The 143,163-nt window shown below is 39.0% G+C and overlaps 10 protein-coding genes across 10 annotated transcripts; 4 read left to right on the top strand and 6 right to left on the bottom strand.

Annotated features, from left to right (window-relative positions):
- Window positions 1-8,129: 8,129 nt before the first annotated feature.
- LOC102790574 (12-(S)-hydroxy-5,8,10,14-eicosatetraenoic acid receptor-like) lies at window positions 8,130-12,001 on the bottom strand. Its single transcript, XM_035908911.2, has 3 exons — window positions 11,865-12,001; window positions 10,846-11,251; window positions 8,130-8,597 (listed from the first exon to the last, which is right to left on the bottom strand). The coding sequence occupies exons 1-3, from the start codon at window positions 11,999-12,001 to the stop codon at window positions 8,130-8,132; spliced, it is 1,011 nt and encodes a 336-aa protein (XP_035764804.2).
- Window positions 12,002-19,722: 7,721 nt separating this feature from the next.
- On the bottom strand, window positions 19,723-22,787 carry gpr31 (G protein-coupled receptor 31). The gene is made up of 2 exons (XM_006793592.3): window positions 21,960-22,787; window positions 19,723-21,749 (listed from the first exon to the last, which is right to left on the bottom strand). Exons 1-2 carry the CDS (start codon window positions 22,494-22,496, stop codon window positions 21,336-21,338), a joined length of 951 nt encoding a protein of 316 aa, XP_006793655.2. The 5' UTR covers window positions 22,497-22,787; the 3' UTR covers window positions 19,723-21,335.
- A 13,534-nt stretch (window positions 22,788-36,321) lies between these two features.
- Window positions 36,322-39,392, bottom strand: ttll2 (tubulin tyrosine ligase-like family, member 2). The gene is made up of 3 exons (XM_087852698.1): window positions 39,171-39,392; window positions 36,869-38,235; window positions 36,322-36,643 (listed from the first exon to the last, which is right to left on the bottom strand). Exons 1-3 carry the CDS (start codon window positions 39,390-39,392, stop codon window positions 36,322-36,324), a joined length of 1,911 nt encoding a protein of 636 aa, XP_087708824.1.
- A 5,570-nt stretch (window positions 39,393-44,962) lies between these two features.
- Window positions 44,963-49,769, bottom strand: LOC102776390 (uncharacterized). The gene is made up of 18 exons (XM_006793552.2): window positions 49,721-49,769; window positions 49,606-49,644; window positions 49,458-49,523; window positions 48,834-48,884; window positions 48,576-48,626; window positions 48,413-48,463; window positions 48,202-48,243; window positions 48,054-48,101; window positions 47,796-47,846; window positions 47,458-47,520; window positions 47,287-47,346; window positions 47,159-47,215; window positions 46,746-46,792; window positions 46,603-46,672; window positions 46,413-46,527; window positions 45,659-45,831; window positions 45,185-45,266; window positions 44,963-45,095 (listed from the first exon to the last, which is right to left on the bottom strand). The coding sequence occupies exons 1-18, from the start codon at window positions 49,767-49,769 to the stop codon at window positions 44,963-44,965; spliced, it is 1,248 nt and encodes a 415-aa protein (XP_006793615.2).
- Window positions 49,770-52,156: 2,387 nt separating this feature from the next.
- On the top strand, window positions 52,157-103,086 carry igf2r (insulin-like growth factor 2 receptor). The gene is made up of 50 exons (XM_087852234.1): window positions 52,157-52,395; window positions 54,179-54,318; window positions 63,450-63,568; window positions 66,755-66,853; window positions 67,228-67,360; window positions 68,627-68,738; window positions 69,117-69,225; window positions 69,410-69,569; window positions 72,944-73,133; window positions 73,453-73,556; window positions 73,965-74,129; window positions 74,787-74,930; window positions 75,111-75,266; window positions 75,363-75,500; window positions 77,063-77,213; window positions 77,817-77,985; window positions 78,093-78,208; window positions 78,351-78,504; window positions 81,204-81,380; window positions 81,457-81,552; window positions 81,675-81,776; window positions 82,981-83,143; window positions 83,371-83,547; window positions 83,709-83,855; window positions 85,355-85,533; window positions 86,051-86,138; window positions 86,266-86,475; window positions 86,569-86,699; window positions 87,131-87,234; window positions 87,938-88,071; window positions 88,190-88,386; window positions 88,619-88,745; window positions 88,993-89,124; window positions 90,028-90,187; window positions 90,610-90,718; window positions 91,552-91,633; window positions 91,774-91,901; window positions 92,049-92,198; window positions 92,287-92,445; window positions 92,572-92,776; window positions 95,014-95,248; window positions 95,501-95,637; window positions 95,901-96,018; window positions 96,604-96,750; window positions 96,888-97,072; window positions 97,267-97,453; window positions 97,546-97,692; window positions 97,788-97,857; window positions 99,027-99,308; window positions 99,409-103,086. The coding sequence occupies exons 1-50, from the start codon at window positions 52,262-52,264 to the stop codon at window positions 99,565-99,567; spliced, it is 7,317 nt and encodes a 2,438-aa protein (XP_087708360.1). The 5' UTR covers window positions 52,157-52,261; the 3' UTR covers window positions 99,568-103,086.
- Window positions 103,087-104,124: 1,038 nt separating this feature from the next.
- LOC102776684 (solute carrier family 22 member 2) lies at window positions 104,125-111,108 on the top strand. Its single transcript, XM_006793553.1, has 11 exons — window positions 104,125-104,523; window positions 105,936-106,039; window positions 106,213-106,367; window positions 106,916-107,084; window positions 107,679-107,793; window positions 108,345-108,445; window positions 109,481-109,695; window positions 109,770-109,878; window positions 110,290-110,402; window positions 110,479-110,578; window positions 110,848-111,108. The coding sequence occupies exons 1-11, from the start codon at window positions 104,125-104,127 to the stop codon at window positions 110,942-110,944; spliced, it is 1,677 nt and encodes a 558-aa protein (XP_006793616.1). The 3' UTR covers window positions 110,945-111,108.
- Window positions 111,109-111,656: 548 nt separating this feature from the next.
- LOC148098453 (uncharacterized) lies at window positions 111,657-112,265 on the top strand. The gene has a single exon (XM_087852259.1). The coding sequence runs from the start codon at window positions 111,657-111,659 to the stop codon at window positions 112,263-112,265; it is 609 nt and encodes a 202-aa protein (XP_087708385.1).
- Window positions 112,266-112,499: 234 nt separating this feature from the next.
- LOC102776981 (plasminogen-like) lies at window positions 112,500-125,761 on the bottom strand. Its single transcript, XM_087852203.1, has 19 exons — window positions 125,637-125,761; window positions 124,659-124,794; window positions 124,452-124,558; window positions 124,052-124,166; window positions 123,392-123,531; window positions 123,108-123,228; window positions 122,911-123,029; window positions 122,082-122,244; window positions 119,885-120,009; window positions 119,645-119,804; window positions 119,077-119,258; window positions 118,837-118,985; window positions 118,658-118,751; window positions 116,991-117,105; window positions 116,634-116,708; window positions 116,418-116,558; window positions 115,562-115,668; window positions 114,650-114,795; window positions 112,500-112,924 (listed from the first exon to the last, which is right to left on the bottom strand). The coding sequence occupies exons 1-19, from the start codon at window positions 125,683-125,685 to the stop codon at window positions 112,763-112,765; spliced, it is 2,406 nt and encodes an 801-aa protein (XP_087708329.1). The 5' UTR covers window positions 125,686-125,761; the 3' UTR covers window positions 112,500-112,762.
- Window positions 125,762-128,995: 3,234 nt separating this feature from the next.
- On the top strand, window positions 128,996-130,018 carry LOC148098452 (zinc finger BED domain-containing protein 4-like). The gene is made up of 2 exons (XM_087852477.1): window positions 128,996-129,457; window positions 129,600-130,018. The coding sequence occupies exons 1-2, from the start codon at window positions 129,022-129,024 to the stop codon at window positions 130,016-130,018; spliced, it is 855 nt and encodes a 284-aa protein (XP_087708603.1). The 5' UTR covers window positions 128,996-129,021.
- Window positions 130,019-131,764: 1,746 nt separating this feature from the next.
- LOC102784631 (plasminogen-like) lies at window positions 131,765-141,617 on the bottom strand. The gene is made up of 13 exons (XM_087852204.1): window positions 141,499-141,617; window positions 140,927-141,062; window positions 140,711-140,817; window positions 140,311-140,425; window positions 139,650-139,789; window positions 139,368-139,488; window positions 139,171-139,289; window positions 138,342-138,504; window positions 136,144-136,268; window positions 135,904-136,063; window positions 135,336-135,517; window positions 135,096-135,244; window positions 131,765-135,010 (listed from the first exon to the last, which is right to left on the bottom strand). The coding sequence occupies exons 1-13, from the start codon at window positions 141,545-141,547 to the stop codon at window positions 134,909-134,911; spliced, it is 1,668 nt and encodes a 555-aa protein (XP_087708330.1). The 5' UTR covers window positions 141,548-141,617; the 3' UTR covers window positions 131,765-134,908.
- Between the last annotated feature and the right edge of the window lie 1,546 nt (window positions 141,618-143,163).

Genomic DNA, 143,163 nt, shown 5'->3' with positions numbered 1-143,163 from the left:
ATAAATACATTTCACATTTACATATTAATAAATATTTCACACTTTAATATTACACCAAACCCAATATTATAAAAACCCAGAAACCCAAGCACAAAAAGATTCACCACACTCTCTTTACCAATGGTCTCTCCCGGAACCTTTAAATGGTGTCTGGACTCCCTTGCCCAAACACCTTGAAGAGGACACAGGCAAGAAAGGTGAGTAATCATTATCTTACACTTATTTGCACCACTTTTATCCCTAGATTTCACACACACTTGCATTAGTTTTCCTTACTGGTAAACCTTAATCACAATTTCAATCATTCTTTTCTCCTGACAGACAACCACCACATTCCTTGATGAGGAGCAGCTGTGCAGAAATGAAATAAGGCTACCAACTGAACCAAATTCCCAATAAATAGTCAATAAATATTTAAACTTCTTGTGTGCAAATGTTTTACTGTGCAAATCCATGCTTAAAGTGCACTGCTAAATAAAGTGCTTGATAAGGTGCTTTTAATAAAGTGAAAGGTGTGCTCTAAAGTGCTATACAGATAATATAATATAAATCAATGTAGTAAGGGAGTCCTCTTCCTTACAGCCCCAGAGTAAAAAAGTTAACAACCAAGTATTACATATATTATCCTGTAAGGCCTCACATTTATTTTACTGTAGGAGACGCATATTTAGCCATTTGTTGCCAGCACGTGCTTTCTCTTCCCATCATAATCTTAACTCATAAATCCCTAATTTTTAATGATCATTTTGTGTGGTGTCCCAGATGATGATGTCAGGTTTTTTTTCTTTAATTATATGCCAAGGAGGAAAATGATATATTTTGTACCATGAGATACTCCTCTTCACACAGCATATTTGTGGTGCAGGTGTAGTAAAGCAGAAATGTTTCTCAAGCTTCCCAGATGGAAGAGTTTAGTGTTCCTGTTGTGTCTAATTTACAAATTTATGCATTGATTGTTTCCAAAAATGCATTCGTAAAGGAACCGTACGAGCTCCTTTTCATGCAAGTAGAGCAGGTCCACAAGGCCTGAAGGAATATGGTAGACTCCTGGTTTTTAGGAACAAATCAGTCCCAGTACACAAATCTGTCAGTCCACTGGGTTTCAAAAATCTGCTTTTTCAGAGAAAGAATTAAACATTTTCAACAACTCATTCTGAGCTTTTTAAACTGGATCAATACAAGTGGTGCACATAATGACAGGAGGGATTTTATTCCCCTTGAATTAGTCAAGCTTCCAATGCTGCACTTGTCACTTACCTTAATGACCCAAATCCCATAAAACGTTTCAGGCTGAGGGTGTGTCATTAAGTCGTTACAGGCTTTTAGGAAGCAGAAAGTCAATTTGCAGCGATGGCAAGAACAGTAATTCAATAACGTTCCGTGTTTGTTTTACATTTAGGCCTTTCTTTGCATTTGCTTTCATACTTCTGTTCTCTGCTGTTATGATTGCTATGATATCCTGGCTTAGGGGTTACTAGTCTCGGCTTCAAGGCTATGCAGCTGCTCTGCCTGCTGTTATAATACCCACACAGTGCAAAGGCTGGAGACCATAAAATGTGGAGAATCTGTCAAAGTGTGGGCCTCATCCACGAATAACTGACCGCATGTGAGGAAATGCTATTTCAACATAAAAATGACTTCACGTTGTGCTCATGAACATACTCTAGCATCTTTCTATAACAGTGTCAATATTTGGACGTTGCAAGGCAGCTACTTCTGCTTTTTGTATATGTTTGGTAAAGGCTTACCGTGTCAGAAAAAGCTGAACAGTAAACATTGCATGATTGTGTATTTCTTGTGGTAACTTTTTCTTCAGAAAAGGTAACATTCTTCACTTACAAAAACTCTGTCAGATGTGTAGTTACATCAGCAGTATGCACACATCACCATCATCATCATACAGGCAGATAATTTAAGTTTTCAGTGCTACAAAAAAATGTGTACAGTGCAACATGTTGTCTGGTAAGGGTTGACATTTTTGTAGTGGCAGTTAATCAATAACACCAGCACTCACTAGTTTATTCATATAATAAGAAAGAACACTTTGGGATGGAAAATGTAAAAATAGCCACAGTAATAAAATTCCACAAGTAACTGAAACAAGTGCTCAAAGTTCAGAGGTCAAATGCAGTTTTTTGAGCACCATCAGAACACTTGGTAGATTTCACAACATTTTGCACTGCGGGTGAACCTGCAGGTTTGAGGCATTAATGACAGAGACGATGCTCAGCATTCAGCATTATAGAGATTCCTGAGTGATAAATGACACCTGTGCATACAGTGGGGCAAAAAACTATTTAGTCAGCCACCGATTGTGCAAGTTCCCCCACTTAAAATGATGACAGAGGTCAGTAATTTGCACCAGAGGTACACTTCAACTGTGAGAGACCGAATGTGAAAAAAAAAAAAAAAAAAAATCCATGAATTCACATGGTAGGATTTGTAAAGAATTTATTCGTAAATCAGGGTGGAAAATAAGTATTTGGTCAATAACAAAAATACAACTCAATACTTTGTAACATAACCTTTGTTGGCAATAACAGAGGTCAAACGTTTACTATAGGTCTTTACCAGGTTTGCACACACAGTAGCTGGTATTTTGGCCCATTCCTCCATGCAGATCTTCTCAAGAGCAGTGATGTTTTGGGGCTGTCGCCGAGCAACACGGACTTTCAACTCCCACCACAGATTTTCTATGGGGTTGAGGTCTGGAGACTGGCTAGGCCACTCCAGGACTTTCAAATGCTTCTTACGGAGCCACTCCTTTGTTGCCCGGGCGGGGTGTTTTGGATCATTGTCATGTCTGTGAAGGTTCTCAGTCATCCAGGTCATCGTAGTCAAAGGAGCTTGCAAAGAAAAGCGTCTGGACTTCTTTAAGTTACTTGAAGACGTTTCACCTCTCATCCGAGAGGCTTCTTCAGTTCTAAGGTCAAATGGTGGAGAGTCCCAGATATAACCCTAGTGGGAGTGTCCCCCCACAGAGGGACAAAAGGACCCCCTGATGATCCTCTAATCGCCTGAGCCAAGGTGTGGAACTGGGTGTGGGTCCCAATCAGCCAGAGTTTCGGGTGAGTTCATTGTGAAACCTGGCCCCACCTTATCATGAGAATTCCTGAGGTCAGATGGAAGAGAATTCTCTTCAATTCAGTGTCCTTTGATGTAGTCTCTCTCTTCACTTGCATACCCACCACGGAGGCAGTGGAGACTATCAGAAAACGACTACAAGAAGACAACTCCTTGGAGGACAGGACCAACTTCACACCCGATCAGATTTGCACACTGTTAGACCTCTGCCTCACCACTACATATTTCAAATACAACGAAGGCTATTACAGACAAAAACATGGCTGTGCTATGGGCTCCCCCGTGTCACCTATTGTAGCCAACCTTTACATGGAGGAAGTGGAAAGGAAGGCTCTTGGCTCTTTCAAAGGAAGAGTACCCAGCCACTGGTACAGATATGTAGACGACACCTGGGTCAAAATCAAGACACAAGAAGTGGAATCCTTCACTGCGCACATCAACGCTGTGGATAAAAACATCGAGTTCACCAGGGAAGACAGAAAGGACGACTGTTTGCCTTTCCTGGACTGCGCTGTGCACATTGAAGAGAATGGCAACCTCAACATCGAAGTTTACCGGAAGCCCACACACACGGACCAGTACCTCCTGTTTGACTCCCATCACCCTCTGGAACACAAACTTGGAGTAATTAGGACCCTACACCACCGGGCAGAACATGTTCCCTCTAAGCCTGAAGGGAAAAAGAAGGAACACACACATGTAAAGGAAGCACTCAAAACGTGCGGCTATCCTAAATGGGCGTTTTTAAAGTGAGCAAAGAGGCACAGAAAAGAAGATCAGACACCAGCGAGGGAGGATAAGAAGGACAGACGCAACAACATTGTCATCCCCTATGTAGCCGGTGTATCAGAGAAACTCAGGAGGGTTTTCTCCAAGCATGACATCCCGGTGTACTTCAGACCCAGCAACACACTCAGACACAAACTGGTTCACCCGAAAGACAAAACGCCAAAACACAGACTTAACAATGTGGTGTATGCCGTACAGTGCAGCGAGGAATGCCCAGACCTCTACATTGGAGAGACCAAACAGCCACTTCACAAGCGCATGGCACAACACAGAAGAGCGACCTCCACAGGACAAGATTCAGCTGTCCATCTGCATCTTAAGGATAAAGGACACTCTTTCGAGGATGCCAATGTTCACATTTTGGACAGAGAGGACAGATGGTTTGAAAGAGGAGTGAAAGAAGCCATCTATGTCCACTGTGAGCGACCATCTTTGAACAGAGGCGGTGGTTTACGACACCAACTCTCTGCCATCTATAATCCAGTTTTGAGATCCCTTCCCAGACGCCTTAAGGCCCACTCACACCCTGGGCCATCTGACCTCAGGAATTCGCATGATAAGGTGGGGCCAGGTTTCACAATGAACTCACCCGAAACTCTGGCTGATTGGGACCCACACCCAGTTCCACACCTTGGCTCAGGCGATTAGAGGATCATCAGGGGGTCCTTTTGTCCCTCTGTGGGGGGACACTCCCACTAGGGTTATATCTGGGACTCTCCACCATTTGACCTTAGAACTGAAGAAGCCTCTCGGATGAGAGGTGAAACGTCTTCAAGTAACTTAAAGAAGTCCAGACGCTTTTCTTTGCAAGATCATTGTCATGTTGGAAGACCCAGCCTCGTTTCATCTTCAAAGTTCTCACTGATGGAAGGAGGTTTTGGCTCAAAATCTCACGATACTTGGCCCCATTCATTCTGTCCTTAACACGGATCAGTCGTCCTGTCCCCTTGGCAGAAAAACAGCCCCATAGCATGATGTTTCCACCCCCATGCTTCACAGTAGGTATGGTGTTCTTGGGATGCAACTCAGTATTCTTCTTCCTCCAAACACAACGAGTTGAGTTTATACCAAAAAGTTCTACTTTGGTTTCATCTGACCACATGACATTCTCCCAATCCTCTGCTGTATCATCCATGTGCTCTCTGGCAAACTTCAGACGGGCCTGGACATGCACTGGCTTCAGCAGCGGAACACGTCTGGCACTGCGGGATTTGATTCCCTGCCGTTGTAGTGTGTTACTGATGGTGACCTTTGTTACTTTGGTCCCAGCTCTCTGCAGGTCATTCACCAGGTCCCCCCGTGTGGTTCTGGGATCTTTGCTCACCGTTCTCATGATCATTTTGACCCCACGGGATGAGATCTTGCGTGGAGCCCCAGATCGAGGGAGATTATCAGTGGTCTTGTATGTCTTCCATTTTCTGATGATTGCTCCCACAGTTGATTTTTTCACACCAAGCTGCTTGCCTATTGTAGATTCACTCTTCCCAGTCTGGTGCAGGTCTACAATTCTTTTCCTGGTGTCCTTCGAAAGCTCTTTGGTCTTGGCCATGGCGGAGTTTGGAGTCTGACTGGTTGAGGCTGTGGACAGGTGTCTTTTATACAGATGATGAGGTCAAACAGGTGCCATTCATACAGGTAACGAGTGGGGGACAGAAAAGCTTCTTACAGAAGACGTTACAGGTCTGTGAGAGCCAGGGATTTTCCTTGTTTGAGGTGACCAAATACTTATTTTCCACCCTGATTTACGAATAAATTCTTTACAAATCCTACCATGTGAATTCATGGATTTTTTTTTTCACATTCTGTCTCTCACAGTTGAAGTGTACCTCTGGTGCAAATTACTGACCTCTGTCATCATTTTAAGTGGGAGAACTTGCACAATCGGTGGCTGACTAAATACTTTTTTGCCCCACTGTATTTAGAAGGTCAGCCTTAAGAAGGCCTACTCCTAGTAGGATGAATAAAAGAGAGATAAAATAGATATCACTAATGCTAAGTGCTTTGGCTTTATTACAGGAAGTACTAACATATCATGTCAGCTGGTTTGAAAATAACCCTAATAACTAAAAATGCTTTAATATTTATATTTAAGTAAATATTGACATGCAATATGCATATACATTTTACTATTTAAAACATGCAGTTGAAGTCAAAATTTCCACCTAGCACAAATAATTTTAAAAACTGTATGTTAACTTTTATGATCTCCTCCATACCTGCTTCATGCCCTGGAGGACGGGGCAGTGGCCCCCCACACCCTCTAGCAGATCATTACATGAAGGAACCTTTTAAAAACAAGCGCGTTCATGCTCACAGGTGTACACACGGGTGATCACACACACAAACTACACTCTTTTTGGCTCCTACCTCAAAGCACACTGTGCACTGTCGATCTTACGTGCTGCACAATAATGTTTAATATTTAGTATTTACTGTTATATTCCCATATATCATCGTGATGTTGTTTATTGTATTGCTCTCGTTTTCTTCTGCTTGTTTTCTTTTTTCTTTCTCAACAGGTGATCCAGGTGATCGATATATGTATTTTTTTTGTCTGCTTATTTAGTTGGTTTTTGTTTTTTTGCCCTTTATCCCCGTCCCTCTTCTCCACTGTTTTTCCCCCTCTTCGTTTCTCCCTTTTCTTTTCCTCATTCAAGTCTGTCCCGTATCTAGCAAGTGAAAATAAAAAATAAATAAAATAAACAATAAAAGGTGAATCAAATAAACCATTACGGCAAGGCTGGGATGGTCAATTTGGTAAAGTAAATCCGTTGGGCATCTTTCTTCGCCTTTAGACAATAATTCTGATGGCAAAAGAACCAAACGGGACAGGCAAAAAAAAAAAAAAACCCTTTTATGAATGGACTACTCAGACAGGATCTTTAATTTTATACACTTCCCTATTAATCCACTGAAATGCCCTATATGGTCACGCTGGTTAGTATTACTTTAACCAAGCTATTGTCTTCATAGGACTGTGTGTACATGTGAAGGCAGTTCCTCACAACAGATTACTGAGGACATACTCATATGCAGTGCAAGAAATCCTTAAAAGGAAGTCTCTATTTTCAATAGAAGGTTGTTTAAAAACTCTGAGCTGACCTTGTAGTATAAAAAAATAAAAAAGTAAAAGCACCTTCACTGACACATTGCAGGAACAAAAAGGTCATTACAATTTAAGTGTCTTAATCTTGGAATAAAAACCAACTATAAATGCCCATAACTGTAAGGTAAAAACAATCACTGGACATGTTCTCTGTGCCTCTTCTCTCATCTAATATAAAATCCTACACAGAGCTCATATAATAGGATCAATTACATAAAAGAAGGACTCACAGTTAAGACACATTCATTGTAGTCATAGCTTGGATTTTGTCCAAACAAAAGAATCGGTCTACTGATGTGGCAAAGTTAATGGGAGGTTGTGTGGAGTCATTTGTGACCCCATAAATATATGTATGTTTCCAAATATCATGTAATTTTCCACATCTAAGATTTAGAAATGGAATAATAACATAAATATTTGTATTGAAAACTTTTACATTTTGAATAACCTCTTTTAAAAGTATACAATAGCATCGTCCCTTGATAATCAATAATATGTCCATGGCGCTCTGCCCATTCAAGTTATATAGAAACATCACAAGTTTATTATCCTCAGCTGTAGCTCATAGCATTCCACCCTCTCTGTCCCCATGTCTGCAGGTCTGGCATGAGTATGAACAAATACACACAAACCTTTAACAGTGGCTACAAAAACAGCCCTCCTTAACTGGAAAGATAAAAACCATCCTTCAGTAATAGTATCAAACAAGTATCAGACTAGCCAACTGCACAGAAAGATAAGAGGCACCTGAAAACCTTAATAAACACTCATTTAGCAGTATCACTTGGCGTCCTGTGGAAAATAACCCAAGAAATAACTATACATGCACACAAGAAAAATATTTACATTTAATAAGCAACCTCCCGCCTACATTAGTGCCCCAATCTGTAAACTAATCATCTTTTAACAAGGAAGAAAATATAAAAATCTTTGAACTGCATGTCAGCTACTCACTAACTCTGTTTAGTAACTGTGGTGTTTACTGAGTGCTGTGTGTTTACTACCTAGTAAATGTCATCTGATGACTTCAAATTGTCAGCACTTCTTCCCCAGCTAAAAACACCTATGTGGGTGGATGAGTGGTTACACAATCAGTGCTGGATGGTGATAAAATGAAGAGCCCATGTTCTCGTCAAATATCACAGAGAGATTATTTCTCCATTACAGGCAAAAAAATCATTCTAGCGCGAGCAGTAGTACTAGTACATGTTGTTGTGTTTGGGGTGCCAGAGTCAGAATTTGTCAGTCTCTTCTGAATAAATGCAGGGCAAAAGGTAGATATGTAAACATCTTTAAACCCTGAGTTACAGAAACAGTAAATCAACGGGTCCAGCAGGCAGTCGCTGTAAGACAAAACCATGAGGGCGTCGTACACCTGGACAGCTATGTTTTCTGCATCCTGCCAGTTCTTCAGCCGCACAAACAGCAGTGTTGCTCTAGTTATAGTGCAGGGAAGGAAGCAGAAGGAGAAGACAACGACAACAGATGTGACCAAGCACACAGCCCTCCTCAGCTTAGTCTTCTCCCCAACCGTCTTCTTCCTCAGCCGGCTGACAATGCGGACCGTGCAGTAGACGAGGATGATGTAGGGGATGATGATTTGGGAGAAGAAAACAATCTTTAAAAAAACCCGAAAACAAACAAAAACCCCACTATTAGGTATGACTCGTTACAATAGCCCTATGTGTCACACAGTCAACTTGGATTTCTATACAGACATGGGAAAGTTTATCATGTACACTCCTAACTTAAACACTGTGTCTTCAATTATGAACTAATATTTCGACCCCTTTAAACCCCTCCTTAGCTTCTCCAGCTATCCTGCCTTTTACTTATGTTAGTTAAGTAAGTTATGATGTTAAGTTAGAAATTGAAACGATTCAAATTAATTCTTTCTTTCAAGAATAACTGGTGATTTTTGTTTTTCTAACATTAGTTAACAGTTGTCTGGTCTCTAAGATTTATCTTTATCTGCACACGTTCGACATCTCATCCCATCACTGGTCCAGACCCTGAAAATCCTGGGTTTATTTCAAAAGTTACATAAACAAAGGAATATTAATAATTAGAGATGGACCGATCCGATATTACCTATCGGTCCGATACTGACGTAAATTACTGGATCGGATATCAGAGAGAAATAATAAAATGTAATCCGATCCATTAAATATCAAAAAAACACCTCACAAAACTTGCGACACGGCATAACTCAGCTCACAACCGTAGCATGTCGGAGCAGCGTGCATCACCTGATAGAGCGGCTGTGTGTATTTGGAGCCTTGCTACCAAACCAGCATTTTATCTCCGAGGAAGTTATCCCACAGAGAAGTAAAGCAAGTGTGTAAGTTCATCTCTGAATGTTTGTAAAGCATTACCGCGTTAAGCTTAACAACCGATATATGGAGCGACTGCCTCTCTCTCTCTCTCTCCTGCTGCTACTTCAATCATGAAACTGCTTAATGATCAGCTGTTCGGCTTTTCTGTCGCAAGCCATCTCTCTTCTTTGTTTTTGGCCCACTTCGCGCCAGAAAGAGGAAACCAGCGGCTCAACAACAACAGCACGTTTAACCTTGATAAGCTGTTGTTAGAATTTTTTTAATATTACTTTCTACACCAGGATCCTTTTCTACGTAGCTGACGGCTGGTAACTGTCCAGGGGCGGATCTAGCAAAGTTTAGCCAGGGGGGCCGATAGGGCATGAACAGGGAAAAGGGGGCACACAGACATACTTTTCTTTCTTATTCTCATTTAAAATGTCGAGCTTTTAATAAATAATTATCCGAATCTTACACCCAAAGTTTTAATCTGATGTAAAATATATAGAAGTCCATTACTGTATATAGTAACTGTTAAGTCTAATATACCCTAGTAAGCTATAGTATTTTTTCCTTTGGGAAGATACCATCTGTGCAGTCTTGTCAGCAGTTTTGTTGAAGGAAGATGTTGAATCTATTTAATTATTCTTGAAAAATAATTTATTTCTGTGCATTTTTTCCATACTGCATTGAATGAAAGTTGATGACGTCGATTAAGCATCATGAGGTGGAGGGTGGGGGGTGGTTCCCTATTTTTTTTTGCTGGGAGTTTGCAACCCTATTAGTTAGGTTGCTTAATATTTCTGCTTAGTGCTCTTTAAAATACCAGAATAGGGAGGATTGAGTAGGTTTAAGCTTATTAGATTGATCAGTATTGCTGAACTATGAAATATTTTGTTGTATTTTTTACATACAGGTATAACAGAATAGCTTTAGTGTTGTTGTTTATTTAAACTTGAGTATGAACTTATACAAAATGCAGCAAGATATTAAAAAAACAGTTTTATTGATTAAAAAACACACTATATTGGATTCATATCGGTATCGGCAGATATCCAAATTTATGATATCGGTATCGGTATCGGACATAAAAAAGTGGTATCGTGCCATCTCTATTAATAATTAGGACAAAGAGAAAAAAGTGCTTAAAAATAAATGTAAATGATTCATTAAAACTTTGGTTTATACGCTGTCTCCAATTTTTACTTCAGAAAAACTCTAACTCGGTTCTGCCACACCTGGGTGAGTGTATCTATGTCTTGTGGAAAGGAACTACCAGTTAGGGAACTGAACTGGATATTGACTCTAATGCCAGCTTTATAGGAAGTTGAAGCAGTTGTGTTAATCTCTGCTGTTCTTCTTATATGTTCAGATATAAATATTAAAATCTTTCTGAATCCAAATCCACCCATTTTCTTTCTGGAGGCTGGAGGCCATCTGATCTGTCAGAGCGAGGCAGCGAACAACCTGTTTTTAGTCTGTTGTCCCCAGTATATGTTGTTAGGTAACATAAAACAACACTAAATCCAAACAAATACACTGAAACCGTACCTCTCTAAAGGTGTCCGTCACATCATGTAAGAATGTCTCCTTTTCCCGTCCGTGGCTGTTGCAGCACTCAAAGGTTGTGACCATAGTAGGAGTGGTGAGGGGAAGCAAGAGGATCCAGATGACGACAGAAATCTGAGGAGATTTCTTAAACACGTTGACAAAATTTCTCCTTCCAAGATGGACCACATTGAAGTAGCGATCGAGGGACATTGTGATGAGGAAGGCGATGCTGGCTCCTCGATTGAGAAACAGCATGAAGAGCATTATCTTACAAAGCACAGTGTCCTCACTGCGCCTCAAGTTGTGCTGGTAATGATGGATCTTGAAAGGAAGGCAGCCCACCAGCAAGAAATCAGCAACCACAATATTGAACAAGAAGATCGCTTTGTTCTTCCAGAACTTGTATCTAAAAAGGTCATAAAACAGTTAATTGTTTCACAGCCAGTGAGTTTTCTTTGTATCAAGAGCGAATGAAGAGGAACAGGAAAACAATAAACCTAAGCTTATGATGCTGTTTCTGCCATCTACACGACCTCTGAGTGCGACTGTCCAACATTTTACTCAGCTCTCTGAGGAGAGGATGACTCATGTCAGATAAACTCTTCAAAACTGATAGACCAGCATGGTAACATATGTAGATTTTACTTTGTAGCGACTTGCAAGTGCTGCTTTTTTGTTTTGTTTGCACTTCAGTGTAACACTTACAGCTTAGCTTTTTTGTTCTACACTTTCTATTTTAACTTTTCAAGAACAAAATTGGATTCATCTGTCGATTTCAAAGGTTTAATAGAGTTGTGGTAGGTCTTGTTATTTATATGGCGTCTGAATTGGTTGCATCAGAGTGGTCACAGTCTTTTAAAGATAAACTTAAAACCGCTTTCTTCACCACACCAGTAGCTCAGTTGGTTTACACTTCATTTAGCAAACTTTGCTCCCAGTAACGAGAATCCAGCACAGCTTTCCTCTTGGTTTTTACTAAAACAAGAATAAATCTAAACGAGTGAAAAGATTTCCCGTACCTGAAGATGAAGATGTAGAGAACGGACAGGTTGAGAGGCAGACCCAGTGTAAATTCTCCCACCATTACCCAGGAGAGGACTTGGTATGTAATGTCACTGGGTGTTTTGCAGTGGTCAACTGATCGATTTACAGACATGTTTTGTTGAATCATCATATAAATGGCAAAAAATGTCCACCTTGTATAGCAGATAAAGCTACGGTCAAATTAATATGTCGTATATTGAGAAAGCAAGCATTGCAGTTAAATCCTTTATCCTGGAGGTTGTTGTAGGTTCCTATGATCTTGAATCTTCACCGTCAGGGACAGATGGCTCCTTCTCACTCTCCTTCTAGTTCCTCAAATTGAACAGTCCCCTTAAGAGAGCCTTACAGTGATTGTGGACGTCTGTCAAGGCTGGTTTTTCCATGGCAAAAGATACGGAGGAAGCACACTCTCAATGCAGCGAAGGAGAAAGGAGAAAATGCCCTCTCTTAGCTTCTGTTTATGTGATGCTGCCACGCTGGTTACTTGCGAAGAAGTATTTACATTCAGGAGGTGCTGGAGGTGTGGTTTAGGGAGCTCTACTCAACTGACTGAGAAACTAAGCATGAGAGTTACATTTATGAATCTTTCAATCTGCAAACTCTAAATTATTACTGCAAAAAAGGAATCTGACTGTAATTTTGCTGTTACAGAGAGAGAGAGCTATTTGGAAACTGGTAGTTCAAGGTGGTTTTATCAGCAGACTGGCTAAACTCCTTGTGACATTCAGGGGACTGTCAATATGAGAAAATCATGCTTGCACATTTGCAGTGTTATGTTTGGAGACATTCATGGAAAAAACATGCAAACACATATAAGTTTTACGTTTTAGATTTAAAATAAAATCATAAACCGGTGTCTTATTGACAGATACATTTAAAACCTTATTTCAGTGCTTTGTCAAAGCCCCATTTGGCAGCAGCTACAGCCTTCTATGTTCAGGGATAGATATTTTCAATCTTTGCACATCTGGATTCAGGCTGTTTGTTCCACTCTTCCCGACACATCTTTTCAATCTCTCTGAAATTGCATGGAAAGCCAATCTGACTGAGCTGCTACTTTATAGTCGCTGGCAGAGTCTGTATTTCAGCTCCATGCCAGCTAATCTAAGTTGGATTAATACTTATCAGTTGTCTTGGTTAAACCTGCTTTGGTTATGTATATCAGGTGTTTTTTGTTATTTGGTTGAAGGATTACGGGCAGTGCCAACCTATACCTCTATTTTATCAATATGTCACCGGTGCCACAGAAATAATGAGTGAAGGATCAGCTTCATAGCTTGGAAAGTGTGCACGTGATAATTATCTTCAAATAAAATCACCCCTTACTTTGTGCAATCCAATGTTGGAATTCCAGATTTGTTTATGAGTTCAAACTTTTTTTTTCCATTTCAAAATGATTAAGACCATTGTGCTTCTGTGATACTGAAAAGTTTTGGAAGGTTCTGCAATCTGACCTGCTAATATTCTAAATGTTTTCTGTGCTGGTGCGCTGGCACACAGCGGGTTAAATGGTACACAGGAAAATGGAGAGAGTAATTTTTCCAGAGTTAACATTATTTTCCTCTAAAAGAGTCATTTTCACTCATTTTGGATTGTAATCATTTCGATTGGCTGCCAGAGTTGGAGCAAAAAAACAGAGGAAATATTGTGTTTTTGGATTAGCTTTGTCGTAGAGGAGGGATTTTTCCAGACTGTATTCTTCCTCAGTTCCAGCTGGGATATTCTCCAGACCTAAATGACACTCTACAGGAATGGTATCATCATGAATTCATGCATGTTTGGTTAAGTGTTGTTGAGCATACATATAGGAAAACTGTACAACATGAAAGATACAACAAAAAAGTGAAGGGTTGTGAATACTTTTCAAAGAAATAGTTGTATGATTCATGGGGTGAGGTTGAGCCAGAATACAAGTTTGTCTGACGATCTGATGAGTTTACACTGCATACATTTTGTTACAGTATATAAGAGGATTCTTTAAGGAAATATTACAGCTTTCTAATACAGACAGGAGTTCATGGATGGATTAGATTACTATTTGTCATTATCATCTTATTCAAGTACACCATTGTTTGAGCATACTGGCATTTAGAGAATTGCAAGCAGTGGAAAAGTCATGTCTATGCTTTAGGATGAGCATAAAGAGTCTTCTACAACTATGAAAACTCTGAAGAAATCATAGACAAACACTTTGGTCATTCTTACAAAATACTCCTGAATCAACCTGAAAATGCATAACAGCGTTTTTGGTAACTAAGTCAACCATGCAATCTTGTCAAAGTTAACATACTTTGCTCTGTTCATGTTAACCTTTAAAGTAACAATTCCTCCTCCTCTCTAAAGCTCTCCTCTGCTGTAAAATACAAAAAAAACCTAATCATTTCAAACTTCAATATAAATTTGAATCCTATTAAGCCATGCACTGGCATCTTTACTTCACTTTACTTAACTGTAAGCTGTGTCATTGTCTGACACAATGTTGCACAAATGAGCTATGCCACATGGTTTCTGCAACAGACACATGAACACAGTTGAGTACGTTTTGTGCTTTATGGCTTGTTGCACGTCTGACTGTAACAGTGAGAATTTTAACCCATTACAGCCATTGCAACGTGACTTTTCTACACCAATAATATGAGTGTATGTCATGGCCCAGCAGGCCTGCCTGAGGATGGTCAGCTGTGACAGTGTTTTTGTTGTTGTTACTCTCTCTCTCTCTTTCTCTCCATCCAGGGCGGGACTCATTATGGGTTCCCATCTTTGGCTCACGCACCTGCAGGACATCTACCTACAAATGAAGCTGTGCAACTCGTCACTGGATCGTTGTGCGACTCACGTTAGTGTTGCCCCGGCATTTTGCCAACGATCCAACCTGTGCTCTCTTTCCAAATAGACCTCCTGGACCCATCTGGACCCATCCTTGTTTTACCCCGGTAAAACAGGGAGCGGCCCCTGGGGTCGGCATTCACTCAGTTTTCACTCTGGGTTCTTGGCTAGCTTAGCGTTAGCATGCATCTTGGCAGATGCTTGTAAAGAAACGGAAGTTATCTTAGCAGCATAATGCAGCCGTTTCTGTCCTGGGTGCAGTTTTACACTTCCACACTAGACTGCGCCATTATTTTTCGCTTCTTAGACGTGAACCCAAATCAGGTGATTTACAGTGGGATGCAAAGGTTTGGGCAACCGCTTCCTGTAGGTTCCAATGAGAGTCTGGATTGTGGTTGAAGGTATTTTGGACCATTCTTCTTTACAAAATATCTCTAGTTCATTCAGGTTTGATGGCTTCCGAGCATGGACAGCTCTCTTTAACTCGCACCACAGGTGTTCAATAATATTCAGGTCTGGGGACTGAGATGGCCGTTCCAGAACGTTGTACTTGTTCCTCTGCCTGAATGCTTTAGTGGATTTTGAGCAGTGTTTCGGGTCGTTGTCTTGTTGAAAGATCCAGCCCCGGCGCAGCTTCAGCTTTGTCACTGATTCCTGGACATTGGTCTCCCAAATACTGAGTGGAATCCATGTGTCCCTCAACTTTGACAAGATTTCCAGTCCCTGCACTGGCCACACAGCCCCACAGCTGATGGAAACACCACCATATTTTACTGTAGGTAACAGGTGTTTTTCTTGGAATGCTGTGTTCTTTTTCCTCCATGCATAACGCCCCTTGTTGTGCCCAAATAACTCAATTTTACTTTCATCAGTCCACAGCACCTTATTCCTGAATGAAGCTGGCTTATCCAAATGTGCTTTAGCGGCTCTGTTTGTGCTGTGGGCGGAGAAAAGGCTTCCTCTGCATCACTCTCGCATACAGCATCTCCTTGTGTAAAGTGCGCTGAACGATGCACAGTGACTCCATCTGCTGCAAGATTATGTTGTAGGTCTTTGATGCTGGTCTGTGGGTCGACTCTGACTGTTCTCACCATTCATCGCTTCTGTCTATCTGAGATTTTTCTTGGTCTGCCACTTTGAGCCTTAACTTGAACTGAGCCTGTGGTCTTCCATTTTCTCAATATGTTCCTAACAGTGGAAACAAACAGCTTAAATCTCTGAGACAGCTTTCTGTGTCCTTCCCTAAACCATGATGGTGAACAATCTTTGTCTTCAGGTCATTTGAGAGTTGTTTTAAGACCCCATGTTGCTACTCTTCAGAGAAAATTAAAAGAGGAGGGAAACATACAATTGACCCCCTTAAATACTCTTTCTCATTATTGGATTCACCTGTGTATGTAGGTCAGGGGTCACTGAGCTTACCAAGTCAATTTGAGTTCCAATAATTAGTTCTGAAGGTTTTGGAATTAATAAAATGACAACAGTGCCCAAATTTATGCACCTGCCTGATTTTGTTTAAACTGTTATTGCACACTTTCTGTAAATCCAATCAACTTCACTTCTCAAATATCACTGTGTGTGTCTCCTATATGATATATTTACAGGAAAATAATGACTATTAACAAGGTTGGCCAACTTTTACATCCCACTGTGAGTTTGAGTGCAAGAACTGATAAGCGGGACTGAGATCAAGCAGACAATTGGAGCAGGAAGCAGGAATTGGACTACTGGGAACCGATTTTCTGCAAGTACCGGTTCTCGACTCCCATACCTATGGGATAAATATTGTTTTGTATGGGGAAATTAATTCATATTGTCTTACAGTGTAATTCATTTGCATCGTAGAAATTACCATGTAAATGACCAGGTTAATTTTGTTCTGGATTTCTTTGTCCCCAGTGGACAAGAGAGTTGCTTCCCTGCACCTTCAGAAAGGAGATGGGTTCTGACTGTTTCCCTGTTCTTTGCTATGTTATTTATAAGTTCTTACCAAGATAATATAAGAGCAGTTTCAAAATAAATTAGTTTTAGTGTTACAGCAAGTTGTGAGTATTTTGCAACAGCATTACTCAAGTTAAATAGACAATCAGTAATATTTTGTAATATTTTAATAAAAACATGCTTCTTCCGTACAGACATGACTCATATCAAAACCATCATCACTATACTCTCCAGAGCAGCTGCTAAAACAAAGGAGAATAAATAAGAGTTCATATCTTGTATCGATTTATTATTGTGAAATAAAACTAAACTACGGTAAAATTTGATTTGAATGAGCAAATCTCATCTCTCATCCGAGCTCCCTTCTCTCCTCAAACGTGAACAAGACAAAAGATTCTTAAACTCCACACTTGGGGCAGTAATTCATCCCCAAGCTGGAGTGGGCACTTGACCGGGTGAGGACCATGACCTCAGACTTGGAGGTGCTGATTCTCTTTCCTGCCATGTCACTCTCGGCTGCGAGATGCTCCAGTGTGAGCTGGAGGCCACTACCTGATGAAGTTATGAAAATGATTCATTTAACATGTTTGTGGTTCTCACAATAAAAAATATATGTTTTTCTTACTTGAATTTGAGGTTTTTTTGTGTTATTTTAGGCCAATTGTATAAATACACTATGTTAACATGAAAAAATAACTGTAAATTTAGACATGTGAGGTTGTACTGAAAGCAATGATACCACAAAAAAGGCAAAGAAAACAATTTTTTAAGGAGAAATATAAAGGTAAAATCAAAAGTTGTCAAAAACGGCCAACTATACCCTGGACCCCAAGAGAATGTGGAACAGGGAAAACAAACAGGTCCAAACAATCACAGGATAACAAGATAAATGAAGTAAAACTAAATGCAAAACACAGGGAACAAAAGGCGTAACAAAGTAAACATCTTACATCAAGACATAAACTAAATAACTTCGAACAGCATATGTACAAGAATCCAAAACAGCTGTAACAAACTGCAGTTAAAGGAGCACACGGAAATATTTGGCCAAGCCTGGACCCAGAGGCCTGCCGCTAACATAGCCACCGGTCGACTGTCTGCTTGTGAATTATCTCTGCTTTGCAATGATTCCTACATCTGAGTCTGTCTTTATTTTGAGCTAGTTTAAAAAAAAAGATTTAGTTTTATAAACAATAATCTCATACAGAGTACAGATAATGCAACAAACAGTATTACTTAACCAGGCAACATCTAAATTATAAATTAAACACAATGTTAATACCAGCAGCCTGACACTTTTCAGGTCCCTATCCTACTGCCAAAACAACTCTAACAGATCTGGGTATGGACATGCATGTGGGCTCCCAGAGGGTTTTCTCTGTTCTTTGGCACCAAGGCGTTGGCAGCAATTCTGTGGCTTGTGTGGGATGTTGAACGATGTCACTGTGGGTCGAGCTTCTTTCAGTAGATTTTGGGACTGGGAAGAAACCTTGTTGGGTTAGATTTTCATCATGTTCCATGAATCAATAACGAGCATTTTTTGTGGCTAAGCTGAGTGCACTGACCTACTGAGAGGCTACTTACATTTAGGAGTACCTGCCGTGGTGTGCAAACTACTGCTAACAGTTAAAATGAGACAACTAATGAAGTGACAGTTCTTTTCCCTCTCTGTCATTAGTTTGACAACATGTTGGCCGCAAAAAAAAAAAAGAAAAAGTGTTTTCATGTCACATGAAAGGAAAAAATTAACTATTTTTTTTTAAAACAAAATTTATATTTGAAAAAATCTTAATGTATGTAGTTATATACAGTAAACAGTAAATGGCATATCTCTCCCTTTTCTGTCGAAAGTCTCAATGTCATGTTTTTCCCTCAGATGCAGTTTCTTCTCTTTCTATCTTATTTCTTTACATGGTCTCACATTCTTTAGAAATCCCAGTGTCATCTCTGTCAGTAAAAGCTATGTAATGTGTTCCAATTTGATGTCTGCCAAAACTTGTCAGAACTGATCTTTTTACACGTGTCAACACGCCATAACCACATGTTTCTGTGTCACACTGACTGCTTGTATCCAAGCAACCCTTGATCTGTCTCTCTTCTTTTCTTGAGTCTAAATTCAAATGTATTTGTGCAAGGAGAGACAAAACGGCCAAGAAAAAGTTTTAATGGTAATAATTATGGATCATTTTGTCAGATTGAGTTTAAAGTTCACCATTAGATACATTATAGTCGTCTTTTGTGGTTACTAAAGGCTTCCAGAAGTTTTCCATCCGTGCCATCATTTTCAGTCACAAATATACACTGAAAAGCTTTTAGCTTTCCGTTAAGAGTGGAACCAGCAATTTTTTGACACTTTTTCCCTCATTAATTAATTAATAGAGCCACTTGTCACAACAGTGGCATTCACTCATAACCCCAGAAAGGAGCTGTATTTTGGCCTGAATGTGTTTTCACCCACATCTGAACATCATGGAAATGTTTTCTTTTTGTTAATTTAATTAGCTGTTGTATGCAAATATATTAAAATATATCCACATATACATGTACACCAAAATTTCTGATGTGCCATCAGTGGAAAATGAAGATTAACATGTTGGTGCAGAAGTAAAAATACACAAAATATTTACAAAATGCCTCATGTAAACAAAATTATAAAATGCCAACTTGTGTTAGTCTTTTTCACAACTTAATTTACTGCTACAATATATTTAGGGTAAGAAAACATTCAGAATTTCTAAGAAAACAATAAGTGTCACTTTTTGTGAAGTGATTTAAATCTGAATAATATAATGTAATTCTTATCCACAAAAAAGGCACGGTTGTATTCATATTTGTGCTGATGGGGAGAATTATGTTGTTGTTTTTTCCTGCATACCAAAAAACCCAAATATTGGCAGCCCCAAAGGAAAGCTAGCAGGGTGGTAATAATGTTTTTTAACCATCTGTTTCAAAAGGACAGAAAGGCCATTTTTTTAGTGTGGATTCCTAAATGTACTTTTTAAATGTAAAATGCAGATTGGATGATACGGTAACACAAGAATGAAGCATATTGACTTTGCAGCTGAATTCATTAGGGTCACAGATAAACAAATAATATTTTCAAAATGTCACATTTACACAACTTTCAGACAAGTAAACAAAGTAATCACTGCAGAGTGTTAATATTTTATTGCTTCTAACTCTGTCTCCTTATTATTTAAAGTCATACCATTTTTGACCTCAAGCTATACAATTCTCTCTTTACTTGGTATTTATTTCCTGTTTACACTGCGTGAGTTACTCGTTGTCAGGCAAAGCAGATGTCATATTTGTAGATGTAAATATTCAGCTTACATTTTTGCCTTAGCTTATGTATCTCCTCAGTTTGTTTTTTACCCATAACTCAAAAGAGTTATTTAACTCTGTTATTACACTTGTAGTTATTCATTATTTTCTTACAATGAAGAACTATGACAAATACTGCTATGCCAAATAAGTGCATAAGTGTTTGTACCTTGCAGTGACTCATTGTTAACCCACAGATGATTTAAATTGTAGATGAAAGCAGAGAGCATAGACTCACCAGATTCCAACTTATTGACTACTTAAATCAGGGAGGTGTCTATTTACTGACAGACAGTTACACCAGACATACGCTCACTCGGTGCGCTACATCTACTGATGGTGTCATTAAGGTGAGTAATTTCACCCATGTGACTTATATAGAAATGCTGGGATTTCTGGGATTAGCTCAGGGTGAAGATAAGTTCAGGTTGAGTGTATTACGTTGTAAGAGTCATTTGTGGGCGTGGCACTTTGTGAGCAGAGCTTTCAAGGTGGTATCATCAAAGTGTTCCCAACATACTATAATCCATTTATTAGAAATAATCTCAGGATGAATATATATACATATCTCTATACATACATCACAAACAGTTCAGTACCGACCAGCCACAATGTTAAAGCCACCTGCCTAAAATTGTGTAGATCCTTCTCATTCCACCATTTGATGATGTGAAGCCAATCAGAAGACACATGACTGAGAGCGAGACTTACTTCTGACTGTGGATAAACTGAATGTCTGCTACATGGCCCAGTTTAAGAAAAAATAAATATAAATATAAAAAATAATTATTATATTGAACTGTTAGGAGCTGGAAATTAGCATTTTAAATCCCCTGTCATGATAATTTCCCTGTATGTACTTTTAAAATGACGTATTAATCACCTGCAGACTGAGGATCCCCTAAATGTTATCTAACAGATGGTGTGAAAAACAAAAACTTGTTTCACTGTTGTGGCTTAGATAAAAGCTGTGTTGGTATAATTTGACAGAATGTATTTTTGAAAGGAATTCCTTCACTGTCCAAGCCAAACAGGAAGAACAGATGTGCATACTTTGGCTGGGAGGCATTCTCCTACAGAAATTTAAAATTTTGACCCCTGTGCTATATCCATAGGGCTGATAAACTAATATATTTTTTCATTTTTTTACTTCTGTATATTTGAAAATCTTAAGAAAGTAGGAATTGAAATATTTATATGCCTTGTCCTCATAACACATTTTAACCATTGAACCATTTTTTTTCAACCTGCGGCTACTATGGAGAGAAACCACACTCTGTATGGGAACTATCCCTTCTTTGTTTTCATAAACCTGAAATGACAGTAGTGTTTGTAGTTCTGTATGTCTTTCCTGTTTAGCTGACCTGTGGAGTTTCTTTTACTAAAAATGGGAAGTAATTGGATAGATAAAGTGCTTTGAACTTGGTGCTAGAGAAGCAGTAGACAAGTGGGTCGAGCAGACAGTCTATGTAGGAGAGGACCATGAGGCCATCAAAGGCCACTACAGCTTTGTGCTCGATGTAATCAGGCATATCTTTGACCCGAATGATAAGCAGAACCATCCTGACTATGGTGCAGGGGAGGAAACAGAATGAAAAGAGCACCATGACAGCAGTGACCAGAAATACTGCTCTCTTCAGCTTGGTCCTATCCCCGACTGTTTTTTTCCTGAGTCGGTTGACGATGCGCACAGTGCAGTAGAGCAGGATGACAAACGGGACCAGGATCTGAGTAAAGATTACAGTCTCTCTGATGCCATCCACCACATCCTTAGATAGGGGGATAAAAATAAAAGGGAATGTCAGCAGTCTAACCTCTGTTTAAAAATCCCTTTGCATGACTGCTGTGGAGGATTCCTAGATTTAAAACAAAATTAAACTCTTATTAAACTGTTATAAGTATGAAGACACAATGACCTTAGTTTATGCACGTGTTGTCTACAATAAGAGAGAATAAGGCATGAAACAAGTAAGCATTACCTTGATCACGGTAGCATTTTCTTTAATGAGGCTGTAAGAGCAGTCAAAGTTTTTGAGCATGGTGGGGATGGTGAGAGGCAGAAGCAGCACCCAGATGAGGACAGAGATCTGTGGAGACTTCTTAAGCGCTTTTAGGAGACTTTTTTGACCAGGGTGCACCACATGAAAATACCGATGGATGGAAGTCGCTGTTAGGAAGGCGATGCTAGCTCCACGGTTTAAAAACAACATGAAAAGCATGGCTTTGCAGACAGCGTCATTGTTACTATTTCTAACTCCTTGGATGAAGGTATAGGCCTTTATGGGCAAGCAGATCAGTAGGAGGATGTCAGCCAAAACCAGGTTGAAGAGGAAGATATTATTTGTGCTGGATTTCCAAAACCTGAGCTTGAAAATAAAGAGGTAGATGACAGATGCATTCAGAGGCAAAGCCAAGATAAAAATCACAATTATTGCGGCTGCATAGAGCTTGTACACTTGCATCTCGGCAGCTTCATCGTCTTCAAGAGGTTGTTCAGTTCCATTGGTGTTTTCCATTTTAGCAGTCAAAAAACAAATTGCCTGGGGGTCAGCAAATATTAATTCCAAGCTTGAAAACAGAAACTGATTCTACCCTGGAAGCATAGAGCAAAGCATTGTCTCTAAATTGAAGAGGAAATCACTTCAAAGATCGAGTTCCATCCTGCAATCAAAACAGAAAAATCCTGTCAAACAGGTTTCCTCTGTGTCTTTAGTTTTGGTCCTTATTAAAACTTTAGGTTTCTTCTTTCAGTCCTTGAGTCACTGCTACTTTATGTCCATTCAGGCGAAAGTCAGTACCAGTTCCAATCAAATCTGGAAGTAATGTAAGTGTGCAGGTACAGTAGGCATCTCTTTTGTACTGCTGCTCTGCCCCCAGTTTGTAGCTCCTCCTTATTGCATGAGGGGGTGAGTCACCAGCTGTTATTGCACTGTTAGACCAATGGGACTTACATAGACTAAAACTCACTTATAGTTTCTCACTTAATACGAACAATTCAAACATCTAACTACGAAGCAAAAGCACCTTTGTTTTTTAATCATGGCATGTAAACAAACTTTCTGTGTAGCCTCGTTAAGCCCTGACAAGGTCTGTGTAACAAAGTTAAAACAAGCACTGATAGCACCAGCTTGACTTTTGACAGCGTGACAGCTGTATGGGGAAACATTGCGGGAACATTTCAGGTTTTTGAGAAAGAATTAACCATCTTGCCTTTGTGGGAGTTCAGTAAATCTCTGAAGCGACTGTGTCACTTAGTTTATCTAGAATGACAGCTGTCAAGCATCTCAGCTCAGAGATTTTTGCGTTTGTGTCACTTTTAAAAGTGCAGGTCTCTTATGCAGATGCTAAAAATGCTGCTTGGGGATGTTTGGGGGAAAACACGGGGTGGGGGTGGGTGGGGGGTGTATTGGCCTTAGGCCTCACTTTGCTCTGCATGCCTTCACTGCTTCAGCAAGTCCAAGCATCTCTGAAGAGTCAGATTCTCCCCCCAGGGTCATTGTGAAAACAATACTATTCATTGGATGAAAGACAGTTTTAAATAGTCTTTTAACTTTCTTTTACTATCTTTAATTTTTCTTTTTGTTTAAAAACATATAAAAAATTAAGGCCTGATGTTCTTATGATAAAAGTATCTTGAAAGAGAGAAAACTGTCAATAGAAAACTTAGATGTAGATGGTTCTGCTTTTATAAAATATTAAGAGCAATACTGTAAAACCACGTGATCAATGCTTTTTAATCAATATTTGTAGCCTGTCAGACGTAACAATCTATCTGCTGTTTCCAGATTTTCAAGCCCACTTCTGAGTCCACTAGCATTCAGTTGTAACGTTGTACTTAAACTAATGTTGATTAGTTTGATTATGTAAATGGTAAATGGCCTGTATTTATATAGCGCCTTACTAGTCCCTAAGGACCCCAAAGCGCTTTACATATCCAGTCATCCACCCATTCACACACACATTCACACACTGGTGATGGCAAGCTGCATTGTAGCCACAGCCACCCTGGGGCGCACTGACAGAGGTGAGGCTGCCGGACACTGGCGCCACTGGGCCCTCTGACCACCACCAGTAGGCAACGGGTGAAGTGTCTTGCCCAAGGACACAAGGACCGAGACTGTCCTAAACCTTCCGATTACAAGGCGAACTCCCAACTCTTGAGCCACGATCGCCCCAATTGATTACATTCAATTCAATTGAATTGTATTTATACAGCATCAAATCACAACAACAGTCTCAAGGTGCTTTATATTGTAAGGTAGACCCTACAATAATACATATTGAGAAAACCCAAACAATCATATGGCCCCCTATGAGTAAGCACTTTGGCAACAGTGGGAAGGAAAAACTCCCTTTTAACAGGAAGAAACCTCCGGCAAAACCAGGCTCAGGGAAGGGCCATTTGCCGCGACCGGTTGGGGTGAGAGAAGGAAGAGAGGACAAAAGATGAGCTGTGGAAGAGAGTCAGAGATTAATAGCAAGTATGATTCAATGCAGAAAGGTCTATTAACACATAGATAGTGAGAAAGGTGACTAAAGAAGAAATACTCAGTGCATGATGGGAATCCCCCAGCAGCCTACACCTATTACAACATAACTAAGGTAGGATTCAGGGTGCCTCTCACACTGTACAAGTCACCGACCTTGGATTCAGCAAAACATCAAACTTCCTCCTCCATGTTTGACAGTTGATGCCGCACACTGTGGAACCATCCTTTCAATACTCGATGGCATTCAAAGATCCTGCGTGGTGAACCGAAGATTTCAAATTATGATTCATCGGTCCATAATACCTTCTTCTAGTCTTCAGTAGTCCAATGACAGTGTTTCATGGCCCAGGCAAGCCTCTTTGTCTTATTCTGACATCTTAGCAATGGCTTTCTTGCTGCAACTCGTCCTGTCAAACCTGCAGCTCAAAGTCTTCTCTTCACAGTTGAAACTGAGACTTGCTTACTACGACCACTATTAAGGCTGTGCTTGAAATGGTTGTCCTGTGAGCCGCCTATCACGTAAGCCGTTAACTCTCAGAAACATGTCCTCTGATTCAACTGTGGCTTTGGGTCTGCCAGACCTCTTCCTGTCAGAGTTTGCCCCAGTTTCTGAGTGCTTTTGATTGTGAAGGAAACTCTACTCAGTGACACCTTGACTTTCTTTGCAATTTCTGTGGAAGAAAGACCTAAATTTTTAAATGTTATGAGGGTCTTTCTCTCTTCCATTGTTAATTGCCTTTTTCTCACCGTTTTTGTAGCATCACACTACTTTCTGCAGTACAATACTGTTTTACTGGTGCTCATGAACATATGGTACCAAGGTGTGTTCCAACACTACTTTTATGCAGGCAGAGTAATCCAGGCAATTTGGAACACCTGTAGGAATTAGTAGCACCAGCTTTTAAGGCTTGGTCAACCACCATTGCTGCAGAACAGCTTTAAATTGTTAACCCATTTTGTGTTCCCTGAAAAAGGCCTTTTTCAGAACAGAAAAACCAGAGTTAACCCTGAATGCTGAAGTGGCAACCCCTAACTCTACTCCAGTAAATTTAAGTAAATGTTAATATTTGGAAAAATTTACTTCTAAAAGTACTTTTATTGCACCATTTTCATTTACTCATGAGCTGCTGTAACATGAATCAAATGGCTGAATTGCCCCCTCAGTATGCAGTCAAGTTCTATAGAGCAGCGGTACCGGGGTACTGGTTTCCAAGGTTTTTATCGTTAACTTGGTTTCCCTGGGTCTTTTCCCGTGTTGTAGTTGTGTATCTTATTTTAAAAGAAATATTTATGCATTACCATAGCGTCCAGAGAGCATTAAGGGGCAGAGAGGAGGATGTTACTCTCAATGTTGTTGGCGCATTTCAGGAGGATGCTGCTAATAAAGTTACACAATAACACAGCAAATTTGCGTTTATTATTATATTTACAAAATACCACAGTTTTTGTCTTGGTCGTATCATTTTATTTTGTTGTATTTATCCACGACACCTTAAAGGCCGGTCCGTGAAAATATTGTCTGACATTAAACCAGTCGTGGTGGAAAAACAGTTGGGAACCGTTGCTATAGAGTCTTACTAATGACGAATGATGAGTTTGAGACCCCTGATTTAAAGTGTCTTGCAAGAGGAGAGCGAGAAGTGGTTTTGAGCAGCCTTGAGGCCCTGCTGCAGGTACAGTGTAAAGATCCCACCACAAAGGAACCTACAAAGACAAAGAGCCTCCTCCTCTCTTCATTGTCTTCAGACTCTGATTCAGATGAGGCAGCCCTGTGTAACAGGGCCCTGAATTTGTACAGAGCAGAATCCAGTCGAGCAGAGACCCACCCACAGCTGACTGTCCTGGCCCGCAAGTATTTGATTAGTCCTGCCACTTCTGTCCCATGTGAGAGACTGTTGCAGACTTGCAGGTCACATAGTAACAAAAAAGAGAGCTGCCTTGTAGGGCTGGGTATCGTCACTGATTTCTAGAATCGATTCGATTCTGATTCACAAGGTCCCGAATCAATTTGATCCATGATTTGATTTGATGGACATTACCTGATGCTGCTGAAGCAAAGCAGAGCAAAGTTACAGAGGTTTTATAAGAGACACAGCTAATCATTTTGCAATTTTGCATAATTTTAAAAAGTTTAAATTTGTTCAGTAGTCTATTGAACAGCACAAATCAGGCTTTCTTTTTGGAAGTAAGTAAAAGGGGAAAAAAAGACAGCTGCCGACAGTGTTGTAAACAACGGTAGATTTGTGCGTAATAAGCAAGCAAATACTGCAGAAAACACAGATTTTTAAATGGGAAGCTGTTCTTGAAGTATACTGAGAGAGAGAGAGAGAGAGAGAGAGAGAGAGAGAGAGAGAGAGAGAGAGAGAGAGAGATGTGCCTGAAGTGAGATTTTATTGTGCTGGAAGCGAATCAGTAAAAGTAAGAGGGAATTCATGACGATGTTTATGTGAAGCGAAATGTGAAGCCTAGTTTGGATCTTCTTTTGCTAATGGTTCAGTCAATATTGTTTGGAGAGAGATAAAACCTGCCACTTCAGAATCTAGCGCAAAAGGGACGTAAACACAAAGCGCGGATGTCAGGAATCGCTGTGTGCAGGCAGGAGGTGAGGACTCAAAATGCAGGATTCGCAACACAGGAATCAACTCAAAAGGGCAGTTTATTGTAGACTTGGGAAAATGATACAACTAATGATATATATATATATATATATATATATATATATATATATATATATATATATATATATATATATGTATATGTATATATATGTATATATATGTATATGTATATATATATATGTATATATATATAACATTGTTATACACTTAAGTAGCTTTGCTGCAATTGCTGCAATTATTAGTTTTTGTTGGCATGTAAAATTCTTGGTTGAATGAATGAAACCACACCTGTACATTCTTTACGCCACAAACTACTGGTTTGACAGCTATTCTGCAGCATTGCTTAACAAACTGCTCCACATTGGTTAAAGAAGCCTGTTTCACAACACCAACTCTCCCGCTTGGCTTTTGAAACACCTTGTATGGCCTTTTGATGCATAACAGAGGGGAACCTTGTGAAACTGCAGTATATCTGAGGCATACCTCAATAATTAACACACTGAGAATTCCTTCAGTGTGTGGGTTGGAGAATTGGTACCACTGATGTTGCATGGTCGATTGCATTAAGGATCTCTGTACCTCAACAGCTCTTTCACATTAGATTTAGTTTTTCAGTGCAAGAGTTAAAAATATGACAATAATGTGGAAGCTGATAGTTCACTTCCTTTCGTTTGGGAAATTACCACTGATGACTAATCCTCATTTTACCTGTCAAAGACCATCTGTTTGTAATTGGTTTTCTGTGTTTATTTGAAATAACTGAGTATTGAGATTAAATTACATTCTGGCATTAGTCTGCAGTCTCATCTACTGATGATTACTTTGTGTGTTTTCAGCTGTTGGTACTTAGCTGGACAAGTTGCTGCCTGTCAGACTGGAGATAATTAACATAGCAGCTTTGAAATTTAGTGTAAGTAGGCGTGGTAACAGCAATTCTTATGTGACAGGCAAAGATTTAGTCCAAGCAAACAGCCTCTTGGTATAATAAAATTGTAGCTGTAAGTGATTTTAGTAGAGATTTGAAAGATTGCAGGTTGCAGGTGAACTTATCCCTGACACTCAAAATATTATGTCTGTCTGGAGGTGCTGTCGCTTCTAAAGCCTCAAAGCTTTGTCAGCCTTAAAGTATTACAAAGCAACAGCTGCTGGTAATTGACTGTTCATGTCATTTACTATCACAGGATCCTGGGAGAACACATAGTGAGCTTTAACTCTTGACTCATCAGGAAGTCGTCAGAGAGAGGTTTTTAAATCTGAAATATTATTTATCTTTCCTCAAACCACAACATTTTCTGAATATAATAAAAAAATTCAAGACTGTTAATAAGTTCATATCTCACATTGCTAAAAACATCATGGTCTGAATCAAAATGGCGCCACAGATGGCAGCCTCGGTACTGCGCTCTCTTGCACTTTCCTTGGTTTTGTTTATATTCTGTACATTTGGTCACTCAGACCACATCACTTTTTTTCCAGAGATCAACTGCTAAACATCAGACAGTCATCTCAAAATAGTTCTTATCCTTTTTTCATAAACCTGGAAAGTTTTTCGGAGATTGTAGTCAAGGCACAGCAGCTCTCTGTGGCGCTCGAAGGAGATGCAGACGGGGGACCTGTGCTGGTGCACTGGTGAAATCACGTTGGCATTCCGCACGGCACTCCCCTCCATTCATCTTGCGAATCTCTGCTCTCTTCCAAACAAAGTGGATGAATTACCGCTTTTAAACCGGGCTAACAAGGACTTTGCATGCTCTGCTGCCCTGTGCTTTACTGAAACCTGACTCAATGAATGTCTCAAATGTGCCAGGCTTCCAACTTCACCAGGCAGACCGCAAAACGGAGCTCTCAGGGAAAACAAGGGGTGGTGAAGTCTGCTTCTAGATTAACGAAGGTTGGTGTACTGCTGTCACAGTGTTACAGAAATACTACCTGAAAACTTTTTTCATCAACTGCAAACCGTTTTATTTACCGTAGGAGTTTTCTTCCTTCATGCTTGTTGGAGTTTACATCCCTCCTCAGGCCAACCCGAACAACGCACTGTGCGAGCTGGCTGACCAGATTACCACCCTGGAAAGAAAATCCCCCAATTCCTTTACAATTTTAACAGAGCAAATCTAAACCACGAACTTCCTAAATATAGACAGCATATAGACTGCCCCACCAGGGACAACATCACACTGGACCACTGTTACACTACATTAAAAGATGCCTATTCCTCTGTCCCCCAGGCAGCTTTGGGACATTCTGATCACTGCCTGGTCCATCTTATTCCAGTTTATAGGCAACTATAAACTAAAACGTGCCAAGTCTATAGTCAAAACTGTGAAGAAGTGGACTAACGCAGCAAAGCAGGAACTGCAGGACTGTTTTGATTGCACTGATTGGAGTGTTTTTGAAGCTGTATCTGAGAATCTGATCATATATCAGTTTTTGTGAAGATGTGTGTGTGCCAACCAAGACCTTTTGCACATACAACAACAATAAACCACAGTTCACTCCTAAACTCCAACATCTTCATAAGGCCAAGGAGGACACCTACAGAAGCGGTAACAGGGCCCTGTAAGAGCAAGCCAGGAGCACACTGACCAGGGAAATCAAAGCGGCTAAAAGGATCCACTCCCAGAAGCTGAAAGAGTTTGCCAACCTTTCAAACAGGTCGGTGGATGATGCAGTGAACATGGGACTGCATTACATCCTGCAACATCTTGACCGCCCAGGGAACTTGTGCCAGGGTCCTGTTTGTGGACTTTTGTGGACAGTGGGGGAAACTAGCCCACTGTTCATTGAATGAACAATGGGATATGAAGTCAGTTCCTTGATCATAAATATGCAAATTGTCATGACCATTGATCAACAACCACTGATCAAAGTGACTGAAGAAGTCACTTGGATGACTGACGAAACGTGTCTCCCACTGAAAACGCTACATCCAGATAAACAGAATCAACCTTTTGGGATTTCCTTACCTGGATGACTCAGCATGCATCAAGCCATTTCAACCCACTTTGGCAAGGACTGGCTAAAGCTTGTACGTCAGTATGAGCAAACAGCACGTAAGGTGGCTGATTACAGGAACCACCTGAGATTCAGCCTCAGATGCAGACATAAACAAGGTTACTCCTAAAAGTTTGCAAAGGAGCTCTTCAGTTAAGGGTCTCCGAGCAACCTAAAGCCTACATAAGGCACAGCACCAGCTGCTCAGATTTTACCATTGACTTGCTAAAATTTAAAGTGGAGTGGATCCGACAGAGACTTGCAATGCTTCTAGATGAGAATATTCTCAAAAAGGTGTTTGAATTCATTGAGAAGACTCGTCTAGCACAGCATGAGAAGTCTATAATTGTGACGTTTCTCTTTATAGATGTCATAATGAACCTGGAGGTTTGCTTTTCTCCATCTGCGCTCAGCTTTCCTACACTCTCTTTTTTCATTTTTCACCAGTGTGGAGTTTCTCCATGGAGACTTCTTCCTTCCAGAGATAACCTTCACCTTAATGGGAGCAATAGTGTCCATAACATTTAACATTTTAGCATTGAAGCTATTGACGAGCTCATTGATTGAACCCCTGGACAGGTCAGGTGTTAATGGGAAGATGTGGTTAAAGATCTCACTACTGTTTTCAGTTATACACCGTTTTGTGATCACTGCTGTTGATATATTTGTGTGGGCTGAAATTTTACTTTCAAAGAAAACACAGTAATGATCAGACAGGCCCACATCAGACACAGTAACCTTTGAAATGCTCAGGCCCTTGGAGATCAGTAGGTCAAGAGTGTGTCCTCTATTATGTGTGGCCTCTGTTACATGCTGAGTCAGCCCAAAGTTGCCCAGAGTGTTACTCAGGTCTTTAGTCCCTTTGTCCTGAGGGTTGTCCACATGGATGTTAAAATCCCCAACAATAATTACACAGTCGAAATCAACACAGATCACAGACAGTAGTTCACTGAGATCATTAAAAAGTCAGTGCAGTATTTGGGAGGCCTGTAAACATTAAGAAACACAACTTTGGATGGGGCCTTCAGCTGTGAAGCCACATATTCAAAAGACTGAAAACTTCCAGGAAATAGCTGCTTACATTGAAATGATTCATTAAAGCTTTGTCAAAGCTTGGAAGGCACCTAAAGAAAGCTCCAGCCGATCCAGGAGAGAAGGACAACCGCTGCCTAAGCGAAAACCTGTAGGGATCTCGTATGTGTCAGGAGTATCGGAACAGTTGAGACACATTTTTTTTCTAAATACCGTGTCTCTGTGGCTTTTAAACCCCAAAACACGCTGCGTCAAAAATTTGTCCACCCCAAGAATCGGGTCCCCCGACACAAACAGAGTAACATGGTGTACGCTGTTAAGTGCCAGGAGGATTGCCAGGATTTATACATCGGGGAAACCAAACAACTTCTGGTGAAGCCAATGGCACAACACAGAAAAGCTACCTCATCAGGCCAGGACTCTGTGGTCTATTTACACCTACAGGCCAATGAATGATGATGAGGATGTACATCCTGGACAGGGAGGAACACTGGTTTAAGCGTGGAGTCAAGAAGGCCATTTACGTGAAAAGGGAAAGACCATCTCTGAATCAAGGGGGGCCTAAGGGTACATCTTTCACCATCTTACAGTGCTGTGATTGCAGCCATTCCCCAGCTCTCTGTGAATGGTACTCATGGCCATTGATCATTGTCCCTTGATCAATGGCCATTGATTGATGGGCTTTTATCAGTGACTGTTGATCAATGTAGCAATCAATTCAGCTGAGGCTGAAGTCCTTGGATGACTGATGAAAATTTTCTCCCATTGAAAGCGCTACGTCCAGATGAACAGAATCAACCTTTTAGGATTTACTTAGTTGGATGACTGAGCATGCATGAAGACAACCACAGTTTTGGTTCTTGTGCAGTCATTTCCCTTGTTGGAGAGTTTTAAAAAAAATGACGGTCTTGATTTTTGTAAAGGAGTCGCTCTCATGACTCATCAAGTGACACCACTTACTGGCCAAATGGTAATATTGAGGAGGGGCTCAGCATAAAACCACTACCCTTTTTGTTAAAAAGAGCCAGCCAGTGTGATTCAGATTTAAGACAAGTGTTCCTCCTACTGAGAGGAGACATCAGGCACGATACTGAACACGTTGGACAGATCTACGTTTGGCTTGGATATGGTTTGTATCCACCCTAAACACCTGGAGGCACATGTTTAAATCTTGGCTCAATACATACTTCCCCAAAGAAATTAAAGGAACACTCTGAAAACACATGAGATCTAAATGAGAAAAATAAAATCATGTTGGGTATCCATACTGATGTGAAATGGGTAAGGTTTTAGAAACAAAAAGAAGAAAACAGTTTGATAAAAAATTGTTTGATAAAATTTTCATTTCATTTATTTATTGAAAATAAAAATTAGCAACCTGCAGAGGCCTGACCTCAAAAACCCACCAAAAATCTGAGTGAAGAAATGATGCAGCAGCCTTGTAGCAATTCAAACTGGTACTCACGGTGTGACGTAAAGCGGCAGTTAGACACAGCATGGTGTAAATCTGCACAAACATTTACAAATACGCTTGTACTTCTTGAAGTCCACATATGAGTCACACACAGTGGTCCTGTACATGTTTTAACAAGTTTACACTGTATGTTTGTCTTGTGACTGTGCATGTATTTCTGTGTGTGTGTGTGTGTGTGTGTGTGTGTGTGTGTGTGTGTGTGTGTGTGTGTGTGTGTGTGTGTGTGTGTGTGGGTGCGCAGGTCCACAGGCAGCAGGTGGAGGCCTCTTCAGCAGCAGTTTAAACAGAGAGACAGTTTGTAATCAAATGGCAGATGCTGAGTGAAAACTGCCCTAATTAGAAAACTCTGTTATGCCACACTGCTGACTAGTGGTCAGATTATGTACTGCCCCATCAACTACTGAATGCAGACTGGCATACAGCAGACTGTAAAGTAAAATACAGCCTGTGACTTTGTGTGATGTAAATGTATCACATTCGAAACAGTTTTTGAGTATCCAGAACTGTGAACTATTGTTGCTTATCTGAAATGAAATATTTTCTGACAAAATAGTGTCATAAACTATAGCAATACAAAGCTCAGTATACGGGCCAAAAGTTCAGTTTCTTTCTTTAATTTGTCACCTGTCAACTGTGTCTCATCCTCACTGCTCACTATGAATTTAACCAAAAAGCCTTCTAAAAGCATGCCTTGCTGACTGGAGAGCATCAGTTTGAAAAAATAATTTTTAAAAACCACTCAAATTTTGATAAATTAGCCTCCTTTGGATGGCAAAATTCCACATTAAGGCTTCAGCAGCATGATCAACATATCTGGTTGAGCCCATTACAGCACATTGTGAATGTCGACCAAGCAGGAAAGAGAAACTATACACAGACAACCACAAGTAATTAGCAGAGTAGTACGTAGCAGGCTGCTGGACCACAGATATTTATGTTACCACACAGTTTAAACTGGTCTGAATCTACTGTGCACGTGCACGAGTGCAACAGCACCATTTGTAACAATCTGCAGCATGTCAGAATTTACCCATAGAGCTGAAAGAATTTCATGGACAAGCAGCCACAAGCAATAATCACCTTCAGATTCACCTCTTCAGATTGTTGAACCTGATTAGAGCCACCTGATCAAAAGCTCATGCACATTCACTCATTTGCACAATCAGCACCGCAACAAACTCGCCATATAAGGCCGACCTTTCTGCTCCGTTTGTGAGGCGTTCATCTCACAAAAAAGGAGATTAAAAAGAATCTCACACTACAGGGAAACTTTAAATAGTTTCTGATCTCAGCAAGCAAAACCATGATGGGATTATCAGTGCTGTAACATCTCTCTGCTTACATATTGTGCTTTTGTGCCTGTTCTCACCTTCGCCAAGTGCTTTTTCAGAGAGAAATGACTGTAGTTCAAATATCTTTGTTGATGTCTGTGTCTTGTGTAAAATTCATGCATACTGAGGCATTTTGCATGTGTTCCCAACAACAAATGGAACAATTTAAGAATTCATAGTATTAATCGTATTTAAATGTCAGATAAGAAATGAAAGATTTACTGGAAAGACAATTTTACATCTCAGAAATATATTAAGCATTTATTATTTGAGTAAGTATGCCTAACATGCCATGGAAGACAGGAAATGGACTGAGATACGCAATAATAGATTCCAAGTGTGTATCATGTTGCTGAATATACTTGTTTTAATGTTTTTTTCCCCTCTTTACAACTTGTTTCTATTGTACAGAAATTCTAGAGTCCACCTTTGTGTCTGCAGTACAAATCTTGTCAGCATCAAATTATCCAGGTATATAAAGGACTGTTAAGTGGTTATTAAGCACCCCAGCAATAATTTATGTGAAAGGACAAAAGATGATGTCAAAGCACTGACTGACCTCATTATAAGTTCATGTGGTGCAAACCGATATGTTCCCTGTGCCAGTTCAGTCGCTGCACAAACTTGATTTTTACTTCCCAAAGTGCATTAGTTCCTCACATGGAGCATAAAAACATGATTAAAAAAAATCAACAAATTGCAGCAGCATAGTGTAAATAAGGCAGTTGATTAACATTTAAGCTAATGTTTCAAACTAATACATCAGATCCTCCTCTCCCGTGTCCATTATGTTTGCGTTCAAAAAGCGAACCTAATTGATTGCGAAAAAACTCGCCCGAAGGCTTCATAAATGGGGTTTAACTAACCCAGTGATTGACCTCACGATGGCTGCATCTGTCTTTTATATACAGTCTGTGTGTAGAGCTGATCGTGACACACACGTAACAGCTAGCATATGTAAGGTGGAGCTGTGGCAACCAGACACACTGTTAGTCACGTGGCGAGTCAAGGCAGATGTGGGTCATATCTGGGCCTTAACATTTATTGTTTTCTGCTTTATAGAGTAAACCAGAGAAATATCACCTACACATACAGTTTCCTTCTGATATTTGAAGCTTTGCATTGAGTTGTAACTCATTATTATGACAACAAGCAAACTCGACACAAAAAGTTCCCAGCCTGATGGTAGAATAGAGCAGGGCGATATGACCAAAATATTTATCACAATATACATTTGAAAGTTTGCGATAACGATATAACTGACGATATAATTGACACTAGACAAAATACTTTACAACTCCACAATTTTATTAGTGCAAAAAAACCCCATCAATGTATTTTCACTTAAACAAGCAGATGTTTTTTGCATTAAAGTTATATAAAAATATAACAGTGCAAGTGCAAATTCCTTGCTGAAAGTTTAACCAAAAGACATTTCCAGTGGAAATTGGCCGACATATAATCAGCATAACCATGTATAATATCCACAAAAATTAAAAAGAGCTTATACACACACAATACGCCGCCGTGCCCTTTTTGCCATGTGCGTATGAAAACAAAAGCACTGCGCATGCACGTTTTACTCATATTCTATTGCAATATTTCATTTTCTTATCGTTGCCCAACATTATACCGGTATTACCGTGAACGGTATGATATGGCCCAGCCCTATGGTAGAGTCAAACCCAGGTCCTTCTTGCTGTGAGGCAATAGTGCTAACCACTGTTCCACTCAGCTTTAATGCTATATACCTGTCCATCTGGCAACTTTGTAGAACTTTTAGAGCCTTAATGATCTCCGTAGAAGTCCACATTTTCACCAGTTTTGTGCAGAACCAGATCAGATGCGTGAGAGCAGCAGAGTTAATGGCAAATCCCCTCTTTCTAATAGATGTTTTCAAAGTTTCAAACATTGAGTTACAACTTAAAGAGCCACAGTACATTTCAGAGCCACACGACAAAAATGTGTACATTAACTACATTAATTAGAAAAGAAAAGTGTCTCACAGCCCATTAAAATGTGTGTTCACGTGTGAGTCTGTCAAAGTCCACTACTAACCAATAATGCTTTTTTATAATCATAAAAACAATCAATCACAGATACTGTTTGTCTAAAATTTTCTTTAACAACCACAGGTTTTCGTGTGGGTCGTGTGTTATAACATTAAAGCTAATCTTGTTCCCGTGATTACAGCATATAAAGAAACTCAATTTACCAGCAAATTTGATCATATTTAACATATAAATGAAATATGTTCTGATGCAAGCCACACAAAGGGCTGTAGGATCCTCACTAATGATGTGTTAGGTCAAATAAACAAACGAACCCTGAAAGAAAACAGCAGAAAAGCACCATGCAGTATAAGTGAGTATTCATTTACACCAGCTAGAGTATGCCACAGGTTAAGTTGATTTGAAGCATTGGCTGATCAGTGGAGGATCTTTTGGTCCCCACAACAGTGAATCAAAGTCAGTATCAGCATCCTTATCTGCCGTCACCTTCTCTTCTCTCCTGCTCTTCATCTTGTGTCCTTTGCCCGAAACCAACTGTCCAGTTAGGCTCTGAATCTCCTGTAGGACTGTCCTTATGTCCAGTTTGTGCTGCGAGGCTTTCAGAGTAGCCCTGTTAAATGGAAACGTCCTTATGAAGTCTCCAACCTTCACTGGTGGGATATTTTGCCCATTCCCTGTGGTTTTCTCCGCAGTGATCCGAACTGGCTTTGTGCTGTGAACGTTTGAAAAGAGTCAATTGTCATCCCTTTTTAAAGATTTTTAAAGGTTCTCAAACTGGCTTCAGTTTTATGAATTTCAAGGCATAAAAATGCAATTTTCACCAAAATTGTAAAATATTCCAAGTCAGAAGTAATTTAAGTAACAGTAATAGGTCAAACTTTCCACTTTTAAAACCAACGATTTGTTCTTCGTTTGACATTTTGCAAATTTACAGTACCTGTAAATGTTTGGGAGCTTCCAGGACGCAGCAGGCCGTGTGAATGCTTCCTCACTCTCCTGGGTGTCAGGTGTCAAAGAGGAAACGTCTGTCTCTCCTGAGCACTGCCTCTCAGCTTCTGTTTCAGAGTTGTCATGGTTTGTAACATCAGACCTGTAAAGAGACCCGTTGTTCATGAGGTACGATACAAGAGGCTGACGAGACTGTCTGTTCAACGCTGACTCATTTGTCCTTGAATCCTGGCCCAGTATCGGGTTTTGGGTCTGGTTGGTGTGGAGTTTGATAGCACTGGTGTTAATTATTCTGCATCTAGCTTCACGTATCTTCGATAATTCAAAAGGGGGAAGGCATCTTTGGTAGTTGGCTTCAAGATCACACTGTTTAAGTTTACCCCGTTTTGTCTTTTCAGGCTGATGAGACGTTTTTAGCAGAGGGAGAATTTGAGTGTGCGAGCCCTTGTTACCTCTCTTTTTCTTCTGATGGTTTAACGTTGAGAGCACAGGTGCAGACGGGTGGTTTGCCTTAAAACAAGGTTGCTTGTACCTATGTTTCCGATAAGCTCTGTCTCTTAAGCTGTCGGTCGATGTGTAGTTCATCATATCAATGACATCACTGACTAGCTTTTTCTTCACTGAAATATCAGCTTGGCAGTCCAGTGTGAGTGCAGGGCTGTAGTTGACCTCCAGCAGCCAGGGCTTAAACTTGGCATCTATGAGGATGTCAAATCCAAACAGCTCCACACAGTTAGGACAGGAGGGCACTGATGTAGCAATGGCGAGGAGGGTCAGAGTGACGATGTTGTTGATCCTCTGCCACAGAAGCAGCTCGTTGATCTGTTGACTGTGGAGAAAATGTCTGAATTTGCTCATGGTCCACTTACATCCCCGGCCCACTCTTCCTTTTTCGGTTTTGTAGAAGGGACCGAACTTGTTGATGCTGGTGTTAGTGAGGTGAGCATACAGGTTATGCAGAGATGACAGGTTGAACTTCTCAGTGGCAAAACGCACCAGGCCTTCTTGATGAATGTACACAGTCAGTGGATGAAAGCTCTTCACACACACGTAAATCCTCAAGTCAAACTTGTAGCCGGAGATCAGCAGAGAGCTGCTAATGTACCTCTGAATGACAACAGAGCAATCATAAACCAAGTCCTTAATATCCTCGAAGATGAAGATCCCTCGGCCTCTGGAGAGATCCACAGGCTTAACTATCCAGTAGACCGATGTTCCTCTGGCCAGACGCAGTCTGTTGTACTCAGCCAGGAAGCAGGTGTAGTCATTGGGGAGGATGAAAGTGGTGGGACTGAAGTCATAGAGAGCTGAACCAAATGTTGCTTTCATTCTCCTCAGGTTGCGTGCCAAGCAATCCTAAAGAAATCCGAAAGAAATGCAAATAATTCATTTGGTATAAATTCAGGTTTTTTTTTTTAAAAATTGCTTTGTTGAAAATGATGTAAAATCTTCCCAAATTAACTATAACTATCAACAGAATGTGAAGAGACAACCACTGACTTTATATCACAAACATTTATGTGGTGTGCTGAAGATATTTTAGAAGTTGAAGTCAAAGGGCAGTAGATTACCACTTTGCACCACAGGATCATGAGAAAGTGAATCAATACAACCCGTATTTAACAAGGAAAGTCATTAAGAATGTTGTTAATTGCATTTGCCACCAGAAAAGACGAAGCCTGTTCAGAAAATAAGGGCAGGGAAAATAAGAAATATCAAAGAGAACAGCACGTCTGAAACTCAAACACTGGTATAATGCTGACCCCTGGTGATAAAAGTTTAATCAGCAGAGGGTAACGACAAAAAGTACATTTCAAACGGACCTATTATGCTCTTCCTTGTTGTTCTCATGTACATACTATTACACTTGGTTGAAGTTTCAGATGAAGTGAGCGTATGTATAAGTAGTCAGAGTCTACTAATCATCTATTTACAATTTTTTTTCTTTAATATTTTGCATTCCTGCCCGGATGGCACAGTGGTAGAGTAATTACCACGGACCCTCACTGCAGGAAGGTTCTAGGTTTGAATTTCCTGGTCCAAAATCATGCGTGTTAGTTGAACTGGTTGCAGATAAGTGAATCCCAGAAGTTATGCTTTGTGCTTTTCCAACATTTCAAGCACTGACACAAGAATTTTTAAACAGCTCAAGAGCTGAGTTTTGTTGTACGAGAGTCGTTTACATTTCTCGACGTAGGAATGAGATTCAAATGAACAGTTTCTTTTTCTGGTAATACGTCTGTCATTCCAAAACATTAAGTTTAAAAAAAAAAATCTATGTAGACATGCACCTTGCGTGTGATGCCAACAGTTTTAGGATGGTGGTTGAGGCGTTGCCACGGCAGCAAGTTGTGATATTGTGAGGTCTGAAATAAAGAGCCTCTCCAGTAAAGGTTCCAGTCTTCCTCCTCACGCTCTCCTTCATTATACTCCTCCCACCCTCGCTCCAGAAGCACCTCCCTCACCAGCTCGGGGCCTCTGTCGTGCAGTCTGAACACCAAGGACGCAGCCATGCAGCATCACCCACTGTAGACACAACAGAATAACGTCAGACTTTTATTGTAACTTAATTTAATAACCTAAGTTACATTAGCATTTTAGCATTTATAAAATTAGAGGATATGGTGTGATATAAAAGGAAATTTAGCATGATAAAGTGGCATATAGGAGAAATAGTCATCACGTTATCAAATATTGGCAGACCATAAAATGTGCACTGATATCATCCGAAAAAACCAACATCCTGTATATGCATCGCAAAAACATAAGAGAACCTAAAAAAACTGTTTTCCTAAAAACACTAACAGTTGAAGCTTTCCAGAAAGTTTTATTTACATTTGATCAAAAAGTGTCATGTCCATATATATATATATGTATATATACATATATATATATGTATATATGTATATATACATATATATATATATATATATGTATATATACATATATATATATATATATATGTATATATACATATATATATATATGTATATATACATATATATATATATATATATATATATATATGTATATATACATATATATATATATATATATGTATATACATATATATATATATATATATATATACATATATATATATATACATATATATATATATGTATATATACATATATATATATATATATATGTATATATACATATATATATATATATATATATATATATATGTATATATACATATATATATATATATATGTATATATACATATATATATATGTATATGTATATATACATATATATATATGTATATATACATATATATATATGTATATATGTATATATACATATATATATATATATATATATATATATATGTATATATACATATATATATATATATATATATATATATATATATATATGTATATATACATATATATATATATATATATATATATGTATATATACATATATATATATATATGTATATATACATATATATATATGTATATGTATATATACATATATATATATGTATATATACATATATATATATATGTATATATATATATATATATATATATGTATATATACATATATATATATATGTATATATATATATATGTATATATATATATATATATATATATGTATATACATATATATATATATATATATATATATATATATGGGAAAATTTCCACATCCTTTTTGCATCTTCTAGGCAAAATTCAACTACAGTTCAAAGGTTTCAAACAACGTTGAGCTGCCACTTAACAGTTTATCTCTTGGCTGGACACTCAGCACCTTGTGTGTAATCCAAAGCATTTACACACTAAATCTGAGAAGCCCAAACAAAACCGACACTTTGTCCACCGTCTGCCAAGAAAGAGAGATCAGACTGAAGCTTCAGTATGCCAGCTTACCAATAGGCTCCTATTTAAAAGGGGGACAATGCTGCCTTCCAGACTTTGAAAACCTCTCAAAAACATTTGAACATATGATTGCTTCTTCTCACACAAAAAATAAAAACAGTGGCAAGAATATTTCCTCACAATGTTTGCAGCAAAGGACAAAATGCAAGAAAGTCTTCATCTGCACTGCTTAAAGAAAATTCACTAATGGATGAAAATGGAATATAAATGTCAAATTTACAAAAAATTAAAGAGACTGAGCTTACCTTTAAACTGAGTTGATTTTAAAAGCCGTTGTTTCCTGACAGATAAATGAAAGGTAGGATGCAAAAGTCTTTCTTCTCTGATCACGTCACCCACAGCTCAATACCGACAGGCTTCCTGTTCTCTTAGCTCCTCCTTCAGACCGAACTAGACTCTCAGCCTGCTATTGATCGTTGTGGATATATGAAAGACATTTAGAATACAGCACTGGATGTCTATGTTCATATTACACAGTCTCCTTTTCAGACTGGACAAACTTCCCCACAATACCTCCATCACTCGATGTCGAGTCATGACTGATCATCATATACAGCTTTTCAAATGTCAATATTGAGCCTGAATCTCTCTAAACTTTTTTGTTTGCCCCTTCTGCTTTTACAAATTTCATCTTTTAATTCTAGCATGTGGCATGATGCTACTGTAGTGTTTCTGTTGTTCATAAGAAGACGACCATGGTGGCAACAAAAGTTATTGCAACACACAGATACACGTGAATATTGTGTCGCTTCTCTGCCAATTTTTATTCCGCCAGTGTCCAGTACGTGGCGTAGTTTCTCCACAGAATACAACACTTGTGAATATCACAAATAGGGTAACTGTGCATACAAATAAATAAAAAAGACACACCCATCTTAGAATAGATTTTTTAAATTCAATTTTAATTTCAGCAGAATGCAGGTTAACCAGTAGATGTCATCTTATGTGGAAGAAGAAATTTCAGGGTTGCTTTTGTCTGTAGTTTGTGCCACATTTACTGTCAATTGTACATGTAATAAAATTCTAAAATGAAACATGCAGTTTATTTAGTTTCAAAATTTGCCACAGCGGTAGATGTGTCCTCTGATCTATCTCCACACCACTCTGCTTAGGCAACACAGTTGGATTTCCATTTGTACTGAAGCGAGACCTGCAAGACAGAGATGGGGTGGGGGTCTGGAGTCTGTTTCAAGTACTTAATTTTTTTTTTAAGTTTTAAGTTTAAAAAAAGAATGACTTCAACTTACAGCTGGTAGTGCATTATAGAGCTGGGATCTTATTTTAGGTTTTTAGTGTTTCCATGCTTCACCTTGAAGTTATTTTCTTTCCCTTTAAGGAAAAAGACAGTAATGGTTGAATAAACAGAACAAATGGCTCGGAAGTGCATTTTGTGTTTATTGCTGCGCGTCAGTATCCCGATATTTAGCCTGCTCCGGCCGTTTGTTTTAGAGGTGCTGCAATACCAACCATCCTGGGATTTACAAAGGAGTAAAGAAAATTCAAGGAATTCTACTAATTCTACTAATGTAAAGTAATCCAAGTCACTCAATGAACACCAAACTGCAGCTGAGCTGGTGGTATTCAGGGTACAAAAAAATATTCTGTCTGTACAGACTTCTATTGTATCACAGTAGAAGTGTTAGAAATTCTTTAAGTCATCATTGTGTTCTAGCAAATCTAAAAATAGTGCAAGTGCATTAACTGATCACCGGTCTGGAGCAGAGCTGGTGGCATTGTGGGTGTAATTTTAAACAAAAGAAAAACAAATAAAAGCATAATCTAAAAGAGACACATCCAAAAATCTTTCATGTCATATTAGAACTCTTAAAATAAGGGGAATTGCTGCACATTTCATACTGCATCCACTCTGAAATCTACATGCATGTAGTCTGCACCAAAATCCAACCTGGTGATTGTCTTTAGAAAGAAAAAAATAAAATTAAGGACACCAACTGAAAGTTAAACTTTAAACATAAATACACTTTAAATGTTACTGATTATAAATAAAAAACAACCGCTAGAGCAGTGGTGTCCAAACCCAGGCCTCGAGGGCTGGTGTTCTGCAGATTTTAGATGCGTTCTTGATCCATTACAGCTGATTTAAATGGCTAAATTTAAATCAGCAGGTTCGGCTATCGCACACTAGAACAAATTCTCTTAAATAAAAATGAAAAAGGGCTACTTTAAATGCATCATGTTTTTAATTTAAGTTCATAAGCATTTTCCTTTTCCATTTCACAATCAATTCTACCCCCAGATGAAAAATATTTCTGGGAAAATTTCCCTTATATAATATTTATAAATATACCCGTCTAGCGGTTAATTGCATAAGTGCATGGAGGCAGGACCTCACAGCAGACGCATACTCCATAATGTGTTGTACATTATCATATGTATTTTATATATAATGTGGTATTTTTCAATTATTGTATTTATCAACATCAAGAAGTCACAAGCAAAGAAAGACCACACAATAGTGCATGTTTAAACAAGGAGAGTTTACTGGTCAAAATTACTTAAACAAATAAACCACTTTTTTTTTTTAAATCACCAACAAATACACGTTCAAAGCAACACAACGGCAGCCCAATATCAGACAGAATTCCACTCTGTGAGCAATCTTAATGAAGCAGTTGGTTTTATTTTGTGGATTCAAGCTGCTCCTCATATTTTTGGCCACCAGATGTCACCAGAGAGGACTGTTGAAAAGCTTCAAGTAATGAACTGTTTTTCAATACAAGCTTCAGAAAGCTTCATTTGGCCATCACTAATTATTAATATTCAGCTAAAAATCCACACTTTGTAGTACGTATGTTTTTATGCTGTACCTGTTGACATGCAGAAGGCAGCCAGCAGATGCAGAAGGCAGCAAGGCATCTTTTGGCAAAGAAAAAAAAGCTGTCGTCTCTCTGATATATACATGTTACTATCTCCACAGGTGTCATCACTTCCACTGATTACAGCGTTGCAAATTACAATTAAACTATAAGATGACGCTACATTATTCCTGGTTGGCTGTGATAGAAGAGACATTTTACAGGCAGACGACATGACACTCAATCTTGAACTGAGATTATGGGAGAGACAGCAAAATGTAATTTATGCATTTGAGCTGAAGGGGAAATTCCTGAGATTTCTTTTTCTTTCTTTACCCCCACTGAACCAATCTATAAAATAATACGCTGGGTATAGAATTATTTTTGTTAAAATATCATGTATTTTTTTAATGAAAACATGTTATGTCATGTATTTGTTCTCTAATGCCCTTCCTATGTGGAAGTCATGGGAATCTAATGTGCTTGGAAAAGATGTGTAACTTTCTCTCCCCCAGTCACCTGTGAATCTGTCCAATAAAATCCAAATAAACAAGAACTACCTTTAAAGGACCCTCATAGCTTTCAAACTCTTCATATGCATTCTGGAGATATGACTGCTTAAATGAACGTTTGAATGATTACTGGAAAAGAAAGTATTTTAAAATAAGTGACTGCTGTGCAGCATAGTGATGTAGTGATTAACACTGTCGGCTCACAGCAAGAAGGTGTTGGGTTGAATACACTAGCTGAAGTATTTCATCTCTGTGTGGCGTCTCTCCACTTCCTCCCATGATGCAAAGATTTGCCTGGGTTAGGTTATGGTAACAATAACAGCAGTGTTAAGACAAACTACTCCTGTCAGGCAGGAGGTACTGCAGTATCCGGTCCCACACCAGCAGACTGAGGGACAGCTTTTCCATCAGGCTGCTGATCAGTGACACCTTACTCTTCCTAATGGAACTTCAACACTATGCACTCCATATTGTACATATGCCATTTCTTTTGCACAATTCAACTGCTGACCTTTGTAGATTTTACATGTATGTATGTGGCATACATATTAGTAATGTGCATATATCCTTAAAATTGTACATATATTTTACTCTTATAATTCTCACATTCCTGCGCTTATATTTGTCTTGTTTATGTTTCCGGCATTTTTGCATACCACTGTTACTTGTGGAGCTTGCACACAAGGATCTCACATGTGCTGTACCAGTGTAGAAGTAATGTGACATGACAATAAAAGTAATTTGAAGATAAGACCTGAAAGAAATTTCAGAGTTGCTTTTGTCTGTAGTTTGTGCCACATTTACTGTCAATTGAACATGCAACTGTTATAAAATGAAACATGCAATTATTTAGTTTCAAATTTTACCACAGCGGTAGAGTTTATTCAATCTTTCTATGTCCAGCTGGCTCAGATGTTTCCTCTGACCTATCTTCACACCACTCTGCTTAGGCAACACAGTTGGATTTCCATTTGTACTGAAGAAATCCCTGCAAGACCAGGGGGAGGGTAAACTTATCTGGAGTCTGTTTCAAGTACTTTAAAATTAGAAAATAAAATGAGGACATCGTCAACTTACCGCCCGTAGTGCATTATGGACGTGAGATCATATGGTAGGTTTTGAGTGTTTCCAGGCTTCACCTTGAAGTTATTTTCTTTACCTTTAAGGAAAAAGATGGCATAGTTGAACATGATGCATCTACTGTATCACAATAATAGCCAAAGTAATTTCTTCATACTGAAGTTAATGTTCCCTTCTTTTTCTTTTATGTGCATTACAAGAAACAGTTCTCGTTTCAAGAAGATGAAGGCTTTGACAAGGAGAGACTGAGCTGGCAGGAGAGGATCTTAATATTCATGTGCACAAACTTGTACTTTACATTCCATCAACACCACCGGGAGCATATTTTCCATTATACAAACCAAGAGGTCTCACTTTTACTGACCAAAGATTTAAATTGCAGCCAAAGGAACTGGGCTGTGTGAACAATCTGGATACAACTTGTTTTTAACTGCATTACAACTAATGCAAAAAGCAAATGAGCTTGTGTACCTGCCACAATATTCTGCCAGTTCACTGTGACATATTTATCCCGGTCTTCACGAGTGTGTTCATGATACAGTCCCAGAGCATGGAGCAGTTCATGGCAAAGGTTCCCCACGGTGCACTCTGAAGAAAAGAAGAGCTGCTGGGCTCCTCCTTGACAACCAACGAATGAGGCACAGCTAGGCACAAAATAAAATGTTAGAGTTCAACCACTCAGTTCTGACCTGAGATTCTCCCTTAATGTCTGAATATATGGATAATGGAGACTGAAGCCAAAATGTACCAAATTGAATGGAACAGGCCTTAATTTGTGTCACAAACTAGTAATAAGTAATAAGATTAAATAATTGTTGGGCAGGCTTTAATGAGTGGGGGAGATTTATCCCTCCCCCATGGTCTTGTATGACCATGCCTACTTTATGGGCTTTTCCTTTTGCTGCCAAGCATGTTGTTTCCCCATCTATTAATCTTTCATTAAAGCTTTTCTTCCCCATCCCTTTCTAGTATCCAGTGTTCAAGTCTCTAGTGACACCACCACAGTATAAAATTGGATTGAATGATTGAAGTCTTTAGAGATAGACCTGTAATAAAAAACAAAAACAAAACAGGTGCGGCAAAGGGCAGGCCTGCAAATGCTGGAAGTTTCTGATTTTCCTTACTGTTGCTTTGTTTCCTTGGAAACAATTTGTTATGGCAATTTCCTGTACTGCCTCATCTTTAACAAAATAATGAACCTACCCAGAGATGGTTGACTTCTTACCCATTGCCAGTCACAAACTTCAAATAGCTCGACTCGGTGTCTCGTTTCTTAAAACGAATACATGTGACATCCGATATCATCTTAAAGGCAGCTTTAATTTCTGCCTCTCGGGAAACTGTTGGAGTCAAAACCAAATCAGTTATCATTCAGTAATCAAATATCTGGTCCTATTTGAGGGACATCAACCTACCCAGTGCATCAGTGATGATGTAAGGGGTGGTGGCATCCGGCCACAGAGTCTGTACAGCATTTCTGTTCTCCTGCAAGTTTAAACATACAGCAATCAGCAGTGCCACACAAAATATAAATAAATATAAAACCCCTCCATCTTACCGGAATTAGAATGTCTCCCTCCTGGACTGGCATGTCTTGATCAAACTCTGACAAAGTGCAGGATTTAAAAATCAGAAAAAGTAGTCATTGGACATAAAAATTGAGTGGTTTAGTGTGGCCCACTAATCAAGAGGCTGATTTTTCCATCTGCAGTAAGGCTCAGTTTTGTGATTGGCTGTTCCATGGCCATATGTGCAAGGCAAGAGGCAGCGAGATAAGAAAGATCCCAGAACAGAGCCAGCTGATTGGACACTGATTAACTGAAATAGTCCTTGATGGCATCTGACTATCTCATCTGGGCTGGCTAAAGCATCTTAAATACTGTGTCTATAATAGGATGTGTAGAAGGGCTAACACTAGCTAATCTGCCAGGATTGTGGCCAGTCTAATCTCATGCTATGCTCAAGTTTTACCTTTCAAAGTTTCTGCACTCTCATTCTTTGAAGATTCAGGTTCTGGAGCTGCAGCACCTGCAGACAGCCACATATTTATAACACCTCAAACATAAAACCTGACAGTCTGAAGTCCTGTGAAAACAAACCTGAAGCACTACCAGTTGTATTTGAAGTAATGTGGGTGTCATTGAAAGATGTGGCGTAATCTGAAACAGAAACACATTCAACGTCCATCATGTTTCCACTTTTAAGCATGTACAAAATAGTAATACTAAAAACTAATTGTGAAGATGTAACCCACAAAAATAATGACCAACTTGCAGCAGGACTGGTGGCATTCAGGGCATCAGTTAAAAATCTTGGACCAACTAAAAACAGAAACTACAAGTATGCACAATGTTTTTAATCAAGAAAGATACAATTAATCTGCAGGAGCTGTCAGTCAATGTCTAATCATAGAACAGTAGACTAGTGCAAGTGAGTCAAGCCAACACAAAACTGTAGCAGAGTCTGTATTATTGTGGGTGTCATTCAAATTTAAGGGATAATCTGAAACAAACATCCAATATTGACCATCTTTCCAATTTTTAAGCATGTACACAGTATACTAACACTGTAATGGCCTTCCAATGACAAAACAATTATTTGCACCAACCTTCAGCAAGACTGGTGGTATTCAGAGCATAATTTAAAGGAGTTGCACCACCTGAAATATAAAGCACATCCAGGGTTTACATTGTGCAGTACAGATTCCATATAAATGACCGTAACAATACAAAAATATATAATAATAATAATAATAATCATCAAAGAATTTCACACTCCAACCATCCTGGGATTTACAAGGGAGTTAAGAATAAGAATTCATATTCTACTAATGGAAAATAATCGGAGTCACTCAGTGACCACCAACCTGGAGCAGAGCTGGTGGTATTGAAGGTGTCATTTAAATATACATCGTCTGAAACAAACATCCACGTTTCGCTTTTTGAACAGGCAGAGTTATATTAACACTGATGACTTTCCAATGACATAACCCACAGAAACACATTAGCACAAACCTTCAGCAAGCCTGCTGGCATTCAGGGCATCATTTACAGGAGCTGTGCCAACTGAAATGGAAGCAGTGTTTATAAAGCGCATATAACAAAATACTAAATCTGTTCTTTGGTTATACACAACCATAGAAATGGTACAATTCCCAAAACAATTTTCTTAATTAGAGAAAGTAACAAATGTATAAGGGTGCTAGTGAATTAACCAGATGCCAACCTGGAACAGAGCTCGTAGTGTTCAGAGTGTTTTCTAAAAAAATATGATAATCTGAAAGACAAAGATATCCAGTATTGACCATTTCCACTTTTAAGCATGTACAAAATATATTGGACACTAATGGCTTTCCAAAGACCTAACTCTAAAATTATTCAGAACCAACCTTCAGCAAGACTGCTGGCATTCAGAGCATCATTTAAAGGAGTTGCACCCACTGAAATGAAAATCCAGTACACATTTCATATAAATGATCGTAACGATACCAGAATCAAATATTCTGGGTTATTGGACACCCATTGTATGCAGTGGTCCACGCTAAATCATAATATCAGATGCACAACAAGCACCCTGGAGACAGTTAAGTGGACTGGATTCATGATCTAGTAAATGAAAAATATTCAGTGATTCAGTGAGCACCAACCTGGAGCAGAGCTGGTGGTATTCATGGTGGGATTTAGAGAAAAGGCATAATCTGAAATAAAAATACATCCAATATCATTCATGTTTCCACTTCTTATTTTATGGGTGTAAAGAACTTGCACCATCTGAAACAAATACCAGGGATCCATGAAGCAAAACATATTCTGTCTGTACAGACTTCTATTGTATCAAGTGTTAGAAATTCTTTAAGTCATCATTGTATTCTAGCAAATCCCAAAACAGTGCAAGTGCATAAACTGGTCACCAGTCTGGAGCAAAGCTGGTGGCATTGTGGGCGTAATTTAAAAAAAAAAAAAAAATCATAATCTAAACAGACACATCAAAAATCTATCATGTCACTTTAGAACTCAAAGTAAGGGGAACTTCTGCACATCTCATACTGCATCCACCCTGAAATCTACATGCATGTAATGTAGACCAATCTGATGCAGAGTATGTTTCATTGTGAGCACCTTTTAAAACAAAACAAAAACAAAACAAAAAATTTAAATTTAAATTTAAAAAAAGCACTAATTGAAAGTGAAACTTTCAATATCTTAACTACATTTGGAAATGTTATTGATTATGAATTAGAAACACAAAAAAACAAAACTCTAGAGCTTACCTCTTGGAGTCGCTGCAGTGGTGCTCTCATACCCACCCGTGGTAGTGGCAGTTAAAGAAACATTGCCTACAAAAATGTAGAATCCTCAGATTTGTTATATTGCAGCATATACAAATCAAAGATGCAAATGAATTTAATCAGCACCAACCTGCGAAAGGACCGGTGGGACTGATGGGAACACTGCCAACTACATACACACAAAAATATTATCACTATTAAGCTAGAAATCCATACTTTGTAGTACGTATGTTTTTAGGCTGTACCTGTTGACATGCAGAAAGCAGCCAGCAGCCACATAATGCAGCAGGGCATCTTTTGGCAAAGAGAAAAGCTGTAACAGGTGTTCTCTCTCTGATATAGACATGTTACTATCTCCACAGGTGTCATCACTTCCACTGATTACAACGTTCCAAACTAAAGTGAAACCACTAGATGGTGCTACATTATTTTTGGTTGGCAGTGTAGGAAGAGACATTTCACAAGGAGGCGATATAACACTCAAACAATCTTGAATTGAGATTATGGGAGAGACAGCAAAATGTCATTTATTATGCATTTGAGCTGGATATCATGTCTTTTTTAAATGTGCCATATCATGTATTTGTTCTTTAATGCCCTTGCTTTGTGGAGGTCATGGGACTCTAATGTGGTTGCAAAATACATGTGTTCACCTTTTTGTCCACCTGTGGCTCCTGGTCCAATAAAATCCAAATAAACAAGAACTACTTTTAAAGGACCCTCGTAGCTCTTCAACTCTTCTTGATATATATTCTGGAGATCTATGACTGCTTAAATGAATTTTTTTTAAATGAATACTGGAAGAGAAAGTATTTTTAAATAAATGACTGCTGTGCAGCAGTGGTGGTGTGGTTAGCACTGTTGGCTCACAGCAAGAAGGTCCTGGGTTTGAATACACTGGCTAAAGTATTTCATGTTTGTGTGGCGTCTCTCCACTTTCTCCCATAATGCAAAGATGTGCCTAGGTTGGGTTGCTGTAACAATAACAGCAGTAAATACCTCAGATTGCTTAGCTGGCTCTGAACCAAGGTTGTCAAACACAGGGACCTGAACCAGCTTGCAAACAAATGTAATTTGGATATCTTTGCAAAGGTGAATATTTTTGGATTTCATTATATCTTCATTGTTTATTTCATCCAAATCACAGGCCTGAATTATTGCTAATTTTATAGCCTTATTACTGACAGAGGCAGTGCCCACAGCCTGGTATACTAAACTAACAAATAACAGATTAAATGTAATAAACTGAAAGTTTATTACTTTGTAAACAAGTAAGTCTGACACCTTTCCCAGTTTCGTTGCTCGAGCATGACCACAAGATGGCGCAAAATGAAAACCTGGAGAAGCTTATTTAATTGTATTTAATGTATTTTCGTCCTGAACTGCAGTTTAGTCACAGCTATGTTCGCTATCAGACTGAAGGATGTCTCACAGTAGAATCCTCTAATAAATGTTATCAATGTTTCACGGGTGGAAGGTTAGAAGTCAATGAAGCGACTTCAGAACAGGATTGACCTGTAAGACAAACTTCAGGGCTAAATACTTCGAGTCAACCTCTTGGATATGTGTCATGAGAAATGTCGCATTCATGTAACGTCGGACATACAGTGACGTATTTGTAACTAGAAAAATTCAACTTGTTTATTCTGTCACTTGGAGAATCACAAGAGTGATAAAATCTTTTCTTGTTGTTAATTCATTTTTTAATCAATAGTGATGCATTGGGGTGCCTAACATAAGTAGGTTTGATAGGTACATAAGTTTGATAGGTACAATAGCTCAAGTCTTGATTGTGTGACATGGGTTTTTTGTTAGTGAGTAGCACTGTGTTGTAAATTTGTTCTGTTGTGTATTTTCTTGATTAACTGAAAAAGCCCAATTACAGTTTGTTTACATAGAACTAAAGCCCAACAGTCGTCTCAAGTCATCAAAGACAAATGCAAATATTAGCAATTAACTATGGTTTAGAGTTTGTGAAGTTTGAAGTGATGACTTGGAAAAGAATCTGGTTCAGCACAGCGCAAAACAGTTACAATAATAACAAATGGTTAAAAAAAGATGTGTGATTTTTAGTTTATAGTCGTTTATTGCATGTGGGATTAAAATATATATCAATAAAACAACATCAGTAAGACAAGTAATTTTTAGAATTTGTTGGACATCAATAAAAATATTTCAACATTTTAAAAAATAACAATTTTTAAAAATCCATATAATGTCTTACGCTTTAACACAAAAAATCATGAAAATGAAAGAAGAGTTAACATGACTGCTGTTACTTTTAATGCTACTTGTTGCTAGTTTCCACATTCATAAATGTAAATTTACAATTACTTTCTTGCTATATGTCCTCACGAATGATCATTTTCTCGTTATTTTGTTTGTCCTTTTCTGTTTGACACATTGCTTTTGTTTCTATTGTTTGTTGGTTTGTTTGATTTGTTTTGTTTGTTTGTTTTTATTTGTAACCTTTCCTAATGGTTCTCTTGTGTATTGGCTTGCATGTTCTTCTGTGGCCACCTGTTGTGAAGAAGTAGCCAAAAATGTTTTATTACCCCTGGCTTACATCACACTTGACACTTTTACACTTTAACTTTTTCACGCGTTTTCAGATGTCAGATATTTCTCACAGACCGCGAACGCCCCTTCAGTCACCATCATGAGAGTCATGTGATGTCCTGTCATGTGATGAAGTCACTTCCTACTGATTTGGTGAGGAGCAGAGACACTCTGCTGTATCATGTCGTCTTAGTTAGGCTCCACAGACGTTACCCGGTACAGTAACCATGATGTTTGGGTATAAATGTTCTCGCTTCGAGCCTCTGAAGCTGGCTTTGTGGTTCGCGGCCTTTCTAGGCTGTTTGTTGGTTCGGTCCGGAACGACGGAGAACAACAGCCCGTGGTACCAGGACCTCTGCAGGTAACAACACACACATACACACCTTCGGGGGGTACAAACACTGCAGCTGCTGACAGATTAACAGCGTTAAAGGTGCAGCCGTTGTATTCTCGTGTACACACATCGTCTAAATAAACTGAATAGAGAAATATGTCTACTAATACTTACTTCCAGTCATAGGTAGGTTTTTTTTTCTTATTTAGCAAACAGCCTAAATAAGTTTGAATCGGCTAGCAAACCAGTACAGCTGAATCAGACTACCCCTGAAACTTACATAACGTCGATGCTAGTTAGTTTTTCTTGTTCATCGAGGAAAAAAGTGAAGCTTAGCTATAAATGCCGAAACGTGCACAAAATTGTCGTGCTTAATTGGGGAATGTTAAACCTTAGCAACGTTGCGTTTTTCTCACAGAGCAGCGGCGTATTTATATAAATAAACGCACCGGAAGAGAATAACAACATAAATATGGGAGTTAAAATAAAGTCAGCGTTGTCCTTCTTTAGTGGAGCGCTGTCTCAGTAGCTGCTGTTCAAATATTGACTCAGCAATAAAGCGCAAATGATAACCCGGTGACTGAACGCTTAGGTTCAGCCTGGGTTAATATTACTTCCTCGATTTGGTAGCTTCTGAGGACGTTGGTTAGAAACACACATGGCTTACAGTTAACTTCTCCCTTAATTTCGTCTGTTCCTTTACAGTCTGGTTTAGGTCAATATCCGTATTGATAAATGTGGGATTACTCCTTACGTTCAGAGAACACGGTGTATTTTTGTATTTTTTAGGTTTTACAACACCTGTTTTATTAGAAAAACATATAATATCACACAATACCATATCACGTTGTACCTAACAGGGGGAAAATAATGATGCTAATGATTAATTCTTATTTTAATAAAAGTGAAAACGACAAGAACATTTCTGAACTGTTGGAATTTTTAGTATACAACCATTAAATATTGTCCTCACTTCTGTGTCATAAAAAGATTACTTCAATATTAGTTAAAAATGAGAAGTGAAACCTTGGGTCTGTGTGTGTAAGACTTGCACATGTGTTTTCCACACTCACTGAAATGTGGGGGTTTTTAAAAATTATTTTATGACCTCCTCCTTTCTTATCTGTTTTTAATCCCAGTTGGTTTAATCTCACTTAACTCAGATTAGTCCATTTTGTTTATTGTTATTGTTACATTTGTTTGTTAAAGAAAAGAATGCCTTAAATTGAAGTTTTAGGTATTTAGAGAAAGGCATCAATTATTTTCTGTCAAGGATTGAAGTGGTAAATTTAGAAGAAGATAATTTAAAACTCGAAGGCACATTTGTATTTCTTGTTTTGTCAAATCAGAAGTCCAAGCTTCAAATTTATTTAAAGGTTGCGTGATGGAAAAAGCCAAAAAATGTATATTTGCAAAGCACGAATCGTAATTTTTACATAAACGCTGTACTTCTGTGAACCACTAGATATTTTAAACTGTCATTTATATGTCAGTGTGTTTTTGCTATACAGATGAGTGTGATTTATTTTATAGGAGAAATAAGTAAAAGAACACGAGTGACAGTATAAATTTTTAAAGATTCATTTCCCATTTGTTCATTGTAGTAACTATTTTTGACTGTTGATAGAGGTAAAAATCCTTTCAACAATTTTCAAAAAATTTTACAGCCCAAAACAATGACTTATCTTTATAGTAGCAGTGGAAATGATAGTCATTTGTTGTCCCAGACTGTAATTTTGTGGGGTCGGGGCCAACAAGCTCATTTCCTGGGTGTCTATTTGCTTATTGTCTTCTATTCCTTGTCTTGCAGATATAAATGGGAGGCAATAGATCAAGATAATAAAGTGAGATATACACTTAAGCTCTGTGACTCTTCACCACCAACCAGCTGTGGAGCTGACACTGCCATGTGTTTACGAAACCTCACAACCAACAAAGAGCAGTCTGTTGGTGAGTTTTCTGTCTGCCTTGTTCTTTATGTGGGTTATAGTGCCCACCAACCTGCCCACTGTTTGTTAGCTGTTCCTCCTCTTGCTGTCCCATCATGCTGAAGAATAACCGTTCTGCACAAATCATGATTCTGGTGCAGTGGGTAAAATGCTCAGTTCAGTTTTTTTTTAAACCTGTCACTATCATCTTAAGCCTGAGATCCAGTATTAGTATCCATACAAAACACAATCATCATAGCAGCAATAACCAGTCTCTACAGGGCAAGTCGACCAAGTGTTGATTAGTAGTTAGCTTAAGTCAACCTGGCTTCGTGTTACTAACGTTCTACATACACAGCAGACTAACCACAGTGATCAACTTCTCTTTGATTTTCTTGTTGAATGGACAGGCAGTCATCTCACTCTCTTGGGTTATTTTCATGACTTTAGCTGATTAGCTGGCACTTGAAAGGTTTTTCATGCCAAACACTGCCAACTAAGCAAAACAACAAATTCACAATTCAGTTTGGGTGATGCACGATGTCATCCCCATTGAAAGTGGACGAGAGATGCCAATTTAAAGCCTGAAATGCATAATCCTGCATATGTTGCTCATCAAAAAAATGGATGACCTCTACCATACATTAAGATATGCTCCTAAAAGCATAGATTTGCTGGAGCGATGCGGTTAACTAATTTAAAGTAGAGAAGATGAGACCTACGTGCCTGTATCAGGACACCTGTCAGCCACAGCAGCCATGGCTTTAAAGCTTTAAGAAGATCCAGAAGTTATTCCCTATCTATATGGATAGACCGTAAAGATGCTTTTTAGTGCCGTTAGGTTGGGTATACAGCTTGATGGCTGTTGGCTTTTGAGGTTTTTGCCCAGAGGATTTTGAAAACTCTCAACAGCAAAAAAGGTGGAAGATGCTTCATGTAGTAGAAAGCTAACACAAACAGTCTACTTCTTGAGTCAGACTGTTCTCACTACAACCTACTGAGACAGACATCCGCCCACCACTGGTCTGGTTTTATTTGGGATCCTTTCAACAATAGTGTAAAGTGCCCTGGGATGACTTATCTTATTATTTGGCTCTATATAAACAGCACTGAATTGATGTCAGTAGGACAGCGTGTTGAATCACAAATCAGCCAGGCATGGCAGCATTCAGATGGCTTATTATAGTAGTATAGTGCTAGTAATATAGAAACTCAGTATGTTGTCTTCAGCGTGAATACAGTGCAATTTTCGTGGTAGTACTACAGCAAGACGCTACGTTAAGTAACTTTGGCTGTTCTGAGAGAGATGTTTAATGTGTGGCCAGTGATATTACGTGTGTGTGTGTGTGTGTGTGTGTATGTGTGTGTGCTTGGCTAAGAGTTAAAGGAAATGAGTTAATCTAATTCCTGCTAATTTGAGAGTTGAGTTTTAGGCGTTAGCTATAGGCTTGTATGGAAAAACAAATAGGTTACTGCTGACTGAAAATCCTCATTAGTTGGTGTCCTGCGCACATTCAAGCATCTTATTACTGTAAAAAGGATTTTATCTTACAATCATTATGGTCTGTTTGCAAGCATGTTGTTAGCTGTGTCTCATGACAGTCACACGGCAGAGTGCTTTACAGATCGTTAATGGCAGTGTGGGGAAAACGTGTACATCCTGTGGATGCTAAATATTATATTTTAAGCACAATTTGGTAATATGTGCACTCTTCATGTGGTTTGTGTCTGAATGAAGCATGAAACTGGACTTTGTCTTGAACCTTGAACTCCTGCTAAAAGGCAAATGTTTTGTAGAGAAAAGTGTGTCTTCTGTAGAACTGATCTTTGTTTTGTTTTTTTGGTCCAGAATCCTAATATAACACGTGTCTTTACAGGGTCAAAATTGTGAAAAGTCAGAGGGGAGGAAAGTGTTGTATTTATGTACTTTCCTAGTTAAATTTACCCTTTTTAATTTTCATATTTATTTCCTATCTTATTCATAGCCTTTTCTTTTTTCTTTAGGTCACGAGCAGTTGTGTAAGCATTTCACTGCATATCGTACTGTGTATGTGACAAATAGAATTTGAATTTGTACTTATTTAAAAAACTTTTCCTCATACGAATTATTTGCTAACTACAGCTTGCCTATATAGGTAGCCTGTTAATGTGTTTATGATTTTATTATTATTTATTGTCGGTGTAATGTTGATGCCAGCTGTTCCCAAATGTGAGACTGCAGTGGCTCATTTCAAAGTCTGAAAACTTGCTGTGGCCTACCTAAACATTTAGTCACTAAACAATCTTTACACAAACTTCACTGATTCCCTTCGATCCTCTAAAGATTTAATGGTTTCCATCACTTTACTTCTAGCCTCAGCACTGTGCCATTTCACTGCTAATGAAAGATGTAAGAAAAGTTCAGGAACAAAAAATAGTTGAAAGTGGAGAAATTATTATAATTATTACTTTTTTCATTCTGCTTCAATTTTAATGTCAATATTTCATGTTAATTAAACTTGAATGTTAAAGGTAGTTATGAAAGTCTACTTATTGCTAATAATGTCTCATGATCCATCTGCAGTGCAGTCAAAACCTGCACTTTGTAAGAATATACGAGTCTGTTTAAAAAATTAGATAAGAGGGACACTAGAAGATGCAATCAAACAGAGCAACGCCAAAGGTTAAATACTGTTTACATATTAAAATGCCAGAATGAAACCCTCCTTTCACATAGTGCCATTTGCTCATCTGTGACATTTAACTTCCATAAACTGAAAATACAATAGTTCATCATGCTGTGAAGCGAATAAATTAATGCATAAACAGGCAGCTACAGCATATTCTGCATGGCGTTGTCTCTATTGTCGCAGGAGCACTGATGGAGAAAGTTAATTTCAGATTTATTTTTATTTTTTGAAGACACCCCCCCAACACGCTTGAATATACAGTGGGGCAAAAAAGTATTTAGTCAACCACCGATTGTGCAAGTTCCCCCACTTAAAATGATGACAGAGGTCAGTAATTTGCACCAGAGGTACACTTCAACTGTGAGAGACAGAATGTGAAAAAAAAATCCATGAATTCACATGGTAGGATTTGTAAAGAATTTATTCGTAAATCAGGGTGGAAAATAAGTATTTGGTCACCTCAAACAAGGAAAATCCCTGGCTCTCACAGACCTGTAACGTCTTCTGTAAGAAGCTTTTCTGTCCCCCACTCGTTACCTGTATGAATGGCACCTGTTTGACCTCATCATCTGTATAAAAGACACCTGTCCACAGCCTCAACCAGTCAGACTCCAAACTCCGCCATGGCCAAGACCAAAGAGCTTTCGAAGGACACCAGGAAAAGAATTGTAGACCTGCACCAGACTGGGAAGAGTGAATCTACAACAGGCAAGCAGCTTGGTGTGAAAAAATCAACTGTGGGAGCAATCATCAGAAAATGGAAGACATACAAGACCACTGATAATCTCCCTCGATCTGGGGCTCCACGCAAGATCTCATCCCGTGGGGTCAAAATGATCATGAGAACGGTGAGCAAAGATCCCAGAATCACACGGGGGGACCTGGTGAATGACCTGCAGAGAGCTGGGACCAAAGTAACAAAGGTCACCATCAGTAACACACTACAACGGCAGGGAATCAAATCCCGCAGTGCCAGACGTGTTCCGCTGCTGAAGCCAGTGCATGTCCAGGCCCGTCTGAAGTTTGCCAGAGAGCACATGGATGATACAGCAGAGGATTGGGAGAATGTCATGTGGTCAGATGAAACCAAAGTAGAACTTTTTGGTATAAACTCAACTCGTCGTGTTTGGAGGAAGAAGAATACTGAGTTGCATCCCAAGAACACCATACCTACTGTGAAGCATGGGGGTGGAAACATCATGCTATGGGGCTGTTTTTCTGCCAAGGGGACAGGACGACTGATCCGTGTTAAGGACAGAATGAATGGGGCCAAGTATCGTGAGATTTTGAGCCAAAACCTCCTTCCATCAGTGAGAACTTTGAAGATGAAACGAGGCTGGGTCTTCCAACATGACAATGATCCAAAACACACCGCCCGGGCAACAAAGGAGTGGCTCCGTAAGAAGCATTTGAAAGTCCTGGAGTGGCCTAGCCAGTCTCCAGACCTCAACCCCATAGAAAATCTGTGGCGGGAGTTGAAAGTCCGTGTTGCTCGGCGACAGCCCCAAAACATCACTGCTCTTGAGAAGATCTGCATGGAGGAATGGGCCAAAATACCAGCTACTGTGTGTGCAAACCTGGTAAAGACCTATAGTAAACGTTTGACCTCTGTTATTGCCAACAAAGGTTATGTTACAAAGTATTGAGTTGTATTTTTGTTATTGACCAAATACTTATTTTCCACCCTCATTTACGAATAAATTCTTTACAAATCCTACCATGTGAATTCATGGATTTTTTTTTCACATTCTGTCTCTCACAGTTGAAGTGTACCTCTGGTGCAAATTACTGACCTCTGTCATCATTTTAAGTGGGGGAACTTGCACAATCGGTGGCTGACTAAATACTTTTTTGCCCCACTGTACTTTGGATTTTCCTTTCAATCATTTTTTTCCCTACAAGATGTCACAAAACGGTTTATAAATGCTCTTTAAAATGTGCAGTATTATGTTTGGATATATTCAAATCGCGTATAATTACTTTTCTGTTGATCGTGTCAAAGTGTTTAAAAAAAAAAGACTCATAATTACATAATTTTGAGTATAAATTTTTAATACTTTTGGAAGAGAGACCTTATTAGGTTTAGAAGGTGCATATATTATTGCACTTTACTGTTTCGTAGGATGACAAGTGAGAACATTAGTGCTTTTTTTCTTGTGGAAAATTTCAGTGTTGTTGCTGACAGCAGGGGTTACAGTGCTAATTGTCTTTCAGAGCTTCATCAGAGATCCTGTCTCTGTGCTGATCGGTCTGCTGATGCTGCCGATGCTGTGTGTCAGCAACATCCACAAACAGCATCTGTCTTTAAAGGCCTCTTGTGTCTCAGTGTCTTTATTCATTGTCCCCCAAATTGTTTGAGGGGTCCATCGTCTTTCTGCAATTCAGCCGAGCGAGTGGCTCTCAAACTTTTTCTGTCATGGTTTGTTTTTGGAAACAAAGAAAACGCTTTGTCTCAGGACCTGCAAAATTAAGTTAAATAGAACTCGTGTAATCAAATGAAGACATCAAATCTATAAACTAGTCAAATAAGAATTACTTTGGAATTAATCTGATGATTGATAGCTTTATTAACCAAAAGTGCCTGTCAGGTCTTTTAAATGTGGTTCTTTGTTAGTTCTTCTAACCATTTAAAAAGTGACATTGGGCTCTCAGAACTTGTAAGGTGATAAATCAAAACAAAAAGAAGTGTTATGAAAACTATTAGATCCCATAAACTAGACATTTAGCAGAACAACACCTCTTTTTAGCTAAAAATGTTTTTAGTCTTTTAAAATGCCAGAATTTGACTTTCTTTTTTTCGATTATTTGATAATGAACTGAATATGTTTGTTTGGAGTAGTTCTTGGCCAAAATAAAACACTTCACCAGAGTAAATCATGAGCCACTAGAATTCATCACAGACCTTGTCGACCATTGTCTGTGTTATGCTCTGGTCTGCTTTGCTTTTCTGTTCTACTCCACTCCGCCACTGGTATTTTCCTGTTTACAGAACAAGTCTATTGTTCCTTTTACAGTCCAGGAAGTATTCCTTCTGTCCTTCTGTTGAGAGGGGGAAATGGTTTGGTACTCCTTCTTAGAATTGATTCCAAAGTCAAGCTCAAGGAGTTGAACTTGTTTTCTGTGTTCTGGCCCAACACATCAGCTATTTTGATTCAAGATGATAACGATGATGTGAGATGAGACAATTTATCTTAAAAATTGTGAAGTTGTAGAAAAAGTGAAGATCTCAATAAATCAAAATCTAATATGATACAAAAGCTTGAATCTAAAATGAATGTAAATATTACAGGCTGAGGTGGTAACGATTTCCTTTATCTGTGACTAAGATGTTGGAGAAAGTGTTCAGTTGTATGGTCATTAAGTGGTGTTGAGGACCATCTGGACCCATTTATTATCCTCCTCCATTCACACTGCCACAGTTGTTGGGATGAGCTTTGCATCAGCTGACGGAGGAATCCAAACGGTGTGTTGATTCAAACAGCAGCAGCAGCAATGACAAATTCCCTCAGCGAGTCACATGGATGCATTTCTTCAGCTTCAGTATTCAGGCCACAAATGTTTCTTTGCAGTAACATATCCATGACGGCACCACGTTTCAATCACAACTAGTGCAGTCTTGCCACATTCCTTCTTACCGCTCAGATTAATGTCCCAGTCCACCAGAGAAGCCCTGAAGCCATGTTTCGTTACACTGCAAAGTGTGGCATTGCCTCTTTGCAGTGGTCCACAAAAGGCATCAAACTGGACTCGCGGTGTTGTTTAAGGCTTAATAAGCACTCTGAGAGATGCCTCATATTCCCCATGATGATCACTGAAACTTGTCCAGCATCGAAACCCCGTCATTGGCTGAGTAGCTCTTCGGGGAATAGTAAAGAAACTTCATTGCCAAGAACATGAGGAAAAAAAAGCATTAGCATACTCGTAATACTCAACTTTATATGACTTACAAAACAAAGCGTTTCCATTTCACCTTTGTATAAAAAAACAATAAGCAGTTAATTTTAACTTCATCAGGAAGTAAAGTTATAAAAAAAAGCAATGGGAGCTGCTGCCACAAGCTGTAACTCAGCAGATATGTGAAAGTAAATCTCAGACAAGACGTGTTTTGTCTTAATATCTTCACTTCATGTTTGACAAGTGTCACTTCTTTCCTTCTTAAAAATCCTCTAATTGATGAGAGGATTGAGATGGCATAAACTGCTGTTTATGCCATCTCAATGAATCTTGCAAACAGGCCTTATTAGCGTGAATGCTCTCTTTCTTCTTTATTGTTCCCACATCAATCAGATTCATTCAGCTTTGGTTGTGCGCCACATTTTTTTTTTTTTTCCCTGTGAAACAGGGCCGTCTGGGAGGAGGAATGCCCAACTGTTTAGAAACCACTAATAAAAGGGTTTGTTTGGACTAGGTGACCAATGTGCTGCTTCCATCATCGTTCATTAACGGACACGTTCGTGTTGCATTTGCACCTTTAATAAAGGGTTAATTAACACATGGTATTTAAAACCAGTTCTTTTCACTGAAATATTTAAATGAGATATTTATTTAATAAATCGCATCTTTATAGCCACTGTCGCTGATATGATGACATAAGCTCGCGGTGATTGTTTGAGGATTTTTTTTCAACCTCAGTTATATCCCTGCCTTTGATTTTTGTCCGAGACCTTTCTGGCTGCCAGACAGATTTATTTCAGTCCCACAACAACAACTTGTCCTGCAGTCTGAGGTCATGACCTTCCTCTGGTGACAAATTGGTGTATGGTACTGCTCGTCTGACTCCTGAGTACATCTGTGGCCTGCATTTCCAGCTTATTTCATTAGATTGTCTTCATTAAGCTTTAGTTATTTTTCTTATGAGGAAGCTCCCACGTGTAAAGTGAAAAAAGACAAGCAGGGAAAACAAGAAGTGCTGATCAGCTGAGCTGAAGTTTAGTCACATCAGCTGATTTATCACGTGACCCAGGAACACATCATCAGGCATTCACACTCACTAACACAGACATGACTCAGGCTTCCTCTCCCCCTCTTTCTCTCTTGTGCTGTTTACTGCCTGCTCGAGCCTTTGTCCATGCTGTCTGGTTGACTGTGCTCAGAAACCACACACTGTTCTCTCACACACTTTGACATTCTCGTCTCCTATACTTCCTGAAATAAAAATCTTTGGAGCAATGACCGCTTCCTCCACTCTATAAGGGGAAAGTAGCTCTTAGGCTGATCCTAGGGTTTCACTGTCTTTTACTATTGTGTTTGCAAGGCTTTCAGGTTCTATGTGTTCAATGTCATCTAAAAGACTGCCAAGAGAAATTTCTTGATACTTTGCAGAGAGGTAGACCATGGACAAATAAAAAAAATAAACCTGATTATTACAGTAAACTACAAGGAGAAAGCATTGCTAATTTTGTTGCTTTTCAAAATATGTGAACATTAATTTTCTTACAGCCAGCTTCTAAGCAGCATCTGAGCTCATCTAATCAAATTATGTAGATACATGTCTGTTAAATCCATACATGCTGCATACTGAATTTCATTGCTTCTTATCTATGTTGTGCCAGCTGCTAAAGAACAACAGATAACCACTGTAACTGAATATTACAGGCAGGGACATGAGCCGTGTTTCAGCCAAGTTCAGTAGTTTGAAGACCTGCAGTAGCTTTCAGTGTTAGTAGGTCACATGGTTGTTTAGTTACACTCCTTTATTGTGTTCTCGTGATAGTAGTCTTATCAGAGAGTTCAGAGATCACGCTTTAATATGTCGCATCTAATGAAATCATGAGATCATCACTGAGGTCTTTGGTTGTTTGATCCAGATTCTTTTTTTGAAGCTACACAGCATTTTTCAGCTTGTAACATTTTATTATCTTAGCTTTTCGTCTGCCTGACTTGCGGTGAGTTTATTTAACAGGCCAAGTCTTAAATCAAGTCAAATTCTTAACATGCACAGGACTTCCCACTGCTGCCAGTTTTTTGTTTTGTAGTGCTTTGAAATGATTAATGACAGTGTACAGACACCAGGGTCGAAATGTTAAGGTACAGAGCCGTCTGGTGATTTGGAAATGCGATGCAGAGTTTACATTGACCTGCTGGGTCAGTGGATGTTGGAGGGCAACAACATTATTCTGCCAAACTGTCTCAGTGAGTGTTCGGGATGAATGGCCTGAGAACGAGAGCCTGTGTATGTATGTTTGTTGTACCAACTGAACGATCTTTGTCATACCTTTATTAGATAAATGTTTTCGTGCTGGCAAGCTCAGTGATCTTTATGTGATCGGTCCACATCAAGTTAAATGAATTTGCATTGATCCAAAGGAAAGCTACCATTTCTGATGTTAAAATGAATCACCACTCAGACTTAAAGACTTAAAGTTTCTCTGACCTGTTGTTATATTATGTAATTTAGGGTTTAATGAGTTTCAGTCATTTAACTCTTTACATGCATGTTATTATTTTGTAATGACTGTTTTCTTTGTCTTTGCCAAATGTACAGGTGACCTTTCGCTGCAGAAGCTCTCTGACACTGTGCTGGATTTCAACAGCACGCAAACTTGTCCTGGAAGCAACAACAAGATTCAGACCAGCATCAGCTTCCAGTGTGGGAAAACCATGGTAAGACTGACAATCAGTAAAATATACCAAATATTCTTAGATGGATGATTACCTGTTGTTCAATAGCTGCATTTGTGGGAATGCACAGAAAATATCAAACTAACTGTTCGATGTTCTGTATGAATTTCCTTTGTCCACTAACACCTGGTGTGTGCTGACGTGTTGTGCAGCAGCTGTATCTCAGTCTCTGCAATTGTTCAGCCACTGATGTGCTGCAGTAACATTAGATGCTTTTGACATAGTTTAGTCACATTGTGTGTTATATACATGGGTCAGAATGGAAGCATAGCATAGTAGAGAGGTTCTGAATAATAAATCTTACTTGCAGCATGAATCATGGTGTCCACCAATTAGCATGTGAACTACTATTTTGAAGCCTTGGCTTCATCTTTATGGACACCTCTTTTCTTTTTTCATCTCTCGCTCGCTTTTTAACCTTTATGAACGATGAGGGGAGAAAGCAGAGCTCCCGGTGTAAGGAAAGCTACATGCAACCAGTACCCTTTTGCTATGACAGAACATTGCTAATCACACTGCCACCTTGGCACATGCGCCTTTTTTTAGGAGAGAGAATTCACCATATTTGGACAAGTTGAGTGTTAAGTTTTAGCTTTAACACTAGTTTATCCATACACTTCCATACACAATGCTGATTAGTGCATAGAAATAACATACAAGTAAGCTAAAGCATTTAAATTAAAGAAATTCCCAAATGGTCTGAAAAATGTAGTAATCCATATTATTAGACAGATGTTGTTGTTGTTGTTATTGTTATTATTATTATTATCATTATTATTATCATCATTATTATTATTATAAGAGGATACATGGATGGATGGATCAAAGGACATTCTGTGTTGGCATTCTGTTGTTGCTCTTTTAATCCAAACATCATTAGTAAAACATAACATTAATCTTTAATAGCTGTGTGATGCATAGGAAGGTGGACATGATCTGTCCAGACTCTGTATTTGAATCAGGTTTTACACATGTCATTTTCAGCTCATATGTTCGAGGGCTTTCAGCAGGGGAGTCTGTGGAGTTAGCACTTGACATTGACATCATTATTTAGCCCCCAAAGGTTGCTGCTGTGCAGAGTGATTGCACAAATGATGGGTAATCCATTACAGGAGGTAGGACATTTGTGATATTGTGATATTTGATTTTACGTAATTGTTCCTAACGGCAGATTTTGTCAGTTGACACAGAGAGCGGGAAACATGTTTTGGAAGATTATCTGTATTTTACAAACAGTGCAGCTCACCTATTCAAACAGACTTTAGAAATATGTTAAGTTTACAACAGGAAGACAAGTACAATCCACAAATGAATTTGAGGTTAATTACCTTATTCTAAAATTAAGATGCACAGAAGATGAAGTTTATTGCGTGTTATTGCTGACACTTCCGATGTCTTTTGGATACAAAGTATTAAACATCCTGTTTTTCAACACAGGAAGTTAAATGGCACTCTGTTGTTTCATCAGGTATTTGTGTCTGTGTTGAGAAATGTGCAAAAGACAAAAAACCAAAACCCTAAGTTAATTTATTGAAAGTGAAACAAACATTTGGAAGTCGCTTTTGCTAAAACCAAACGTAACAACTCTAAGATGATGATTGTTGGATTCTTGTCGCTGCTTGTCAGTGAATCTGTGACTGGAAATGATGTAGAATAATGACAGATACCTCATAGTGTGATCCTGCTCGCTGCGTTGTGTGTATCTGTGGTTTTGATGGGGTGGGTGAGTGGTGGGTTGAAGTATCATTTCCTGTCGAGAAACAAAGGAGTTTTCTGTTTCAGAGTGTATGACGGGGAGAAATAAAAGTGGCTTCCACAATTTTTAGGGCAAATCACTAAATGCTGAAAAGAAGAAGTGATGACAGCAAAATGCAGATTATACTAGAAGTTATCTTAACAGAACTGTGCCTTGTTTCAGACATGTTGCAAAAGAGTTTCAAAAAACCGAGCGCTTTAACATATGGCATTATCTTTAAATATGTTATTCCTATATTTACTTTGTTGTTGTAGTTTACCCCTCCTTTTTAAGTCAGGTCTAAATGGTAATGTTATAGATGTTATAGTTAAATCCTCAATCTCTATTTTTATCAGTACATTTAGGAAAATAAATAAAGGTTATTGGGCTAGAAGTTAATCCTTGATGTGTTTATTATTAATCACTTTTGGAATTTTCTAGCAAACAAATTATGTTCCTGTTTCCCTTTACTGTCATATGCCCAATATAAATATGTCTTTAAAGTTTTTAATTTTACCTCTTTTATTACTACTTTTTATTGTTATTTATTGCTGTCTGAACAGGTCTCTCCTGTAAATGAGAAGCTGAGTCTCAATGGGATTACCTGTTTAATAAAGGTTAAGGTTGCAATGTTCAGCATTGGCTTGAGGGTCAGTGAAATGGAGTGACGTCTTGTGAAGCATTCAGAGATGTCCTTTCAGTCCACTAAAAGGACTGTGCTAGAGTAACACTGCACGATTCACAGCTCAAAATAATCCTGGTTCATCCAATACTTAGTTCACACCTGTTAATTCATCCATTGTCTCCAACAATTTTAACTCTTTACCTTTCTTCAAACCAGCCAAACAGTGCCTGTGTGGGGGTATCAGCTCGCCCAAGGTGGCCCTATTAAGAATATCTGCTCTCATGTCACACAGCTATAGGCTGGCATTATTTGTACATGCACTGATCTTTTATGTTGTCATTTGAAATTTTAAGCATTTGTAATATTAGAATACACAATTATGACAGTAAAGTAAAAGGGATTAATGGGAGAAAATGTTGTTGTTTTTGACTCTGTAAAACAGCAGCTAAAATGTGGAGAATACCTGGAATTTAAAAAACAATGCTGCTGTCAAAGAATTTTTGAGAAACTCTGAAGCAGCAGCAGGCTGTGGTTGTCTTTGTTTGAGGCTCCACACTTACTTAGAAGTTTGCTGCTCCCCCCCCCTCCCCCCCCCCCCCCCCCACACACACACACACAATATAACTACAACAAAGGTTAATACTCTGTATTTCTCTGTGATAATGGAAACAATGACGCATTCAGCATCTTAAATGCTTAAATCTTTGATGTCATGGACGATGATGTGCCGTATACTTTAGCATGCATTCATCACCTGTGTCAACATGAAACTACCTTTCTTACTCATGTTCCTGTCTTTGTTCTGCAGGGGACTCCAGAGTTTGTGACCGTGTCTCAGTGCGTGCATTACTTTGAGTGGAAGACCTACGCTGCCTGCAAGAAAGACAAATTCAAGCCACATAAAGAGGTGCGGTGGAGCATTTGATGGGGTTGCTGACTCATTCAACTTCTACATTTATAAGAAAGAAGGAATGATATCTTCACTGCGATTAAACACAATGAGCTGAAGAGGAAATGGAAAGCTGTATAACCATATTCCATCACTGCAAAGATGTTTACAGCATTTATCTTTGCAGAAAATGGGTCACATGTTGTGACAGTGATCCTGTTAATGTGGAAACATTTGAAAAAATGTGTGAAATGAATTTGTTCATGAAAATGTGCAAAGTTTGTGGTAACACAACAGTAAAACTGTTGGGGGGGGCTTTTTTGTGAATGCAGCATAAAGTGGTGCACGAATACATCTGTATTGTAGAGTTAATCCAGCTCTTCTTTGCCCAGGTGCCCTGCTACGTGTTTGACTCTGATGGGAGGAAGCATGACCTCAGTCCTCTGATAAAACTGAAAGATGGCTATCTAGTGGACGATGGCGAAGACAGCATAGACTTCTACATCAACATCTGCCGCAGTCTCAGTGAGTACTTGAAGGAAAGAAAGTGATTGGATTCTGTAATAATGATGGTTTTTTTGTTTTGTTTTGAGGAACACTGCATTGACAAAGTGTGCACAGAGCAGAAAGGGAGCCTGTTTAAAGGCCCTTCTTCTTTGTTTTCATGTATTCCCTAAATCTAGGTCCAATCCTTGAAGGTCTATAGATGGTCATTACTATAATGCGGCACAATAAAATATTGCATAGCATCACCACATTGTATGTTAAACAAAGCAATTACTGGAAAGCAATAGAAATGGAAGCAATAGTGATGCTTTTGCAAATTAAAATTTTCAATTTAAATGTAAAATTAAAAAAAATCAAGGTGTTAAAATTAAATATATAATTACTTGTAGTTTTTCATGTTTCTGTCATTTCATTTACATGGATTCCAGATTCCACTATTTACATGGTTTTAGCTCTGTGTTTGGCTTTGAGGGCTTGAAAAGAAGGCAGCTGGACAAAACTTCTGGTGTTAATAAGATGTTTTTTCTCTCATTAAGAACCCGGTTCAGTTCTAAGACGACTGATGGAGACTGCCGGGTATTTAACCACTAATGGGGGAGGGCTGTCCCCTTGATTGTCTTGAAGGTGGTTAACCCACTATGAGTTGTCAAATAAGCTAAGGTGTGCAAAGGCATAGGTGACTATCCTCACTGGGGCCAGAGTTCTATTGAAGAGATGATTCTAAGTCTCTCACTGATGAATTTAAAAACTGACATTGACAGAATTGACAGTGCTAAACAGGCCAATCACAATGCATCCTACTGAGTGGTTGCTTGAGTTCTGTTGTGTAAAAGTTGCAGTACTGCTCACTGCATTGCGTAGCACACACTGTGTTGCCAAATTTTCCACGACATAGTCACTGTTTTTACGTTTATGCTGTTTGGTGCAGAGCAGATGGTGTAAAATACTCTTTTGAGGCTTTTTTCTTTTTTCCCAATGAGATCAAGCTGTTTGCTTCAGTCAAAAAACAAAACACTAACACATTGGTGAGGGTGAACCAAAGAATTGTGTTCACCAAATGACACCAGTAGTGATGTGAAAAAATGTTGCTCGGAGGAACACCAAGCTCAGTGCTGTTTAACACCCGTGAAGCAGCTGTAAACAAAGGGGCAGGAACTTGTGACTGTTGTTTACATGCTGTCCTGCATATCGTCATCACACCGAATTGGTTTTCTAACAAGAAGAAATTTAAGAATCTTTTTTTTTTTTTTTTTAAATCTCATGTTCTCCTCAATCGTCTCTCAGACCTACCAGACAAAGGCTGTACAGAGGGCTCTGCAGCCTGCCTCATCACCCATGATGGCTCATACAACATGGGTTTTCCTACCCAGCAGCTAGAGCTAATGACTGATGACAGGTACTTTCTTCATGTTTGTTTACTTCCTGTTCAGTGTAAAAGTTATGACAGTGAAGTTTCCAGGTATGGCTCTCCTGAAGCTTGTTTTTGGAGCTGTCTTCTAAGTCTGGTGCTTCAGGTTTAGAGTTGAAACTTGAAGTTAAATTATAATCTTGGCGCTAAGAGGCAGTATATGCAGGAATAAAAGATTATCAGAAGGTCAAGAATGTGCAGATGTGCTATAGTCATGTTTTTAAATATATGTATGTGTTGACATAACCTTTGGTAAGTTTGAACACAGGTTAAGTCAGCACCGACTGGTTATATGAAAAAAATAAACATGAAAAGAAGACCTTTTCTTAGTAGTTTTTCATACTTCTTGCACTTTTTCCTCTCCAGCTTGAGTTTACAGTATTCTTTAAGTGACGACTCGAATCCTCCAGCAATCTGTGGATCAAGCAAACCAGCAGTCAACATCACCTTCAGATGCCCATCAAGCAGGCATTTGGTAGGTTACGCTGCAGTCTTCATGATGAATTGTTTGTTTCACTGCTTAAAATGTATTCATACTCATTGTTATTGTTATTATTGTTGTTGTTTTTTTGGGAGGGGGTGTGTTTTGTTTTTGTTTTTTTGCACAGCTAGCAGAATGAACTTTAACCCCTAACTTTACTTAATTTTCACATTCACAGGGCAACACTCCTACGATGATAGCTAAGCCAAACTGCCATTACGAGGTGGAGTGGGTCACTGAATACGCTTGTCACAGAGACTATCTGGAGAGCCATACCTGCAAACTGACCAGCGAACAGCACGACATCTCCATAGACCTAACTCCTCTCACTTTAGCCTGTAAGTTTTTGTTCCTCTAAAACATCTTAAACAGCTTAAACAACCTTTTATAAGTTATTCCTTATAGTTGTATGAAGAATGAAATGTCAATGGGGGGAACCATTAAAATCAAATGAAAATAAAAATAAAGTAGTAGTAAACCACACTCAGCTGATGTCACGTTAACCTGACGAGTTATTAGCTTTACAAATGCTGCCATGTGACAAATACATCCTTGTTCCTCAAACTGGTTTCTACAATTAGAAAAATAAGGTTGTAACTATCAAAGGACTGCTAGTAAAAACAAAACTGTCAGTTGGCTTAAGGCAGCTGTTCTTTATATAAATAAAACTGAATTAAATTGAAGAAGTGTAGTGTAAAAGCAAAATAAAGCTCAAACATTGTATTTATTTTTTTGGCAGTTACACAAAACTTGTTTTACATATTTAACTGTCTCATGTTGCTGCTTTTTTTAGGCCCATTTAGAGGAAGTGACTTTATGACTAAATGGTGTATGAACCTCCTGGTTTTGTTAGAAATGTGAAAGGTTTTTCCACTCACTGCCACAGTCCATTTGAAGTCTGTGTGCCACAATGCAGTCCGCAGTTTGGGACAAAAGGATAGTTTCAAGTGAAAAACTTAAGGAAAAATATGTTTTCTCATGTTTGTTTTTGTATCTCTGCCTGCTTCATTTTTTGGTGTGACTGTATAAACATTGTTCTTGTTCTTTAAATTGATAAACTGCTTATTTCAAATCGGAGCTGATGGCCATCAGTGATTTTCTTTGTTTTCCCCCCTTTTTTTATGGATAAGATAAAAAGACATCACATTTTCTGTTGTACACTGCTCAAAAAATTAAAGGAAGCCTTTTAAATGTCTGGAATATTGACCTACTCAAATAAGTATCAGAGGCAATGTTCCCTCTAAGCTGCGCACGCGCACTGCTGGCACGGTCTCTGCGCACAGAGAAAATCTGCGTTGCGCACAAAAAAAAAAACTAACCTGAATTGAAATTAAAATTAATACTTCAACAATCATGTTTTGCAGTGTTAGTCAGTAAGTGACTGGCTGCTCCCATATGGGATTAGAACGATGCCACCTTATCCCATAGTCCAGCCAATAATGCGATTCACATTCGCACATACGCAGCTAATCAACGTTGTTGACAGGCTATGACAGCGTCCTTATGTGCCGACACCAGTGTTTTAGCTAGCAAAGCGGCGTGGCTGATGTGGAGTGAAGCCACGTTAATGACAACGTGTACAACCATTGGAGATGTGAGCAGGACAGACGGAACAATTGGCGGAAAAAGTGTGGACTTTATACCAGTTTTTAAATTGTGTTGATAGGCCACGTAAAACCAGAGTTATGATAAAAAAAAATATCTGCAATGTTTGGTTTTCTTCCTGAATACTATCGTTGTTTATATTTACTGCAGGAAGAAACGGTAAAAAACGGTGTTTTATAAGAAAAAAGGCTCGAAAGCCTGTGAGCAAAAACAAACCCCACCCCCACCTTTCCTATTGGTCCAAAAAAGTACCATGTCGACCAATCAAATAATTATATGGCAACGTGGCATCTTGTTGTTAAGAAACGGGGGAAAGTTTTAGGAGTGACGGCGGTGCTTTGAGATGTGAGAGATTTGAGACGTTCAGCGCAAATCTTGTGTAGTTAGTGTGAAGTGTAGTCAATAGTTTTGTTGTATGTGTCAGAACAATGAGGCGACTGCTGAATGTTACAGGTGTTACAGCAGTGATACATCTCCTGTTGTCAGGCCAGCAGGTATCAGGCTGTTGTTCTCCTTTATCTCATAGTAGACAGAAATTATTTTTTGGAGTGGCACAAATAATTTGTGTGGCATCAGATTTGATGCAGAACAGCTGATTGTTCTGTAAATAGTTTGAAATGTTTATTTAAAAAACGTCTTGGCTGCGTTTAAAAAAAAAAAAAAAATAAAAAAAAAAAAAAAAATTTAACTGCAAAAAACTTTGTTTGCCAAACTGAGTTACTTTTTTGAAGAAGTAACTATATAATTAATTGCCCAACATTGGTCATTATATACGGTATTTTGCAGACAGAGAGTTACAGGACTCTCTCCCAGACCACAGACTCATAATACAAGTCAGAGCTTTATAAAAAAAATTATAAAAAAAGTAAGTTGTGTTTTTGAAATTGGAGTTCAAGTTATTTTTACTTCCAATAGTGTTAACATACTACACAGGTCATGAACACGATTTTTTTTACATTTTCATTGTAAGTGGGCTAAAGCAGTTAATTAAAAGTAGTCTAACATAAATGTAAACGCTGTAATTTGATTATTTTAATAAACTATGTAACTTGGATGGATTAGATGCCGGCGTGACCACAGTGCACACGTCTGATGTCGCTCACAGTGGTCAAAGGGATCGCTCAGGGAGTTGGTGTGTTCGCTCAGACACGTGAAAAATTAGAGGGAACATTGATCAGAGGGGGTTGCTAATCATATTTGGTGTCATGAAATTAAGAATAGGTGTGCTAGGGGGCAACACAGTGACAGCCCCCAAAACAAGAATGGTTCTATAGGTGGAGCCCACTGACATTTTTCTCCCCTCATCTGTTCTGACTGTTTTTTCACTAGTTCAGCCTCCTCAATGATGGCACATCAATATGTACCAATGCCAAAAGGTTTATTGTGTTTCCCAGCACAGTTTCAAGAGCATAATAGAGATTCCAGGATATAGACAGTTACTCCAGGAGAGCTGGACAAAGCCATAGAAAGTCCTTAACCGATCAGCAGGATGAGTATCTACTCCTTTGTGCAAGGGCAGAACAGGATGAGCTCTACTAGAGCCTTACAAAATGACCTCCAGCAGGTCACTGGAGTGAGATCTGATGAGTTTTGAATGCATTCTTTTCTTTTTTGAGCGCTGTGCTGAGATGCAGCCAGTATGCTTGCTTCATTTTTAGCTTAATAGAAAAAGTGAAAGAACCTTTAGAGGCTTTGATATCCTTCAACATTTTCAGGGTCCAGGAAATTGAAACATAGGATTTATTCGACAGTTATTTAAAAACAAAACAAAACAAAACACATATACCAGGTGTTCGCAAATTCTTACATTATGTCCTGTTTTGATCTTCCACATATTAAGCAACAGTTTGTACAGTTTAATAAGAGTTTTAGAAGAGCTGCCTCCAGCCAGCTAAGCTAACTATCACCTAGCTATATGTATTATATATGTATAAACAAACATTATACACATACATATATGTGTAGTTATCATGTTGTCAGAATTTTGATATTGAAAAGTAGTTATTGGTTCTGTTGATATTCCTAATAGGTAATGTTCATACATGCAGTAAGATAAAAATCAGTAACATGTTGACTGAAACTTTCAAATGCTTTCTTGTGTTTGTAGCTTCGGATCATCCATACTATACACAGTCTGGGCCCAGTGGCACACCTGACAGCTACATCTACTACCTGAACATATGTGGTAGGGTTCCCACTCAGGAATGTGGTGACGGGCCGTTCATATCGTCCTGCCAGGTGAAGAATGGCGAAGGAAGGAAGATTGTGGCTGGAAAATATCAGAACCAGACACTACGGTAATTTCTGTGTGTTAGTGAAGTGTGTATAGGAGTATGGGTGTGGAATAGTCCACTGGCCGTGATTACTATTCGTCAGAGAATCACGAAATACAAAAGGATCAAAGATGGTTTCATTATTAAAGTTGTAAATGTTTTTTTTTTCTTTCTAACTATCCGAAAATAAGTTTTCTAATTTGATTTAATAAACTTGCTTGTTGAGATGTGTAAATTGTCAAAATGATATCCGGACATTGATCCATGAGCATGGAGCTGTAGAGCAAATCTTGCCTTTCCAACCCCCTTACTTCCTCTTTCCATTGTTTTTCCTCCTCTTCAGTTATTCAGATGGAGATCTGACTCTGATCTATCCAAATGGCCTCAAATGCTCCTCTGGCTTTGAGAGAATGACCATCATCAACTTTCAGTGCAACAAGACTGCTTGTGAGTCAACTTGTTTCTCTGCTTTCTCACAGATGCTGAAATTCGTGGCACCACCTGGCAGTAGAATAAAAAACGGAGCGGACATTATAAAAGAGTTACATAGTGTTCTGCTTTGTAAAACAAAGCAAATTGCACAGACAAGGCAAATAGGAGGTCAAACTCCAAAAAGGGAAATTGAAATAATATTTAGTTTTTATGAGTGTCGTTGGAGTTGATCTCTAAGACAACTCTAATAAAATTCACATTCATAAAATAAATGCACAATTACCATTTAAATAAATAAGAAATGATTGTAAGGCTCACCTTGTATAATTTGCACTTTGTTCCTTTAATGTATAAATATGGAGTTTCAGGTGAAGTTCAGTCTTTATTAACTACTTTTATATTATTTGCCTTTAATTCTTGCAGCCCACGGCGGGCGAGGGAATCCAGAGTTTGCTGGGGAAACAGACTGCACTTATTATTTTAACTGGGATACGGCGTTTGCCTGCGTCAAAGAGAAGGAGGATCTGTTATGTCGGGTCACAGATGGCAACAAGCGTTATGACCTTTCACCCCTCACAAGATACCCAGGTGAGTTTTAACAGATCGGTTAAATTTCTCTTCCAGTACTGGTTTTGCTTTTCCACCAAAAGCCTAGTTTTTGGCAGGTGGTGCCTTTTTAAATTCTTAATTTAGTGTTTAGCGGTGACTTGAACACAATTTCTTCCCTGGTGCAACTTTTGGTGACTGTTAGGTTACATATGAGTGACACGGGATGATGATGATGAAATGACATAATATATCTTGGAAAATTAAAAGTATTGGGATTTATTATAATTTTTCATGTCGTTGTTGTGCAGTGATGTTGGCTCAGATTGGCCGACCTGTTAAGGAGGAAATGGGGTACATAGGTATATGCATGTATTTATGTAGCGAACTACAAATACCATATGCTTAAGTTTATTTACTCAGCATAAAGAATTTCTGTATTTCACTTTGAAAACTGTCGATCTAGCGTGTTTTGTCTCTTTAGGTTTACACACAATAATTTACTATGTGGTTCTAATTAAAATTATATTACTCTATGTTTTCCCTGTTGCTTTTATTATAATTACTGTTAATTCACTTGGTTGTGCCCATAGCTTCTCATCGTAGCACCTGTTCAGTACCATGCTTTCAGATGTGACTGAAAAATTAGGGGGAAAAAAACAACTTTTTTGTATGTTTGTTTTTTCTTTCTTGCTTCAGAGTCAGAGGGCAGTGAGAACTGGGAGGTGGTGGATGATAAATCGTCAAAGTCAGACTCACGTTACTACCTGAATGTTTGCCACAAAGTCATCCCTACAGGAAGGGCAGCTGGTTGTCCAGTGGATGCCGCCATGTGTGCCGTGGGTAAGAATGTCCACAAGTTCTTAAAGATTAATCTGGTTGAATCTGAGTACTTTAATAGATTTGTTGACAAGTTATAGTATTTTGGTCCTCATGTATACTTCCCCCAATAAGTATGAGACAAACTGTATTTTTCTTGCAGTGAATATAACCATTGTGCTTTATGTATTGTCTCTTATTCAGTTAAGAATAACAGAACTATCAGCCTGGGAAGCTTCCTCTCTTCTCCCCAGAAAACCAAAACTGGAAACGACATCAGGCTGGTGTATACTGATGGAAGTTTTTGCACCCAAAACAAGACAAGGATCAAAACTATCCTGACTCTCAAGTGCAAACCAGGTATTTTCTTTTTAAAACCCTCTTCTCCTCTGTTTTCTTAGTTATGTTTCTGCTACTTTTGACTCTTTTGCGTTTCTTTTTCCTGTACTCCTGCAGGAGATCTCGATAGTGCTCCTGTCCTTCTTGGTGTCACATCTGATAAGTGTGTTTATGAGTTGGAGTGGTACACAGCCGCCGCCTGCGTCCTCTCGAAGACGCAGGGGGACAACTGCAAGGTGGAGGACCCTCAAGCTGGTATGACACACTCACACAACTATAAAATATGTGTGGGCTTTTCCTCATTAGTTTTTAATTTGATCAAAAAAAAGGATGGAAGAAAACAAGGTAGCAACAGGGTTAATAGAGGCTTTTCGGAAGGAGAAAATGGTATTTCGCAGCCATAAATCCATAAATAAGTTTCTGTATAAGTTTTTCCTTGAAAGATAAAAGGGGGTAATCATGATCCTTCACGTCTCACTTGGAAATCTGATCATATATCTTTCTGCGCTCTTAAAATTATTTTCCACTGGCTTTGAATCACTACAGTCATGATGTAGTTCATTGTTTTGACTGTGAACTGCTAGAAAATGGTACAATTAACCCAGCACTTATATTGAATTTAAAAAATCATAACAAACAGAAACGCATTTGTAAAAGTGCAAAAATCACACCCATAAATCAGTTGATTGTCAACATCTCTGTAGAGTTACAGATTATAATAAACACTAACTGACTGCAGACTAAGTTGTAATGTTTTCTTCACTGATTCACACAGTAAAGCTCTTTAAAGATTTGCAAAGTAAGTCTGGGCTAGTCTGCTTTACCTCAGTAGACAGTGAATGCATTGATCACATTTATTTCACCCAGTTGTCCTTTCCAAGCAGGAGAACATAGTGTTGTATTTGAAAAACACTGCTGTTTGTAAAAGTCAGGGTAAACCTCTGTCAGTCGACAAAATGACTAAATGCTGACGTTGATGTCTCGCACTGAATTCAGTTAAGTTTCAATTTAACAGCAGTGAACTGAGATTAACTGACTACTGATTTTAGCTCTAATTAACACTGTTGCCTTCAGTGGGACGCACCTACTCTATATTTGTCTGCCATCGTCAACATTCTCCACACAATCTGACAGTCTGTGTCAAATACAGCTGATTGTGCTTTGCTGTCAAATATACTTTACATGTGGAAGAAATGAAGGACAAATAAATAGGCAAAAAAAAAATCACAATTCAAAGTTTTAAGTATTTCTTGATTTACAATTTTTCTTTTTAAATCTGTTTTTTTTTTCATCATCTTCCAGACAATTCAGTTTAGAGCTCATTGCATATTTTGTAGTTTTTATGCAGTTTAAATGAACTGTAGTGTATATAAATAAAGAAAACACCTGTTGTCTTCTGATATATAAATACAAAAAGGGGATAGAAAAGTGAATGTGGATCTAGCTCCATTTAATATGTGATCGTTTTAAAAATTGATACTTCCAAATCCAAAATGAATTATGTTTTCTTAGCAATTAATTCCAGCTGTGTGCATCTGTGTGTGCATGTGTGTGCGCACGCCAGGAATGTCAAAATAATAATCTTGAAAAGGTTAATTAATAAAAAGTTATCTGAACACACCATGGTTTCACTACTCTTGGTCGATACTGCCACCTAGTGGAGAATGTAACACCTGTATCATGGTAGGTTACACGTGTGCCCCCTCACATGTTACTTTCATGTTGGCAAACCAGGAAGAAAAGAACCTGTGGTTGCCTTTTTCTTGTCTCTTTACTTTAAATCCTCTTGTTAACCTCTAACCTCTGCTTCTCCACAGGCTTCTCTTTCGACTTGTCGCCCCTCTCCAAGCCTCATGGTGGCTTTTACAACCTGACTAAAGGCATCTATCAGTATTACATCAACGTCTGTGGTCCAGTCAGTGTTTCGTCGTGTCCTGAGAAGGCCGGCGCATGCCAGGTGGAAAAGAAGTAAGACTACAGGCTACAAACATGCAAGAAGAATCGCACTGCTTTATTCTATTCTGCCCCACTTTCTCAACTTTCACTCCACTTTTAAGCACTTTTAAAAAAACAACCGTGGTTAAAAAATGAACTGACTTGAATTTTCTCACAAATCTGAGAAATCAATGTAAATTATCCCTGAAGTATCCGTAGTGTGTTTTTGCTGTGTTACCTTAGTTTGCTAATTTTAATACCAATTGGATCAAGAATTCAATAATAATCTGCCTCCATCTGATTGCACTGCAAATTCCTGCTGTATTGAAGGTGTAATGGAAAGAAGAGGGATAAATGAGCATCACGCATTGTGCAACAATGTATTTAGTTTAGGATCTATATTTTTTTTGGAAGCCTACGTTAAGCATTCCTTCTATCAATCTGCATTTTGTACATTATACTGATCATTTTACGTCCCAACACACAACACTGTGTGTAAAAAGTTTAGGTCAATATTGAATAACACACTCATTTATTAAATTAAAGATCCTGAAACTGAGTGATTTAAATACACTCAGCAATAAAGAAACATGAATAAATTACATCATATTGTTTTCTCCCGCCTTTCCTATTTAGTTTTTGGAGTCTTGGGGAACAGAACTCCCGTCTGTCGTACTACGATGGGCTGATTCAGCTAAACTACAGTAACGGCACCCCATACAACAACGAAGAGCACACTCCCAGATCTACGCTCATCTCTTTCCTCTGTGACCCACAGATTGGACCAGGAAACCCAGAATTCCAGGTAAAATCCTCCCTACCTCTTTGTCAGATTGTTTAAACAGTGTTTGATGTATTTTGTCTCCTGTATGATTTGTATATAAACATCTGTTTGTTAAAATCTTTGTTCAGGTAGAAGACAAGTACACGTACAACTTCCGCTGGTATACCTCCTACGCGTGCCCCGAAAGGCCTCATGAGTGTTTGGTGACCGATCCAGACACACTGGAACAGTATGACTTATCCAGGTAATGCTTTTAAAAAGCATTGTGCAGCAGCTGCTTTACCAGTGTCTAAATCAAAGGCAATGAAAATAAGTACATCGAGTCCAGCACTGAATTGTTTCCAATCTGCTGTCGTCCTCGTCAAGCTTTTCTTCTTCAATTTCAGCCTGTCACACACCACCTCCAACTGGCAGGTGATGGACTTATCCGACAGCAATAATCTGAAGAAGTATTACATCAACGTATGTCGCCCCATCAGCCCTGTACATGGCTGCGACCGTGATGCCTCCATCTGTGAGATGAAATATGTGACCAAACAGGTCTGTAACATTAAACACCTCCACTGAATCAGAGAGATGCGACATTACTGAGGAACACACAGCTCATGTCAGTCTTCTGGTGAATATTTAACATTGTACCAAACTTTCCCTGGTGGAGACCAGACGGTGAACTGCAGTAACACAAGAAAGCATAGCTTGAGTATCATCCTCAAAACACCTTGTCAAAATCAGAATCTGGACACCAGTGAGTCCAGCCATACACCCCTTTGCCATCTCTGATTGGGTAGTCGAGGCCTGGGTGGGATGCGTTTTTCAAAGATCTTGAGGCAAATTTGACTTTGAATCTTTTCTCATTGCATTGAAATCTTGTATATACAGTGGGGCAAAAAAGTATTTAGTCAGCCACCGATTGTGCAAGTTCCCCCACTTAAAATGATGACAGAGGTCAGTAATTTGCACCAGAGGTACACTTCAACTGTGAGAGACAGAATGTGAAAAAAAAATCCATGAATTCACATGGTAGGATTTGTAAAGAATTTATTCGTAAATCAGGGTGGAAAATAAGTATTTGGTCACCTCAAACAAGGAAAAATCCCTGGCTCTCACAGACCTGTAACGTCTTCTGTAAGAAGCTTTTCTGTCCCCCACTCGTTACCTGTATGAATGGCACCTGTTTGACCTCATCATCTGTATAAAAGACACCTGTCCACAGCCTCAACCAGTCAGACTCCAAACTCCGCCATGGCCAAGACCAAAGAGCTTTCGAAGGACACCAGGAAAAGAATTGTAGACCTGCACCAGACTGGGAAGAGTGAATCTACAATAGGCAAGCAGCTTGGTGTGAAAAAATCAACTGTGGGAGCAATCATCAGAAAATGGAAGACATACAAGACCACTGATAATCTCCCTCGATCTGGGGCTCCACGCAAGATCTCATCCCGTGGGGTCAAAATGATCATGAGAACGGTGAGCAAAGATCCCAGAACCACACGGGGGGACCTGGTGAATGACCTGCAGAGAGCTGGGACCAAAGTAACAAAGGTCACCATCAGTAACACACTACAACGGCAGGGAATCAAATCCCGCAGTGCCAGACGTGTTCCGCTGCTGAAGCCAGTGCATGTCCAGGCCCGTCTGAAGTTTGCCAGAGAGCACATGGATGATACAGCAGAGGATTGGGAGAATGTCATGTGGTCAGATGAAACCAAAGTAGAACTTTTTGGTATAAACTCAACTCGTCGTGTTTGGAGGAAGAAGAATACTGAGTTGCATCCCAAGAACACCATACCTACTGTGAAGCATGGGGGTGGAAACATCATGCTATGGGGCTGTTTTTCTGCCAAGGGGACAGGACGACTGATCCGTGTTAAGGACAGAATGAATGGGGCCAAGTATCGTGAGATTTTGAGCCAAAACCTCCTTCCATCAGTGAGAACTTTGAAGATGAAACGAGGCTGGGTCTTCCAACATGACAATGATCCAAAACACACCGCCCGGGCAACAAAGGAGTGGCTCCGTAAGAAGCATTTGAAAGTCCTGGAGTGGCCTAGCCAGTCTCCAGACCTCAACCCCATAGAAAATCTGTGGCGGGAGTTGAAAGTCCGTGTTGCTCGGTGACAGCCCCAAAACATCACTGCTCTTGAGAAGATCTGCATGGAGGAATGGGCCAAAATACCAGCTACTGTGTGTGCAAACCTGGTAAAGACCTATAGTAAACGTTTGACCTCTGTTATTGCCAACAAAGGTTATGTTACAAAGTATTGAGTTGTATTTTTGTTATTGACCAAATACTTATTTTCCACCCTGATTTACGAATAAATTCTTTACAAATCCTACCATGTGAATTCATGGATTTTTTTTTTCACATTCTGTCTCTCACAGTTGAAGTGTACCTCTGGTGCAAATTACTGACCTCTGTCATCATTTTAAGTGGGGGAACTTGCACAATCGGTGGCTGACTAAATACTTTTTTGCCCCACTGTATAGCCTGACCAGAAGGACTGTGAAACTGACTTGAAAGGGGGCCTTGTTGCAAATCCACTTCAGGGTTTATGACTGATTGTGTTAATTTTTCTTGCTGGTTTTAGAGAATTGTGACTATGCCACTATGGGCCAGATTTACTAATGTATTGCTCATGAAAAAAGAACTATCCGTATTTGCAAAGAGAACAGTGAGAGGTATGACTTTACCACTGGTTAAAGGAATTCAACCAAGAAGCAGTTTGCAGAGTGGACTGATTTGAACTTTAAATTTGTCTGGCTTTGTCTCTAACTACCATCCCTACATGTGTAATTGACAGTTACAGTCAACTCTGACAACAGAGCTGGCAACAACAAATTCAAAAGAGCGCTCAGTTTTACCATTTCCTCTTTTTCCATCATATAATTTATATTACAGTTGACAGAAACGATAATACTTATTTTGCTACACTATTTTTAATATGTTAATATTTATTGATTAGTCTAGTGTGCCTTTAGAGATGGAAAGATCTGGACCCAGAATCCCACCTATGAAAGTGACCCAAAATATGATTTGCTATATTTTTGTAAACAAAGTCATTCAGCAAATGATTTTTCTTTGTTGTTGCTGCTCTTTTTTTATTTTTTAATATTGCTTCCACCCATTTTATAATAACATGCTCAGGGTGAACATTTGAATAAGAATTTCAAAGTAACTGCAGAGTGTAAGTGGTGTCTGATACTGAATTATTTACCTGTTCCCTCCTGCCTCTCCTCAGGGCTCTGTAGAGGAGGTGGTGTCAGTCAGTAACATGGGCATTTCAAAGCGAGGGCCGATCATCGAAGCACGGGACCGCCTTATGCTGGAGTTCACAGATGGCTCTGCCTGTGATTCGGACGGTCAGAAACTCTCGTATACAACGCGCATTCACCTGGTCTGCTCCAGAGGGACTCTCGTGAGTAAATGCAGTTTTGCTGGCTGTCTACGGTGGTGGTTTGAGTGTAACAATGTTTACGCTCCACACTATCCAGGTTAAGGGACCGCGATTCCTGATGTACCAGAACTGCACTGCCACCTTTATGTGGGAGACCAATGCAGCCTGTGCCATCAGAACCATCACAAACAATGTAAGTGTACTTGCATGGATCTTAATTCTTAATTTGCCTTAATTGTAATTTATACACTGTGGTAAACTTAACAAAATGGTTGTAATCTGCGTGGGGTTTTGGGGTTTTTTTTGGCGTATCAGACATGTGCTGTGGTGGACCCCAACACTGGCTTTGAGTACAACCTAATGCCTTTGGCTTCCAAGACTGGATACAATACAAGTGGGAATGGCAAGAAATTCCTGGTAAGACACTTCAACAATATTCTGCCAGCGTACATAATTTCTGCAAATTATAGCTCTCAAGTGTTGCATGGAAGTGTCGCAGTGCTATGGAAAACATTGCATTTTTGCATTTCAAGTGATATTTTTCAAATGGTTGTATTAAATTCTAATCAAATAAAGCATTGTGAGGAGGGGATTTAATTGCCAACCGTGTAGGGTAACGAATGCTTTATGACAGTTGCCTTAAGTAGTAAGTGGAAATTTAATTTGTAATTCAAATTCACATTAGAGCTATATAGCGCATTACGTAGCACTAAAACATGGCAGATGAAGCTTTCTGATTGTAGTTCATGAAACTTCAGAATAAGATGAAAAATGTTGATTGTCCTCGTTTAGTTTATTTTTAAAAAAATGTGAAAGTATGAAACAATGTTTTTCTTTTAAATGCTACTAAAAAGGGTAATGAATTATATTAACGGATAAACCTTATGAATGCAGACTGATGAAACAACAATTTCAGCTTTAAAATGATTGCACATCATTTAACTTGACATCAAACTGTTAACATAGCATTGTAGTAATGGTCGTAAATCTCATTGTGCTTGTTTTTTTTTTTGTTGTTGTTTTTTTCTGAGACCATCCAAAGATCACGCCAGTGCAGCTGACATTTATTAGAAAGGGATTTGGGTGTAACTAGCACTTTTTTCTTCTTCTTTTAATTTTTTAACCTCTGCAGAGGTTTCTTCCTGTTGAAAGGGACGTTTTCTTCCCCTCTGTCGCCAAAGTGCTTACTCATTAGAGGTTGTCTAACTGTTGGGTTTTTTCTGTATTATTGCAGGGTCTTTACAATATAAAATGATTTGGTGCTATATAAATAAAATTGAATTTAACATTTTAAATAAAAATGTAACCTATTAATCAAATATAAAAAAACAAACAAAAAAAACATATTAAAACTATAAAACTTAAATACCAACATTTATAATCTTTGGCAGGCAAGTGACTAAAATGATCCAAAATATTGTCTTTTTACTGCTGTTTTACCTGATGTTGTTTTTGTTTTGTATTCTTTTTAGTTTTTGAATTGGATGTGTGATGCTGGACTACATCATTCGACTGTGTTTTCACAGACTTTGTCATTAAGATGTTTACTTATTATATGGTATGAAATATCGCGTAAAGGAAACTGCACACGAACTCAAAGTGGTATCCCACCTACCTGCAGGTAAACATCTGCTCAGATGTAGCTGAATGTGGTCAGGGAATGGCCGGCTGTGAGCTGGAGAACGAGCACCCCATCAGCCCTGTGGGGGTGGAGAAGACCCTCCAGTATTCAACTGACGGCATCCTCCAACTAACATACAAGGGACCTGTTGACGTTCCAACAGGTAGCAAAAGCACAATAGAAAATGTACAAAATAAAGCAGTTCACGCTGGATCTTGAAATGTGTCACACAGTGAGATCTGATGATGGACATGGCCAAGTGTCCATTCATTTGTATTTTGATCAAACAACACGATTGTTATAAACAAAAATACTGATGCTACTTTTACTTTACAGTGGTGCACTTTTTGTGACTTTCCTCCATTTTTTTTTTTTTTGCTTTTTCATCAGCAACTCGGGACACCTTCCGGATTAATTTTGTGTGTGATCCAAAGTCTTACCCTGGATCCTTAAAACTGGTGCGAGAGGACATGAGTACTTCACCTAACCATGTGGTCCATGACGTCCTCTTTGAGTTCTCCACCGCTTTGGCCTGCATGCCTGCTCCAGTTGACTGCAGGATCACAGGTTTGGACACACACACACAAATAAATTAATTATCATGGCTTCTTTTTTTCAGGTGTCACTATTTTTTTTAAAAATTTGTTAGATTAAAAAAAAAAGTTTACTAATTTGAACATGTCTTCATTTATTAATGAATAAATCTGATTTATTTTTTTCACTTCTAGATTTACATGGTAATGAGTATGACCTGAGTCACCTGATCCGGGATGAAGATGACTACCCGTGGAATCCCATAAACACAGATTCCGGCACATCAAGGAGGTTTTATATCAACGTCTGCAAACCCCTCCCACGTGTAGATGAGTGTCCAGGTGAGAAATTAATAGGTTTAGATAGACATTAGAGGATTTGACGTTGACGAGGATTTGACACAACTAGGGCTGCAACTATTCATTGATTATTTTGAATAATTTGTTTATAAAAAATTCTCGATACGAAGTCTTTGCTTCGACTCTTTGTTTGAGGCACGGCTCCGTAGCTCGCCATTTTCACCATGGAAACGCCAACGTGAGCGTTTCACCCACATTTGCGACTAAAGCAGACGTGCAATGCAAACATGTTTAGAGCAGCTAATGAATAAAAATTCTGAGAACATTAAGCCCACACAGGGGCTGTTTTAAACAGAAACACCAACAACAGCAGCGGAGACTATGAAGTTGGCACAGTTTAATGTGAAGCCAGAGTCTGTTTACACAATGCAAAGAGCAAAGAGACTCAGCCAGTGCTGAGAAGATGAGCGCAGGTAGAGTTAAAGAACACATGTTTCTAGCGCCCAAAAAAGCAGCTGTTCTTGTGACCACCATTTAAACTTTTACTTTTACCAAAGCCCCTGATCAGCAAACTCCAATGTGAAGAAGACAAGCAAACTTTGTATCTGCTCCTTCCACAGCCATTTGTTTTAAACAGCGAAAAATCTGCAGTAAGCCTCCAGAAGTTGTATTAAAATATGCAGATGAACTGTTAACCTAGTCTGATACCACATTTAAATTGTGCAGGTTGCTGGTTAACTGATTTGCCTTCATTTACAATTTATTGTTATAAAATACACCCAGTTAAGTCTGACATATGTTTTTTGATAGACTTCATTTACTTGGTGTAAATAAGCAGAGCAGAGAATAAGAAGAGTCTTCCATTGGAGATTGGTGATTAATATTGCTTTGGGTGGAGCGGGTTAATGAACCCTAACTGATGCAGTGAGTAGCTTCTCTCTTTGTAAACAACCACGTTGCCTTTCTGTGGGCGTAGAAGAGATATTACTCCGTTTCACAAGGGTCAAATTATTGGCCTGCATCAAGCAAAGAAAATAACTAAGAATATGAAACTACAGAAACTGGTTTAGAAACTGTGCAATCCATTTATGAAAATCTGTAACCAAAGTGGGGAAATGGAATCTTTGAGGAACTGAACTGGTCCAATAAAAAAACCAAATAATTAATAGAAATCAACATTTGAAATCACAGCTATGTTTAACATTCAGAGAGCTCTTCTACTTACAAAGTCCATGACCAAGTTTTTCCACAAATGAAAGAAAACTTTATGCAGCTTTCTGACTCTTCCATCATCAATACAAGTTCTTAACATTTAATTCAGCTCTGGATGTAAATAAATGTTGTGATGTTTATAAAAATGATCTCACAGCAAATGCATGTTGTCATCAAAGCTAAATAAAAATATGAATGACTTTTTTTTGTTTATTGTTTTGTTTTTTGGAAAGGCATTTTCGTAAATGCTAGACTGTAAGGATGGTACGGGATATTACTGGAAAAATGCAGGCAAATAGTTAGAGTATAACATTTTGTATTGTCTGCAGTGGGCTTTTTGGGATCCTGCGTTGTCATTGATGGCAAAGGATACAACCTGGGATACATCCAGTCCAGCCCACAGGCAGCAGAAGATGGCTCCATCAGCGTGGTGTACCAGAATGGAGACAAATGCGGGTCTTCGTCCCAGTACTCAACTCGCATCATCTTTCAGTGTGATGAAAACCCGGTGAGTGTTTTTAGACTCTTGAACTAACCCAGTCATAATGTTCACAAGATGACTATTTGATATTATTATAATATAAATGTTTTAGTTGTGTGGATCAGATTTGGTAGGAAAAATGTGATGTTTGTTTTCTAGTTTCTTACTGCGATAGAGGCTAAGTGAGAAAACTTGTACTGTTTATTTTAGTGCTTTCTTTAGTAGCACTGTTAGACTTTAACTCACTAACTGAAAGCTACATTTTATGGTCACTTTGTTACCAAAAATACATAAAATAAGTTCCCCTTGAGGTATTTGCAAATGGATTTCATGATAGAGGCATACCTTCATTTTATTTGTTTGAGATGTGTACCGAATTAATCTCTGAATACCTTTTGTAGCTTTTTCTGGTCTGGTCTGTTTTAGGCAAATCACAAATAAAAATTCATTTTTTTCTTTTAAATGTTGCATGTTCAACTCGACCTGTAGCAATTTCTTTTAATCTAAATTTTGATTATTTGTGTCCATTTGTATTTACTTCAAGGGCTCTCCCATGTTTGACCGTATAGATGGTTGTGAATATGTCTTCATCTGGCGGACGTCCGAGGCCTGCCCTATCAGGAAGTCACAAGGTAAAAACGTCTGTGACAGTGGACAGAAAATGTTCCTTAAGGTTAAACATAGAGACAAAATCTGTACATTTTAGCATTTGATCCACCATGGAAATGGACAATAAATTGTCCGAACTTTCCCTCATAGGTGCTGACTGTCGAGTTCGTGACCCTAAGAGTGGCTATGAATTTGATCTGAGCTCTCTGAAGGGTAGAGATTACTCCCTAAATGCTGCACAGTACACTTACTATCTTTCAATCTGCGGCGGACTCAAAAGAGATGTTTGCACCCACAAAAACACAGAAGGTGAAACTGTCTCCTCCTGCCAAGTTGCCGGAGGAAAACACAAGATCGCAGGTATGAAAAGACACTTTCTTATACAGTGTAATGTTTAATCTATGTCATTTTTACAGTACTCATGTTTTTGAATTTTCACTCATGTGAACACAGGAATGGCAAACCAGGTGCTAACTTATGTTGGAGACCAGATCATCCTGAACTACACCAGTGGAGAGATCTGCCATAAAGTTTATGAGAGGTCTACCAATATCTACTTCTCCTGCAACCCTGACAGGAATCCTGTAAGTTTAACACACAGAAAATCTGCTCCTCCTATGTAGCTTTGAATGGGTTGTTAACAGAGAGCAACAGATCAGATACCTGTAAGACTGACTGTTGACTGAGTGACAGTTTTGCACTTGGAGATTTGTGTTTGAAAGAATCATCCTGTGGTTTGTCTCCACATAAATGACCACTGTGTTTCAGGGCCTGCCTTCTGCACACATCACTGTTAGTTGCAGAATTGATCTCTGAATAGATAAAAAATATAAACAAGATGTATACAAAATAAATAAAATTAACATCTCTCTGATTCAGTTTTTTTTGTTTGTTTGTTTGTTTGTTTGTTTTTTTTTTTTTTTACACACAATGTTGGGCCGTTATTTTTCATGACACACAGAGGTCTTCTAAGCTCTTAAGCAATTGTGTCTAATGCTACTTCACTTTTTTTCAGGGAGAACCGGAGTATATTAGGGAGACTCCAGACTGCACCTATTTGTTCAACTGGCCCACTGCACTGGCTTGTGTCCCAGTCAAGACCACCAGCTGCTCTTACAAGTAAATTGTCCTTGTGTCATTATTCTCTTCCAATTTTTATATATATACATATGGTTTTATTTTTATATAAGGTGTCATTTGCATGGTGTTGGGTCTGCGCTTCCACAAGCCCCGCTGGTTTACAAACTTATTCTCGTTAAAGACAAGCAAGGAAACAAGACAAACATCTTTAACTGGTTTTACTTGTGCAAGGGAGGCCCCGGTCGGTGTCTCAGAAAAGCACTCTGAATCAAACTGCTTGCCGCCTTTTATTGAAAACAGTTATAGTACACACAAGCACCTCTCATTGTAAACCCCCCCATTGGTTCTAAAAGATAAGGCACTATGTGTGTGCACATGTGTGTGTTTGTGTTTGGGGGTGCGTGTTTGTGACCTCCTGCTCACCAAAAGGATCATAAAAGCAGGAAGTTTACTAAGCAACAAACAGAACTCTCACATAGATCCCTACAATAAAACACTTCAGCCTCCCCCAGCAACAAACTGGCTGGAGAGGTGACAAAGGAACGTCTTTGATCCTACAGTTTGAACTAAGACTTACAAATTTAAGTAACACAATGACAACATTTAACAATTTGACTCCAACACACAGACTTATTTTTTTCTTATAGTGTATGTAGTTTGTATAACTTAGTAGAATTTAATTATCATTTACAGAAAGGACCACAGTTTAGAATTTTCTCCTTTTTTCCTTTTCTCTTGTCAGTGATGATCATGGTCACTCGTACGACCTCTCACCTCTGGCTATGGACTCTGGGAACTGGGAGGCGGAACTTCCCACTGGGGACACGAATAAACAGTATTACATTAACGTCTGTAGGTCGCTGGTGAAGCAGAAAGGTTGGTGTAAAGGATACAGTATTGTCATTACATCTAGCTCTGGTTTAGAGTTTAAATATAATTCTGGCCTAAATTTCTATGTCTTGAAATCCACTGAAAATCCTTCTCCTTGCTACAGACCCATGGAAGTGTCCCTCCACTGCAGCGTCATGCCTGAAGGTTGGAGATAAATATTTGAGTCTGGGTCAGGTCCATTCTGGTCCTACGTGGGACGGAAATGTCCTAATGCTGCAGTACACCAGCGGCCAGGCTTGTCCAGATGGAAGCCGCAACAGGACCAGTATCATCCGCTTCCAGTGTGACAAAAACAAAGTGGTAAGAACTGGACTCAAAAGATGGTCAGCTAAAATGTTTGATGGCAGTCAGGCTGTAAAACATGCAGTAAACAGTTTGTTGAGCATCAAATGGCTTTCTAAACCACACATGAGTGGGAATGTAGGATCCATGTAGAAGAGGCTCACTGCTTTTCCACCGTAGGGTCCAAATTTGAGTTATTTTAAAATATTAAAAAAATAATAAAAAAGATGTATTTATATGCCTCACATAGAACTCTCGGCCTACTCTGATCTCTGACATTGAAGACTGTGTGTACACCTTCATGTGGAAAACAGCTTCTGCCTGCCCTCTAAATAGTGTCCAGCACGACAACTGCAGAGTCACCAACCCTGCTACAGGTCAGAAACACACACTTTCTCCTCATATCATCTTTGTTTATTTTGATATACCTGCTGGAGTAATAAAAGGAGAATGTTATGGTAATATGCATTTAAATTTAATTTCTCAAAAAGCATCTGCTTTCCCTTTTTATTCCTCTTTATGTCTGCTGATCTCTGGTATTCTCTTAAGAGTGTGTAAAGATGTGCACAAGTTAAATATCTATCTCTAAATAGCCGCAGTGCTAAACCATGACATCTTCCATAGGTCATTTATTTGACCTGAACCCCTTGAAGAAGGATGAGGGTTACACTGTGCACCATCATAAGGACCAGAAGATGGTGTTCCGCATGAACATCTGTGGATCTGTGGCCAACACTGGTTGCAGCCCTGACACTGGTACGTCACTGCAATCGGCGAGTTGTTAATTTAGCCGCACCACATTTCTGGTTTATATTACTAATTTCTCTTTACAAAAAATGAAAGATCTACCAAGGTGAGAAGTATACTTGGATTATTTTAATTCTATGAATTGTGAAAAATCAGCAGTGGTGGTAGCTTTTATTTGGTATGCTGCTTCACATATTTCTCTGGTCTAGGGCATCTCTCAGTTGAATATTATACAATTTGACACAGATAAATTTGACTCTGTTGTGCAATCATGTCGATGGAAGTCTAGCAGATCATTTCTCTTCGGTCAGTGAGACGATCAGAGGTCTCTGTTATGTCATCATTGAATCAGAGTGTATACAGGAGTCACTTTCGGACAATCACTTCTGCTTTTAACCAGTCAGTTACTTTATAAAGAAAACAAAGCGCCTCTGTAGTTAGGAGAGATTGCTTCCTTCAACTTTCATCAGAAAGTTTAGGAACCCAAACAGACACTTGGATTTCCAGGTTCTCTCAAATTATTGACCGCTCACTTACCAGAGCGTTAAAAATGGTCTGGATTTGTAACTGATGATGGCTATGCTAAGAAATGTTTAATCAGCATCAGATACACAGTGGGGGAGAATAATATGTGGCAATACAAGTGCAGTAAGGTCATGGTTCGAATGCTCAACAATGGGATATATTTGCAGTCCTGAAAAAAATACTATTAATTGAAAAGTAACAATAAAAATGAATCCCAGAGTCTGAGCTGAATTTGATCACTCACTCGCTAAGAAATATAAATATTTCCAAAAAAAACTTTGAGCGTTCAGCAGATTTCCAGCTGGTAGAACAGATCTATGGAATATTTATATTTTTGTGTTTTACATTTAAAGCTTTCTGAATGATCTCCATGAATATGTGTTATAGCTGTGTGCATTAAGGAAGGCAGTGATGTGGTCAGTGGTGGTAAGGTGAGCAATAAGCTCTCATACAAGGACCATGTTCTGGAGCTCACCTATGAAGAAGGAAGTCCATGCCCTGCGAACAGTAGCCTCACCCACAGCACCGTCATCAGCTTCATCTGCAGGTACATTTTCCTCCATTTGCATCTTAATTTTCATCTATAACTACATCAAGCATAGAGCATTCTCAGGAATCACATTTTTTCAAACCTGCGTTGTTCAGGAATAGCAAACTGAGATTTAAAGTGCCCCTTAAGAGAAAATTCATACCTGTATACATCGTGATACTGTGTGTCATTTGTTTCCTCCAATTTTCCTAAATGTAAAACTAACTTGAATTAATCCTTTATTTCAGAATCTGGTAGTGATGGAAAAACTAGAGTGTGAGAGCTTTATTGATGAAGTAGTGCTTCATCTTTTAAATAAGAATAAACTCACTACAAGTATTTAAAGATTTGTTAAACGCCTTTTTAATGCAACCTTGGTGATTTTAATATATTTATTAAGAATAAATGAGCCTTGCTTTGAATGTTTTGTGTTTGTGCAGGCCAGCTAGCATGAGCTCAGCCCCCTCAGAGCCAGTGCTGATTGGCTCAAACACTGAAACGTGCACGCACTTCTTCGCCTTCCACACACCGTTGGTTTGTGAGCAGCCTGTAAGTATGTTTGTGTGAGAGAAGACTCACCAGTCCATCACAGGTGGAAAAGGAATGTACTTTTGCAATAAGATTTAAAAATAAATAAATAAAGTTAGTGTTTTCCCTTGTAGTAAATTAAGTAGAAAAGTGCTGTATAAAAACTACTCCAGCTCCCATGAGTACTCAAAGCGCTTGTCTCATTCACCCATTCATACAAGCACCTTAAGTGCTTTCTAGCTAACAATTAGCACATCAGTGGATGCAACAGAGTGAACCTTGGTGTCACTACCTGCACACATGCAGACCCCAACCTTCAGATTAGTAGATGACCTGCTCTACGGCCTGAGCTACAGCCCCACAGCTGATAAAAAATCATAAATGATTAAAGCGTGTTTGTGTTTGCTGTGATATAGCCGGCTGCTTACTGTTCACTGGACAGAGGGAGAAAATTGTTTAGACAGAAAGACTGCATACAGTCAATACAGCCTGTTGTTGTAGTGCTACCTTTATGTTGAAAAGCTGTTTTGACATACTGCAGTTCAGTTGGAAAACAAGTTTGCTTCTCTTTGGGAAATTATGTGCCATATTAGGAAAGAGCACACCCTAAGTTAACAGAGGCGGACAGGTCACCTGAAGTCAGCTTCTTAGGGGTCATCAAAGGAGAGGGGAATGTCCAATGATAAGCAGAAGTCCCTGAAGCTTTTGTGTAGTCTCTAAAAGAAAGGAAAACAAATAAACACGTTTGAACTCCTGGACTCTAAAGTTGTAATTGTTTGATGGCTCATGACTTACAGTATAGTTTTGTGCTCTAAAAAGTGATTTTTCTTTTCTGCTATTCCTTTAATAAAAAGGTAACTTGTTCAGTCCAGAACGGCTCTGCTCTCATAGACCTGACTCCTCTGATTCATGTCAGCGGATACTACACAGCAGCAGGTCAGTGAGACACAGGTTCACCTCTCACACCTATAGATATAGCAGAGTTGCATCATTTTGAGTTAAAATGACGAGTCCCTGTACAACAATATGCACTGTGTCAGTCCTTAACAGTCTGCATGTTCCTCTTTTGAGAATAGACGACGACATTGACCCGGATAACCAAGTCTTCTACGTCAACATCTGCCAGCCTCTAAACCCCATCCCTGGGGTCAACTGCCCACCTGGAGCCGCTATCTGCATGGATCCATATGACAGACCACCTGTGGTGAGTTCTTTGACAAATGCTGTCCTTTACACTATTTTTTAAAAAAAAGGTTTAAGTGCTTTGATCTGCCTTACCAAGGCAGTGACATCACATAGACTTAATGTTAATAAAATAAAAATGTATCATTTTCATTATTGTCTCTTGAAGGAAATTGGTCGCACCACCCGTGGTCCAGAGCTCAACAAATTAACAAGGGAGGTATCCATCACCTACAACAGCTCAACAAAGTGTGCTTTGGACCCTCTACAGAACTACACTTCAACCATTGTCTTTACCTGCCGGAGAGGCCTGGAGCTGGTCAGCAGAGCTATATAATAAGAGTATTTACTTGTTGCCTGTTCTCTTTACCCTGGTTATTTTTTAACTACTTTATATCTCTGAACAGGGCTCTCCGCAAATGCTGAGGCTGCAGGGCTGCGTCTATTTCTTTGAGTGGGCAACCCCGATAGTCTGTTCAGATGCCACTAACATCAGCGGCTGCCAGCTTACTGACTCTCAGCTCCAGTTTACATTTGACCTGACCAAGCTCCCCAAGGAAGTCCAGGTGAGCTGATGATATACTGAACACTTTCTAACCAGAGGAAGTCTATTTGATTCAAAAGTTTCACTGTAACAGAAATAGTTTTTGTTTAGAAGCATAGGAAGGTCAGAGCTCTGTGTGTATGTCTAGGTAAAAGGGAACTCGGGTATGTATTACATCAAAGTCTGCGGCTCAGTGAAAGAACCGGCCTGTAAGCAGAGTGCAGTGTGCCACGTTTCTGGTTCAGACAAGTTGGCGTCATCATTTGGCATCAGTAAAGCCATGACAATGGACTTCAAACACGAAGAGCAGGCTGTGCTGATGCAGTATGGTGGAGGAGATCCCTGCGCACCAGGTAAAGTCTTCTGTAATTAGTAAAGCTCTTATAACTAGCTCAAAAACAAGGTATGATGTTAGTGGGAAAAATGCTTCAAAAGAAAAAAACTGAAAGAAAATGACGTTTTATTGTTCACAGCCTCAAACTATACACAATATGTCATACAAATGTGCAATAATGATATTAGTATTTATTTAAGAAAAATGACTGAACAGCATTTTTATTGGTCACCGCAGCTTGCAAATAGCAGCATTTATCAGAGGAAACAAAATTAAGGAAGTTTCCCCTGCATGTTCTCCCCGTGTTTGCATGTGTTCTCTGCGGGTATTCCAGCTTCCTTCCACAGTCCAACAACATTCAGTTAGTGGGGTAATAATTCTAAACTGCCCATCCGTGTGAATGTCAGTGCAAATGGTTTTCTGTTTAACCATGTGATAGACTGTCCGCCTATCCCAGCTAGCATTGGCTGCCACAAATGGAAAAAATGAAGGGCATTTTGTCCATCCATCCAGCTACCCTCACTGATGCCAAACTACCTACAGCAGCTTTCATGCATATTGTGTAAAGTATTGGGCTTTGTTGTAGCCAAACCAAGTGGCTTCCTTTTACTAAATCATCAATCAGAGGCTGACTTGCAGGGGTTTGTGTCATTGTTGTGTGCACTTGAATGGAAATGCATTACATCATCATATCATTGATATCAAGATTACACTTTTTGGGGGTCACATAAAAATTTATACCAATGTAATTGTAGATGGTATGATATGACACAGCGCTACTAAACTGAAAACAAAAATTAAAAACACAATGAAAATAAAATAACAAAAAGGTAATGAGGAGAATATGCAAATGTCACATCCATTAATAAAATTGTGTTAAGATTTTTGAGAAACTGGTTATTGTGTGTCTTCTGCATTACTGCAATATGTTTAAAAAACACACACACACTAAAATCCAAAATGGTGTTATCTCAAATTAAAGGACAGTTTAATTGCTTAAGGTGAAAAGTAAAACTACCCTGGATAACCTCGTAATGTATCAAATGGTGTAAAACTAATTAATTATTCTACTAATCAGGCCTTATTAGGATGAAGCTCTCAATCTATTATAAATATTAGTCAAATTTTTGAAAAGCAGTTTAAGAGGTTTATGCATTTATATGCAGTGACCACGGAGGGTGAGGTGTCTGTGTGTTTCCATTCATTCTCATGAAGAAGACTTACACAGAAAGCACCAAAGATGGTTTGACAACCGGCAGGTTGTGGTGTGCCACCACTTCCAACTATGACACGATAGGAAGTGGGGATTCTGCAGTGCAGGTGACAGCTTGAGTAGAGTATTTTGAGGAGTTGATGTGAGAGGTTTGTTTCTTTTAGACATAAGCTGGGACATGGCAACACGAAAGCTGGGTAATAAGAAAATAAGAACACAAAAAAAATATGATGGCTATTATAAAATATGAACTTTAACGTTGGTATTTTTTATTTTAACTTCTAACTGCAGTTTTCACTATCAGTGGTCCAAAGCACAGATGAAAGTTTTATAGAATAGCTAATCTTGTGTTGTGTCAGCAGTGCAACACATATGAAGGAAAGTAATGATAAATTTTGTATAGGTACAATATTTCTGATTAGAGCAGTGCTTAGATGCACTTTTGAAAAGATTAAACTGTTCTTCATGCATGGCAAAAAATTTTTTATGTGTTTTAGTAGTCAGATTTAGTTTGTTTACTTTTAGAGAAATTACTTATAATCAATTGTGGCTTCATGTTGACGTGGGAAAAAATACAAAACTAAGAACTGTATATAAAAGATGGATGTGGCCTCTTTGATGATACCTGTTTAAACTCGAAATTATTGGAGGTGAGGCCAAAGGAGAGCTGCCAGCTGTTGCTACCTTTTACAACACACCTCAAGCAGTTTATTATAAAGGGGTAGTGAGGTGAGGTCTTATTCTAGTATTGCATAACTTTAAGACTCAATATGTTTGAGAGAGGTAAAACTAAAGTCTCAGTCCTTACACCTGTTATGAATGAGGAAAACAAAACAGTTTTTTTTTTTTTTATCAAGCTGTAAATGCTCATTTTTGGGCAACTTAGGATGGGGGTGGGTTTCTCGTTGTCTTCTTCTTCTGTCTAAATAAAGGCATTAACTCCTTCCTGATAGTTTAACATACTTATCCTAATGCTGTGTTGTCTTCACTTCCAAAACTGAAAATCTTTTGTTTTTCTTTTTATTTCCCTCTCTCTCTCCCAGGCTCGGCTCAGCGTCAGTCCTCCATATTGTTTACATGCGACCATTCTGTAGGAAGTGGTTCTCCAGAGCTGCTCTCAGAGACAGCAGGTTGTACAGTCACTTTCCAGTGGCGCACCAATGCAGTTTGTACCCCAAGGAAGATGGAGTGTAAGCTCGTCAGCCAGCACAAGACCTTTGACCTCCGAGCACTTTCCTCCCTCACTGAGCCGTGGAAGTTCAGCTACAAAGGAGATTCGTAAGTGTGGTTTTGAATCCTTAATCGAAGGCAGTAAATCCACAGTTCGATTCTGGAGCTCTGCAGTCGTTCTGCACACACTTTTGATGCTTTTCCAACTTTTCACTATTTATTAGATCTATTTATATTTAGCAATGCATATGCCTCATATAAGATGCATTAGCCCTTTCTAAAAGGAATTTCTAAACGCATGCTGTGGTCCTATCATTCCTCGCTCTTTAAAATTTGGCATCTTTGTTTCTGTGGCTTCAGGTATTTCATCAACCTGTGTCAGGGTATCCGTGGTGGGCTGCCAGGCTGTCCTGAAGATGCAGCCGTATGCCGCCGCACAGCTGCAGGAAAAACCGAAACCCTGGGCCGAGTTTACACGCAGAAAATGGAGTCCAGTGGTGTGCAAACCATTACAAATACTTTACATTCATTGGTGTCAGTTTGTGTAAAGGATATTTTCCCTAAACTGGGTGTTTTTTACTACCATTATTATAAAAAATAAACTGAAAACAGTGTAGACTAAGAGTGAAACATGTAAGCAAGGATCACTGATTAGACATATTTGTTTGCCTTTAGGTCTTGTTTTCTTCTCTCACAGGAGTGTTTTTGATGTTAGAGAACTTTATCCCGACAGTCTCAAGAGATTTCCCTTTCTCTACAGGTGGGAAGATTTTTGTGAACTATTCAGCAGGAGATGAATTATGCCCTAAACGCCAGAAAGCCAAGACCATAATCCAGCTGAGCTGCGGCTCCACAGTGGGACACCCCAAAGTTATCAGGTAACAAAACCTCTTAGAGATTTTAATGTTTCCCTTCAGTAGAAATTTGATTAATTCATTTAATACAACATTGGTATTAAATTACTGTATCAAATTAACAGAATGTTTAAACTTTGAATCATTTATTATCCTGTTTATTTGTTTTAAGATTATAGCTAATTTTTTGCTATTTTTTCTTTTTTTCTTTTTTTACTTGCTTTATTTCATTAACTTTAGTTTTAGTTAATTGAGTAACATAACATTTCTCAGCAGACTAAATGTTGTTCAGTTGCATCACATTATCTGAAATTAATGCAACAAATGTTTCCTATCGAAGAGCTCACTGTTAAATTGTCACGTGTTGTTTTTCCTGATCTGTATCTCTGTGTACATTCACATAAAAGTTGTGTTTACATTGTCTATTTTAAAACAATTTTAACTTGTGTTTCATTTCTTTTGTCTTTTTTCCCACAAGTCTCAGTGCCCTTGTTTTGTTTTTGTTATTTTGTTATTTGAACTGGTCCTCTGCATCTTAAAGTAGACCTGTTATGCTTTATTCTTAATTTTATATTGAATTGAATATCCTATATTCTCTTGTCTGTGCAGGGTTGATGAGGGTTCATGTGAGTTCTTGATAGGCTGGGAGACTCTGGAAGCTTGTGCAGTGAAACCAACGGAGGTACAGATGGTAAATGGAACCATAAAGGTTCCTAAAACTGGAGTCAGCTTCAGTCTGGGAGCGCTCTACTTCGGGTAACAGAGTTCACCTGTGTCATCCACTCATTACACTTCACCTCATATAAATTTCAGTTTCAATCAGCAAGCAAAAAACACACTTCTAAAATTCTTTCTGTCACAAAAGTTTCATCTGGGTTTTTTCTGCCTTTTAGCCACCATCAGGCGTCTGGAGACATTCGTAACAATGGCGACCGCTACATCTACCACATCCAGTTGTCTGGTATCACCAATAATTCCCTGCCTAAATGTCTTGGTGCCAACATCTGCCAGGTGAAACAGAATGACACCTACAGCCGCAAGATTGGCTCATCCAACAAAGCCAAGTACTACATAAAAGGTAAACAGAATTTTTTCTGTTTTGAATGATTTTGATCTATCATTCAAAACCCTTTGCAAAGCATGTGATTGGCAATGACATCAGTGCAAAAAAAACCCCACACCTGCATAAGAAACAAAGTGCCATTTCTTTTTAGCATGAGTCCTTCCATTTAGTGGTCACAGCATCTTAACATGTTTTTGTTTTTCCATCAGGAGGAAATGTGGATGTGATAGTGCCTTCTGAGTCAGAGTGTGGCCGCGCGAAGAACAAAACGGTTTCATCCACAATAAGGTTTCACTGTAACCCGTCAGCAGGTGTCGGCATCCCGGAGTTTATGCTGGAGACGGACAATTGCCAGTATCTGTTTGTGTGGCACACAAATGCTGTGTGTGATCTGATGTGAGTCCTTTTTTTCACAATCTTACTTTAATCCCAAGAGCACAAAACACTAGATAAATATGTTGAAGTCTCCTCTCTGGATTGAATTTCAGGACTGTTGACAGGCAGATAAATGATGACGGTGAAGAGACTCCGCCCCTGTCTAGGCGGAGCCAAGCAATGGGGGTGGTGCTGAGCCTCCTGTTGGTGGTTCTAATTGTGTGTCTGATGGGGCTTCTGCTGCACAAGAGAGAGAGGAGGTGAGACCATGAGTATCCATTTTTGGTACATATATATTTTTAAAAAAATATTTTGTATGAAAGCCTCTTTCATAATCTCACCTGTCTGTGTCCAGGGAACTGGTGAGGCAGAAGATCGCTGGTTGTTGTAGGAGAGGAAACCAAGTCTCCTATAAATATTCCAAGGTTGGTTGAGCTAATGAATGAACGAGTTTCAAAGTTACTTTGTATTTTCCCCAGTCTAAAGATCAGAAAGCATAACGCAAGGAAGAGTCACGAGTGGGTTACTGGCACTGACAGGGAATAAAGCTGCTGCTCAGGGTGAAGCCAAGGCCAAAATAACAAATGGAACAATAAAACAAAACAAACAAAAAAATTCTAAACTCCAACTCCAACATGATCCCTCATGTTATTTGAAGGGTTTCTGTAACTTGTAACTAGAGAAGGAATATGTTATGCTGCCACACCTAGGCTAATAATGGCTGGAGAAAGCAGCACAACCAAAATGATTTCAACTGGGAGCAATTAACTGTCAGTCTTGTTGCCTTTGAAATGGTTGCTTCAAAGAGGGGGACCAGTTGCGCTACCACTCGCAGTTTTTCCATTCAAAGCAACGTTGGTGCATCAAGGCAAGGCTCAGCTTGTGATTGAATGGGGGGAAGCTAGCAAATGCCTGGACTCTGACAACGATAAACGGTGATAAATCAGCAAAAATCACAAATCTGTTGCTGTCTACATACTCAGAAATTCACATCAACTCCTTAAAGAGTCAGAGTCCAGCCAGAAGAAAAATTAACAAATGCCTGCACAAATGAAGCAGCTGCAGGACATGGATTTAACTACAAAATTGCCAAATGACAAAGCAGCTTTATTTTTGTGGCAACTTTGGTTTTATATAGAAATCTAACCAGAGTACAACCAGTTGGTAACCAGCGGAGTCGAGTCTGCGTTTACAACTAAATTTGTGCGAGAATACACTATTCCAGTTTCAGCAAAGACATCTGAGTATTCACTGGTGCAACCACGCCCACTTTGAAATGGCTGTATGAAGCTGTGGTAGCCATGTCATATTCTAGCTGTACCTGAACATGGACTTAAGTTTTTCTTAAGGTAATAATATAAAGTGATAAAGTAATCATATTAATAAATAAAAAAGGAAAACTTAAGGATTACATGTTACATGACCAATGATGACCAATGATTAAACACTAAGGTTATTTTTATAATTTAGCGAATATTCAAAAAGCCATATCATGCTACAAATCAGATACTCTGGTGAAGCTTTTTTTAAACAACCATGAAGATGAGTAAAAACTTAATATGCATCTTATTATTTGTGCCTTTTAAATACTCAGGTCAGCACAGATGAAGAAGGAGGAGAGGAGGAGATGGAATGGCTGATGGAGGAGATCGATGCTCCTCCCACATCTTCATCGTCTTTGCACCGTGGCAAGAATAACCAAAGCAACGGTCACATCACGACCAAGCCGGTGAATACAGAGGGTCTGCGGTCGTTCTCGCTGGACGATCAGGATGACGACAGCGAGGACGAGGTGCTGAGTGTCCCCGGGGTACGTGTGATAAAATCGTCAGGACTCGCTAAGCACTCTACGGCTCATCGCAGCGCCTTCTTGCAAGTCAGTTCTTTGTCTTTTTCTCTGGTATCATCTCAGTCGTTCATGGTAGCAATGATTGCACCCATTGCTCTCAAAAGCTCACAGAAGTCTTTTATTTCAGGAGGAGAGCGACGAGGACCTGGTGGGCCTCCTGGACGAGTCAGATAGGAAAAGGAAGAGCAGCAAACCTCGCTCTTCTGGCCTTAACCACGGTAACAACACGGCAGCGAACAGGAAACGGGAAGAAGACGACAGTGACGAGGACCTCCTCAGGGTGTGATGTCACTCTGTCCTTCCTGGTTCTCTCCATCCAATCCGAACTCTTCTCTCTCAGTGAATGTCTCCATAATAGCAACAGTGAAATGCCAACAACACACCGAAGACAGAAACCTTTCCTTTCTTTAGGGATATATTTTTATTGGGCTGCACCTTCATTCGGCCTACACAGACTCAGTCCAGTTCACCGTCCACATATAATGTTTATTTGACAGCTCATTTAAAGTGTTCTTAAGGTTCTTTTGAACTCCACCATATTGTCTTTCATAATCCCGATACTTCAGCCTTGCCACATTTGTCTGATGAAGAACGAACAGGCCAGTTGAGGCTCTTAAAATCGACTCTGGGAGCACACAAAGCTTCTTTCTAATGTGATTTCCAGCTTGATGTGTCAACTAGACATGTCACCATAACCATATGCACCAAACGGTAAACAATGATACCACAACACTATCATTACAAGAAGGGAAAATCTGATATCATCACTGAAATGAGGCATGATAAGATGTGAATGAAAATTAAGTTATATATGTATCTTCTATTTTCTTCTGGTGTTTTGAACTGAAGCTGTTTACCTACCTTGATTAATGGTACTAACACTGGTTGCGTGTCTGCTTGTGGACGGGGTGAAGGTATTTAATAAGGAAGACTTTTTTCCGTTTGGAGTTGTTTTTTTGCTGTCCATTGGCCCACAAGTACTTTATGAAAAACTGTCATGATATTTATTCCCATAGCTTAGGCAGTGAAGGTGCCAGCTTCTTTCTAAAAAAGGGAATGAAGACACCAGTTTGTCTTTTCGTGCTGTTTACAGTTGCTTTTATAGCAGACCCATTTTCCCCTTCTTTGCCCTCAAAAAGAAAGCACGATGCCTTCATACTGATGAATTTACTTTGCATTTTCATCTATGAATCATGTCCAGCAACGGATTGAATTTCTTTGTTTGTCTTGATTTGATCAGAGACGTTGTAAATAGATGATAATGTTCTATAATATGGACGTTTCGTTTATAGTCTTCACCGGTGAATTGTTCACACGTTTGTTTTGGTGATTATTTAACGCCTCGTCCGAGCTGATTACGTTTGTTTCTCTGTTCTGTGTGAAAATGGAGATGGCCTTAAGTATGAATGGATGGTTGAAGAAAGTTGAAAGTGAAACTGATTTGGTCCCCTCCCCTCCTGTTAAAGCCATATTTCTACTGCCACCCTTGGCACTAATGTAGGGAAATCGATTTTTTTTTTTTTTTCTTTTTCTTGCTCGTGTGCTCTTGTACTTTACAGGCTCGGTTGTTGTACTCAGATCCGATTGCTGCGTGAAAAGTGAAGCCAACTTTTTGTAGTGCTGAAATCTGCCCAGTTCAGCCAAATGCATGATGCAAAAGATGGTAGTGAAACTAAAATGCAGGATGTTGAGCAATATATGTTTTGCTTTTTCACAGAGGATGTCAGTAATAATGGAAACCTACTTTATGCCATATTTCCACATGACAGTAATTAAATCTGTAAGCTTGCACAGTGTAAACACAGCGTGATTGAGATTGATTTTTCTACAACAGTTAGAGCTCAGACCGGGTGATTTTAAAAAAACAAACACACCTCAGATACAGTGATTTTTATAGACACATGATGATCACAAAAAACAATTAGGTTGGATTATTCTGTTTTCACTTCACTCTTCTTTCTGATGTGCGGAGCAGTTGAAAACCAATAAAATAGCTGCTGTTAATCTCAATTAATCTCAAAGTAGCACACCCTCATAAAGGAAGGTGGACTTTTTGAAAATCGTTTAAAAAAACAAAACTGAAAGTCTATTTTCTAGGTTTCCACTAATTAATCAGATTTGGTTGGTTGGTTGGTCAAATTGACTGAAATGTCAGTTTAAAACTTTGCAAACTCCCTGAATATATCAAGTCTAAAGATTTAGCCTAATTACTGCTAACAGGGAGGCACATTTAAAGCTAAAACGATTTTTTAATAAAAAATAATCTGTAATATTCTTTGGTTTTGACTCCTCTACTATAACCAACTGTTTGCTTTCACTGGCAATAATAAGTTTTGAGTTTCAGCCTTGTAACTGGAACAAAAAAGATATCTGAAAACCGTGTCGCTGCTTGTATAACCAGGAAGTGGTGGGCTGCAGCCCTTGGTAGCATAAATCTTTATCTCTGTACATCAGTAATAACTTCTCATTTTCTCCAACTTGGGAAAGGAGGTGAACAATCCTGAGCTTAATTAAATCACTTTGCAGTGCATTTGTTGATCCATAGCCAGACATTTACTACCACAAAAAAACGTGCCCTTGATCGTATGTTCATCACATTAGTTGCCGTTGCATTGCTGGTGTAGATTAATATTTGTGTTTTCTCAGTATTCAAATGTGAGTTTATTGCTAAAACCTCAATAACAAAGATTTGCCATTCAGGGTATTTCTAAAGCTTTGTACACATAATTGTTAAGCGCGTTTTGTATGATGCCACGTGCCCAAAAAATACTGATAAAATAATGAGAAACAGCATTTAATAAAATTGTCATTTGCACTGTAAACTTCAGTGTTTCACAGAAAGGGGTTCGAGGAGTGTTGTGATAGCAAAGAGTAGAAACAAATTGCACTCCTCCTTTTACTTTTTCTGTTTCTCTCTGATTACAAACTGAACATTTCCAAAGCAGCTTTTGACATTTTAAAACTCTCTTAATAAACTCTCTTATCATATAATCATATTATTGTGCTACTGATCTGAAATTCTGAACAGTGCAAGTGTATCTACCTTTAACAGCTTAAAGAATGCGAGTACACGGCACATGGTCAGGCTTCCAGAAAACATGACAATGACATTGGTAACAGGTGAAATATTTATGATCAGTATTTATCATAAAATATGATTGTATCGAAGACTTTTTATAAACTTTCCTTTTACGTGTTCGTTCATTCAGCGTGTGGTTTTGCTATATGAACTTGAGCTGTTCTTCTTAAAGTTTTTTACCAGAATCCTGACCCTGTTAGTCTGAGAGTTGAATTGAAAGTGTCTATCTGTGTTTGGCACTTTGTAATCATCTCTCCTGAGTCTCAACATTGTAGCACTCCTCATTTCAGAGTAGCAGGAGGTAAAGTTTGTGAAGTTATTTGTTCATTGTTGCATTAAATTTGTTTCTGCTTTGCACCAAAGTTCCCGTGGCTCATCTGCATGGTACTGTACTGAACCATCTCTTTCTTGAAATTATTACTGGACATTCTTGTGCTTTTTTTGTTTGTTTGTTTTTGTCCACAGTCGTGGAAACATTTGGGTATGATGAAACAAATTTAGTATGTGAGACTGACATCAAGCAGCAGACAAACCAACTGAAAAAAGAGACTAAAAAAAGCACAAGAAACTTTCTTCAATGATTTGGTACGATGGGATATCATCATTATGTTTTAGTTGATGTAAGGTTATGTTTGATGTTTTCAGCTCTTTGCCTGTTTTCCTATTTTAAAATAAAAAATATGTAAAATATTGCATTATTTGAATAAATAAGAGATCTGCTGTTTATTACTTTTGTTGTGTAATCTTATTTTATATGTCTGACAAAATTTCTAAAAGACAGAAATTATTTAAAAGTCAACTTTGGCAACATTACAATTAAGTTCTTATTTGGACGAACTTGATATTTGACCCGAAGACGTCCTGACATCTGGCTTGTGCTCAAAACTTATTTTTGTCATCTCATCTTGTCTGAACTGACTTACCGTGTGAAAGAAGAATGTGGCTTGAACGTTTAATGAAATGACATACAACTTTGAATTTGTCTTGAATGACACGAGACTTCCTAACATCTATTCTTGGGTAAAATGAGGTTTTACCCAAAAATAGGTCTTAGGTCTTTAAAATTAGTCTCAAAGAAGCTGAGACTAAAACCTATGCAAATATTAAAATATTTCAGGTACAATGAGGTAGGAGAATTTGGGGGGGGGGAAATCCTTTGCTCTTGTTTTCAATAACTTGATCCTGTCTCTGGCTTCAAGTTGCTTAAAAAGATTTCACACTAGTTAAGACTTGAGTCTTAGTTTGAGCTGTCTTCAAAAGGATTTCCAGCAACACATGAGCTTGTCTTGAAGATTAAATCTTGATCCTGTTAAGTCAAGATTCAGGCTTAACTTGGACTGACACTTAACCTGCCTCAAAGTTCTTTAGACTTGTCTGGAAAGACTCAAGAAACTCAACACTTTCTTTCAGCTGATCTTATCTTTCTCCGTTCTTAATGTCTAACAGATTCCAATGAAGTACCTCTTAAATGTTAACTGATTAAACATCATCACTGCGTCACCATCCAGGCCAATGTGTCCATGCAGACGTTCTGCTGGGCTCTGACATCAGTAAATTGGATAGCAGACGTCTTTTAATGCTCTACTGCACAGGCTGTGCAGTACCAACGCATTTCTATGGACCTTTGCTCCTTCTTGTGCTGTTTAAAAACCCAGTGCATGTGCATTTCAATGGGCACTCTGCAGAGGGAAGCTCAGCATACAAATTAGACTCCGGCTGAGTGTTTTTTGCAGCTGGTTAAAGTAAAGAAACCCTTCTACAATCATGACCACTTTTGATGATATCTTAGAAGAAGCCGGGAAGTTTGGCCGCTGCCAGAAGCGTATCTTCATCCTGCTGTGTATGGTGTCCATGCCATGGGCAGGTGTGTATGTCGGGATAGTCTTCCAGGGTTTCACCCCTGATCACTGGTGTCGAGACCCTGCAGTGGTGGAGAGGAGAGAGGCATGCGGTTGGAACCTGGCAGAGAGTCGCAGGCTCACAGTACCTCTGGACAACAGCTCTGGTCAGCAGAGCAGCTGTGAGCAGTACGAGGTGGACTGGAATGCCACTGAGCTCAGCTGTGACAATCAGGAGCTGAAGGACCTCAGCAGAACTCCCACAATCAGCTGCAAACATGGCTGGGAGTACGACTACGAGGGAAGACAGTCTTTTGTTACTGAGGTGGGGAACAAGAAGTCACAGCCAACACACACAGACCAAAAAACAAAAAATAGACTAAACATTTTTTGAGGAAAAAAAATCTGTGAATTCAACAACATGATGCAGCTTGGAATGTAGAAAACAGAAATAATGATTTATTTTTTTAAAAAAGGGGTCATTCAGTCTCAACTTAAAGTAATTTTTTTCTTCTTTTGCACCATTGAAATCTGAGGCAGTGTCTGAACACAAATATCTCAAATAATATTAAAGGTAAAAGCCTGGAACTGTAATTTGGGGCAAATGCAAAAAATGTCTGTGTTGGCTAATTAAAATATGCAAGAAAAATTCAAGCCAGCCTGTAAAGTCCCACGCTGATAAAGATATTTATATTTGTCTATATTTAAATATATTTATTTAGTTTATTTAGTTATTTTATTGATTTATAATTGGTAAAATTTAGATTAAGTCTACTGCTATTGTTGCTTTTGTGGGGCAGCTTGACATATTTGCTCAATCCAACATGAAAGTTGAATGACAATTGCATTTTCTTTATTTTTGAGAAAGAATTTCTCAAAAAGATTCTGCATGCTATACTTTTGTATTATAATAACTATATATCATTCAGAAATTGTTACAAGTTACACCATGATCAGGTACCCTGCTGGGATAATAAGTGGGCCAAAGGAGGAGATAGAAGCCACTGACATCAACATCAGGAAACCCCTGACCATGCATGGAGGGTTTCACCCCAAGTCATGCACCCTGAGGCTGTACACTAAGCGGAAGGAAGGAGGCCGGGGACTAATGAGTGTCAGTACCCCAGACCAGGATGATGCAGAAAACATCCAGGAATACATCAGGAATATGACCCCAACTGACAGCGTGCTCAGTGAATACCTCGGGCAACAGAAACCCTAGAATGACGAGGAAGAGGAGGAACCATCATGGAAGGACAGGCCCCTGCACGGTATGTACCACCGGCAGATAGCGGAGGTGGCTGATATCCAGAAATCCTACCAGTGGCTCCAGCAGATCCCAGAAACGACATCGGAGATCTCTGTCCAGCTAAGAGCTAAGATACAGCTAAGAACAGCTAAGATACTGCGCAAGACTCTCAAGCCCCCAGGCCTCTGGTAGAGGACCCGAGCTTGAAGGATAGACCGCCCGCAAGGGCGAGACAGGATTTTTTTTGTACACGTGTGTGTGTGTGTATATATACACATAAATAAATACATAAATAAAAAGAGAACTGTGTTGCTCAGAGAATCTGAGTACTTTGGTAAAACCTAAATATGTCCGTATCCCAAGCAAAGATTTATTAATGACTAATATGGTAATTTTGTGTTGTTCATAAAATGAACAAAAACATTGGCAGCATGCCATACAATTTGTTTTGACAGATTCAGGACATTTTTCACTTTGTGTTTTCCCAGTTTGACCTGGTGTGCTCGAATGCATGGTTGGTGGACATGATTCAGGCCACTCTGAACGTGGGGTTCCTGGTTGGAAGTATTGCCATTGGCTACCTGGCTGACAGGTTAGTCCATGATTGTGACAGTGATTAAAAATTGACTCATTAAAAATTGATACATTCAATTACTATCTATTTATAATTTTTTCTTGTTGTTTTTAGCACTTACATGACCAAATCATTGACATTATGTGAGACAGACTTACAGCAATGTGATGATTGTTGATGTCTGACTTCAGGTTTGGCAGGAAAATGAGCTTCCTCATATCCAACTTGCTGAATGGGGTTGCAGGGATCCTGGTGGCCGTGGCTCCAAACTACATATCTTTACTGGTTTTCAGAACTCTCTATGGGTTTGGAGTGAAAGGAGGCTGGGTAGCTGGATATGTGCTGAGTAAGACCACCTTATAGCCTTTACCTTTGCTTTTCACCACAGTCAATCAAGGATAGTCATTCCCTGAACAGCTTTTACTTGCTAGCAAAGGGAGACTGGTCAGAACCAGGGTCTTGGAGCTGAACGCTCCTCACCTGTCTCCTAGCCAGCATCAAATAAAAAGCCTTCCAAGCCACCTTTTATTGAAAACAGTTACAGTACACACAAGCACCTCCCATTGTAAACCCCCCTATGGTTACAAAAGATAAGGCACTGTGTGTGTATGTGTGTGCGAGTGTATGTGTGTGTGTGTGTGTGTGTGTGTGTGTGTGTGTATGCAGGGTCATAAAAAGGAAGGTTACTAAACAACAAAACAGAACCCTCACACAGGATGTTCCATTAAATAAAACAATGCAGCCTCCCCCACCGTCCAACAGGCTGGAGAGGTGGACAGAGACAAAGGAATGTCTTTGATCCTGCTGCTTGAACTAAGACTTACAAATTTAAGTAACACAGTGACAACATTTAACAATGTGACTCCAACACACACCTTCCTCTATTCATCTCAGTCACAGAGATCGTGGGCGTGGAGTTCAGACGTACAGTCGGAGTAATTTACCAGATGTTCTTCAGCGTCGGCATCCTCATCCTCCCTCTGCTTGCCTACTATATAACAGACTGGCGCTGGCTGCAGGTCGTCATCACCATCCCCTACATCCTGTTCCTGTCCTACTACTGGTAAGAGTCACCACAACCACATACAGCAGTATGAATGAAGTTTTATTAACCGATCTTTCAACTTTTATTTAACATATTTATTTGGGCTGTAGCCAATTTCAGTGACATCTAGGTGATTTTAAAATGTTAGAAATCTGTGTCTTGTAGTCATTTCCAAATGTTTTATAAAAATGAGTAGTCTTCTCACTTATGCTAAAAACACATTATCCAGTTATTATATACATATTAATACATTTTAATTACAGGTTTAGAATAAATGTTTTCCTTGTAGAGCCAATGAGGGTATATTACAATAGAGGTACTGTGGAGAAAAGATGTTATTACCTTTAGTTTTTTGCCGCTATGTCAACCTGTGCACCTTTAGCACTATATTTTATCAGATGCTACCCTTACGTGGGTTGTCTGTTTTGCCTGTTCTTTCTTTGTACGACCCATTAAACCTTAAAATAAAATCCAAAAATCTCTTTGTCTTAGTGAAAAAATGCACACACCTACTAATTATTTGTCATTATCAATTAAAAAAAGAAAGAATTTGTACCTTTAAATAGTTTTGTATTTAACAACAGATTTGTTGTTGACATTTTACTTTTTCAGGTTCATCCCAGAGTCTCCAAGATGGCTTCTCTCTCAAAACCAAATCTCCAAAGCAGTGAAGATCACAGCGGACATGGCCAAAGAAAACAAGATGACTCTTTCCAGGAACATCGAGGTAGCCATTGGACACAAAATCTCTGCATCTGTTACCTGGAATCAAATTCTATCAGCATATAACATGAAAATTTGAAGTCTAATTCATTGTGACTTATTAAGTGAGATAAAACTTACATTTTAGGAAATAGAAATAGATTTACATTTCTGTAAATGTGTGAGAACTGAAAATACCAGTTCATGGACTTTGGAGAGAGAAATGTTGTCCCATTTGTGTCTGATGAAAATGTAGCTCCTCAACAGTTCTGGGTCTTGCTTGTTGTTTTTTTCATGTCATGATACACCAGATGTTTTGGGTTGGTGAAAGGTCTGGACTCCAGGCAAGCCAGTTCAGTACCTGAACTCTTCTACTTTGAAGCCATGCTGTTTTAAAAGATGCAATAAGCGGTTTCAAGCCTTCCATGAAAAAGACACGATCTGGATTGGATTAGACTGCATTATTTTTTGTGAGATTTTTTTTCATGGAGAAACATAGTAAAACAGGCTGAAGCTAAGGCATAAAAACAACCAGAAATACTTTTACTATGTGATGTTATATGAATGATCCTGCAGACCCTGAAAGATGATAACGCAGACTCAACCACCGCTTCCTTCATGGACCTGATCAGAACGCCAAACATGCGAAAACACACTTTTATTCTCACCTATAACTGGTAAGGATTTAATTGAAGCAGGACACAACTGTTATGATAAATGACTCTTCTTTATCCAAAAATAAAAAAATCAATTTAGGATAAAGTCTCCCAATTGCCAGTCTTGGTAGCCGGGAATCGGTCTGCCAGGACCTCCGCCTGACGCACATTGCACCCGACCCCTACGTCTGTCTCCTGCGGGTGGTAGGACTGCAGAAAGATGGGCCCATGTCCCTTTTTCGTGCTGTGCCCGGCCGGGCCCCATGGACTAAGGCCCGGCCACAAGACGCTTGGCCTTGGGCACCCTCCCCAGGCCTGGTTCCTATCCCGGGCAGGGTAAACTGTTCCCTTGATGTTTTCCTCATAAGGGTCTTCTGAATCGCTCTTTGTCTGGTCACTCACCCAGGACCAATTTGCCATGGGAGACCCTACCAGGGGGCAAAAGCCCCCAGACAACATAGCCCCTGGGATCCCTGGGACACACAAACCTCTCCACCACGATAAGGTAGCGATTCACGGAGAGCTGAGTGTAAAAGTGAAGCTCTCAATTTACTGGTCGATCTGCGCCCCTATGGCCACGAGCTGTGGGTAGTGACCGAAAGAACGAGATTGCGAATACAAGCAGCAGAAATGGGCTTCCTCCAAAGGGTGGCTGGCCTCTCCCTTAGAGATAGGGTGAGAAGTTCGGCCATTCGGGAGGGGCTCAGAGTAGAGCCGCTGCTCCTCCACATCGAAAGGAGCCAGCTGAGGTGGTTCGGGTATCTGACAAGGATGCCCCCCTGGGCGCCTCCTGGGCAAGGTTTTCCGGGCATGTCCCACTGGGAGGAGGCCCCGGGGCAGACCCAGGACACGCTGGAGAGATTATCTCTCTCGGCTGGCCTGGGAACGCCTTGGTGTTCCCCCGGATAAGCTGGAGGAGGTGGCTGGGGAGAGGAAGGTCTGGGCTTCTCTGCTTGGGCTGCTGCCCCCGTGACCTGGCTCCAGATAAGCGGAAGAAAGTGGATGGATGGAATTTACGATAAAGATTCAAAGTTAATGAGATGTTTTTTCTCTCAGGTTCACCAGTGCTGTCGTCTACCAGGGTTTGATCATGAGGCTGGGCATTCTGGGAGGAAATGTCTATATCGACTTCCTCATCTCTGGCTTGGTGGAGTTTCCTGCCGCCTTCCTCATCCTGTTCACCATTGAGCGCGTCGGCCGACGCCTCCCCTTCGCCACGGCCAATTTTGTAGCTGGAGTCTCCTGTTTCATCACTGCCTTTATTCCTGAAAGTGAGTGATTTTTCTTAGTGCTCTTGAACGTTGATTTCCAAGTTTTCTTTTAATGGTTCTGTCTGTTTTTGCAGGCATGTTTTGGTTTAAGACGGCAGTGGCATGCATCGGCCGATTGGGGATCACGATGACCTTTGAGATGGTGGTGTTTGTGAACACTGAGCTCTACCCGACGTTTGTCAGGTATAATACAAAAAAATGTATTGTGTTTGGGATGAACAGGTATAATTTATACATCAACTAAGGTAATCAGTAAACAACAGTAAATTCTGTGTATAACAAAAGGACATCACAAATCACTAGTAGATTATTGATAGAACTGTGCTCACAGAAAGCTTAGACTGCTGCCAAATCAGTTTGAAGCTGTACCTGATAATATAAGTGTGAAACTGATCAAAATATGAACTTTTATCCTTTTCTTTTATGTCACAGTTTCAGAACCTGTCCAAATCCAGCTGTTTTTGTATTTGTATGTAGATAACTAATGTAACTGTGGATATTTAGCCTTTTAAACATGTCTTTGTATCAAAAGTTTAAAAAGTAAATATACTTTATTTTAGTAGATTAAAAGAAATGCTGTTTTTATGTCTTTAGGAACATGGGAGTGTCTGTTTGTTCCACTCTGTGTGATGTTGGAGGCATTGTGGCTCCATTCCTGCTCTACAGACTGGCTGTGATCTGGCTGGAGCTGCCACTCATCATCTTTGGTGGGTTTTCTGAGAGTAAAAGTCAGATAAATCTGACTATCAAAGCTTAAATGCATTATTGAATTGTGTTGTGTAGGGTTTCTGGCTTTCCTGGCCGGAGGTTTGGTGCTGCTGCTCCCTGAGACCAGAGGCGTACTGCTGCCAGATACCATCAACGACATTGAGTTCCCAAAAAAGTGAGTAGTTAGTGCAGTAGGAAAATTAAGCCCCTTTAAATCCCGTTATATCTCTGCTATTGTATCTATAGTAAGTACAGATTGACTTTTTTTTCCCAACACAGCACATTTAGTATTTTTGCTTAAACTGACTAAAACAAGTAATCAGTTACCAGAAAAGCTGTTGATTTATTTTCTGATTGACAATCATATTTATGAATAATAATGCATGGGTGTTTTAGACTCGTAGCCTTGTAGTTGATGTGCATTACGCGACTTTGTGTTTTCAGAGCAAAGGAGAAAATCGAACTGAAGAAACAGCAGATGGTGAACCTGCTGCCCAACTACCAAAATACAGCGTCCAACAAAGATCGGGCAACTGTTTAAGCTCCTTTGCACACCAAAGTATTTATTTATGCTGTTTAACAGTGTTGCTTGTGGATATATTAGTTACTTCCTTGATTTTAATTTTAGGAGCCAATTTTAACATTTTCTCAGTTTTTCTTTGTGCACAGTGTTTAGTGTTTAGACTAACTTGTGTCTTTTTATGGAACCACATCATACAGTTATTAAAGTTATCTTTAATACAACCAAGCTTCAAGTATTTTCATTTAAAACATTTACTGTTATAAGATTTAAAGTGAACCTATTCTGCTTGTTTCCACGAGTGGTTGTGCATAGTTCACAACTCAAATAATACTAATATAATTAATGTTGTCTGTCCTTCAGTTCAGGAGCTTCTTGTTGTGAATTGACAGCACTAACCATTGCGCCATCATCTGGGCCTTCACTTAATTAGTAACCTCAGTAAACACTTTTCATATGAGTTTATGTTTTCAATTGTCTCTTTCAACTCTTTTGTAAGCTGATGTTAACCTTTTGAATTTAGGTTTCAGAGTTCACCACGGTACAGAAACCGTTTTAGTGAAAGTTACAAATGATCATTCTTCTCTGGCTCTTGGCGAAGGCGGTCGCACTTTTTTCTCCTATCCTCCTTCCCCTTATCTTCCTTCCCTCTTGTGTCCTTGTCTTGTCTCATGTGTATTACTTTCCCTCGAACAGTCTCTCACTGTTGTTCTCTAAAACCTAAAAGAGAATTATGGATTTGATCAACTGGTCTCTGAATGCTATTGACACCCTCTTCTCAACGAGAAGTCTGGGCTCGGGAGAGCCCGAGTGCCCTGGAGGGACTTTCCCTGCCGGATACACGATGGACGGGTGGCAGAACTGGAGGGTCATGTGCCTGGCGGGACTGTCGATCGAGGACGCTGAAGATATCTACCTATTCGGAACCATGATAGCAGGGTTCTTGCTGATCGGAGCTGGCTTGGCCCTGGCTTATCGGAGAAATAAGAGAGCGGAACCGGCTGTTCAAACCCCCCCAAGGCTGCCCGCTGGAATCGAAGCGATAGGACGAGGCGCGACCTCTCACAACGAACGCAGCATGGTTAACACCTTGGAGACGCTTACAGCTGCCGTGAAGGCTCAAAACAACACCATTGAGCGTGTGGTGGGATACATCAGAGAGAGGCCTGCTCAAATTGAGACCCTCGAGCGAAAGTTGGATCACATCGCAGAACGGCTCACTGCAGTTGTGGGGTCTCAGAATCAAAAGAATGATAACACCACGGAACAGAAGTTTGATACCATCATGGGGAGGCTCGCGGCTTTCCGACGGGAGATTGAGAGACCAGTGTCGGAGTGTTAATGAACAGCTTTAAATTCTCCTGTGCTGCTCGCATAAAAGAAAAATCTACGAATTCAACATGCGGAAACCATGGCTTCCCTTGGGCAGTATCATCAGAAGGCATAGTATACATTTTAACTGCTATGCTGATGACACCCAGCTTTATCTATGAAGACAGATAACACACACCAGGAATGTCTTAAAACTAAATTAAGTCACACACAATCAAGTAGGAAACAACAACTGAATCTTTATCTTGTATTTCACTCAATATAACCACAAAGAAGTAGATTTGCAATGCATTTTCTGTAAAGCATGGCTTCTAAAAAAAAGTTTAACCTGTTACAGAAACATTTTCATTGCTTTTGAAACCAGTAAGGTGCCCTGCTTTTAGTCTATCCGCTTCAGGATAGAATAGAAAACCGAAAAACTTCATGTCATGAAGTCAATCATTGCCAGAGCAGAACAATATATACAGGTTAAGACATCCTCAGTAACCACACTGCAGATGATAGCTTTTAGTTGGCTTTGATGGTTGTGTCTATCCAGTCCTTAAACTTAGACACTCGAGCGTAGACACCAGGTTTCATGGCATTGGCGCAGCCCAGACCCCACGATGTGACACCCTGCACGACAAACTTGTTCTGCTCATAGCACACCAGAGGACCACCGCTGTCACCCTACAGGAGGAGAACACATGTGTAGAAATAACTACAATTTTTGATTATGTTTAATTTAACAGCTGCTGAAACCAGCCTAGAAAAGAGTAGGAAACACGAAGGAAGTTGGGTTTTTTCTGCATTATTGTGTAAGCAATAAACTAGTGCTTATTTGCCAAATAAACAAACTATTTGCAATATTAAAAATCTCTTTCTTAGAAAGTAAACATATTTGTGTTAAAATGATGGGGGTAAAAGTGAGAATGGCTCAGGAAATAAGCCAAATACCTGAAACTACAAAAACAAAACATTCGTATTTAGTTATTTCCCATCCATTTTAGAAGCAACATAAATTTTCTATATCTACAGTCCACACTGTAAATATTTGGGCTTGTTTTTCCATGTTTCCATGTTTAATGAATGTGTATGTTTAATCAAAATATGTTTGTGCCAATACTGAAAGTGATGTGTGCTGTTTAGCCTTTTTAACACACAATAGACAAAGTCAAGTGTTTATTTAAATCCTCAAGAGTGTTGATGACACTCTTTGCAGCCATGCAAATAACCTTTGATCTTTGTCTTTAACTTCTGCTACTCGGGTTGACTGAAATTCTCCAACATTTCTATAATAATTTTCTGGAAAGAACTCCAATAACTCTGGCAAACCAAAGAACTTCCTCTGTGAACTTTTGCAGAATCACCTGATAAAAAATGTCTGATCTTTAACCTCCCAGCTCAATAGTGAAAAGTCTGTTTGTTGCTGGAGTGAAATTGATGTTTGAATGACACAAACAGCTGACCACTGCATTCACCAAAGTGAGTGAGCTGCTTTCTGTATGCTCCATCAAAGCAGCTCTTTCACCTCACACACTTGAAGAATTTTCAGTATTTGAAACTGCTTACCTGCTGAGTGCTACATGTGAGAAAGGACAGCTGTGAAAAATAGCCCAAGCCGGTTTTCCCCAAATGATCTTAAATCCATGTGTAAGAAAGCAAATTCATAATATTTGATTCTTATATTTTTCATTTGCATAGCCACATCATTACTCCTCATACTGTTTGAGAACTTCAGCTTGAAAGATGTCAAACTATGAGTGAGCTCTTTTTAATTTTCTTTTTCAAGGACAACATATCCCTGCAACAAACCCTTGCAACTGGGTACGCCATGTTAAAACTGCCCTTTTCCCCCACACAGTTCTTTCTATGTTGATGTAAACCTATTCATATTAAAGCTACGACTTGGAATGTTAATGTGCTCAGATAATCCTTACTGTATAAACCACATATGGAAGAACAGATAGTTAAAACAAGTATGTCTAGTTTTAGCTGGGCTAACAGGTTTTATTTAATATAATTAAACATTCGTATCAAAAGCATAAATTACCTGTTATACAATCAGATTTTTCCAAGTATCGGATTATTGTACAGTTCCACATGCAAGTTATTTGATTTTGGTCATTTTATCTGTAAATTTCACAAATGTCAAAGCACCTTTGAGTTTATATTAAATTACATCAATGAGTGGAGAATAATTAACTGTTTGAATTTACTATAGAAACATTATTTACTATTACTAAATTCTATGTTGAACTGTTGTAAACAAATGAAACATTTATATATCTGATTCATTTTTTCAGTCATTAGCTTCTGGAAATCTATTAAAAATATTTCAGGTCAGTAAGATGAAGTAAAACACACACATTTTATAAACTTTCCCCAGTTTTCAAAGGTTTGTGTTTTTCATACCCGGCAGCTGTCCGCTCCTCCCTCGATATATCCGGCACACATCTCGTTGTTTTGAACTCTGCCGTTCAGGTATTCTGGTAGATTACACACCTTGTTCTCGATAATAGGAAAACCCTCTTCTTTCAGGACGCCATCGCCTCCTGTACCTGCCAACACACCTGTGTGTAATTACCTTCCTCCTCATCACCATCGTTAGCAATACATGTACAGTGGAGTTTCTTGTGTTATAGAGCACTGACAATTATTTACAGTATTCAAAAAGCTTTTAAAAAACTTTTACAATTGACCAAACTGATAAACCTCCCTGTCCAAGATGTAATGTGTTTAATTAACAAAGAAGCATTAATTAGAAATTATGTTCAAAAATAGTAATTATTGCTGGTCGATATAGAGAGCCACAGTAAAGCTTATTGTTCAAATTCTGCCACTTGCTGGTGAAAGGTTTTCATTACACTCAATGATTTTCCTTCTGTGTCAATCATCTCTACACTGGCATTTCTAAAGTGTGCAAATGAGTCAGCTTACAGTGTATCATGAGTTGTAAAGCAACTGTGAAAACATTTCAAACATTTGTTTTAAACATTTTCTTTAATCAAGAACAAAAATGCTAGAAAAAGATGTAAATGGGTATCACTATAGCACTGATACATCTTTGTTAGAAAAAAACTAACTTCAAATGAAACAGAAGAAAATAAAACTTGTGAAACAGTGGCTGTTATCAACAAGCAAATCCTGCCTACTTGATGTCCCACCTATGTTTACGAGGACCAGATGTGGCTTCAAACAAACTTTGATTAAAAGCACATAAACGTGTGATTTGTATCAGTTTGTATCAGCCAGTTTTTACTCTGTCATTACAATAAGATCCACAGACATTTAAAAAAAAAAAAAGTACACATCTATGTGACGTACCTTGAGTCTCACCCCATCCAGTTACAAAACACTCTGCTGCACTGGAAACTATATAGTCCTTTTCTGGGAGACAAGCTGGCTGCACGTTATCATTTATTATTGCAGGGCTGAAAGAAATACAAATATCTTTAATGGCATTCACAAGATCAAACTCGTGTCAACAAGTTACTTATTTTTCTGCATACTCAGTTCCAAAAAGGTTGGGACACTGAGCCAAATGTAAATAAGTTAATATCACATAATATAATATAACATTTTTAATGCATGGGTGTTACCATTTTATTCCTAGTATGTATCATATTGTTACCAGTTTGTCACTAAGCTATTGCTAATTGGTTTAACTCATGGGGATACTTTTGCTCCTATATTATTACACAATTACATACATTTTAATGTAATATTATTCCAGTATGATTACTCTTCATACAAGATAACACTTTTACATTACTTCCACATTATTGGCTACTTGTTTCCACCTTATTACCCCACTATTATGATAGTATAAGCAAGCTGTAATAGACGGTGCTACCCATTCACGGCTAATTATAGATAAATTTGACTGATAGCACTATTGGTTTTTTTTTTTCACACTTTCTTTTCATATATATTGTGATAATTGTAATATCAGATGGATAACTAAATAATTAATAGACAGTATCTGTATGCTGGATTAAAGTATGAGAGCCTGTTTTCTAACAAATCTGGTAGCTGAGTGTCAGTGTTAATACTTTCAAAAACACATATTTCATCTATGTTTCAGTCCTTCAGGTTAGCTAAGATCAAAGTTCAGATCTGCACCAAGTTGTTTGTGTAATATCATTAGTAGCTGATCCAGGATGATTAGACCCATACTGACCTCTCTAGTTTAAGCAGAGCAATATCTGCTCTGTTTGGTCCCATTACTATTTTCTCAAGTCTCCTCTCTTGTTTCGATGGCTCATTGCCTCTCTCCGTGTGGATACCCAGGAATACCTTGTAGGCTGAAGGCTGAATGGAGCTGGTGGAATAATCAATCACTGTTTGAGTTATTGCAGAATTTGATTTTAATTGTTAATGGTGGTCCTGTTCCTACCTCTCGAAGCAGTGTGCAGCAGAAAGGACCCACTGAGGGTCGATCAGAGTTCCTCCGCAGACATGTTTTCCTATACTAGTAGAAAGAGAAACAGATGTTTGTTTCACAATGTACAGACGAGATGCAGCAGCAGCTTGCTTTCAAAAACAAATGAACTAAAAAGTGAACAGACAAACAAAACCCAGGAAAAAATAAATACAAAAAAATGTAACATATCGCTATTAACATTCAATGTATTTATTTCTATAACAACAAGAACAAGTCTTTACAGTATTTACAGTTAACAGTCAAAAGTATTTAAATTACTCTGTACATGTTATATTATGAATGTAAGTCCTTTTGGTGTTATTTTCTCACCTGGTTCGGAGGCTGATTTGCCAGGGCCATGAGTGAGGATTCGACACACAGCCGCCGACAAGACGACTAAAACAACGTTTTGGTTTGATTACTGGTGATCCGCACTTCATTTCAACTATAAAGCAGTAGTTCATTGTCATGAATTCTCAGAAGATGAGTGAAACAAAAACACTGAATTAGTTTAAACTTTATAGTCTCATTAGCAACAAGCCAACGGAAAAGTTTGCACAAAAATAGGTTTATTAATCCATTTTACTCAGTAAATGGATTTTATCTGGTATCTCTAGCATGTCTTGGTGCATGGACAAGACATGCTACAATACATCTGTAACACGGTGCTGGACAATAATTCAGCACCGTGTTACAGATGTATTGCCTCACAGTATCAAAGTCATGTGCTGGGATCCATCAGCTGGCTGTGTGAACATGTTCCATTGCGTTTTAGGTTACTGTAGATTTAAGACTAATTAAGACTGGACATCTCTATGTGGTAATCCTGCACTTTTTACCCCCTGAAATCTGGGACAGGCTCCAGTCTTCCCACATTATTGAGATCAAGAGATTCTGCTCTTTTGGTTTGGCTTTGGCTCTTATGGCCTCATTTAGCATCACTCTGTGCCTTCTATTTATGTCTAATTTAGCAAATATGAATGGTTTGTGTTTTTGTAAGCAATTTTTTACTGTTAAATTAAGTCTTATTTTTGTGTATTTACAACTACTGGGGAGAACAAACATGGGGTTTGAGGCCTGGACAGAAATGTTTTGTTTTCCACAGTGGAAAATAGCTAGAGGTCAATGGGTATCATCTCAGTCAAGTCCTAATCTGTTTGTCTGGGGTGATTTGTTTTGGTTTGAATTGCAAAAGGCCATGGTACACCTGCAGCAGAAGTACAACTGCACAGACTGTTGAACAGTTCTGAGAAGTATTTTTAGGTTTGTTGTTGATCCTGCTCTGATGAATATTTTCATTTGTGTACCTGGCCTGTATCACTACACTCACTGGCTTTAGAAAGTCTTCCCCCTACCATGTTTCCCATGATGGTATGATTGTAGTGTGTCTTTGCACATAGTGTGCCGATCAAAATAAAGTCCCAACCCTGTCTGCATGGATTCTCAGCCGAGCTGAACAGGATTTGGCTCTCCCAAACAAGTCAGCTCTTCACATTCATTTACTGTCATTTGTCTTTATCTTTAATTATCTGAAGTCCAAAGAGAAAAAAATATTTATTATCATCACTGGCACCTACTAGCTGCAAAGAGGTATTAGTCCTATTTCCACTTCTAAATAATGGGATTTATAGTGGCATGACAGAGCGGTGCACCATAGATAGAGACAGAGATTTTTTATTGTTGAGACAATGTGTGAATTTCTCTGACCAAAACAATATTTCTTTGATAGTTGCTAATCTCATTGAACTAACTGAGGTATTCACTGTTGTTAACATGGTTAGAATACCAGAACACATGTGGATAGAATCAGACCCACCATAGAGTCCAGTGGGTGACACAGGTGGAGATGAGTGAATGGAAAGCAAGGGTTACTACAGTCTGCAGTTCAGACTGAGCATCAGTCATAATGATAGAGTGGTTAAAAAGGTTGGTAGATAGTAACAAATTAAAATAAAACACACTGAATTTGAATGCCAACACAAACAATGTTCATATACCACAGTCAGGGATCTGGCAGTGTTCCCATATCGTGTCCCTATCAGTAGTGTAGCACCACGGTCCAATTATATCGTTGTCTGGATTTCTGCAGCTCTGATAGTGGACAGAGGAGTTAGAAACTAGAAAGAAATTCTGTTCTTACCACAAACAGTTTTTATTGCAACACCCATGCACTTACATTGCCTTCCAGACCCTTGGTGGGGTGAGTCTCTGGGGTGAAGCTGATGTGACTGTGAGGAGTCTGAGAACTCCACGCCTGGCACGTCACACCATTCGCAGTAACAGAGGTTGGACCTCGGTATGTCGCTCCATTTCCGATCTTGCAGTCTAAAACAGCCGCAACGAAACAGGGGAAGTGAATGATAGGTCAAACAAACTGGCAAGGAAGCACAACATGTGACACTTAAAGGTGATTCACCTTTTTCCGGTGGAGTCTGGATGGCAATGGAGGCGATGTGTGACTGAGGAGAACTGACTTGTGAAGGTCTGACAGAGCATCTCTTCAAGTTGCAGTGCTCCCAGCGGACTGCGGGGTCTGTAGTGAAACACCAGGGAGCGTCGTCCCCATCAGGGTTCCTGCACAGATTCCCTCTGAGGTCCCTGTTGTAAAACAAAAAAGCCCCTGAAACTTTAAGACATCAACCTATTAAACAAGATATTTTAGAGTTAAGCCCAGAGAGGGGGCTTAATAAATAGATGGATCTAATTGGGGTTGGAAAAAAAGTTTTTTGTTTTTTTGCCAGTCAGAATTTTGACTGCTAAAAATTTTCAAAAATTAAAATTCATGGATTTTTACCACATAGGTTTAAGGTACATCTTCAACATACTAACATTCTTCTTGTATGTAGTGATGAATTCCTGGTTCATGTTTGTGTTAGAATATAGTTTTTTTTATAGTTTTTTTCCCCCTCTCAAGGTTAGCTGTCCTATCCTCTTGTGTCATCCTGTTGTGTTAGCCATAAAAACTGAATGTGTTTAATGCTTACGCATTAGGGTAGGCTTCTGGAGTTTTGTAATGTCTGTGAGGAGTCATGGAGCTCCAACTTTGACATTTTTTTCCACTGATGGTCTCTGATATTATGCCCCGATAAGTCAAACCGCTCCCTTCATAGCAGTCTACCTCATTTGGGAGGATGACTGGATCACCTGCAGTAAGAGATATTGAAAGGGGGAAGATTCACTCATTTTTGAAACACAAGGACGAGATAGATTAACTAACACTATACCTTGTGTGCGTGCAACCCCACACCGTGGCACGTTGCAGTACTCCCAGCGTTTGCCGGTGTCAGTTGTGTAGCACCAGGGCATCAGTTCATTGTTGGGGTTACGACAGTAGTTATTATCCAGACCTCTGACAAAGAAGATGAAAACATAAAAACATATTTGCACTGAAAAAAGAATCTTGAACAGATTTCTTCTTTCTTTTCTCATATTTTTCTCATAAATGTTACTGAATACATTCAATGAACATTTCAAACCATCTAATGGAAAGTAATATTAAACACTTTCTTTTTTGTTCTTTTTCCAGTTCTTTTTACATAAAAAGTATGCAGTGTTTACTTAATCTAAAAATTACATCTCAAATATGATGCAAAGAATGTCAAATTGTAAACAAAGTTTCTTTTCTTTCATTTATACATAGATATGTTTGGTAATTAACAGATGTAATTATTGAAGTTTTCAACATAAAAATGCCAAGCAATATAAATGTTTTTTGTTTTGTTTTTTAAACTCATGTCTGCAAGCATTAGTAAGATGACATCATAATGGCAACATGTGTCTGCAGAGTTGTCCGCCATATTAGATTGTCACGGGCTGGGTGTGTGACCCAGCATTTTGTGTTTATTTTCTGTATTGTTGACTTATGTTTTTACTGAAGATATGTTTAGTTCTTGTGGCTTCTATTATTTGGATATGTTTGAGGTTTGTTGTAGCATGATATTATTTTGTTCGATTCATATTTTTTTTTTGCAGGTGTTTTCTGAAGTTGCAGTTCGTTTGGCCTCTCAGGGCCACCGTATAATCTTCTGCATTCAGTACAGAATTTATGGTATTATACAAAATACAAGGGTTATGTGAATTAACAGCAATAAGTTGAGAAAAATAGGAGTTTTGGGCCGTCTTTACTGCCTACTGGTAAGCTTTTCACCATCCTGGGTCGGTGCTTTACCCTTCAGAGTTCCACATGTAACCCAGTTCCTAAAATCATCTTAAACAAAAAAGAAGAGAAAATAAAACATTTGATGTTCACCCACTTGATGGGTTGATGAGATCTGATGAGAGCTTATTGTTTTATTTTTGTTTTTAACTTTGAACTTTTAACGTTGTACAACAAGACTGAACTGATGATGATTGAATTAATGATAGCTGATCTGAATAGTAGTTACTGCACTGTGACACTACTTTAGGTTAATTTGTGAGAGTTATTCTTAAATTGTTTGTGACATATATTTGACCATTGTTTATAGGTCAGGTTTTTATATGGGATGAATCCAAAGACCAGGTCAGTGATTCCAGAACCCAGAGTGTTCCAGTGTTCACTGGACGGCGAGTCAACCCAAGATCCTAGGAGACAATATACATATACACGCACAATCATTTGCACAGTGATGGACTGCGATCCTCTGCTGTACAAGTAGTGCGGTAGGACAGACAATCACACACACACACTCCTCATCAGACGGACTCTATTGCAACACACCCATTTGTTATGGGCCCCACCGGTACCATTTGAACTTAAAAAGACTAATCTTTTAATTTTATTTTTATTCTATTTTTTTGCTACTTTGGGGGAAATTTTTATACTTGAAGTTCTGTTAAAACCTGTTGTAATTCTGTGTTGTTCACAAATTTCTTTTAAAAGGCTTAACATCACTGATGTACTTTTAAGCCACACAACCGTGTTTGTCTGGTTCCTCTGCTGTTCATGTACCAGAGCTCTAAGGGTCGTTCTTAATCTTCTGATACTAGCCCAAAATTACTCATATACAGTACCAATGGATAATAATAATGGATTGCATTTATATAGCACTTTTCGAGACCCTCAAAGCACTGTACAATTCCACTATTCATTCACACAGTTGTAGCCACAGCTGCCCTGGGGCAGACTGACAGAAGCGAGGCTGCCATATTGCACCATCGGCCCCTCTGGCCAACACCAGTAGGTGGTAGGTGAAGTGTCTTGCCCAGGGACACAACGACCGAGACTGTCCGAGCCGGGGCTCGAACCGGCAACCTTCCGATTGCAAGACGAACTGCCAACTCTTGAGCCACGATTGCCCTAATAACCAAGGTAATGACTCCACGTAGGTGCTACACACACTAGAGCTGAAAACTATTGACAAAAACTGCAAACTGCAAACTCCCACTAATATTTGGTTCGCCACGTTAGGATGGACATGAATTCCTGGATACAGCTCTTACTTGCAAGGGTAGTTTTCTGGGGACTGGTTGTGTTTATGTGGCACCTGAGCCGACCAGCTCTGGCACGTTTTGCCAGACTCAGTTACAGCAATTGTTCCTCGGTATGCTACACCTTCCCCGGTGACACAGTCGACCTCTGGGACAATGGTGGAAGGTTCAGCAGCTGAAGACGGAAGAAAAGATGTATTTCATGTACAATCCAGCAAAAAAAGAAGTGAAGCGTATTCTCTGTATTTATTGTCTTTTATACTTTCTTACAACTTCATTTACATAAAGTCTCCTTTAGTTCTGTTCTTCCTTTTCTGTTATTCATTTTACTTATACTTTTAAGTAGTTTCTGGCAGTGGATGATGGTAGCTTGAGTTTATTTGAATATATATATTTCAATGTTTATTCAACATGGATTTCTGAATGGGTTGTTGTGTTTTGTCTACAAGCTGCTGAATTGGGATTTTGCCATCAATAAAGAACACCTGAAATAAATGTTTGAATGTTTGATTGCCTGCTTTACTCTGCACCTTGATTGAATTTAATCATGGTACTTAAAATAGCAGGTCACTATAACATTAGTTGAACTTGAATAAACTGAATTAAATACTTTGCTGCCTCTAAATAGATTGAGCAACAAAAACTATGAAGTTTGAATGTCTGGTTTCATTGGAACATGAATATATATTTGTTTGTCTGCAACAACTCTTGTACATGACATTCTTAATTTTTGACATTCTTGCTAATTGTGTTGCAGAAGAACACGCTGGGCAACAAACAACAGCTGTGAAAGCCTTTTTGTAGTTCATTATTGAGGAAACATTTAAAAATGGAGACTTACTGCAGCGCGGTATGGCGCAGGAGTCCCACCGTTTGAATGGGCTGGTGGTGAAGCACCATGGTCGGGGATCTCCATCTGGATTTCTGCAGTAGTTCTCCTCAAGATACTTTTGTGGTAGACTGCACAGAGTATAAGAAGAAGTATCCAGAAAGTAATCCAGAAAAGGCTTGTTAAACTCACAAAGGTGTTGCACTTACCTGCTGGGATGGTAGTCATGGTTGTGAGGTTTCTGAGAGTCCCAGCGTTGGCAGGTGAAGCCGTTTTCAGTGGTGGAGATTTTTCCTTTGTAGTCCTCACCATTGCAGACCATACATTCCTCTGTGAAGGAAAAACCCTGATGTATCTGATATGCTGGGCCATGGATAGCAGATAATGTTGTTCCAAATTATATATTAGTATTAAACCAAATGAAGACCATTGAATGTAAAATAGCTGCTAGAGTATAATTAGATACGTATGTGTGTGTGTGTGTGTGTGTTACCAGAGCAGCTGGGTACGTTACAGTGCTCCCAGCGTTTCCAGGGGTCAGTGGTGTAACACCAGGGTCCCCCTTTGTCCCCATCAGGGTTTCTGCAGAAGTTGGACTCCAGATCTGCTCGTGGGTGGCTCTGCGGCGTGATACTGCAGCAGAAACATTAACAAAAATTAATGTCATCAATAAAATACAAAATTTTATTGATGACTTTTAAAGCACTGAATGGACAGGCTCCAGAATATCTGTCTGACTTACTGCCCTTTAGAGCTCTTAGATCAAGCGATCTCTTGCTTTTGGCCACATCTAAGTCGAGACTGGTTCACAGAGGTGACCGGGCGTTTGCGGTTGTGGCGCTGAAATTGTGGAATGATTTACCTCTCCACATTAGAAAGGCCCCGACCGTCAATCTTTTCAAATCTTAAAACACATTTTTACTCATTGGCTTTCAACACTGCATGAGAGTTACTATCTATCTACTTACTCATCTGTTATCTGTTATTCGTTATTTGTTATTGATGTCATTTGTTACTGATGTCATTTGTTACTGTGCAATTTTTATGTTTGCACAGCACTTTGGCCAAATTTTGTTGTTATTAAATGTTCTATAGAAATAAAATAATAATAAAAAGATAAGAAATTATTAAGTTAAATCAGTTGAATACATACTTTGGCCTGTGTGGGTAGCTTTCACCCCATCTCTGACAGACCTGTTCTGATTTTGTTCTGGACTTTGTTCCTCTGTAATCTGTTCCTATCCCATTTGCGCATTCCAAGAGATATTCTAGAAAAGAAAAGAAAAAAGAAACAACAGGACTCTACTGTTGTGTTGTATTCAATCAGATTGAACCACAGTAGTGTTTAACTCGCAATCCAGCTCCACTGTGTTTGCAGACACAGTCCAAACATCATTGATCATGACACATTGGCTAAAAATTAACCACAATGTTAGGAAAACTAAAAAGATCACACAAACCAGAGTAGAACAGTCACCAGAGACAAAGAAAAGAAAATGCAAAAACAGACATTTCAGTCTTATATCACTTTAGAGGAATTTGAAGATCATTACCGTTTTTTTCATATAAAGCTGTGTTGCTTCTGCGCCTGACATTCTCTGTTTTAGAGTTTGCAGCTGCTGTCACGCACTCGCTGTCGTTTTCATCATACATAAAAGCCCTGTTTTTTTTTTTAAAGTACATATGTATATAAATGTGGTGTATGTGCACTGTTTAATACCCAATATGAAAACAATTGGGAGTGTGAGGTATGAACTTACCTGCATGTGAAGAGTGTTTCAGTGTTACATTTGGTAGCACATTCGGCCAAAGTGCTAACTGAATACATTCGTTTATTCAGTGTGAGGACCCATGCCTCTTCAGTTCTGGAGTAGCCCTCTATCTCAGTAGCACCAACTGCAATCATACACACAAAAAAAATAATCCCCCAAAGCTTTATTTATTAACTGATTGATTTGTTAGTTTATTCTTTGCTGTTTGCCTGAACATTTCCAAAATTATTTAAGCAAGCTTCTGTTACATTACTGGGATGTAATTAAGGTAGATAGGATAAAAAAATTTAAGAAAATCACTTTCTTTTGTTGATTTGACCTAATCTTGAATCAGCAAGTCTACATTATTAGTTACACTGGTGGATACTCTTATTAAGCATGTCGAAAGTTTCAAATGGGGATGTAAATGTATTTACAAATGATCCTACTAAGGAAAAATTCACGCTTCCAATTCCTCTAAACACTAGGTTTCAGAAATTTTTTTTCTGTTTTCTTTTTTTTCATTCTGTATGATGGCATTGAGAGTTGATATCCCTATTTTGGTCATCACAGCCACACAGGTGTGTCTATTAGCATAGAAGCCCCACCTACCTCCACTCAAACCTTCTGTTTGCAAGAGATAGTCAATCAGATAAAAGACAGCTAAAGAAGGTCGTTTTAGACCATAGATGGGCTGAGAGAAATTACATCCGGCATTACATTCCATTATATAAAACATCTTTGCTTTGAGCCCACAGTTAGCATCATCTATCAGTTGTAGACATGAGGTTTAACTTTAAATTTATTATCCAATGCTGTCTGTTCTGACCTGTTTCCATTACATTTATGTGGCTGTGTGAACAAAAACTCTGCATTTAAGCTCCTAATACATATCGATGAGGCACTCTCACAGTGAATCCAACAACTGCCTCTTCAATGGCTATGATACATTTATTAATAATTATCATTCAAAGATGAATATCTTACCACTGCAGAGCAAAGCTCCAAGGAGGAAAGCTGCTGTGTTCAGGTCCATGGTGAGACCCTAATATGATCAGATACCTCCTGGTTTATTGTTGGACTTCTTTTAGCATGTTGGGAGGACAAATAGGACAGCTCAGTTATTAGTTAATCATTGTCCTGACAAGGACAGCAAAAGAGCAGCAGGTCGAAATCCTTGTTTGTGAGAGATTTTGGAGCAAAACAGAAGGGGAAAAAGTGATTAAAAACACAGCATTTTAATTATTTTCTGCTGCATCGTTATGAAACACAGCTGGAGTGCATGTAACACCTCAAGATTTTATCTGTTCTCACATGTAACGACTGGCCTTTTGAACCAATTATTCTTCGGCCAATCCTGTAAAGTTTTGGAAACTCTTACTCTTCAGGTAGCACGTGAAGAAGATAATAAAGGTTTATTATCTTCTTTTTATATTTCACTTTCATCTCTTTGTATAACAAAATATAGGCTAAAGGTTTCAGTCAAGGCAAGAATAGTTTTGTGTCTTTATTATTTTTTGTTTTGAATTGTTTGGTGGCAGTGTTTATTTATTCATTTTAGTTTAGTTTTTATTAATTGAGTGAAAGGGTGTGACTACTGCTGTGCAGCAAATAATGAATTTGAGACTGTGGAAAAAACCCAACTCTTTCGGGTTCCTGGTAGAGTTGGATGTCTCGAGACCGGTCACTTTTTTTTTGGTTCTGCCGGAGGTTTCTTCCTGTTAAAAGGGAGTTTTTCCTTCCCACTGTCGCCAAAGTGCTTGCTCATAGGGGGTCATATGATTGTTGGGCTTTTCTCTGTATCTATGAAGCGCCTTGAGGCGACATTTGTTGTGATTTGGCGCTATATAAATAAAATTGAATTGAATTGAATTGAATTGAATTTTACGTGGTCTTGGTCTTGTCTTGGTCTCGACGTACTTTTGTCTTGGTCTTGTCTTGGTCTCGACGGACTTTGGTCTCGGTCTTGTCTTGGTCTCGCTGTCTCGGTCTTGCTGTCTCAGATCAACATAGTGGTCGGGAGATTTGGAGTCAACAGTATCCCTGACACACAGCGTAACGTTCGATAATGTATCATGCGCAAAAGCTTTAGCTCTAAGAGCCGTGCTTAGAGAGTGCTTTGTAGTGAATCAAAATAGTCGACTCCCATTGAGCGAGAGCATTTACCAACATACATAAAGATATTACACATAAAAAATACACGGAAACATTGGAAATCAGTTTTTGGCAGGCAATCACTTTTTGGCACAACACCGGCTCCTCAATTAATTTCCTTTCGCTGCTCAGCTGTCACACAGCGACACACAGTGGCTCAGCCATGCTCAAATCCCTCCACATTGTGGCATTTTATTATTTCGCCTTTCGCGCCCTTCAAACACAACTAAATGCAACCCGTTAGATTGAGCAGTATGCCCGGTCAGTAAGTTACAGAAATGTCATCTTCAAACTCTTCTAACTACCTTTCCAACCTCAGATGACCAGGTCATGTTTATGTAATATTGTTATTTATAATGTGTTCTTCAAATGTTATAAATTATGTAGGAACAGTTTTTTTGCAACCGTCCCTGCAGACTTAACTTTAACTTAACGTTACGTTACATGCTATGTACAGGTAGCTAGCGCTAGCAGTGGCTATCAGCTACTTAAACAATTTTCACTAACTTTAGGTATTTTGGTGAATTCATTGAGCAGAAATATATCGAAACCATTTCAGTGAGCACTTTAAGGGCTGGTATGGTGTGGTTTTTTGTCGACTTTAATGGGCATATTTATGTGGTTGCTGACTCGTAAGTAAGGACGGGCGTTTCAAGAGTGTCCCTATAACATTGCTCGGCTAACAGCGGCGTTCTCGACAGTGAAGCCCAGATCAGAGCGGTCTATGGCTCTGGTCCAGATAGCACGGATCGCAAAACTGAGTCCTAAAGTTCTTAAATCAAACTTAAGGACCTTTGACTATGACTTTCTTAGGTGTTTTCTACTATGTTGCCCTACTAAACCAGTCCAGTGTGTAGGGGCTATTTTAGCATTATTAGACACAGTTATTTTGTATTGGTGTAACTTCAGACTTTATTGAGTAGTTCATTTCTTGTCAATACAGCTGTGTCTGATAGCTGACTGGCAGGAGGAGGCTTAATGAAACATGCAAAGTTAATGCACAGACATTTTGTCTTTTGTAGATTCCATTCAACTGTTTTTCTGTTCTTGTTATTTAAGGTCTTGCAACCCTGAACACTCCAGTATTTTCATTATTACTAGTTGTGCCTAATGATCTATATGTGTCACACTGGATTAGATTAGGTTATTTTGTATGCAAAGGTCTGCCCTCATTGATAGGTTTAAAATTACTGTGCTTGTAAGATACAGTAGTTTTTGTGGTTGAATAGAAACAGATGTTTTACAGATTCCTATTTCCCTGTTTTGTAGGTACTTGGAGTACAAAGCAGGATCTGCAACATCAGTGATAGTGGTCAATCCCACACAGCCTCAATTATCATTGTTTTCTCCAAGCATCCACTTATTTTCCCCAAATTCACCCAGGCAACAGGCCATCACCCAGTCCATCCTCCAGGACCTTATAGTTGGATGCTCTCTCCCCCTGTCTATCGTTGAGAATCCACATTTTAGACACTTCCTGAATGTCTTGGATAGCAAATACACCCCTGTGTCTAGAACCACCTTGACAGAGAAGCTGATACCTCACCTTGTCACTAAAGTGAAGGGTGACATTATCAAAGCCCTGGAAGTCCAGCCAAATGTAGCAATAACAACAGACCTCTGGTCTGACCGGAGGCTTCGTACTTTCCTGGGAGTTACTGCTCATGTTGCCTGCAAGAACAAGGACTCTTACAGTTTACAATCATTTTTGCTTGACTGTAGGCATTTCACAGGGAAGCACTGCGGCGAACGAATCGCCTCAGCATTTGACAGAATAGTTGAGGAGTATGGCATTGGCCATAAAATAAGCTACATTCTGACGGATAATGCATCCAATATGAAGCGGGCCTTTAAAGTCAGGATGCCAGAAGTAGAGCACCCTGAAGGTGACAGCAGTGATGACCTCGATGATGAAACAATGTGGGAGAATGCAGAAGGTTCTGATCCATGGTCAACGGGTGAACGTCTTTCTTGATTTGCCCACTCGCTGCAACTTGTAATCAGTGATGGGATGAAAGAGGTAAAGGCAATAGCTAGAGCTATTGCCAAAGCCAGCAAGTTTACAAACCTGCTGCACAGCAGTAGTAACCACAAAGACTTGTTTGAGGCACACTTTGGCTCCAATAAGTCCATCCCAGCAGGAAACAACACCCGCTGGAATAGCACCTACAGACAGTTAAAGGCTCTGATCACACTTGACCACGGGGCCATCACTGAAATGTGCAGCGATACAGAGAATTTAGTGTTTTCAACCCGAGAGTGGGCTCAGCTGAAAGACCTTTGTGCTTTGCTTGAGCCTTTTTCTGATGCAACAGACCTTACAGAAGGTGATCATCAGGTGACTATTAGCATGGTGGTCCCCACTGTTCTGGACTTGAAGAATCATCTTATAAAGATGGAAGTACAAATGCCCCAGGTCGTAACTATAGTCAGGGCACTGAAAAGATCCTTAGAGAAACGGTTCTCTGGAATTTTCAGGCAGATTTGCATGGACGAAAAGGATCCAGAAGAGCCGTTTAGCCATCGGATCTACTTCCTTGCCACCATGCTCGACCCCCAGTTTGGACTGACCTGGGTAGATTTGGATGTCCAAAATGGTGAAACCGGACCAGCACTGAAGAGGTTCAGAGATGACCTTAAAAAGTCATTAATAGGTGACTGTATAATAATAATTTATTGTTATTGTTGTTTTTGTTGTTCCACTTATTATCACTGTCTTTGGTTTTATAGCATCATTAGAAGCATCCTGTCTAATCCTGTCTTTGTGTGTGTGTGTGTGTGTGCACCCTTTTCCAGACCTTTTGATCACAGAGGTAGACAGAGACAGACCTGCAGCACCAACAGAAGAAGACACAGAATTATCAGATAGTGACTCAGCACCACCCCCAAAACAACGTCTTCTTTCACGCTACAAGGCATTTAGGTTGCAACGCAGCACAAACCAGGACTCGAGCACTGATGCACAAATAAGCAAGTACCTAGACAGCATAAATGACTCTGACTGTGATGCACTCACCTTTTGGTCAAAAAACAAAGAGCGTTTCCCCAGTCTACACAGTGTTGCCTTGAAGGTCCTCTCTGTCCCTGCCTCTTCTGCCCCAGTTGAGAGGGTTTTTAGTAGAGGAGGCATTCTAATGAGACCCCACCGCGCACGGCTAGGCTATAAGATGTTGCAATCTTTAGTTTTCTTGAAGTGCAATCAATCACTGTTTTAAAATGTGAACTGTTTTCTCTCCCTCCTCTCTGAAAATATGCTGTTTGTTCATTATATATTTGTTCATAAGATATTTGTTATTTGTTCATAATGTCTGTGTTCTATTGTTCCTGCCCTACTGAACAACAGGCTTGATTTAATTGGCAGTGTTGTAATCTCATGCCACTGAAGACATCAAGATGCCAGAATCTTTTAAGCACTTGTTCTTATTCTTATTAATGCACAATTTGTATTGGTATGTAATATTTGTAGTTTGCATCTGATTCATGTGAGGTGTGCACATGTCTTTATATTGTTTGATTACAGAATTTTACTTAAAATGGTGTTGTTTGACTAAATAAATGTGACCATTGACTTTTAAATAACATCTGCATATCACTTTGTGTTGACAGGCATTATCCATTTTAGGGAAGTTGATATCATACAGTGTAATTTGACTAGTACTACTACAATAGGACATGATGCAATTTCAAGTTTATAATCTTCAGTTTGATGTTACAATTTTATCTATATATAAAGTATAACTGAAACCAGTTACATATTTCCCATTCTTTAGACAGTTGTTGGAGGTGATCGCTGTTTTGTCAGATGACTTTGGGGCCAGTCACCATCATGTCAGCCCTCAAAAGCACACAAAAGTTAGTCTTTTTTGTCCCGGTCTCGGTCTTGGTCTCGTCTCGACTTGGTCTTGGTCTTGGTCTTGTCTTGGTCTCGATACCCTCTGGTCTTGGTCTTGTCTTGGTCTCGATACCCTCTGGTCTTGGTCTTGTCTTGGTCTCGGATTAGGCGGTCTTGACTACAAGTCTAGTTCCTGGCTATGTCCATCTTTTCTATACAGTCTATAATGGCGTGGAGTCAAAAACAGGAAGAGGCAATCTTTCTAAAACTGGCTGGATGTTTGAAATCTGTTTTATTAAAAACTTAGGAAGATGAGGCGATTTCTTATTATAACCAAAGAAACACAGCCTTGTCTTTGGAATTCATGGCAGGCCTCATTTAATTTTGTTCAAATCTATCATATAAGCAATTTACAAATATGATAGAAGTAAGAGTTGAGAAATCTTACACGAGCACAGCAAACAGCTGACCTTACATGTGACATACACAAGACTGAGTCAATTCAGCTGAAAGTCTTAAATACAATAGTAATGTTTCTGAACAACAAAGCATGTAACAGAAGACATAAAGAAATGCACACATATACAACTCATGAGACCATATGATCGTATGATGATCCTAATGCTACCTCAGAAAGGTTAAAGTAAGAAAAACACATCCTATCAAAACCCTCATAATAATAATGATATTTCAATAAAGTCAGGGTTCTCCACGCAGCTTCCAGCTTCAGTCTAATTGTATCATAAAAGTCAACAATCAACTGTGTGTCATTGTTTCTTTCTACTGTGGTGCAGGAATAGCAGACGCTGCCATTTACAATGAAAATAGATGAGAAGTTGCTTAATATAAATGCACTGACAGATCACTGCACAATAGTAACATTTTTAAGGACATGAAATGTACATGTCTTTAACTGAAGCCTGGTTTTTCTGAAGGACTTTGACAAGAAAATGCTCATAACCTTTATTATTATGAAGACCATTCAAAGGTGGTTTTGATCAAAATCATTACATAGACAGATGAAAATGACGGTGAGGATGTGTTAGTAACAATGTCAAGTTTGGATAACACACACTGCACACTACAAAGATGCAACAATTATAGAAGGAAGAAAATATATATTTTTAAGTATTTATAAAAAGTTTTTCAGGTGTCAGTCTTTTAGAAGTCAAAATATTTTGGCTGTCTTTTAAATGTCTCTCTTTGAAGGATTAGTTTTATAATGTATAATTTACATTAGTGTTAGGGTTTGGCACTTACTTGTGAAGGTTAAACTTTGGGGTTAGCGGGTTGTGAATGCCTTGAAGTCAATAAATGCACTTACAACAATATCCACAAACATGTCTGTGTATTTATCCACGGTCCCTGGGCCTAAACACAGAGTCGGGCACAGAGCAGCTGCTCCAAGGTGAAGAAGGCCAGACAGAGATTTCTCTGATTTGCTCAACTTCTTTTAATCAAGTTAGATTTTCTCTAAATTCTATAAACTTCTTTGATTTCGGTTAATACGAGAAAATAAATATGTACTGGTTAATTTTGGTTAATTAATTTTTTTATTTTATTTTTTTTACAAATTCCAGGAATACAGTGGATGGAGGCAGAGTGATTCAAACACAGTCATTTTTATTGTGTAGTTAATAAACGTCACACCATTTTCTTAGAAAAATAAAAGACAACTGACCATCTGTGTCATGTGATGTGATGATCGTGCATAAATATTGAAGCTAAGACCATTCAAGCATTTCTTAAGAAGACATACATTTAATGATTGCATAATCCCGCTTTCTTCCTGTGTTTGACTCTATTAAACAGTAACACGCTGTTACCCAGCTGTGTTTCATCTGGCCCCTTTGGACTTGTGGATCGACCGGTGTGAGGTGCACGAGGTCTAAGCACCCCTGAAGGGACTCTGATAGTTTGCACTGATCCATGGTTTGCTGAACAGAACAAGATTTGACTTGATTTCTTAAACTTTGTGACAGTAAGGATGACCTTTGATGACCTCTTGGAAGAGGCCGGGTCATTTGGCCGCTGTCAGAGGCGAATCTTTGCCCTGCTCTGCCTCTTGTCGTTGCCTTTTGCAGGGGTATACGTCGGCATCGTATTCCAGGGTTTCACCCCTGATCATTGGTGTCGGGACCCTGCAGTGGTGGAGAGGAGGCATGCATGCGGCTGGAACCTGACAGACAGTCGCAGGCTGACGGTGCCTCTGGTCAATAGCTCTGGACTGGTGCAGCACAGCACCTGCGAGCAGTATGAGGTGGACTGGAATGCCACAGAGCTGACCTGTGACACACAGGAACTGGACCTGAGTGGAGTCCCACTTACAGCATGCAAGGTCAGTTCCTATATGACTGTTTTTCACAGTGTTTATGTATAATTTTCATATAGTTTCATGTATAGTTTCATATGCACAGTTTACGTAGATAAATGGGTGATGTTTTATAATTTAACTATAGTTTTATAGTTTAATAATGTCAGTCTTGAGCATTAAATAATGGATTCAGTGCTGTTATAGGTAGTAGAAACAAAAAGAAGACTAAAAATGTTTTTTTAATATTTTTGTTCATCAGTGACATTATGGAAAGGCCAAAAAAACCCAAAAAACCCCAAAACAAAACAGCCTTTAACTACTTTTACACAAGATAAAGTGTTCGAGGTACAGTTTTTTGGTTGGTAGATTGTTCCAACATGTTAGAGAAATTCACAGAGCTGTTCTGTGTTCTGCTCTCTCAGTCGCTTTTGATGTAATCAGTCCCACACAGACTCCATGATGTTGATAATACGACTCTGTGGGGGACAGACCATCTGTTGTAGAACCCCTTGTGGCTGAAGATAGTTTACACTATTTTTACTTATGAGCCTGACTGGATGTTAGGACTCGTCGCTTTCCTTCTGCCGATGAATCAGAGACCAGATATCTCCCTGAGCACTGCGTTAAAATAATTTGAATCAGCGCAACAGGCATTTACTATGGTTTTAGATTCTACACATTGTTCTTGCTTGTTCTGTGCTCAGGTCCTACTCTACCCCCAGTGCACTTCTTTTAGTTTTCAGCCACTGGTGACTGAAGAAAAGTCATCCATGAAGAAAACAAAGTGCCAAATACTAAAGTTCCTCTAATGGACACTTGAGGCTGGCTCCAAAATGCCACTATGAGTATGAATGAATACCTCTTGCTTTCTGTTAATCTTCATATCTTTTAATTCATGCTACTCAGTAGCACCTGAGTTGGCAATGTTTAATAGTGGGTAGATAATAAGTTATTAAGAATACAACCAAAGAAAACAATTTTCCTTGTCCATATACACTGGGGCTAAAAAGTATTTAGTCAGCCACCAGTTGTGCAAGTTCTACCACTTAAAAAGATGAGAGAGGCCTGTAATTTTCATCATAGGTGTACCTCAACTATGAGAGACAAAATTATAAAAAAAAACAAAAAAAAAACACTTTTTGGTAAAAACTCTACTTGTCATGTTTGGAGGAGAAAGAATGCTGAGTTTCACCCAAAGAACACCATACCTACTGTGAAGCATGGGGGTGGAAACATCATGCTTTGGGGCTGTTTTTCTGCAAAGGGACCAGGAAGACTGAAACATGTAAACAAAACAATGAATGGGGCCATGTTTCATGAGATTTTGACTGAAAATCTCCCATCAGCAAGGGCATTCCGTGTGTGATCAGTGTGCCGATCAAAATAAAGTACCAACCCTGTCTGCATGGATTCTCAGCCAAGCTGAACAGGATTTGGCTCTCCCAAACAAGTCAGCTCTTCACATTCATTTACTGTCATTTGTCTTTATCTTTAATTATCTGAAGTCCAAAGAGAAAAATATATTTATTATCATCACTGGCACCTACTAGCTGCAAAGAGGTATTAGTCCTATTTCCACTTCTAAATAATGGGATTTATAGTGGCATGACAGAGCGGTGCACCATAGATAGAGACAGAGATTTTTTATTGTTGAGACAATGTGTGAATTTCTCTGACCAAAACAATATTTCTTTGATAGTTGCTAATCTCATTGAACTAACTGAGGTATTCACTGTTGTTAACATGGTTAGAATACCAGAACACATGTGGATAGAATCAGACCCACCATAGAGTCCAGTGGGTGACACAGGTGGAGATGAGTGAATGGAAAGCAAGGGTTACTACAGTCTGCAGTTCAGACTGAGCATCAGTCATAATGATAGAGTGGTTAAAAAGGTTGGTAGATGGTAACAAATTAAAATAAAACACACTGAATTTGAATGCCAACACAAACAATGTTCATATACCACAGTCAGGGATCTGGCAGTGTTCCCATATCGTGTCCCTATCAGTAGTGTAGCACCACGGTCCAATTATATCGTTGTCTGGATTTCTGCAGCTCTGATAGTGGACAGAGGAGTTAGAAACTAGAAAGAAATTCTGTTCTTACCACAAACAGTTTTTATTGCAACACCCATGCACTTACATTGCCTTCCAGACCCTTGGTGGGGTGAGTCTCTGGGGTGAAGCTGATGTGACTGTGAGGAGTCTGAGAACTCCACGCCTGGCACGTCACACCATTCGCAGTAACAGAGGTTGGACCTCGGTATGTCGCTCCATTTCCGATCTTGCAGTCTAAAACAGCCGCAACGAAACAGGGGAAGTGAATGATAGGTCAAACAAACTGGCAAGGAAGCACAACATGTGACACTTAAAGGTGATTCACCTTTTTCCGGTGGAGTCTGGATGGCAATGGAGGCGATGTGTGACTGAGGAGAACTGACTTGTGAAGGTCTGACAGAGCATCTCTTCAAGTTGCAGTGCTCCCAGCGGACTGCGGGGTCTGTAGTGAAACACCAGGGAGCGTCGTCCCCATCAGGGTTCCTGCACAGATTCCCTCTGAGGTCCCTGTTGTAAAACAAAAAAGCCCCTGAAACTTTAAGACATCAACCTATTAAACAAGATATTTTAGAGTTAAGCCCAGAGAGGGGGCTTAATAAATAGATGGATCTAATTGGGGTTGGAAAAAAAGTTTTTTGTTTTTATGCCAGTCAGAATTTTGACTGCTAAAAATTTTCAAAAATTAAAATTCATGGATTTTTACCACATAGGTTTAAGGTACATCTTCAACATACTAACATTCTTCTTGTATGTAGTGATGAATTCCTGGTTCATGTTTGTGTTAGAATATAGTTTTTTTTATAGTTTTTTTCCCCCTCTCAAGGTTAGCTGTCCTATCTTCTTGTGTCATCCTGTTGTGTTAGCCATAAAAACTGAATGTGTTTAATGCTTACGCATTAGGGTAGGCTTCTGGAGTTTTGTAATGTCTGTGAGGAGTCATGGAGCTCCAACTTTGACATTTTTTTCCACTGATGGTCTCTGATATTATGCCCCGATAAGTCAAACCGCTCCCTTCATAGCAGTCTTCCTCATTTGGGGGGATGACTGGATCACCTGCAGTAAGAGATATTGAAAGGGGGAAGATTCACTCATTTTTGAAACACAAGGACGAGATAGATTAACTAACACTATACCTTGTGTGCGTGCAACCCCACACCGTGGCACGTTGCAGTACTCCCAGCGTTTGCCGGTGTCAGTTGTGTAGCACCAGGGCATCAGTTCATGGTTGGGGTTACGACAGTAGTTATTATCCAGACCTCTGACAAAGAAGATGAAAACATAAAAACATGTTTGCACTGAAAAAAGAATCTTGAACAGATTTCTTCTTTCTTTTCTCATATTTTTCTCATAAATGTTACTGAATACATTCAATGAACATTTCAAACCATCTAATGGAAAGTAATATTAAACACTTTCTTTTTTGTTCTTTTTCCAGTTCTTTTTACATAAAAAGTATGCAGTGTTTACTTAATCTAAAAATTACATCTCAAATATGATGCAAAGAATGTCAAATTGTAAACAAAGTTTCTTTTCTTTCATTTATACATAGATATGTTTGGTAATTAACAGATGTAATTATTGAAGTTTTCAACATAAAAATGCCAAGCAATATAAATGTTTTTTGTTTTGTTTTTTAAACTCATGTCTGCAAGCATTAGTAAGATGACATCATAATGGCAACATGTGTCTGCAGAGTTGTCCGCCATATTAGATTGTCATGGGCTGGGTGTGTGACCCAGCATTTTGTGTTTATTTTCTGTATTGTTGACTTATGTTTTTACTGAAGATATGTTTAGTTCTTGTGGCTTCTATTATTTGGATATGTTTGAGGTTTGTTGTAGCATGATATTATTTTGTTCGATTCATTTTTTTTTTTTTGCAGGTGTTTTCTGAAGTTGCAGTCCGTTTGGCCTCTCAGGGCCACCGTATAATCTTCTGCATTCAGTACAGAATTTATGGTATTATACAAAATACAAGGGTTATGTGAATTAACAGCAATAAGTTGAGAAAAATAGGAGTTTTGGGCCGTCTTTACTGCCTACTGGTAAGCTTTTCACCATCCTGGGTTGGTGCTTTACCCTTCAGAGTTCCACATGTAACCCAGTTCCTAAAATCATCTTAAACAAAAAAGAAGAGAAAATAAAACATTTGATGTTCACCCACTTGATGGGTTGATGAGATCTGATGAGAGCTTATTGTTTTATTTTTGTTTTTAACTTTGAACTTTTAACGTTGTACAACAAGACTGAACTGATGATGATTGAATTAATGATAGCTGATCTGAATAGTAGTTACTGCACTGTGACACTACTTTAGGTTAATTTGTGAGAGTTATTCTTAAATTGTTTGTGACATATATTTGACCATTGTTTATAGGTCAGGTTTTTATATGGGATGAATCCAAAGACCAGGTCAGTGATTCCAGAACCCAGAGTGTTCCAGTGTTCACTGGACGGCGAGTCAACCCAAGATCCTAGGAGACAATATACATATACACGCACAATCATTTGCACAGTGATGGACTGCGATCCTCTGCTGTACAAGTAGTGCGGTAGGACAGACAATCACACACACACACTCCTCATCAGACGGGCTCTATTGCAACACACCCATTTGTTATGGGCCCCACCGGTACCATTTGAACTTAAAAAGACTAATCTTTTAATTTTATTTTTATTCTATTTTTTTTGCTACTTTGGGGGAAATTTTATACTTGAAGTTCTGTTAAAACCAGTTGTAATTCTGTGTTGTTCACAAATTTCTTTTAAAAGGCTTAACATCACTGATGTACTTTTAAGCCACACAACCGTGTTTGTCTGGTTCCTCTGCTGTTCATGTACCAGAGCTCTAAGGGTCGTTCTTAATCTTCTGATACTAGCCCAAAATTACTCATATACAGTACCAATGGATAATAATAATGGATTGCATTTATATAGCACTTTTCGAGACCCTCAAAGCACTGTACAATTCCACTATTCATTCACACAGTTGTAGCCACAGCTGCCCTGGGGCAGACTGACAGAAGCGAGGCTGCCATATTGCACCATCGGCCCCTCTGGCCAACACCAGTAGGTGGTAGGTGAAGTGTCTTGCCCAGGGACACAACGACTGAGACTGTCCGAGCCGGGGCTCGAACCGGCAACCTTCCGATTGCAAGACGAACTGCCAACTCTTGAGCCACGATTGCCCTAATAACCAAGGTAATGACTCCACGTAGGTGCTACACACACTAGAGCTGAAAACTATTGACAAAAACTGCAAACTGCAAACTCCCACTAATATTTGGTTCGCCACGTTAGGATGGACATGAATTCCTGGATACAGCTCTTACTTGCAAGGGTAGTTTTCTGGGGACTGGTTGTGTTTATGTGGCACCTGAGCCGACCAGCTCTGGCACGTTTTGCCAGACTCAGTTACAGCAATTGTTCCTCGGTATGCTACACCTTCCCCGGTGACACAGTCGACCTCTGGGACAATGGTGGAAGGTTCAGCAGCTGAAGACGGAAGAAAAGATGTATTTCATGTACAATCCAGCAAAAAAAGAAGTGAAGCGTATTCTCTGTATTTATTGTCTTTTATACTTTCTTACAACTTAATTTACATAAAGTCTCCTTTAGTTCTGTTCTTCCTTTTCTGTTATTCATTTTACTTATACTTTTAAGTAGTTTCTGGCAGTGGATGATGGTAGCTTGAGTTTATTTGAATATATATATTTCAATGTTTATTCAACATGGATTTCTGAATGGGTTGTTGTGTTTTGTCTACAAGCTGCTGAATTGGGATTTTGCCATCAATAAAGAACACCTGAAATAAATGTTTGAATGTTTGATTGCCTGCTTAACTCTGCACCTTGATTGAATTTAATCATGGTACTTAAAATAGCAGGTCACTATAACATTAGTTGAACTTGAATAAACTGAATTAAATACTTTGCTGCCTCTAAATAGATTGAGCAACAAAAACTATGAAGTTTGAATGTCTGGTTTCATTGGAACATGAATATATATTTGTTTGTCTGCAACAACTCTTGTACATGACATTCTTAATTTTTGACCATCTTGCTAATTGTGTTGCAGAAGAACACGCTGGGCAACAAACAACAGCTGTGAAAGCCTTTTTGTAGTTCATTATTGAGGAAACATTTAAAAATGGAGACTTACTGCAGCGCGATATGGCGCAGGAGTCCCACCGTTTGAATGGGCTGGTGGTGAAGCACCATGGTCGGGGATCTCCATCTGGATTTCTGCAGTAGTTCTCCTCAAGATACTTTTGTGGTAGACTGCACAGAGTATAAGAAGAAGTATCCAGAAAGTAATCCAGAAAAGGCTTGTTAAACTCACAAAGGTGTTGCACTTACCTGCTGGGATGGTAGTCATGGTTGTGAGGTTTCTGAGAGTCCCAGCGTTGGCAGGTGAAGCCGTTTTCAGTGGTGGAGATTTTTCCTTTGTAGTCCTCACCATTGCAGACCATACATTCCTCTGTGAAGGAAAAACCCTGATGTATCTGATATGCTGGGCCATGGATAGCAGATAATGTTGTTCCAAATTATATATTAGTATTAAACCAAATGAAGACCATTGAATGTAAAATAGCTGCTAGAGTATAATTAGATACGTATGTGTGTGTGTGTGTGTGTTACCAGAGCAGCTGGGTACGTTACAGTGCTCCCAGCGTTTCCAGGGGTCAGTGGTGTAACACCAGGGTCCCCCTTCGTCCCCATCAGGGTTTCTGCAGAAGTTGGACTCCAGATCTGCTCGTGGGTGGCTCTGCGGTGTGATACTGCAGCAGAAACATTAACAAAAATTAATGTCATCAATAAAATACAAAATTTTATTGATGACTTTTAAAGCACTGAATGGACAGGCTCCAGAATATCTGTCTGACTTACTGCCCTTTAGAGCTCTTAGATCAAGCGACCTCTTGCTTTTGGCCACATCTAAGTCGAGACTGGTTCACAGAGGTGACCGGGCGTTTGCGGTTGTGGCGCTGAAATTGTGGAATGATTTACCTCTCCACATTAGAAAGGCCCCGACCGTCAATCTTTTCAAATCTTAAAACACATTTTTACTCATTGGCTTTCAACACTGCATGAGAGTTACTATCTATCTACTTACTCATCTGTTATCTGTTATTCGTTATTTGTTATTGATGTCATTTGTTACTGATGTCATTTGTTACTGTGCAATTTTTATGTTTGCACAGCACTTTGGCCAAATTTTGTTGTTATTAAATGTTCTATAGAAATAAAAATAATAATAAAAAGATAAGAAATTATTAAGTTAAATCAGTTGAATACATACTTTGGCCTGTGTGGGTAGCTTTCACCCCATCTCTGACAGACCTGTTCTGATTTTGTTCTGGACTTTGTTCCTCTGTAATCTGTTCCTATCCCATTTGCGCATTCCAAGAGATATTCTAGAAAAGAAAAGAAAAAAGAAACAACAGGACTCTACTGTTGTGTTGTATTCAATCAGATTGAACCACAGTAGTGTTTAACTCGCAATCCAGCTCCACTGTGTTTGCAGACACAGTCCAAACATCATTGATCATGACACATTGGCTAAAAATTAACCACAATGTTAGGAAAACTAAAAAGATCACACAAACCAGAGTAGAACAGTCACCAGAGACAAAGAAAAGAAAATGCAAAAACAGACATTTCAGTCTTATATCACTTTAGAGGAATTTGAAGATCATTACCGTTTTTTTCATATAAAGCTGTGTTGCTTCTGCGCCTGACATTCTCTGTTTTAGAGTTTGCAGCTGCTGTCACGCACTCGCTGTCGTTTTCATCATACATAAAAGCCCTGTTTTTTTTTTTTTTTTAAAAAAAGTACATATGTATATAAATGTGGTGTATGTGCACTGTTTAATACCCAATATGAAAACAATTGGGAGTGTGAGGTATGAACTTACCTGCATGTGAAGAGTGTTTCCGTGTTACATTTGGTAGCACATTCGACTGAAGTGCTAACTGAATACCCTCGTCTATTCTGTGTGAGGATCCATGCCTCTTCAGTTCTGGAGTAGCCCTCTATCTCAGTAGCACCAACTGCAATCATACACACAAAAAAAATAATCCCCCAAAGCTTTATTTATTAACAGATTGATTTGTTAGTTTATTCTTTGCTGTTTGCCTGAACATTTCCATAATTATTTAAGCAAGCTTCTGTTACATTACTGGGATGTAATTAAGGTAGATAGGATAAAAAAATTTAAGAAAATCACTTTCTTTTGTTGATTTGACCTAATCTTGAATCAGCAAGTCTACATTATTAGTTACACTGGTGGATACTCTTATTAAGCATGTCGAAATTTTCAAATGGGGATGTCAATGTATTTACAAATGATCCTACTAAGGAAAAATTCACGCTTCTGATTCCTCTAAACACTAGGTTTAGAAGAATCGGAACAGGAATCCAACAACTGCCTCTTCAATGGCTATGATACATTTATTAATAATTATCATTCAAAGATGAATATCTTACCACTGCAGAGCAAAGCTCCAAGGAGGAAAGCTGCTGTGTTCAGGTCCATGGTGAGACCCTAATATGATCAGATACCGCCTGGTTTATTGTTGGACTTCTTTTAGCATGTTGGGAGGACAAATAGGACAGCTCAGTTATTAGTTAATCATTGTCCTGACAAGGACAGCAAAAGAGCAGCAGGTCGAAATCCTTGTTTGTGAGAGATTTTGGAGCAAAACAGAAGGGGAAAAAGTGATTAAAAACACAGAATTTTAATTATTTTCTGCTGCATCGTTATGAAACACAGCTGGAGTGCATGTAACACCTCAAGATTTTATCTGTTCTCACATGTAACGACTGGCCTTTTGAACCAATTATTCTTCGGCCAATCCTGTAAAGTTTTGGAAACTCCTACTCTTCAGGTAGCACGTGAAGAAGATAATAAAGGTTTATTATCTTCTTTTTATATTTCACTTTCATCTCTTTGTATAACAAAATATAGGCTAAAGGTTTCAGTCAAGGCAAGAATAGTTTTGTGTCTTTATTATTTTTTGTTTTGAATTGTTTGGTGGCAGTGTTTATTAATTCATTTTAGTTTAGTTTTTATTAATTGAGTGAAAGGGTGTGACTACTACTGCTGTGCAGCAAATAATGAATTTGAGACTGTGGAAAAAACCCAACTCTTTCTGTTTCCTGGCTATGTCCATCTTTTCTATACAGTCTATAATAGCTTGGAGTCAAAAACAGGAAGAGGCAATCTTTCTAAAACTGGCTGGATGTTTGAAATCTGTTTTATTAAAAACTTAGGAAGATGAGACGATTTCTTATTATAACCAAAGAAACACAGCCTTGTCTTTGGAATTCATGGCAGGCCTCATTTAATTTTGTTCAAATCTATCATATAAGCAATTTACAAATATGATAGAAGTAAGAGTTGAGAAATCTTACATGAGCACAGCAAACAGCTGACCTTACATGTGACATACACAAGACTGAGTCAATTCAGCTGAAAGTCTTAAATACAATAGTAATGTTTCTGAACAACAAAGCATGTAACAGAAGACATAAAGAAATGCACACATATACAACTCATGAGACCATATGATCGTATGATGATCCTAATGCTACCTCAGAAAGGTTAAAGTAAGAAAAACACATCCTATCAAAACCCTCATAATAATAATGATATTTCAATAAAGTCAGGGTTCTCCACGCAGCTTCCAGCTTCAGTCTAATTGTATCATAAAAGTCAACAATCAACTGTGTGTCATTGTTTCTTTCTACTGTGGTGCAGGAATAGCAGACGCTGCCATTTACAATGAAAATAGATGAGAAGTTGCTTAATATAAATGCACTGACAGATCACTGCACAATAGTAACATTTTTAAGGACATGAAATGTACATGTCTTTAACTGAAGCCTGGTTTTTCTGAAGGACTTTGACAAGAAAATGCTCATAACCTTTATTATTATGAAGACCATTCAAAGGTGGTTTTGATCAAAATCATTACATAGACAGATGAAAATGACGGTGAGGATGTGTTAGTAACAATGTCAAGTTTGGATAACACACACTGCACACTACAAAGATGCAACAATTATAGAAGGAAGAAAATATATATTTTTAAGTATTTATAAAAAGTTTTTCAGGTGTCAGTCTTTTAGAAGTCAAAATATTTTGGCTGT

Source organism: Neolamprologus brichardi, chromosome 15 (assembly GCF_056152115.1).
Source record: "Neolamprologus brichardi isolate AB-2024 chromosome 15, ASM5615211v1, whole genome shotgun sequence".
NCBI classification, from domain to species: Eukaryota; Metazoa; Chordata; class Actinopteri; order Cichliformes; family Cichlidae; genus Neolamprologus; species Neolamprologus brichardi.
This window is presented reverse-complemented; position numbering and strand designations above follow the sequence as displayed.

Bases quoted from the DNA above. Each gene is read 5' to 3' on its own strand.
- LOC102790574 (XM_035908911.2), bottom strand. From the start codon at position 12,001: ATGTCTGTAAATCGATCAGTTGACCACTGCAAAACACCCAGTGACATT. The intron at 11,252-11,864 runs GTACGGGAAATC...TGACCTTTTTAG, and splicing joins CTCTACATCTTCATCTTCAG to ATACAAGTTCTGGAAGAACA. The intron at 8,598-10,845 runs GTACGGTTTCAG...GTTTTTTTAAAG, and splicing joins TGACGGACACCTTTAGAGAG to ATTGTTTTCTTCTCCCAAAT.
- gpr31 (XM_006793592.3), bottom strand. From the start codon at position 22,496: ATGGAAAACACCAATGGAACTGAACAACCTCTTGAAGACGATGAAGCT. The intron at 21,750-21,959 runs GTAATGCTTACT...CCCCTATCTAAG, and splicing joins AAAATGCTACCGTGATCAAG to GATGTGGTGGATGGCATCAG.
- ttll2 (XM_087852698.1), bottom strand. From the start codon at position 39,392: ATGGCTGCGTCCTTGGTGTTCAGACTGCACGACAGAGGCCCCGAGCTG. The intron at 38,236-39,170 runs GTGCATGTCTAC...GGATTTCTTTAG, and splicing joins CTGTTGGCATCACACGCAAG to GATTGCTTGGCACGCAACCT. The intron at 36,644-36,868 runs GTACTGTAAATT...AAACGTTCACAG, and splicing joins AAGCTCCCAAACATTTACAG to CACAAAGCCAGTTCGGATCA.
- LOC102776390 (XM_006793552.2), bottom strand. From the start codon at position 49,769: ATGCCCTGCTGCATTATGTGGCTGCTGGCTGCTTTCTGCATGTCAACA. The intron at 47,347-47,457 runs GTTGGTCATTAT...TTTCTGTTTCAG, and splicing joins TGCCACCAGTCCTGCTGCAA to ATTACGCCACATCTTTCAAT. The intron at 46,673-46,745 runs GTAAGATGGAGG...TTAAACTTGCAG, and splicing joins AGGGAGACATTCTAATTCCG to GAGAACAGAAATGCTGTACA.
- igf2r (XM_087852234.1), top strand. From the start codon at position 52,262: ATGATGTTTGGGTATAAATGTTCTCGCTTCGAGCCTCTGAAGCTGGCT. The intron at 77,986-78,092 runs GTAAAATCCTCC...ATCTTTGTTCAG, and splicing joins CAGGAAACCCAGAATTCCAG to GTAGAAGACAAGTACACGTA. The intron at 97,693-97,787 runs GTGAGACCATGA...GTCTGTGTCCAG, and splicing joins CTGCACAAGAGAGAGAGGAG to GGAACTGGTGAGGCAGAAGA.
- LOC102776684 (XM_006793553.1), top strand. From the start codon at position 104,125: ATGACCACTTTTGATGATATCTTAGAAGAAGCCGGGAAGTTTGGCCGC. The intron at 104,524-105,935 runs GTGGGGAACAAG...GTGTTTTCCCAG, and splicing joins GACAGTCTTTTGTTACTGAG to TTTGACCTGGTGTGCTCGAA. The intron at 106,040-106,212 runs GTTAGTCCATGA...GTCTGACTTCAG, and splicing joins ATTGGCTACCTGGCTGACAG to GTTTGGCAGGAAAATGAGCT.
- LOC148098453 (XM_087852259.1), top strand. From the start codon at position 111,657: ATGGATTTGATCAACTGGTCTCTGAATGCTATTGACACCCTCTTCTCA.
- LOC102776981 (XM_087852203.1), bottom strand. From the start codon at position 125,685: ATGGACCTGAACACAGCAGCTTTCCTCCTTGGAGCTTTGCTCTGCAGT. The intron at 124,559-124,658 runs GTAAGTTCATAC...AAAAAAAAACAG, and splicing joins GAAACACTCTTCACATGCAG to GGCTTTTATGTATGATGAAA. The intron at 119,259-119,644 runs GTAAGCATTAAA...GTTTTACAACAG, and splicing joins CCAGAAGCCTACCCTAATGC to GGACCTCAGAGGGAATCTGT.
- LOC148098452 (XM_087852477.1), top strand. From the start codon at position 129,022: ATGTGCAGCGATACAGAGAATTTAGTGTTTTCAACCCGAGAGTGGGCT. The intron at 129,458-129,599 runs GTGACTGTATAA...ACCCTTTTCCAG, and splicing joins CCTTAAAAAGTCATTAATAG to ACCTTTTGATCACAGAGGTA.
- LOC102784631 (XM_087852204.1), bottom strand. From the start codon at position 141,547: ATGGACCTGAACACAGCAGCTTTCCTCCTTGGAGCTTTGCTCTGCAGT. The intron at 140,818-140,926 runs GTAAGTTCATAC...AAAAAAAAACAG, and splicing joins GAAACACTCTTCACATGCAG to GGCTTTTATGTATGATGAAA. The intron at 136,269-138,341 runs GTAAGAGCTGTA...CTTCTTTGTCAG, and splicing joins CCAGAAAACTACCCTTGCAA to AGGTCTGGATAATAACTACT.